Here is a 144179-nt window from a genome sequence, read left to right on the forward strand (position 1 = left end):
ATCCAGTATTTACTAATAAACTCCACTGCAGTTAACATGTATCGCCCCCTCCCATATTGCTGACCCCCCTCCCCGCCCCAGGTTGTGAGATCATCCATTCAGATCTGAAATCCTGCTCCCCTTTGTTTGGTTGACTAGCCTTCGTGTGAGCCCCTCCAAACTCCATACTCTAAAAGGGTCTGAGGGTCAGCAGAGAGCCTAGGCTGACTGAGTGTAATGCAGGCTGCTCAGTGGACAGGAGGCATTGGTAATCGGGTCATTTATAACCCCACCAGGACATCTTCTGGAAGGCATAAAGAGTTGCCCTGTTAAAGATATGGCTAGGAGAATGTTAATACAGAGCTGAAGACCAATTGTGAATTTTATTACATTACCATTAGTACTCTTGCCATATGAGGGTGTAAGAATACATGGTACTCTGCAGTGGAAAATGTACTCAATGACAAAGTCCCTCCCCTGAAGGACCAGCAAATTCAAGCCGTAAGTACCAGGAAAAGCAGGGTTACTTGTGTCTGTGTTCTGGCATGAATAAGTAGACAGAGAAATACAGATTTTTGCCTTCTTAATTTTCAATTCATGACAATTAAATCGGTGTGCTTACAATGGGATGTATTATATATTATGGTTTTTAAAGCTCTTTTTACAGAACTGGCTGACTTTTTATATCACCCAAAAGGAATGCCCATTGGAATTAAAATATCATAACAGTTAGTGTTTCTTTTGGCATTTGAAATGGTTAAATATGCAAAGCAAAAAAGAAACAAATAAATCTCAGCTAAATATTCACTTTAAAAGCTGAAAGGAGCAAAAGTCAGAGAATTCAAGGCAAGATTGATAACATAACCAGACTTCATTATTAGAACTAGATCTAGTTTATCGAAATTTATAAATATATATGTTAATTATAGCCAATATGAATGAATCAACTAAGGAATACTATTACATTTTGTGTTTTCTCATCATTTTTAATGAGAATGTTAATGATATTTAAAGTTCAATTTTTCTTTTTTCTAGTTTAACTCACTAAGGTTATAAAATAAAAAGACAGCAAAACCTATAAGCAATTATCTCTGTCCAAATGGTTATAGCAGCCCCAAACCACAGCTACATGACTATCAAACAATGATTATGAAAACCACAATTGAGAAAAGCATCAGGGAATGATATTGCAAAACCACAACAACAAATGTGTCTGTGATACTGAAAACCACAATTCACAACTAATACCCTGTGTATCGCAAATTACTATTTAACTATAAATGTGAAAATGTATAAGTAACAGCACAAAATAATTTCTCATTTACTTAAAAATGAATTATTCATTTTCTAGACTCACTGATTTCATCTCCACATAATGGTTCATTTTGAAAAGTTTCTGCTTTCAAAGACAGAATCATTTTAAATCATATATGTAAGTTATTTTAGAAGCAGAAAATATACAACTTTTAATAATATTTCCTCAAATGTGAAAAGAATTGACCTGAAACCAGTCTGAAATAAAGAAATATCTACCTCAATTTGGCTTTCTTCATAAAGTTCTTTGGGAGTGAAAAGGGATGTGAGTGGAAACTGTTTATGGAAAATAAAAAGCTTGAAGTATTCTATTACAACCTCAATGAGATTATAATTGTATATTCTTAGCTAGATAACATATATCAGACAATAAAATGATATGCCAGTACCAAAAGTACTTTAATATGTAAATCAAATGTTTATTTACAAATGAATACAACAATATTGTTTGCAAGTTTATAGGGTTGCCGGGTTTAGAAAATTAAAACACAGGATGCCCAGTTAAACTTGAATTTCAAATAAACAATAATTTTTTTAGTATAAGTATGTTCCGTGCAATATTTGGTACATAGTTATCCTAAAAAAATAATTGTTGCTTATCTGAAATTCAAATTTAACTGGGCATCCTGTATTTTATTTGGCAAATCTACAAATTTAACATTTTAATATTTTCACAAATTTATGATTGTTTATAATATTGCTTATAGAAAAAGGCAGAGAAACCCTAAAGAGCTTCCTACAGACATAGATATATTTAATTCTTGAACATCATATTATTTAGGGAAGGCAAAATAGAAGGAATAAATTTCTATACAAAAATTCTTTATTTGGCACACAACCGAAATGTGCTCTCAGTGTAAATGGATTGCATTCATGTATGTCTTACTCTTGGATTTGTTTTTAAAATGTGTTTTTTCCCTCCAAGGGATCAACAAATTGATAAAGCGACCTCCCAGGCCTCATCTTATTAGACAGCAAGCTGCCTTCTTTATTATGGGAGTAAACAATATTCAAGAGCTTCGGAAAGACTTAATTTTTTGCCCTTGTATCCTCACCGAAATTGAATACAGTTTATCTGCCTTGATTTAAGATTGTGATATTGAATTGAACAAGAATGCAGTATGAAAATAATGTTTAGAATTTGTGTATCTTTATAATTTCAGCAGTTTAAAACTAAAAATCAACAAATTCATCTAAATGCATTCCTACATTATAACTATGAAAAGGACTATCTGTTTCCTTGCAAGGGAGCTAAGAGCTTTGAAAACATTCAGTCAATCTAGATTGGAGGTTTAACTTGAGCTTCATGTAGACTGTCAATTCCTCAAAAGAAGTATGTATGTACAAAAAATTTTCTAGGGAGGAGTTCTATTAAATTCATCAGATTTTTAAAATTATCTGTGGGAAAAATATCTGTAAACCAATATGGGTTAAGAATGACTATTTTCTGTATGTGTAAATTTTTATGATATACTGATAATCAGAGTGTGGATCGTTCAAGTTTTTACTCTTTGCAATCATCCTTTATGTCCAAATTACTATTTAGATAGAAGAGTCATAGGATGAACTCAATTACCCGCCCCCAAAGAAAGTTCTTCGTTGCTAAGTTTGTATAATGCATAACACAATTCCAAGTATAAAGTAAATATTAAAGGAGTAACACCCCAACTTTTAGTAGACATGTGTTGATTTTGCCTGCTAAGCATCCATTTTCTCTTCTTCTGGTAATAATGCTATAATAGCTCCTCACGCAGTTTGGTCATGTGATGGGAGTGTGGCCTTTCTCAATCCCCCAATTCCTGACCAATCAGAATATTCCAACTATTTGTCCACTGTGATTGGCTCAATGGCCCAAATTGTTTCTGTAAGAGTCAGCCTTGGAACTTTTTCCTCCAACCACTGAGGAAAAGGTGCTGTTTTTCTGCTGTGGTTGCTACACTTGGAGAATGCAAACCTAATATTGCTGTTGGCCACTTTGTTGGAAGAACCTGTTAAGAGTGATGCCAACACAGAGGACTAATTTTGTTTTATCTCATCTCAGGATCTGATTTTTGGGAAATCCAAACGAAGACACCCATCATCATTTCAATATTACTTTGTGTTGGATCAATATTATTCATGTGTCTATATAAACATTAAAATCTTGGTCATTTCTATAATATTGTGTCTTCATCTCTTTGACCAGGTTAATCCCTATGCATCTTTGTATATGTGCTGCCGAAGCGAGCACTCTATACATCTTTGTAGTTTTAATATTGATGTCGTTTTTCACTGGAAGAAATCACTGACCTCTGAAGTCTAAGTGAGATATCATTTCTCAGTTGCTTTCATAACACCTTTTCATCTGTATAATATCACTTATTGCATTACATTGGCAATTTCAGTACCTATAAATTCAATCCTCAACGGCTCCCTCCCTGCCCCCATACACCTAATAAGATAGTAAGGTTTCTGAAGGCAAGAAATGTGTCTGTCTTTTTCAGAATTACATCCGCAGCGCTGGACACAGAAAATCCTAACATAAATTGAAAGAAAAAGTAAGTTCGGTGTTATTTTGTGTTATCTGGGGACTGTCCTAGCATTCTTCCTCTCATCCACATAGTCACAGGACAAGGGATGACAGTCATGTTTGTACAACATGGCTGTATGTTCCTGGTGGTGGTTACTTGGACCAAGGTGAGTACGTGACTCAAAAATGACCAATCAAATTATTCCCATAGGACTGTAGAGTTAGTATGAAGTTTCATCCTTACATGAGTTGGTCTCTTGAATTAAGGAGAAGTAAAACCTCTTGTGTTATAGAATGGTTATCACTGTATGAACAGAGTAACAGTGATAGTTTGTCAGTAGAGAAAGAAATAAAACAAATATACTGAGATAAGTAGAGATGGGAATGTGAAATGGTATTCCACATCCTGTTCCAGCTCCTTCATGAGCTGTAGCAACGCTTCTGCCCTTGACCGCAGAGACACCTATGTCTCCTTAAAATAAATCCCTCCCCACCTTTCTTTTAAAAATTATGTTTGGCCTTAATCAGCATTAGTTGATGCCTGTTAAATTCAAGCAAAACGACTAAATTAAGACAAAATTTAGCAACCTGTGACTTCAGTTTGCTTGACTGAATATTTTAATATTTAGACATATCAGTTTAACTGAGCTTTCTACTTTCCTCCAGAAAAATTATATAAAAACAGTATGTTAGTCTGGATTTTTCTGAGAAACAGAAGCAATTATGTGTGTATGTGTGCGGGCGGTGGTGGTGGGTGGGTGGTGGCGGTGGTACTAATTATAGGGAATTGACTCACACAGTTACAGAGGCTGAGAAGTCCCAAGATCTTCAGTGGACAAACTGGAGACCCAGGAGAGCCAATGGTGTAATTCTAGTACGAATCTGAAGGCCTGAGAACCAGGAGAACTGATGGGGTAAATGTTCCAGTGTGAGTGGAAGTCTGAAGGCAGGAGAAGACCGATGTAAGGGAATTTTCACATACTCTGCCTTTTTTGTTCTCATCTGGCCTTCAGTGGATTGGATGAGGCCCGTCCACATCGGGGAGAGCAATCTGTTTTACTCAGTCTACCAATGTAGATGTTGGTTTCATCCAAAAACACCCTCACAGACACACCCAAAATGTTTGACCAAATACCTGGGCAATTCATGGCTCAGTCAAGCTGACACATAAAATTGACCATCATAACCACTTCTAATGATCCTTTTCTTTTTTTCCCCTTAGCAACCCTGAAATGGTCAAGATCTCTTATCAATGTTAAGTGGGTAAAACTCCAATTTTAGCAAAGATAAGTAAGGATGTTGTCAATTACTGATTTTGGACATTCACTTCATTCAGAGGTAACTCTTAGCAAAAAGAAAAATGTTAGCATTTTCAAAGTCAGAGTTCCTCAAGGGCATAGTGATTCATTTACACGCACCTCTAACCCTCCTGATTACATATAGTCTGGCCGCAGATGTTGAATTTTGCTTTCAACTTTACTTTGCCACATTTGAATAACCATCTAACAGATTACCTTGCACATAAATTTTATGAATGTTGTTATAATTTGCATGAATAATGTTTATACTACTTCAGTGGTAGATTTTATTTTCTAACCTATAACTTTTGGCATAAATTGCTAAATGCCAAAGAAGAAACTAAACAGTTTTTGGGGAACACTTCTATGTGTATAGACTTAATCAAATTACTTATCTTTGCTTTTATCTACTAGCCAAAGTGTATTAAAATAATGCATTAGTAGTGAATTTAGATGAACTGAAGATGTAGGATTATGAATAAACATGCTAGGGCATACTGATAATAGAATCATCTAAAAGAAGCTAAAAAGGATAATCATATCACTTTTATAATGTAACTTGCAATGAAAATTAAATTGTATGATTAATATACTCCTTTAAAAACAATTTTTATTTTTATTAAACAAATAGATGTACATAGATTTAAAGGTCAAATAGATTTTCAAGGCTTATAATGAAAATTAGCAATTTCTTCTGCTATTCAACATCCAATGACAATTCCTGCTCCCAGAAGTATAATTATTGTCAAATCATTTTAGCTGATTCTCTTGATATTCACCTCATGTTTCTAAATAACATGCTTTACTACTTTAAAAAAATTAGTTGTTATTCACTATATTGACTATCTATTTAAAATATGAAGATGTAACAGCTTTATACACCCCTAATACACACTTTATTCAAATTTTTGGTTAAACGAAAAGTTTATATTTATATTAACAATTAATCAATATAGGGTATGACAATTATGTTTTCTTTGCATCTGTTTGTATATCTTTAATTAATAATTACTTTCTTTGTCATTTTTCTCAGTTTTCTATGAACTATCACTATTGTATCCCCAAATCCTTTGCCAAAGTAATACAGTCAAGTACATCATTACATCAGTACATTCAAAGACATCAGATAATCTAGCCGGTTGTTGCTTTTTCCCCCCGTGTGGGTGTCTTTCTTGGAGCCTTCCATCCTTCTGCTCCACTCTAGACTAATTGCTTTCTTTTAGTCTAGAGTAAAAATTTCTTTTTCATCATCATCCTAAGAATTTCCTTAATTTTGTTCTGTATCAGATTCTAGTTTTCCTGAATACTGTATATTGTGTAAGACTGTGTATTCCTCTTTCATGATTTACTACCCCCTTTGTTTCTCTCTCTCTCTCTCTCTCTCTCTCTCTCTCTCTCTTTCTCTCTCTTTCTCTCTCTCATAGCTTCCTGAGAAAATATATACACAAGGAATGTTTTTTTTTTTTCTTTTTTTGAGCTTTGGAAAGACTGAAATTCTCTTTCTTCTGCTCTCATATGTGATATATAATTTGGGAGGGTGCAGAATTCTAGGGTGCAAATTATTTTCCCTGAATTTTTCTCTTTTTTTCCCCAGTTTTATTGTGATATAATTCATATATAAAATTATGTAAACTTAAGAAGGACAACATGAGGATTTGATACATTTATATATTGCCAAATGATTACCACCATAGGATTAGTTAACACTTCCATCACCTCACATAATTACCTTTTCTGTGTATGTGTTGTGAGAACAATTAAGACTTACTCTATTAGCAACTTTCAAGTATATAATACAGTAGTCTCCCCTTTTTTGCTGGGGATACGTTCCAAGATCCCAAGTGGATGTTGGAAGCTGCAGATAGTATTGAACCCTACATACGTATGAGGCATACATACCTATGATGAAGTTGAATTTCGAAATTAGTCACAGTAAGAGATTAACAAATCGACATAGAATAATAACAACAATAAAATAAGGGTTACCTGAACACAGGCACTGTGATACCAACATCAGTCGATTTGATAACAGAGACTGCTACAAAGTAATTTTGCTCTGCAGAAGATTTTTAGTTTCATGTAGTTCAACTTACATATTTTTGCTTTTGTTACCTGTGCTTTTGGTGTCAATCCAAAAAATCATTATGAAGACCATTGTCAAGGAGTTTTTTCTCTATATTTTTCCCATCAATTTCAGTCTTTCAGGTATTATGTTTTAAGTCTATACATAATTCATTTCAAATTAATTTCTGTGAGTAATATAAGATACTTTTGCATGTGATTATACCAACACTATTTATGGAAGAGGCTATCCCTTCTGTATTGAGTATACTTGGCTCCTTTGTCAAATATTAGTTGACCCTATATGTGAGAATTAATTTCTGGGTTCTAGATTCTGTTCTGTTGTTCTATGTGTCTGTTTTTATGCAATACCACACAGTTTTAATTACTATAGCTTTGTAATATAGTTTGGAATCAAGAGGTGTGATGCTTTCAGCTTTGTTGTTCTTTCTCAGAATTGCTTTGGCTCTGCAGGGTCTGCTATGGTTCCATATGAACTTTATCCCATAAGTTCTGATCTGTTGAATTTCCATTTTTTATTTGTTTCAAGATATTTGATTTCCCCTTTGATTTCTTTCTTTATCCATTGGTTCGTGAAGTGTGTTATTTAATTTACACATCATTGCCAATTTTCCAGTGTTTCTATTGTTATTGATTTCTACTTCCATTCCATTGTGATCAGAAAAGATACTTGGTTTGCTTTCAGTCTTCCTAAATTTGCTAAGATTTGTTTTGTGACCTAACATATGATCTATTCTGGAGAATGTTTTGTGTGCACTTGAGAAGAACGTGTACTTTGCTGATGTTAGAAGGAATGTTCCATATATGTCTGTTAAGTCCATTTCATCTGAAATATATTTCAAGTTCAACTTTTCCTTATTGATATTCTGTCTGGATAATCTATCCATTGTTGAAAGTAGGTATTGATGTCCTCTACCATTCTACTATTATTGTTTGCTGTCTATTTCTAATTTCAGATCTGTTAGTATGGCTTAATATATTTAGGTCCTCCAATGTTGGGTAAATATATATTTATGATTGTTATATCCTCTTGATGAATTGACCCTTCTATGATTATACAATGATCTTCTTTGTCTCGTTACAATTTTTTACTTAAATTCTCTTTTGTCTTATGTAAGTATAACTACCCCTGTTCTCTTTAAGTTTCCACTTGCATAAAATACCTTTTTCCATTCCTTGAACTTATGTGTGTCTTTAAAAGCTGAAGTGAGTCTCTTATAGGCAGTTTATAGTTGTTGTTTTTTAATCCATTCAACCACTCTATGCCTTTTCATTGGAGAATTAATCCATTTACATTTAGAGTAATTATTGATAAGTAATGATTTACTAATATCATTTTATTAATTTCTTTCAGGCTTTTTTTGTAGGTTCCTTGTTCCTTTCTTCACCCTCTTGCTATCTTTTTTTGTTAATTGATGATTTTCTAGAATGGTGTGCATTGTCATCTCTTTATCTTTTGTGTATCTACCGTAGGTTTTTTCTTTGTGGTTACCATGAAGTTTACATAAAGCATCTTATAGATATAACAGTCTAGTTTAGCTAATAGCAACTTAACTTTGATCGTATACAAAAATCTACTTTTTACTCTTCTTTTTATATTTTGATGTCACAATTTGTCTCTTTTATATTGTGCATTCATTAACAAATTATTGTATGTATTATTACTTTTAATGCTTGTACCCTTTAACCTTATTATTAGAGTTAAATAGTTAAACAGTACTATGTACAGTATTAGATTATTCTGAATTTGACTACATACTTACCTTTACCAGTGTTTGTATATTTTATGTTTTCATGTTAATAATTCGTGTCCTTTTATTTCAAATTTTCTGAAATCATCTCACTGTCTTTTGGCCTGTATAGTTTCTGCTAAGAAATTTTATGATAGCCTTATGGGTTTTTTTCTGTAAGTGATAAAGTTCTTTTCTTGCTTTTAAGATTTTTCACATTATTTTATATTTTGGACAGTTTTATTGTAATGTATCCTGGAGAAGATCTTTTTGAGTTGAATTGTTTGGGGGATATATGAACTTCATGAACATGAGTAGCTAAATCTCTCTCCAGATTTGAGAAGTTTCTGGCCATTATATTTTAAAATAAGTTTTCTGTTTCTTTCTCCCTCTTTTCTCCTTTTTGAACTCCAGTAATTCATGAATTGATTATTTTCATGGTATCCCATGGATCACATAAGCTTTTTTTACTCTTTTTCATTAGTTTTTCTTTGTTCTCTGGATGGATAATTTGAAAGGTCCTGTCTTCTATTTCTTAGATTCTTTCTTCTGCTTAGTCCATTTTGTTGTTGAAGCTTTCTATTACATTTTTCATTTCATTCATTGTATTCTTTCTTCACCACCAAATTTTTATTTGGTTCTTTTTTATGATTTCTATCTTTTTATTAAATTTTTCATTGTGTTTGTGAATTGTTTTCCTGATTTCATTGAATTATGTTTCTGTGTTATCTTTTAGCTCATTGAGCTACCTTAAAACAGCTATTTTGAATTCTTTGTTGGGTAATTTACAGATCTCTATGTCACTGGGGTCAATTACTGGAAGATTGTTGTGATCATTTTGTGGTGTCATGTTTCTTTGATTTTTCATGTTTCTTGAAGTCTTGAATTGCTGTTTTACCTTTTAAGTAATAGTCACGTCCTCTAATCTTTACTGACTGACTTTGGAAAAGAATTAACCTTCATTCAGCTCTGCTAGGGCTCCAAGGCTGTCTGTCTTTGGATGCAGTTGCTCCACACTTCTTGCTCCCTCTTGTGGCAGAATTCTTGAGTTTAGATGCTTTCTCGCCATCCTGCAGCAGGCGAATTACTGACAGCCTCCCTTTCGCTTTCCCAAAGGTGATGTTAAATGCTCAAGGTTGTGGACTCTTCTGACCCACAGATTCAGCCCAGCATTCTGTACATGCTTACTGGCTGTCTGCCAAGCTTTGTTTGCTACCATCAGAAACATGTACAGGGAGCTGACCACAAGGTGGGGAAGTGCGTGTGTGTAGCACCCAGTGTGCTGTGGGCCGGCTGTGGGAATCCGTGGGTGAGGCATCCTAGCATCCATGTCGCAGTTAGTAGGATCTGTGTCCCTTTGGTACCTTTTGAGTCCTGGCTGCTGTTCTCCCAGCCACTTATGGCCCCCAGTCATGCAGCTTATGACTCAGTATTCTGGATTGTGTGTCAGAGAAATGGGCCTCTGGAAGCATTCCACACTGCTGGGGAAGCTGGACACTCACTCTCATTTTATAGGGAAAAGATCGCAGGTTGAGAAGGGCTTTCTCGGCACTGAGCTCTGCCACCTTGGGAGAGGGTTGATGTGGGGAAAGTCAAGTTGTTTCTCTCACTTTTTTCAATTTGCCCAATCTCGGATTTTTTTTTGCTCCAACCGTGTGCTGTTAACTTCTTCACTGGACTTCTAGACTTCCACAAAGGCTCCTTCATCCATACATGATAGATCGTCAGTTTTCTCCTGGGCTCCAGGACCATGGTCAAGAGGGCCTGAAGCCAGTCTATGGGCCACTTCAGAATGCACAACCAGGACCAACGTCCTTCTGGCTATTACCCAATGCCTGGGTAGACACGACTCCCCCCAGGTCCATTGGCACGTGGTGCTGAATCCCACAGTGTCCACAAAGGCACTTCTTCTGTGGGTGGATGCCAAATTCTCATCTATGGGGGGATGTGGCAAGGGATATCTTATTCAACCATCTTGCTGATTCACTCACTTCCCTCAATTTTTGATCACAGTGCTTCACTGACTTTTATTTCCACTGCTGTTCTGAGAAGACTGACACCGTTCTGTTTCGTTATCCACACTGAATGCTGCCTGCTTCCTACCCCAGTCCTGCCCTGGAAGGTTTCTGGATATTCTCTTTTTCTCTCAGTGTTCTGAAATTTCATAATGTGAAAATATATTGTCCCATCTCCCCATTTACTGAGCTGGGCACTTGTTGAGCCATTTCGGACTAGAAACTTGTGGCCTGCCATCTTTTGAGGATTTTCCTTGTATTCTTTCTTTCTGTGGAATTGTTTACTTGGACCTCCTTGAATGGCTACTACTGTTTTATTATCTGTTCTTTTCTTCTTTCTCTACCTCTTTGGCCACTTTTGTTATTTCCTGGAAAATTTCTTTGGCTTTGTCTCCAATCTTCACTGCAGTTTTTATTTATGTGATCATATTTTTATTTTAGACTTTCTTTTTTTGATGTCTAAAGAGTACTTTTTCAGCATCCTATTCTCATTTCTTCTTCTCTTATCTCTTTGAGGCCAATAATTATAGATTTTCTTTTTAAAGTTTTCTTTAGTCCCCAATTTTCTTTTTGCTCAGTGCGTCTTCATTTTTTTTCTGTACTACTTAGTACCCATCTTTCATGTTAGAATTTTCCCATACATACTTGGTTATCCTTGATTTTGTTTTCTAATTTGACTGTAACACTAAAGATCTTATTGGAAGTTTGTGTGTATGGACTGAGTGGTGTTTGGGAAGTGCTTCTCAAGTGGTGGGTTTTAGGTGATAGGGTAGGCACCTCGCTGCTGGAGGTTTCTGTGTATACCTCTATTTTTCTATCTCTTGAGTTCAACACATTCCCCAGAGAGAAGTCCTCCAGTACTCAGTCAGGAAAGTTTTATTATCTCACTGTTTAGTGTGCATACTTTCATATAATCTTTTCTTTCAGTACAGTGTTTCTACCTTCATTTAATATCACTGAACACAACATTCCTCTGGGTTTAACCTCTAAAGAATAAGTCTCAGTCTTCAGTCTGGTATGGTGAAGTTGACACATTAACACCTGACACTGTGACATAGGAGGAAATTTAGGGGTGTCACTGATTCCTACACAGATTTTGCACGAATCATTGTATTTCTAATCCCACCTGCATCCCACTTTAAAGCATACCTGTTATTTGTATCCCAAACATTTTCTGTTTTTCACTCACATTTTTCTGACATACATTCTTACATAACCTCCTCAAAATGTGCACATATGAAATGAAACTCCTGAATTCTTTCTTTCTTTTTTTTTTTTATGATAAAATTATCTGTATACTTTTTTTATTAGTTTCAGGTACACAAGACAAAGTAATACTTAGACGTTTATCATTTATATCCCTCACACTGTGTGAACCCCCCTCCCCCATCCACTATCCCTCTGACATCGCACAGAGCCATTACATTTCCACTGTCTCTATTCCTAATGCTGTACTCCGCTTCCTGTAACCATATACATACATTATATATATATATATATATATATATATATATATATATATATATATATATATATATATAAATTTATAGCTGGCATTCATTATTGTTCAGCTTCAGGTGTACAGTGCAGTGATCAGGCATCTACATCATCCCTGAGGTGGTCTCCCAAATGGGACACGTGTCCATCGGATACCCTACAAAATCTTTACAACATTATTGATTACATTCCCCAAATTAATTTTCAAAACCCCGAGGCCATCTTGTGGTTACCGACTGTTTTCTAATCCCCTCACCTTCCCCCTTATCCCCACCCCTCCCCCCCACCCATCTAGCAACCCTCAGTTTTTCCTCTATGTCTCCAAAACTGTTTCTGATTAGTTCATTCACTTATTCTTTTCTTTAGATTCCACATATAAGTGAGATCATATGGTATTTGTCTTTCTCTGTCTGACTTATTTCACTTAACATAATGTTCTCTAGGTCCATCCATGTTGTTGCAAATGGTAAGATTTCTTTCTTCTTTATGGCTGCATAATACTCCATTGTATAAATGTACCACAGTTTCTTAATCCAGTCATCTACCGATGGGTGTTTCAGTTGTTTCCATGTCTTGGCTATTGTGTATAGTGCTGCAATAAACATAGGGGTGCATAAAGATTTTTAAATTAGAGTTTTGGATTTCTCCAGGTAGATACCTGGGAGTGGAATTCCTGGAATTCCATTTTCAGACTTTTGAGATACCTCCATACTGTTTTCCATGGTGGCTGCACCAATCTGCAATCCCACCAACAGTGCACAAACGTTCCCTTTTCTCCACATCCACACCAGCACTTGTTGTTTGTTGATTTATTGATGATAGCTATTTTGACTGGGGTGAGGTGGTATCTCATTGTGGTTTTTATTTGCATTTCTCTGATGGTTAGTGAGGTTGAGCATTTCTTCATATGTCTGTTTGCCATCTGTATGTCCTTTTTAGAAAAATGTCTCTTCATGTCCTCTGCCCATTTTTTAATTGGGTTGTTTGTTTTTCTGGAGTTGAGTTTTTTATAAATTTGTGATATTAACCCCATATTAGATATATCATTGGCAAATATCTTTTCCCATTCAGTAGGATCCCTTTTTGTTTTATTGATGGTTTCCTTTGCTGTGAAAAAACTTTTTAGTTTGATGTAATTCCACATGTTTATTTTTTCTCTTACTTCCCTCGCACAAGGGGATATATCAGTAAAAATCTTACTCCAGGTAATGTCTGTGAAGTTTCTTCCTATATTTTCTTCTAGGAATTTTATGGTTTCAGATCTTACATTTAAGTATTTAAGCCATTTTGAATTTATTTTTTGAATATGGTGTAAGGAGGTGGTCCAGCTTTATTTTTTTGCCTGTGTCTGTCCAGGTTTCCCAGAGCCATTTATTGAATAGCCTGTATTTACCCCACCGTACATTCTTGCTTCCGTTGTCATAGATTAAATGGCCATATAGGCATGGATTTATTTCTGGACTCTATTCTGTTTCATTGATCTATGTGTCTGTTTTTATGCTAGTACCATGCTGTTTTGATTACTGTAGCCTTGTAGTATAATTTGATGTTGGGTATTGTTATATCTGCCACTTTGTTCTTATTTCTCAAGATTGCGGAGGCTATCTGGGGTCTTTTATGGTCCCATATAAATTTTAGGATTATGTGTTCTATTTCTGTGAAAAACGTCGTTGGTAGTTTGATAGGAATTGCGTTGAATATGTATATTGCCTTAGGCAGTATGGACATTTTAATTATATTAATTCTTCCTATCCATGAACATGGTATGTGTTTCCATCTATTTGTATCTTCTTTCATTTCTTTCTTCAGTGTCTTAAAATTTTCTGAGTATAGATCTTTTACTTCTTTGGTTAAACTTATTCCCAGGTATTTTATAGTCTTTGGAGCAATTGTAAATGGGATTTTTTTATTTTTTTTTTCTCCTTCTGATGTTTTATTATTGGTATATACAAATGCAACTGATTCTTGAATATTAATTTTGTATCCTGCTACTTTATTAAATTCATGTATCAGCTCTAATAGTTTCTTGGTGGAGTCTTTAGTGTTCCCTCTATATAGTATCATGTCATCTGCATATAATGACAATTTTACTTCCTCCTTACCGATTTGGATGCCTTTTATTTCTTTCTCTTGTCTGATTGCTGTGGCTAGAACTTCCAGCACTATGTTGAATAGAAGTGGAGAAAGTGGGCAACTTGCCTTGTTCCTGATCTTAAGGGGAATGGTTTTAGCTTTTCCCCATTGAGTATGGTGTTAGCTGTGGGTTTATCATATATGTCCTTTATTATGTTGAGATATGTTCCCTCTATTCCCACTTTCTTAAGGGTTTTTATCATAAAGGGCTGCTGGATTTTATCAAATGCTTTTTCTGCATCTATTGATATGATCATGTGATTTTTATTTTTCATTTTGTTAATGTGGTGTATCACATTAATTGATTTGCGGATGTTGAACCACCCTTGCATACCAGGGATGAATCCCACTTGATCATGGTGTATGATCTTTTTAATGTATTGGTGAATTCTGTTTGCTAATATTTTGTTGAGGATTTTTGCATCTATATTCATTAGAGATATCCGCCTGTAGTTTTCTTTTTTTGTGGTGTCTTTGTCTGATTTTGGGATCAGGGTGATAGTGGCTTCGTAAAAAGTGTTTGGGAGTCTTCCCTCATTCTGGATTTTTTGGAAGAGCTTGAGGGGAATAGGTGATAATTCTTTTTTGAACGTTTTGTAAAATTCACCTGTAAAGCCATCTGGTCCAGGGCTTTTGTTTGTTGGGAGATTGTTGATTACTGATTCAATTTCCCTGGTGGTAATCAGTCTATTCAGGTTTTCTGTTTCTTCTCGAGTTAGCTTTGGAAGGTTGTATGCCTCTAGAATATTGTCCATTTCTTCCAGACTGTCAAATTTGTTGGCATATAGTTGCTCATAGTAATTTCTTAAATTTTTTTGTATTTCTGTGGTGTCTGTTGTCACTTCTCCTCTTTCATTTCTGATTTTATTAATTTGGGTCCTCTCTCTCTTTTTTTTAATGAGTCTGGCTAAAGGTTTGTCGATTTTGTTTATCTTCTCTAAGAAACAACTCTTGGATTCATTGATCTTTTGTATTGTTTTTCTGGTTTCTATTTCATTTATTTCCACTCTGATTTTTATTATCTCCTTCCTTGTACTCCCTTTGGGCTTATTTTGCTGTTCTTTTTCCAGATCCCTTAAGTGTGAAGATAAACTGTTGATTAGTGATGTTTCTTGTTTCTTTAGGTAGGCCTGCAATGCTATAAATTTCCCTCTTAGGACTGCTTTTGCAGCATCCCATAGATTTTGGGTCATCATGTTTTCATTTTCATTTGTCTCGAGATATCTTGATTTTTTTCCTTGATCTCCTGGTTGACCCATTCATTATTTAGTAACATGTTATTCAGCCTCCATGAATTGGTGTGTCTTCCAGTTTTTTTTCCTGTAGTTCATTTCTAATTTCATAGCACAGTGATCAGAGAAGACAACTGGTATGATTTCAATTTTCTTAAATTTATCAAGACTTCAAGACTTGTTTTGTGGCCTAACATATGGTCTATTTTGGAAAATGTTCCATGTGCGCTTGAGAAGAATGTGTATTCTGCAGCTTTGGGGTGAAATGCTCTGAAAATATCAATTAAATCCAATTGGTCCAATGTGTCATTTAAGGCTGTTGTTTCCATATTGATTTTCTGTCTGGAAGACCTGTCCCTTGTTGTCAGACATTTGTTGAAGTCCCCTACTATGATAGTGTTACTGTTGATCTCTTTCTTTATGTCAGTCAATATCTGCTTTATATATTTAGGTGCTCTTATGTTGGGTGCATAGATGTTTACTAGGGTTATGTTCTCTTGTTGGATCGATCCCGTTATTATTAATATAATGCCCATCTTTGTCTTTAAGTGTGTTCTTCATTTTAAAGTCTGTTTTGTCAGATATAAGTATTGCAACTCCAGCTTTTTTCTCATTTCCATTTGCATGAAATATCTTACTCCAACCCTTTACTTTCAGCCTGTGTGTGTCTTTTGATCTGAGGTGAGTCTCTTGTATACAGCATATACAAGGGTCTTGCTTTCTTATCCACTTAGCCACCCTATCTCTTGATTGGAGCGTTTAATCCATTTACATTTAAAGTGATTATTGATAGGTACATAGTTATTGCCATTTTTAAATTTGTAGTTAGATTGTTTTCATCTTTCTTCTATTTACAGAAGTCCTTTTAGTATTTCTTGCAATGCTGGCTTGGTGGTAACAAATTCCTTTAGCTTACTCTTTTCTGAGAAGCTCTTTATCTCTCTATCAACTTTAAATAATAGCCTTGATGGATAAGGCAATCTAGGTTGTAGGCCTTTGTTTTCCATCACTTTGAGTATCTCCTGCCACTCCCTCCTGGCCTTCAATGTTTCTGTAGAAAAGTCATTTGATAGTCTCATGGGAGTTCCCTTGTATGTAACCCTCTGTCTTTCTCTTGCTGCTTTTTAGGATTCTCTCTTTGTCTTTAACCTTTGCCATTTTAACTATAATGTGTCTTGGTGAGGGCCTGTTTGGGTTTACCCTGGTTGGAACTCTCTGCACTTCCTGGGCTTGTATGTTGGTTTCCTTCTTCAGGTTAGGGAATTTTTCGGACATTATTACTTTAAATATGTTCTCAATCCCTTGCTTCCTCTCTTCACCTTCTGGTATTTCTATGATGCGCATGTTGTTGCACTTGATGTTATCCCAGAGGTCTCTTAAACCATCTTCATTGTTTTTTATTATTTTTTCTTTCTGTTGTTCTGTTTGGGTGATCTCTGCTAACTTGTCTTCTAAGTCGCTGATTCGATCCTCTGCTTCATCTAACCTGCTGGTAATTCCTTCAAGTGAGTTCTTTATTTCAGTAATTGTGTTCTTTAGTTCTAACTGATTGTTCATTATGATTTCTACATCCTTCTTTATGTTGTCTCTAAGCTCCTTAAACATTCTTATCATCAGTGTTCTGAACTCTGTCTCTGATAGGTTGGTTACCTCTGTTTCATTTGGTTCCATTTCTGGAGGTGTCTTCTATTCTTTTATTTGGGACATGTTTCTTTGTTTCCCCATTCTGGCTGACTCTCTGTGTTTGCTTTGATGTATTAGGTAGGTCCCCTAGAGTTCTTAGTTCTTGCTGGGTTATCTTATGTAGTATGTGTCCTTTATATTTGACTTGCACTATTTCATTCTTCTCCTCTGCGTGTGCTCCAAAGGTGACTCTTGTGTTGTGTACATTGTCCTGTTAAAGAAGATCTTTAATTGCTTTTTGCTTGTGAGTAGGTGGGGTTCACTCCTAGGCTGACTAGTTGTGAGACTTGGATCTGCCCACCACAGGGTGTTCTGTTGTGTGAGGATTGACCACTTGAATGTGGTTTGGCCTCTATGGTCTCTTGTGCCTGTAGAGAATTCCCTCTGTGTGTGTCACCTGTAGGTCAAACCCGGTAGTACTCTCGTTTGGTCTGGAGTTGGCCTCTGGGTATGTTGAATCTTGTGCCTCTTAAGCTGGGCCCTTCAAGTAATCCTTGCACGAGTCTCTTAGTTGTTCTGTGTGATGAGCAGAGTCCTTTGATGGGTTATAGATGTCCCGTTTGTGATAAGATCCAGAGGAGAACACTAAAAGTGCGCCCTGCTGCTGCCATTCCTATGATGTCACCTCCTGAATTCTTTCTGTTTGTGAAAATGTACTTATTTTGCTCTCATCCTTGGTTGATAGTCTAGCTGGGAATATAATTCTAGGTTTAAAAATTATATTTTCCCCCTGATACATTCGTGAAAGCGTCACTTTCTTTCTTCTAGCACTCAATATTGCTGATTGGAAATCTGATACAAGTCAGAAAATTTTGTGTCATCTACTCTTTACTTTGTTAATGGTGTTATTATTTTCTCATTAACTTTCTGTTCTGGAATTTTATACTATATACTATTGAATATTATTAATTTTAACCCAGCAGTCATCTCTCCTCTAAAACCCCCAACAGAAGCCTGGTTTCATTCAAGTAACTGCCCTTCCTCCACATAGCCTTGTGATTCAAGTAAATTTGCTTCATTTCTACTCTACGAGTGATCTCTAATTAATTCTAATCTTGTAATATGATCTCATCCCCTTTGTTAGTGATTGTCTTAGGAATAGACAAGGGACCCAATTCTGGGCAGGAGGAGTGTCACTGGAGGATTTCGGGGTGTCCTTTATTGTTGTTAAGAGAGAATTATGGAGAGCCTGTTTCTCTCCTTTTGGAAATAGACCAGGAAGAATATTGCATCACTTGCTTCTGTCATCCATTTTTGATAATGAGGAAAGCTATCTCTAAAACAAAGCTAACCCACAGAGGAGTGAATAGCAAAGGAATAGTGTTCAAATAAAGCTAAAGCTTGATCATACTAGGCTTGGCTTTTAGACTGATGATACTAGGCTTTGCTCTTTACTTTCAGATTTTCTGTTATGTGGGCCAATAATATTTCTTATTGTCTAAGACAGTTTTGTTGTTGTTACTCAAAGCTCAAAGTGTCTTAACTGATACTCAATTGTATCAGATAAAAAACAGTCCTTTATCTTTCATTCTTGAGTCACATGATCTGAGGAGGCATTGGAAATATGGATAGGAAATAGAATTATCCCCATGTTACCACACCCTAGTAGTCACACTTTCAGTTTAGCTAACAGCATCACTTCCATTCTCATTGTACCTGCTAATTCTAAATCTTGTGCCTCTTTTAGGTGTGTCATATATGCAATGTAGTATTATTATGGTATCTGGAGAAAGAATACTTGGGTTCAAAATCTTGACTCTCCCAATTCATAGTTAGGTAATCTTTCGCATGTTTTTAAAGGTCTGTGTGCTTCGGTTTACTTATATTCAAAATGGAAATACAATGGTGTCTACTACAAAGAGTAGTTGTATTATATACATTATTATATGTAAAGTGCTTGGCATGTAGAAAGTATGGTTTAATTGTTAGCTATTAACAAATTACTCCAAATCTTTTCTCCTCTTCCTTTTTAAGTAACAGAACCCTAATCTTTTTCAAGAAGTTCTGTGAAAAGTACTAATTTCCTGAGATTACCTTCCAGCTAAATTTGGATGTGTAATACAATTCAGACCAATAAAATGCAAGCATAAATCTATTGGATGAGGCTTCAAAAGAAGCTAAAATGCTTTTGCTCAAAAGCCAAAATGTATCTTTTCTTTTTGGTCCACCCCTTTGTTCATGTCTAGATTGGGACATGATGCTTGGACATAAAAGAGCCATCTTGCAATCACAAGAATAAAATCTACACATTTGGGAACGTAGTTGGAAAGGAGAAGGAGCCGATTTTGATGACTTTCTCTGGCAGTGTGTCAGTCCTGAACTGACTCTGGAATTCTTAACTCCGTGAGGAGGAAAAACACCTGTTTAGTTAAACATTGTATTGGGTTTCTGTTACATATAGCCAAAGGCAATCTTAACTACCCCAAGGGACCTTCTGGGCAAGGCTGTCCTCAATCCTTACTTTTCGAAATCTTGGTTTTAGGAAGGTTATTTTCTTATTCTGCTTTATATTTCAACATATTTCCATCCTCTTTTCACATTTTAGAAATTGTTTAGTTATCTACAAATAATTTCAGTGACTTCTTCCCATCCTCCTTACCTTCAAGGATTACTCCTTTTCTTTCCTTATATTTTCTTCTCTGGAGGAAAAGGAAATAACAGTAATACCCATCCAAGAGACTGTGAACTTTAATGCTTTCAGGTGGCATGGACAATGTAAAAACAAGTGAAATACCCAGATGTAAGTTATAGAGATTGGTGAGAACTGTGGAGACGTGGAGAGTATATGTCCCTGTTAAACATGCTTTAATACAATTAAAGTAAATATCGTACCACTCAAAGAATATGGAGATGTAGGGACAATATGAGTATAGGCTGCAATTCTGAAAATTCTGATTCTGATTTAAAGACAATTATAGACATGAAATAACTCTCATACTTACTGAACTGCAGCGCACATTCTCACCAAAACACCATCAGCAGCAACAAAGCAATATACAGTTAAGACCTTTTAAAATTAAAAGTGCATTTAGCTAAAATACTTCCACTTGTTTTCTTGTATAGTTTTTCCCTTTTTCGTTTTTGACTGATACAGAAGATGATGCAGTAACTCTAATATTACATTCAATTGGCAAAACAAACAAAAATCCTCTGTGTGGGGGTTGCTATGGCTTAGAAGAAAACCAACTATTGGCAATAATGTAAGACAGCAAAATCCATATTTCCCATCCCCATCGCTACTTAGTTTCTTTAATCTTCTTGGCTTCCTGTAGGAATGTATCTGAATAGACCAACCAGAGACCAGGCCTATGCCATTCCCATTTCGTACAGAGGTAGTGGATTGTAGTGACAGTAAAGGCCAGCTGTGGTGGTTCTGTTGATTGGGCAGTTATTTGGTCCTACACACTTACATCTGCAAAGATAGAAGTTTTGTCAGCAATGAAACAGATTCAGAATGGAAAAGTGTACTTCTTAAGCTCCCACAGTAACAGGAGAAGCTGGAATTCTATCCATGCAACTGATGGAGTTTTCCTTATGCCATTCACGCATACTCACCAGTGAACAGTTAAGAAATCTGGACTTTAAACAAATGGACAATGGACTGGAGTGGTAATCAGGAAATCAGGATTCTAGTTTAGACTCACCATGTTTAAAAATTTTATTGATCACTTAGCCTCAATGTTGACATTGGTAATCATTAAATTTTTTTCAGATTCTAAATTCAATGCCTCTGCAATTCTAATGTTAGGTTTTTTGTTTGTTTGTTTGTTTGTTAAGATTTTATTGGGGGAGGGGAACAGGACTTTATTGGGGAACAGTGTGTACTTACAGGACTTTTTATTCCAAGTCAAGTTGCTGTCCTTTCAGTCTTAGTTGTGGAGAGCGCAGCTCAGCTCCAGGTCCAGTTGCGGTTGCTAGTTGCAGGGGGTGCAGCCCACCATCCCTTGTGGGAGTCGAGGAATCGAACTAGCAACCTTGTGGTTGAGAGGATGTGCTCCAACCAACTGAGCCATTCGGGAGCTCAGCGGCAGCTCAGCTCAAGGTGCTGTGTTCAATCTTAGTTGCAGGGGGCGCTGCCCACCATCCCTTGCGGGACTTGAGGAATTGAACTGGCAACCTTGTGGTTGAGAGCCCACTGGCCCATGTGGGAATCGAACAAGCAGCCTTTGGAGTTAGGAGCATGGAGCTCTAACCGCCTGAGCCACCGGGCCGGCCCCTAATGTTAGTTTTAAGCACTATATCTTAGACAGTGAATTTTTAAATAGTAGGAACTTTTTCTAAGTATTTGATTGGTGTAGTACTTACACACCAAAGCAGATCTTGAAAATATTCCTGATAATGTTGACAATTTGGCAATTTTTAAATATATTTCCTTATTATCTTTTCATCTCTAATATGTCTCCTCATTTCTAATATGAGGAACTCTATACAAGAAAGGCTCAAACAATCATGTCTTTGGAACAAGTTTCATTGAGAAATACCAACCCAGATGTCTGGATAAAGAGAACATGAAGTTTTGTCATGTTTTTGGCACTCGTGGGAAGCTCTAGTTTAATTTACTACAGAGTATTACCTTAGGATTTTTATAAGATAGATAGATGCTTATTAGAACATTTGGCAGAAGGATATTTTGAAATATTTAGGACCAGTAGGAAATTTAGTTCATGACTTCAGACTAGGACGTTTTGTACATATTACTACAAAATTTCATTTAAACATTCCTTTGGTAATATGAAATTGAATTTCCAACAATAAAAACAGATATTACCAATAATAGTTTGTGTTTCAACTATATTCTAAAACCAGTTTTTGACTTAAATTTTAAGCCCCCTTTTCTTGTAAAAAAAAAATTCTGCTGTGTCACATTGCCGCACAACATCCTGCTACCCTACTTTCCCAGGCTGGCAGGAAATTGTCCACCACTGATGTCTGAAATGGAGAAATACTTTTCACTAATCACCTTCTTTGATCAAAGCTTAACCTTATCAACACAAAGTACTTAGATGAGACTATCAGGAAATATTAAGTGATTTCCCTTTTTTTTTTTTTTTAATAATTAGGTAAAAGTCTTTGTTCCAATGAAATATAACAAAACTCAGACTTTCATATTTAAGGTACCATCCCAATGTTCGAATTCTCATCTGTCGTCAATCAGTAAATTCATTTATATCGAGTGCCTGCTATGTAACTAGCCGTTATTCTCAGGTTTAGCTATGCTACTTGGAAAACTAACCCCAAAATAGAACTGGTCACAGTCTCATTTTTTCTTTCCATGATGGTTGAAATGCTACAAAATAGAGATTCATTGAAATTAAAAGAAAATAATTTTATGAGGGCCAATTATTTATGCTCTAATGTTAATTAGTACAATTATAATTTTACATTTTTATAACTAGATGAACTGGAAACACGAAAAGGAGTAAAATATAAGGAAAGGGAAACTAATTTTGGATTTTTAACATTAAGAAAACAGTGCTAGTAGGGCTACAAAGTAGGATTTAGGCTTATACTTCACTCATTGATTGACTGATTCATTCATGCATTCAATCAAACATACGTACTCTCAGTAGTTATAGTATGCCACTCTCTCTTCTAAAATCTGGAGATAGAAAGACTTGCAGCCAGAAAAAGATGACAATATTTAATAACGGTGTTCCTGGGAAAGGAAATGGTTATAAGATGAGGAGAACAGTAAGCTTGAGGGAAAGGGAACCTGTGTTAAATTTTGACCACTCAGATATTTGGCCTCAGACCAATCTTGTTTTCTTTCATGATGACACTTCAGTCAGAGTAAGCAAAACCAAGTATATATTTTAGAGCAAAAGCAAGCAAACTAACTCATATCTTTCAATCTTTTGCTGATAACGATTACTTCTGTATGTGAGTATTTCTATAATTTCAATAAAACAATCTGATTGCAGTAATAGTTTATTCGGCAGTATCTGTGACCTATAACATGCATTAATTTTTCTTTAGTATAACTACAGTTCACCACATTATAAATGATATGGAAGGTTTACCTTACTCAAGGAAATAGCAATGCAAAATATCAATAAACACAGAAAATTATGAAAATATTGATTTTAATTAAATGAGTGCCTTAATGATTTTTCCTCAGTCTCATTCTTTTCCTATTTATTTAAGCCTACTAAGATTTCTTTCTAAACAATGTGAAACAATTTTTCAATAGGAAACTTTAGATGGCACCATATTTTTTATATAGCCATAACAAGGAAAGAAAGCTTCTTTAAGACAACCTTTTTTAAAGGTGTATTCTGCTTACCTGGTTTTTCTTGTCTGTCATAGCTATTGTTTACTACAATATGCAGAAGACAGAGGTATCTTGAACTCAGGGAAATAGGAAGCAACAGAAAGATTTCTTGAGATCACTGCAACACAACAGTTTGCATATTATGCCCAATAAAGAGTAGAGAATGCACATTTGATTTCTAACATAAATATCCAGATCTTGTTCATGAAAAAAACTGATGATAACCATTAGCCACTATGCAAATGTGTGACTTAAGTAAGAAATACTTCAATGGAAATAGTACTTATTAATGGGTTATTATATGTTACCGGTTAAATTGTGTCTCCCTCAAGTTCATAGATTGAAATCCTAACCTTCAGTACTTCAGAAGGGGACCTTATATAAAGAATAAGATCTTTAGAGAGCTAATCAAGTTAAAATGAGGTCATTAGGATTGGCACTAATCCAATATGACAGGTGTCTTTTTTAAAAAGAGGAAACTTGGAAATAGACACGCACACAAAGAGAACGTCATGTGGAGATGAAGGCAGAGATTGAGGTGATGCTTTTACAAGTCAGAGGATGCCAGAGAGTTCCAGCAAAATACCAGAAGCTAGCAGAGAAGCATTACACAGATTCTTCCTTAAAGCCCTTAGGAGAAATCAACCCTGCTGACACCTTGATCTTGGATGTCTAACCTCCAAATCTGTGAGACAATAAATATCTATTATTAGGCCATTCAGTTTGTGGTAATTTGGTACAGCAGCCCCAGCAAACTAATAAAGTGGATCTCTGATCTAATACTATCTTCAAAATATTGCCTACTGCTTTGTTTATTGCTCACCAAATGGCTTCTGTCTGTCTCTTTGGTTTTGTAACTCTGTGACTATTAATATTAGTAACAACAATAATAATAATAATGGTAACAGCTAGTTTTTTGAGCACTTACCATATCCCAAGTTCTGTTTTTACTGTTTCTGACCTCATGAGATGAGTGCAGAAGGAAGGAAAGATTTTTCACATGGAAAGAGTCATTTTATTATGTTATTAAGCACTAATGATCAATATTAAGTATGCTTTATTAAGCCACTGAGGATTTGGGGATGAGTTTGAAGGAGCTTAGGTTACTTACCCTAACATAGAAATTATTACTTTGATGTAGGGTGCTGCTCCAACAAAATCAGAATATATAAAGCCTTAATGGAAATGGCATGTGATGAGGAAACTGCTCCTTACGGCTAAGAATATAGCAAATTCTTTGCTAAAAACCATTGCTTACTCTTAGAGGGAAGAATGTATGCCTACTAATCATTTCTTGTTAGAGGTTGAAATGCTTCACAGCCCTGTGTGTATTGTCTACTATTAGCTGCATTTCACAAAGTATTGCAAAGAAATGAGTTCAGGGAAGAACTAGTCAGCTTGCAATCGGAAGTGAAAGAGAGTTCAGAAATTCAAGGTCTTTCAGGGTTGGAAAACCCAACTGTTTTAGAGATTGAACTAAAAAGACTGTGAATTACAACTCACAGTAAGCTTTTCAGTTGAAAAAAATGAGTCAGGGCAAAGATCAGAGTAGGGGATAGAGCTTGATCCCAACTGTTCAAAGAACCCAGTGGTAGCCGACATTAAGTTGAGTGGGAAAGAGGCATGAGGGTGAGGAAGTAGCCATGAAAAATAAATTAGAATATTATGTTTAGGAAATAACTTAGGGTACCATTATTGGCTACATGAAACTGGCTAAAGCAAATGAATCAGAAATCTACAGAGTTTCTGAGGGAATTGTATTGTTCAGGAAACCACAAGTGCATGTGAAAAAAGTCTTTATTTTTAAATTCAAATTCTAACATCAATTCTTGTATTCCCACATACAGAAAGCAGCCTTGGCATACCTCCACCAAGGAGGGTACGCTTTCCACACTCTTTCCAGATGTGGCTAAGGAGAATAATGATTAGGAAGAGGCTCCAAGAGGTCATAGCCAGGGGCCACAGAGAAGAAATAAAAAAGTAAGTCTTCCCAGAGAGTAAAACCAAAGCCAAATCCAGCGTCCTCTTCCTGAATACTCTAGCCCCACTTTTGGTGTGAGACTTTCATGATATCTGTTCAGTGGTATTTCAGAATCACTAAATAGCTAACTGCTGTGTATCTCTTATTCTTTCTCTTCCCAAGTCATCATAAGCATTGTGGCTATCTTGTATTTGAAAGTGAGATAGAGATAAAGATAACTTGTTTTTTGGGTTCATAGATTACCTATCTGACTATGAGGAGCTATATGAGGTCGGACAATTAAGTTCACAAACTCATCCTAGAAAAAGTGCTACACACCTCATTGCTGAATATCATTATGGTCACCATTGAAGTACTCCCCTTGGGAAGCTAAGCACTGATGCCCGCACCTAGTCCACCCTTTAAAGCAATTTTGGAACTCTTTTTCTGGAATGGCCCTCAGGGCTCTCATTGTACTACCCTTGATGTCCTGAATGTCATCCAAATGTCTTCCTTTCAATATTTTCTTTATCTCCAGGTAAAAAAAGAAGTCATTGGGGGCCAGGTCAGGTGAGTAGGGAAGGTGTTCCTATACAGTTATTTGTTTACTGGCTAAAAACTCCCTCATAGACAGTGCTGTGTGAGCTGGTGCACTGTCGTGATGCAAAAACCAAGAATTGTTGGCAAAAACTTCACTAACTATTTCACGCAGCCTTTTCAGCACTTTCAAATAGTAAACTTGGTAACTGTTTGTCCAGTTGGTACAAATTCATAATGAGTAATCCCTCTGATATCAAAAAAGGTTAGCAACATCATTGCAACAAGTTCGTGAACTTAATTGTGAGACCTCATATATAGACCTGATGTAGATGACAGAGAACCTGGATCCTGAGATGGATGCAATGAATGAAGGTGCTTTGGATTATTTTATTTGGGGAGAGGCATATGTGAGGTTTTTGGATATATGATAGGAAGAATGAGACAGATATTTTGTTGACCAAAATTTGGACTGTGGCTGAGATTGTGTTATGTTGTTCAACATACCAGTTTCTCTTCCTGGGAACATAAGACAATTGCATATGTTATTCTTCCTTAAAATTAGATTGGGGATCATATGACTTGTTCAGGTCAATGAGATGTAAGCAGAAATTACGTAAAACACTTTTAGACCCAGCCCTTAAAACAATACTATACAATTTTCTATTCTTGTATTCCCTTTCAGTGTTGACCTCGTACATTTTTTTTTTTTTTCAGATGTACTAAAAGATCAAAGTATCCTTGGTCCCTGAGTCACTACTAGGAGGGGAACTGCTCAGGAGAGCTGACTGACCTCCACTGGACTGTCACTTGAATGAACAATAAACAAAGATTCCAAGGTCTGTTTGTTACTCTAGCATAGCCAAGTCTATCTTGCCTGAAACAGATATACTGAGGACATTGCAGCCCATGCAAGATCAATTTCTATTCGACAGTTTGCAATCGTGGTGAAGTCTATGGCAATTTAATCCCAAATACCACTAGGCTTTGCACCCTAATTTAACAATCCAACAAGCACCATCTCCCAACTTACCCTGGGTAATAGTGCTAGTGAGCACTTTCTCTGCTCATCAGAATTAACTTTTCCTCAAGGGTTCAACAGAAAGAATGCTACAATTTCTGTACGAATAACTAATAGATTTTAAAATATATTTTATAGTGTATCAGGAAGAGTTTTATATTGCACACTTAGATCTATTTGATGTATCTCTGAGCATCAGTCTTTCTAGTTTCTATGAGTTCTTCTGTACATTCTCATAAATAGGGACTAGCCTCATTGGCTGCACTTTCTTCCTAGATTCTGGAATGGAGATTCAGATACATATATCAGAGGCAACATAGCGAAAGAAAAGCATGAAGTCTTACTCCCCCTGGTTTGGTGTCTGTTTTGCTTACTCTCCCGTGGAATTTTCTGTGACACATAAAAGGTAAGAAGAGGGAACTAAAAACTATGCCAAAGTTAAAACTAGTGACAAGTCTAGCATCTAGCAAATAGTTCACTCTCACTACTATCCTTGTTCCCCATTGGTTCTAGACTGGAGACATGATTTGCTCATTTTTCTTTTGGAATATTTGCCTTTATTTTTTTTGAAATGACTTATGAGACTCTTATGTATATGATGAGAGGGAAGCCCTTCTCATATGTATTACATTTTTTCTCATTTGCTTTTTCCTTTTGACTTTGTTCTAATGGTTTTGGTTTTTCTTTGTGTTTTTATATGAAAAATCTTATATACTCCAAGATTATGAAAACATCCACCTATTTTCCATTTAACTAACTTTATTTCTTGAATTTTTATAAATTTAAATATGAATGATACAAGAAACAGAATTAATTATACACTGACTGAGGAATGACCTGGAGGTCAGCCATCTCATTACCATCACCACCAGTAGCAGTGTTAGCACGCTTAACTAGGTTACGAGACTGAGCTTGATTGCTTATTACTTCTTGACCATGTAAAGCTTCCTCTGGTGTTAATTAAATGTCACCTTTTCAATGAGGTCTACCTTGACCAATGCATTTGAAATTATAACCTCTGCAAGCTCCTGATGCCCCTACTTTGCTTTAGTTTTGTTTAAATTTACATAGTACTTACTGTCTTTTAGCATACTATATCATTTATTTATTTGTTAATAATTTATCCACCCCAGACTTATGTTTACCATTTTCATGGCACAACATTTTCCATCCATTTATTTTCAACCTGTATCTTTACATTTAAAGTATATCTCTTGTAGACAACATATAGTTGGATCATACTTTTTATCCATTCTGACAATTTTTGCTTTTTTATTGGTAAGCTTATGCCATTATAGGTTAATGCAATTACTCATGTGGTTGGATTTGTGTTTACCATTTTGTTATTTGTTTTCTCTTTTTCTCTTCATTCTTTTCTACTGTTACTGATTTTTGACTCCCTTTGGATTATTAAAATATCTTTAAAAAATCTATTTTAATTTATGTATTGGTTATGCATATTTTTAAGTGTTTAGGGATTAAAATATACATTCTTATCTATTCACAGTGTACTTGGAATGCATATTTTATAACTTCACATAAAATATACATAAGAATACATACTAGAATCATAACCACTCAAATCCTTTATAATTATCACAAACATTGCATCTACATACACTGTAACCCCCACAAGACAATGCTACAATTTTCACTATAATCACTTTTATGTACTTTAAAGAAACGACATGGAAAATAAAAATATTTTATGTTTATCCAGATAGTTACAATTTTTGATGCTCTTTATTCTTTCCTGAAAATGTAAGTTTTTATCTGGTATCATTTCTTTTTATACTGAAAACTTTATTTAGTATTTCTTATAGTGCAGATGTGCTAGTGACAGATTTTTGTATTTTTCTTTTATTTGAAAACAGTTTTAGACTTTTTCATACTGGAAAAAATTATGTCCACTCGATACAGAACTATATACTGACCATGCTTTTTTTTTTTTTTTTTTTTGGGGGGGGGGAGTTAAAGTTGTAAAGATGTTGTTCCACTGCCTTCTGATGTTCATATTTTCTAATGAGAAGTCAGAGATCATTCAAATTGTTGTTCTCCTCTATGTAATGCGTCATTTTTCTTTTTCTGTTTTCAAGATTTTCTCTTTATTGTTGGTTTTCAAAATGGTTTTGTTCATTTTTGATACTGCTGTGGGTTCACTGAGCTATAAATGTATGGCTTTCACAATTGGGAAGATTTGGTTCATTATTTATTCAAATATTTCATCCACTCTGTTCTCTTTCTCTCTGCATTTTTGGACTCCAATTACACATATATTCAAATTTTTGGCATTTTCCCACAGGTGTTCTGTTCATTTATTTGTCAATCTTTTTCTTTCTCTGTTTATAAGGTTAGATGACTTCTATTAACATCTTCAAGTTCAAAGACCCATTCTTCTGTTATCTTCATTGCGTAGTTACAACCATCCAGTTCATTTTTTTTTCCAGCTACTGGATACTTCATCTATGCCTATTTGATTTTTAAAAACAAAATTTAAAAACTTCGCTATTGAGATTTTTTATGTTTGCATTACAAGGATATTTTCTTTTCCCTTATTAAACATAGTTACAAAACTTGCTTTAAAGTTACTGTCTGCTAATTTAAACATATAGATCATTTCAAGTCTGTGTCCCATTGACGGTATTTTCTTTTGAGAAAATGGGCTCTTCATATATTGAGTGACTTGAAACTACTGTGTGGACATGGTGAATAAATGGTACTTTGTAGAGGCTGTACAGTCTGTTATATTCCTTTGAACAATGTTTATATTTCTGTTTTAGTAGGTAATTTACTTAGAATGACTATAACAAAAGATATAACAGATATTTATCAGAAAATGTAAAACTTCATTGAAAGACACAAAGTAGTAATATCATGAATGGAAAAACTCAATATGAAAAATATGTTAATTACTCCTAAATTAATTAAAAATGCAGGAAACTGGGTATTTTTCATGGACATTGATAAGCTGAGCCTACAAATTTATAAGGAAAAACAAAAGGCCAAGAAAAACTCAGACACATTTGAAAAGTGAAAAGTCTAAGCATACTTCCTTGACGGATTAAATGATTTAATAATAAGTCATATAATTAATTTAGTGTGTTGCTTGCACAAAGATAGAAAAAAATATCAATAACACACAAGAAGCAGAACCATATGTATATGGATATTTCATATATTACAAGTAGTGTATAAATTCAGTGAATTATTTAATAAATAGTGCTAGGAAAATTAGTTATCTTCATGTGAAAACAATATTTGCTCACTTTACTCACACAAACACATAAAGTCCAGATAGATAAAAGGCTAATTACAAAAAAAAAATTAAATCACTAAAACTAAACAGTAGTTAATATTTATAGAATTTATTGTGCTCAAAAAATTCTTAATGTAGAAAGCAAAGCACAAATCTCAAATAAATGATAAATTTGACCTTTTAAAGATTCAGAACAGCTAAATATAAAAAAAGAAAATCCCAAAATATTTGCAGCACATAAAATCAAACAAGAATTTTTGTCCTGACAATATAGCAAGCTACTAGAAATAAATAATGAAAAGACAAAGAACCTAGTACAACATGGGAAAAGTGTATGAAAGGCAATTAATAGATGTAAAAATAGATGAAAATGCATAATGAACATTGGAAAAATGTACATCACTGGAATTCAGAAAGATACAAATTTAAAAGTGTGAAACCATTCACACTCATCATATTGGCAAAAGTAAAATTCCAAGGATACCAAACATTGGCAAACATGTAAAAAATGGAAATTCTCACACACTGTTATTGGGAGAGCAAATTAGTCACTATTGGGCAGTAATTTTCAATACGTAGTAAAGTTGAAGATGTGTATATTTTAAATCCCAGTGATTCTACTAGGACTGTATCATAGAAAAACCCCTGCACTTGTGCACACAGAAACAAATATGAAAATGTACAAAAATATCTGCAATAGATTTATAGTAACCTATAAGCTCATAAACATGAGACTATAAAAATACAATATGTTTTTATAAAGGAATATTGTAAAGCAGCTCAAATGAACAAACTAGAGATACATGTTTTACCATGGAAAAATGAGAAAATAAAGAGACAGATGGATATATATAGCATGGTACCACTTATATATGCACTTAAAGATTAGAAAGTAATATTATATATCTTTATGAACGTATACCTGTGTCATAAATACCCATTACCTTGCATTGGGAATGATATATACAGTAAGACTCCATTAATGTCATCAATAGATTCTTGGAAACCTTGACTTTAAGCAAAACATACATGAAAACTAATTTTACCATGCGTAAATTGTAACTTAACAGGAGTTCAGTTCCTGCAGAATATTTCTGGTCACAAAAACATCACTAAACTTTTAAATGAAGACCTAAAACACTTCTTATATTGAACACTGAAATAAATGTGAGCTATACAGACATTTGAGAAAGATGAATAGGAAAAGATAGCAGGACAGGTACATGCTGTGCCTGCCACCTCCCATGACTGCATTAAAATTACAACTAAATATAAAACAATCAACCTCTGGAACCATCTGAAGACTAGCTGAATGGAACCCCTATAACTAACGACATAAAGAGGCCACATTGAGACTGGTAGGAGGGGTGGAGATGCAAAACAGGCTGACCCCCCAGCCACAGGTAGCAGTTGAGTATCGGGAGGGATACCTAAGCAGCAAATGACTCCCTGAAGAGTGAGGGTCCCAGACCCACTGTGGGTTCCCCAGCTCAGAGGTCCAGAGCCAGGAAAAGGAATCACCACAACATCTGGCTGTGAAAATCAGTGAGAATTCCACACATCCCAGTGTGAAAGAAGGCTGCTGGAAACCCAGATGTCTTCTTAAAAGGACTATGTACAGCCTCAGTGGCTTGTAGACTTTCAACCTGAGGTCCCATGATGGGGTGGCAACTCGAGAGGTGCCAAAGAAATACAGGGTAAAGCTGAGTTGCATGGTTCAGGGCGAGAGCTAGAGGGACAGCCTCCATTGTCCCTGTGTGGAGCCCATCTCTCATGTAGCCTACAGGCAGGATCCATCTATTCTGTGTTGAGCCATCCCCCACATGGCCAAATCTGAGACTGCATTTGCCTGGTGAACTTCACATGACCCACTCTGGTGACTACCTGGTACCTCAACCCACCCAGCTAACACAGCATCATGGGAGGCACTCTCAGCTCCTGGACAGCCAGTCCCACCCTGAACACTACAGGAGGCTTTTCCAGCAGCAGACTACCGACAGTGGCTTTTGAGGCCACTTGGGACACTTTTGATGATGGACAGTCATCCCAAGCTCATGCAGCATTTCTTCTTGGACAGCTTTCAGGTATCTGCAGGCCAAGGTGAGAGGTGGCTGCCCTCTGTGGTCTCTGGGTATTTTGTGGAGTGGCCACAGGTTGGCACTGGCTCAAGAACTGAATCTGCATTAACCTTGTAAACAACCCCTGCCCTACCCCATGACTCCCTGGGACCATTCCCTGACCAGCTCACAAAGGCACTGTCAGTACTGAGACAACCAATCTAGGCCCATGCACCTAAGGAGGCTCTTTCAGGAGCTGAGTCTTACGGGCAGCTGGCAGGTAGCAACAGGCCTACGGGTTTTCTGTACCTTTTGATAAGCTGTCCCAGGCCTGATACTGTTGGCAACCAGCCTTGTTCACAGTGTGGGCATCCCCACATGGCTCTAGGTCCAGCACATGAAGCAACCAACCACATGTAGCTTTGTAACTCCCACCAGGTAGCTCCAGGCCAGTCACAGGGCAAGGCTGAAACTGGACTGTACATGATCCCTTCCCAAAAAGCATAAGAAACAGCACACTCTGAGTCAGGCTTCAGACCAAAACTGAGCACAACTCAATTAGCCCCACAAGTGGAAAACACAAAGGGTTGTCTCAACAGGAATAAGATCCTGCTGGGGCAAATCCCCCTCTGAAGGGTTAGCACCCACACAGGAGCTCATGTGCTGTGAGCAGAGGCAATCCTCACAGTCAGTCAACCTGACAGTCAATCCAACTCACTGATGTGCCAAAAGCAATCAAGTCTCAACAACAACAGGAGGGCACACACAACCCACACAAAGGACACCTTTGGAGCACATGACACAGGTGATCAGGCAGACCGTGCACTGGGCCACACAGGACACCTACTACCTAAGTCCATCTGGTGAAGACTCAGAAACATAGGAGATCTACCTAATATAGAAAAACAAACAGAGAGGGAGACAAAATGAGGGGAAAAAATCATGTCCCAAATAAAAGAACAGTGGAAAATTCCAGAAAAAAACCCAAGTGAAATGGAGGCAGGCAACCAATCTACCAGAGACAGAGTTCAAAATACTGGTTATGAGAATGCTTAAAGAACTTAGTGAGAACTTCAACAAAAAGACAATAAGCATAAAGAAGGACATAGAAATCATAAAAAATAAAATCAGAAATAAAAAATACAATTACCATAATAATCAATACACTGAAGGAGCCAACAAGAGATTAGATGAAGCAGAGGATTGAATCAGCAATTTAGAAGACAAGGAAGCAGAAAACACCCAATCAGAACAACAACAACAAAAACAACAAGATAATTTAAGGGACTTCTGGGACAACTTCAAGGGTAACAACATTCACATCATAGGAGTATCAGAAGGAGAAGAGAGGGACCAAGGGATCCAGAACCTATTCAAAGAAATAACGACTGAAAACTTCCCTAACCTGGTGAAGGAAATGGACATATAAGCCCAGGAAGTGCAGAGAGTCCCTGGAGATGAAGCCAAACAGGCCCATACACATCATTATTCAAATGACAAAAGTTAAAGACTAAGACAGAATCCTGAAAGCAACAAGAGAAACACAACTAGTTACCTACAAGGGAGTTCCCATAACATTGCTAGCTCATTTCTCAACAGAAACTTTGCAGGCCAGAAGGGAGTGGCAAGAAATATTCAAAGTGATAAAAGGTACCTATGACCAAGGGTACTCTACCCAGCAAGGCTATCATTTAAAGTTGAATGAGATATTAAGAGCTTCCCAGGCAAGAAAAAGCCAAAGGAATTCTTTACCACCAAGCCCATATTACAAGAAACGTTAAGGGACTTCTTTAAGAAGAAGGGGAAGAACAAAAAAATACCTATCAAAAATGTGAATAATAAAATGGCAATAACTGTGTACCTATCAATAATCACTTTAAATGTAAATGGCTTAAAAGCTCCAATCAAAAGACATAGGGTAACTGAATGGATAAGAAAACAAGACCCATATATATACTGTCTGCAAGAGACCCATCTCAGATTGAAAGGCCCACATAGACTGAAAGTAAAGTATTTCATGCAAGTAGAAATTTCAAAAAAGCTGGGATAGCAACTATTATTTTTTAAATTAAAGTGTATTGGGGGTGAGAATTGTTAGTAAATTTACATAGATTTCAGGTGCACAATTCTGTAATACATCATCTATATATCACACTGTGTGCTCACCGCCCAGTCAGTTCTCTTTCCATCACCATATATTTGATCCCCTTTACCCTCATCTACCACCCCCTTCCTCCCTAACCTTTTGGTAACTACTAAACTATTGTCTGTGTCTCTTAGTTTTTGTTTCTTCATTTGTTTGTCTTGTTCTTTTGTTGTTTCCAGTTTTATATACCACATATCAGTGAAATCACGTGGTTCTTGGCTTTTTCTGTCTGACTTATTTCACTTAGCATTATAATCTCAAGATCCATTCATATTGTCGCAAATGGTACTATTTCATCGTGTACCAAAATTAACTAAAAATTGATCAAATTTGATCAAAATGGATCAAAGACCTAAACACAAAATCTGAAACAATAAACTACATAGAAGAAAACATAGGTACTAAACTTATAGACCTTGGGTTCAAAGAGCATTTTTTGAATTTGACTTCAAAGGCAAGGGAAGTAAAATCTAAAATAAATGAATGGGACTATATCAAACTAAAAAGCTTCTGCACAGCAAGATAAACCATCAACAAAATAAAGAGGCACCAATCAACTGAATGGGAGAAGATTTATGCAAATAACGCCTCTGATAAGGGGCTAATATCCAAAATACATAAAGAACTCATACAGCTCAACAACAAAAAAACAAACAATCCAATTAAAAAATGAACAGAGGAGGTGACCGGATGGCTCAGTTGGTTAGAGCGCAAGCTCTGAATAACAGGGTTGCCAGTTCAATTCCCCCATGGGATGGTGGGCTGCGCCCCCGCAACTAAGGATTGAAAATGGCGACTGGAGTTGGAGCTGAGCTGCACCCTCCACAGCTAGACTGAGGGATGGTGACTTGGAGCTGGTGGGCCCTGGAGAAGCACACTGTTGCCCAATATTACCCAATAAAAATAATTAAAAAAAATGGACAGAGGACCTGAATAGACATTTCTCCACAGAAGACATATAAATGTCCAGTAGACATATGAAAAAATGTTCAACATCACTAATCAGAGAAATGCAAATAAAAACCACAATGAGCTATTACCTCATACCAGTTAGAATGGCTATCATCAACAAGACAAATAATAACAAGTGTTGGAGAGGCTGTGGAGAAAAAGGATAGCAACGTATATCAGACAAGATAGACATTAAAACGAAGGCTATAAAAGAGACAAAAAAGGACATTACATAATGATAAAGGGATCCATCTAACAAGAGGATATAACCCTTGTAAACATTTGTGAATCCAAAATAGGAGCACCTAAACATATAAAACAAATATTGACAGATATAAAGGGAGAGATCGACAGTAACACAGTCATGGTAGGGGAATTTAACACCTCACTGACATCAACGGATAGATCTTCCAGACAGAATATCAATAAAACAGTGACCTTACATGACACATTAGACCACATAAATTTAATTAATATTTTTAGAGCCTTCCAATCCAAAGTAGCATAATATACATTCTTTTCAAGTGCACATGGAACATTTTCCAAGATAGACCATATGTTAGGCCACAAATCAAGTCTCAATAAAGTCAAGAACACTGAAATCATATCAAGAGTCCTCCCCAACCATAATGGTATGAAATTAGAAATCAATTAAAGAAAAAAAACTGAAAAACACATAACCATATGGAGACTAAATAACATGCTACTAAACAATGAATAGGTTAACAACGAGATCAGGGAGGAAATCAAACATATCTTGAGACAAATGAAAATGAAAACACAATGACCCTAATTTATGGGATTCAGTGAATGCAATCCTAAGAGGGAAATTCATAGCAATACAGGCCTACCTCAAGAAACAAGAAAAATTGCAAATAAACTTTACACTTAAGGAAATAGAAAAAGAAGAGCAAGTGATCCACAAAGTAATAGAATAAAGGAAATAATAAAGATCAGAGCAGAAATAAATGAAATAAAGTCTAAGAAAACAATACAAAAGATCGGTGCAACCAAGAGCTGGCTTTTTTAAAGGAAACAAAGTGGATAAACCTTTAATGAGACAAATCAAGAAAGTAAAAGAGAGAACCCAAATAAATAAAATCAGAAATGAAAGAGGAAAAGTGACAACAGACACCACAGAAATACCAAAAAAAATTATAAAATTCTATGAGCAATTATATACCAACAAATTGAACAATCTGGAAGAAATGGATAAATTCCTAGAAACATACAATCTTCCAAGGTTGAACCAGACAAAGACATTACAAAAAAAAAAAAAAATCCTATAGGCTAATATCCCTGATGAGCATAGATCCAAAAACCCTTAACAAAATGTTAGTAAATCAAATTCAGCAATACATTAAAAATATCATACACCATAATCAAGTGGGGTTTATTCCTGGGATGTAAGTTAGGTCAATATCCTCAAATCAATTAATGTGATACACCACATAAAGAAAATGAAAGAAAAAATTATACAATCATATCAATAGATACAGAAAAAAACATTTGACAAAATCCAGCATCCATTTATAATAAAAACTCTCAGCAAAGTAGGAATAGAGGAAACATATCTCAAAATAATAAAGGCCATATATGACAAACCCACAGCTAACTCACATTCAATGGGGAAAAACTAAAAGCATTCTCCTTAAGATCAGGAATAAGACAAGGACGTCCACTTTCACCACTTTTATTCAACATAGCATTAGAAGTTCTAGCCACAGCAATCAGACAAAAAGAAATAAAAGGCATTCAAATTGAAGAGAAAGAAGTAAAACTGTCATTATACTATACATAAGAAACCCAAGGATTCCACCAAAAATTACTAGAACTGATACATGAATTTAGTAAAGTAGCAGAATACAAAATTAATATTAAAAATCTGTTGCATTTTAATACACCAATAATGAACTATCAGAAACAAAAATTAAGAAAACAATCCCTTTTACAATTACATTAAAAAGAAAACAAACAAACAAGCAAAAACCTAGGAATAAATTTAACCAAGGAAATAAAAGACCCATACTCGGGAAATTATAAGACACTGAAGAAAGAAATTGAAGAAGATACAAATAAATGGAAGCATATGCCATGCTCATGGGTAGGAAGACTTAATAGAGTTAAAATGAACATACTACCCAAAGAAATCTATAGATTCAACGGAATTCTTATCAAAATACCAATGGAATTTTTCACAGAACTAAAACAAAGAATCCTAAAATTTATCTGGAACCAAAAAGACCCTGATAGTCACAGCAATCTTGAGAAAGAAGAACAAAGTTGGAGAGATCACACTACATAATATCGAACTATACTACACGGCCACAGTGATTAAAACCACATGGTACTGGCATAAAGACAGACACAGATCAATGGAACAGAATAGAGCTCAGAAATAAACCAACGCCTATATAATCATTTAATCTGTGACAAAGGAAGCAAGAATATACAATAGGGTAAAGACAGTTTATTCAATGAATGGTGTTGGGAAAACTGGACAGATACATGCGAAACAATGAAACTAGACCACCTTCTCACACCATGTACAAGAACAAATTCAAAATGGATAAAAGACTTTAATGTAAGACCGAAAACCATAATACTCCTAGAAAGAAACAGAGGCAATAAACTCTCTCACACTGCCCTTAGTAATATTTGTTCTGATATATCTCCTTGGGCAAGGGAAACAAAAGAAAAAAATAAACAAATGGGACTACATCAAACTAAAAAGTGTTTGCACAGCAAAGGAAACCATCAACAAAACGAAAAGACATCCTATTGAATGGGAGAAGATATTTGCCAGTGATACATCTGATAAGGGGTTAATATCCAAAATTTATAAAGAACTCATACAACTCAACAACAACAAAAAAACAAACAATTCAATTTAAAAATGGGCAGAGAACCTGAATAGACATTTCTCCAATGAGGACATACAGATGGGCAATAGACATATGAAAAGATGCTCAACATCAGTAATCATCAGAGAAATGCAAATGAAAACCTCAATGAGATATCACTTCATACCTGTCAGAATGGCTATCATCAATAAATCAACAAAAAACAAGTGTTGGGGAGAATGTGGAGTAAAAGGAACCCTCATGCACAGTTGGTGGCAATGCAAATTGGTGCAGCCACTCTGGAAACCAGTTTAGAGGTTCCGCAAAAAATTAAAAATAGAACTACCTTATGACCCAGCAATTCCATCTCTGGGTATTTATCCAAAGCAATCCAAAATACTAATTTGAAAAGATTTATGCACCCCTATGTTCACTGCAGTGCTATTTACAATAGCCAAGATATGGAAGCAACCCAAATGCCCACTGGAAAAAGAAATTGTGGTACGTATATACAATGGAATATTACTCAGCTACACACACAAAAAGAAGTCTTACCATTTGCAATAACATGGATGGGCCTGTAGGATATTATGCTAAGTGAAATAAGTCAGACAGAGAGAGAGACAAATACCATATGATCTCACTAGTATGTGGAATCTAAAGAACAAAATAAACAAACAAAAACAGAAACTGACTCACAAATACAGAGAACAAACTGATGTTTACTGGTTTGGATGTGGGGGGCGGGGGGGGGGTTAAAGCCTGGGTGAGAAAGATGAAGGGATTAAGAAGTACAGATTGATAGTTACAGGAGAGTCACCCGGATGTAAACTATAGTATGGGGAATATAGTCAATAGTATTGTAAAAACTATATACAGTGTCGTAGACTTATTGGGGGGATCACTTCATAAATTATATAAATGTCTAACCACTATGCTGTGTACCTGAAACTAATATAAAATAATATTGAACGTCAACTATAGTTGAAAACAAAAAGAAAGATTAATAAAAACAAGTAAGATAATGATTTCTCAACCCACTTATTCCAGTTCAGGGTTATGAGTGGCCAGCCCCTCTCCCCGAGGCTCAGGGTGCAAGGCAGGACCCACCCTGGGCACTTCCATCGCAGGCGCACTTACAGCCTCACCCATACCCACTCAGACTGCGACAATTTAGATATGCCAGTTTACCTCAAGTGCACATGTATGGGATGTGGGAGGAAACCAGAACACCCGGAAAAAACACAGGTACACATAAGAATGTGCAAATTCTACACAGACATTAGCGCCACCCTGGAATTGACTTTGTTTATCCTTATCAACATTGTAACCAAATGATGTTGAACAAAATGATTGTTATTCGAGGACCTGCTGCACTAAACTTAAATAAGTAGTTAACTGTGGACAGTGAGGGAAATGATATCAAGTAGATTCATGATTTAATACTCCCATTTCTTAAGTGGATGGTCTGTAGATGGGTGTTCACTATATTATAATCCATACACTTTAAACCCATACATGGCTGAAATAGTTCATATAATAATAATAATAATACTTACATAATAGTATTGTTTTGAGAATTAAGTGAGATAATATATATATAAATAACTGGAAAAATGATAAAATGCGGGTGAGGTGAGGATAGGTTTTCTTTAAAATAATAATCATTTGAAGTTGTAATGGAAAAACATGTCACAAAAATATATAGAAATTCAACAAAGGAAAACATTTATTACATTAAAAGGTATAATAAATTAAATCTGTATTAAAATTTGTTCTACTACCAGGCTAGATAAACACCAATTCAAATAAATGGAAGATAAACTGATAAAAAGATTGAAATGTGTAGAGATATTACTCCTTTAAAAATAAATTTATGTTAGTAAAGTTACATAGGTTTCAGGTATACAATTCTGTATTACATCATTTGTGTATCACATTGTGTGTTCACCACCCAGAGTCAGTTCTCCTTCCATCACCATATATTTGATCCCTTTTATCCTCATCTACCATCCTTTACCCCCTTACCCTCTGGTAACCACTAAACTATTGTCTGTGTCTATGAGTTTTTGTTTATTTGTTTGTCTTGTTCCTTTGTTGCTTTCAGTTTTGTACCCAACATATAGACTATATTTGGAAAAAAAAAGAAAACACAAGTAAAAGGAGTATGTCAAAAATGCCTTCTGGAGTTAATCTGAAACACATTATTCTAAGAGATGTTGAAAACTTATTTATACTATTTTATATGTTTAATAATTAAAATAAGGTTTTTAATAAATAAATAAATTTATGTTAATCATGCCATAAACAAAATTTAAAACTAAATTATTAACAGGGAAGTATTGGCAGTGTAATAATTCTTTAATAATAAGAACTATTCTAAATAAATAAGAAAAATATAAGAGATTCCAGAATTTTAAAATAGGCAACGGAAATGAGCAGGCAATTTACAAATGTTGAAATACAAATAGTCAATAAACATAAAGAAAATGCTCAATCACACTAGTAATCTTAATTATAATATTAAAGAAAACAGTAAATGAAACATCATATTAGCAAAGATTTTTAATAATATAATAATACTCACTTGGGAAAGATTTTCATAATGGTGGCAGGAAAACTTCAGGAGATTCCTCCACAGATAAACAGTTACAAAACATGTGCAAAAATACTAAAAACAGCCATGTGAAGGCATCAGAAAACATCTAATGACATGCAGAAACTTGAGAAATATTGGTTCTAGAAAGACAACCACCTCATTGGGCAAGAACAACTTTGTGGCTTTCTGGTCTAAAGGAGCTCCACAATGCCGCCAGGTCAGATGGCAAGCAACCAGAACCTTTATTGCCTCAACTGGCAGATAATAGAGATCAGAGCTGTAGAAGACCTGGAAATTTTATACTCCAAAATATGAATATAAACTCTTCCCAAATCACTGGCATATTGCTAAATTATCATTTCAAGATTGATAAATAATAGTATACAATGATGATAAAATAATATAAAATCATTAAAATATCTTTGAAGAATATTTAACCTAAAATAATGTCATGTGAAAATTCTAAGATCTAAAACTGTATGTACTATGTATTCTCACTTTTGTAGGGATAAAAAGGGGTGAAAGAAAGAAAAGAAAGGATTGATACTTATGTACCTGGTGTTAGCTGTCTATTAATACTTTGCCTCTTGCTTCAAGAGGACACAGATATACTTAAGTGAATTCACCTCCAACCCACACTTCTCCTGAGTGTTTACTCTACCATAATGCAGGTCATTCTGAAAATGTGCTGAGATATAGTCTGGATTCTTTTCCTGCCACCCCCTTCACTGTTGAAGAATATCTTCATGATTTTTTTTAAGTGGATGATGGTAAGTATCAAACTGTTATTACATTTAGATTCTATTAGATACAAATCATGAAAGAGGTAGTAGTTCTATTTTAAAATGTCAATACTTGCTGTTTGTCAGAAATTATACATTTTGAAACTATTTACACATGATGAAAAAGTCTGATGTGAACCTAAAAATGTTCAAGGTCTTTCAAAATTTATTTTAGAGTATATGAACAAAACATTTGAGACCATTGCTTAAAGAATCCAGCTAAACAAAAACCTTAGTGAGTAATGTGGATTGTACTGAAGATCTTATAGGGGAGATAGCTCAGCAAACAATTTTAAAATGTTTTACTAGACATTTTTGTTCTCCCAGCACTTGTAGAGCACACGGCCATGGGAGTGTTAAATTCTGTTTCCCCTATTGTCTCATACTTACAGATTTATAGGCTCCCATCTCTGTTCTTATGTACTGCCCCAGCTTCTATCTGTGGACTTTTGTACCTAAATTTACATCTGTCCTTCTGGCTACAGAGCACTTTCCCATCTTAGAAGCCAGGTCAGCAACCATCCTTGCTTATTTGAGCCTACGTTTTGAGCTATTCCTTTGCAAAAATCACATAAATTTTAAGATTTATAGGGAGTTTTTATTTTCTGCTCTGCGTTTTCTGCATTTTTTTTCAAAATTTCCACAAACACAGTATCACTTTATACTAAAAAAATAAAAAATTGAGACATAAAAAACTAGAAGAAATGGAATAAAGATTTGTGGAAACTTAAAAATGATAAAGGCAACTTCACAAATCAATAGAAAAGGGATTGCTTACTTTTAAAGTGGTATTGGGAAATTTTGGAAAACAAAAGTTTTTGATTCTCATTTAGTACTATATTTGGAAATTAATTCAGGTAAAGAATTCAATAGAAAAAATACAGTTAAAAAAACCCAAAACTTTAGAGATAACATAGGTTAATATCTACTGCTCTCAAATATGGGATGACATCCAGAGTATAAAAATGGTTGAGGAAATCACAAGGAAATATACTACACAATACTGAAAGTTTCAGCAGATCAACTGATTCTACAAACATTGTGAAATGTTGTTGGAACTTAAATCTCCAGGTCCTTTAGTTAGATGTCATTTATATGGTAGTCACAAAGTTGTCATACATAAGATAAATGTATTATTAAATAATTGGATGCATTGTTTTAAGTGTCTGGAAATTGAAGAAAACATATCAAACATATTATTTGGAAACCTAACATACAGTTTAAAAACATATTTGTTTCATTTCCCAGCATTGTGGGATGTCCTTTTCAGTTCAGAGATAAGAAAACTAATTCTTGGAGTTGCCCATTTTTATACAGTGGTGCAACCCTCCAGGCGGGATCCTTGAAGTCTAGAAGATCAGTACTTTTAATCAAGTGTTCTCTATAATAAAACCTTTGCTTAGCAGAGCACATAATTGTCTGCCTACTACTGTTTAAATACCAATAGGATTAGAGTGGGGGAACATGAGCAAAAGGGGAGCCTGAGAACTGAGGGACAGTGTGTTCTACACTCCAATTTTAATCGGAGCCACATTTCTTTTATCTATTAAGTAAGTAGAGGTACCAGATCAGATTCTGTTTGACAAAAGTTTTCTCTTGCAACTACAAAAAGGGTTTGAGAAATGTGTAATAGTATAAACATTCACATGTCAGTTATGACCATTTCTTCAAAAATGATGTCTAATGCTACTCATTAAACCAGAAGAAAACTTCCTATCTTTGGAATTTGATGTGAGTCAGGAAGTATGAAACAATAATTGTATTCTCGATTAGGTAACAAATAAACAACAAAATTTTCTTATGCTTGCAGGGTTCTAGAAGTGTTCCCAGTGAAATACCATTTAACTTTTGTAGAATATTGCCAATAAAAATGTGAATTACCTAGAGATTATTTTTTGACAGTAATAGTTTTCACTGCAACCTAACATTGGCTTCTCACATAAAGGAAATCAAAGTACACTGAGTATTTAGACAAAAAAGTAAAAACTTTTAAAAAATTGTCTGTAGAGGGTGTCAGTATTTCTCTTTTAAGTGATAAGCCTACCATCACATTTAAGGGTACAGTTTATCCTGTAGCAAAGTTATTGATGGGAATTGACTGTTTCTATATAATCTGTTTACATAAAATTTTTTTATACTATAAAATAAAGCACAAACAGAAATTAATTTCCTTAAGACAGAATTCCTTCAGCGGAGCTTTTTTTTTTTTACTGGGTTTGTCATCTTTGGGTACAGAATCTTAACTTTAATAATCAGTTTGGTCACTGTTCAGAAGTGCATATTTGATTAATGCTGGGATTCTTTACCTTGGACAAAAGGTATGTGGATATATGAAAGGGTAAAAGTAAGTATGAAGGTGGATGAAGATAAGACTCACATAGTCATGCCAATGTGCCAAGCATTGTTCTATGCCACTGATGTGTATTAACATTAACTCATTTAATCTTTACAACACCCTTAGGAGGAAAGAACCATTATTATCTCCTTTTGGAAGATAAAGACAATAAGTCACAGAGGAGGTCTGTAACTTTCCAAAGTCAAATAGTTATTAAGTGCTGAAGTTAAAATTTGAAACTACACAGTCTAGCTTCAGTTCAGTCCCTTCTGTATTTTAATTTACTGCCTCTAATGACCATGGACATTTTGAACAAAATGGATAGTTTGACTTTATTTAGAAATTTATAAACATATCCTGATATCAATGTTCAGATCTTAGCCAAAGCAACCTTGAGCGAGAAGAAAAAAGCTGGAGGGATCATACTCCCTGACTTCAAAACATACTACAAAGCTTCAGTACCAAAAGCATATGGTACGGGCACAAAAACAGACACATGGACCAATGAAAGAGAATCAAGAGCCCAGAAATAAGCCCATGCGTATTTTGTTAATTACTTTTGACAAGGGCTCCAAGAATACAAAATGGGGAAACAGTGCTGGGTAAACTGGATAATGACATGCACAAGAAGGAAATTGGACCCTTATTTCATACTACACACAAAATTAAACTCAAAATGTGTTAAAAACCTAAATGGAAGATCTGAAATTATACAACTCCTAGAAGAAAACATAGAGGAAAATGTCCCTGACGGTGATATTTTTTGGATCTGAAACTAAAAACACAGGCAGTAAAAGTAAATTTAAATAGTAGACCTTGAGGGTATTATGCTAAGTGAAATAAGTCAGATAGAGAAAGACAAATACTGTACAAGTTCACTCAAATGTATACCTAAAAGAAGCAAAACAAATGAACAAACAAAACAAAGCGAAAATAAACTCATAGAGCCAGAGAACAGGTTAGTGGTTACCAGAGGGGAAGGTGTTTGGGGGGAATGAGTGAAGGGAGTCAACTGTATGTGATGGACAGTAACTAGATTTATGGTGGTAAACACTTTGTAGTGTATACAGACATTTAGCAGTAGTGCTGTACACTATATAATACAAGAATTTTTAAAATTTTAGCAGAAAATAAATATATAAAATAAAATAAACAAGTGGGACTACATCAACCAAAAAGATTCTGCACAGCAAAAGAAAACAGTCAACATAATAAAGTGGTAACGTATGGAATGGCCAAAAATATTTGTACAACATAAAACTGATAAGTAGTTAATATCCAAAATATATAATGAACTCCTACAACTCAATAGCAAAAGAACAAGGAACCCAATTTTTAAAATGAGCCAAGGACCTAAATAGACATTTTTTCCAAAGAAGACACACGAATGACCAACAGACATGTGAAAAGCTGCTCAACACCACTAATCATCAGAAATATGCAAATTAAAACCACAATGACACATTATCTCACACCTGTTAGGATGACTATTATTAAAAAGAAAAGAAAAAAAAAAAACACATGATTTCCAGTTAAGGTGGTGGACTAGGTAAACACTATGCTCACCTCCTCTCAGGACAACACCCATCAAAACTAAACCACAGAAAAACCATTATTGAGAATCACCTGAAGTCTAGCTGAACCAAAGCCCTACCACTACGGACATACAGAAGAAACCATCTGCAGAATGGGAGGAGGGGCAGAAACACTGAATGGACTGGTGTCACACCCACGTCTGACCGTTAAAAATTGGGAGGAATATTTCAGCTGCAGAGGCCCCACCTGAGGAGTAAGAGGCCCCAGCCCCTCCCTAGCCCAGGATTTCAGTGCTGCGGAAAGAAGTCCCCATAACTACTGGCTGTGAAAACCAGAAGAGATTGTGACTGAGTGAGACGAGGGTGGCTAAGGGCCCAGGTGCTCCTGTTAAAGGGCCCATGCATAGACTTACTTGCTCACAGACTCGCTCTGAGCTCCAGCACTGGGGCAGCAGCTCAAAAGGTGTCAGGGACATACAGGATGGAATTGAATTATCAGGCCTCAGGGTGAGGGCTGGAGGGGCAGCTTTGTCCCAGATTGAGGAGCTGGTGGAAGCCATTATTTTTTGTACAGCCCTCCCCCTCCCTGCGTGCAGATGCAGGCAGACACCATATCTGAGTCTCCATCTGAGTCTGCCTCAACCTCATGATTACCAGAGAACACACCCCACCCAGATTTTGGGCACACCCAAGCCACTTTCAGTGGCTTTTCCCTATAAGTGGCCTGCCTTGGCTCATGCTGCAGACTTTCCTAAAATCTCTCAAACATTCACAAAACCCAAACAAGCAGCATCTGACTTTGGCATGTCTCTTACCTATGGCTGAGCAGCCATAAGCCCAGAACTAGAGTCAGCTGGCCTTGGTTTTCAGCTTAGCCTCTCAAGGCACCTTCAAGTATAGCGTGGGTGATGGCCTTCTCTGGATTGATTTGTGGCTCATGCCAGGTGGCCACAGGCAGGGCATAGACTGTGGCTGAACTTGGCCTGTAGGAGGTCTTCTCCCAGGAGGCCCCAGGGCTGGCAGACCCCATGGCCAGCTTCAGACTGGGCTGGAGCATCACCCAGCAACCTCCAAGGACAACACACCTAAAGGGCAGACTGGGCAGGCAAAGGAGCCCTGCTTTGTAGGGTCAGCTCCTCCACAGTAATCACAACCAGTCCTCACAACCAGTCAGCCTGAGGGTAAATCCGTCCTACTGATGTGCAAATAGCAATTAAGTTTCAACTACAACAGGAGGGCACACAAAACTCACACAAAGGACACACCTGGAGCACCCAGCTCTGGTGACCAAGGAGCGTGCACCACTGAGTCTCGCAGGACAGATACCTACTATATAAGGTCCCTCTACTAAGACCAGGAGACATAACAGCCCTACATAAAAACAAATACCAGGAGGCAGCCAAAATGGGGGGAAAAACATTTTCCAAGTAAAAGAAAAGAAGTGAGCTCCAGAAAAAGAACTAAACAAAATGGAGATAAGCAGTCTACCAGTCACAGTGTTCAAAACACTGCTTATAAGGATGCTCAATGATTTCAGTGAGAACTTCGACAAAAGTTAGGAAGAAAAAAATGGAGATAGAAAACCTAAAAATGAACCAGTCAGAAATAAAGACTATAATAACTGAAATGAAGAATACGTTAGAGGGAATCAACAGTTGATTAGATAAAGCAGAGGATTGAATCAGTGATTTAGAAGACAAGGTAGTAGAAAACACCCAATCAGAACAATAAAATGAAAAAAGAATCCAAATAAATGAGACTGGTTAAAGGGGCCTAAGAGACAATATCAAGCATACCAACATTTGCCTCATAGGGGCACCAGAGGTGAAGAGAGAGAGTAAGGAATTGAAAACCTATTTGAAGAAACAATGACTGAAAACTTCCCTAACCTTGTGAAAGAAATAGACATACAAGCCCACGAAGCACAGAGAGTCCCAAACAAGATGAACCCAAAGAGGCCAACACCAAGACACATCATCATTCAAAAGCCAAAGGTTAAAGACAAAGAAAGAATCCTAAAAGCAGCAAGAGAAAAGCAGTTAATTACCTACAAGGGAGCCCTCATAAAACTATCAGCTGATTTCTCAACAGAAATTTTGCAGGCCAGAAAGGATTGGCAGGAAATATTCAAAGTGATGAAAAGCAAAGACCTACAACCAAGATTACTCTACCCAGCAAAGCTATCATTTATAATTGAAGGACAGATAAAGAGCTTCCCAGACAAGAAAAAGCTAAAGGAGTTCCTCATCACCAAACCAGTATTACAAGAAATATTAGATTAACATGAAAGAAATAAAATAAAAAATATGAATAATAAAATGGCAATACCTATATATCTATCAGTATACTTATCAATAATTACTTTAAGTGTAAATGGATTAAGTGCTCCAAACAAAAAATAGGGTGGCTGCATGGATAAGAAACAAGACCTTTACATATGCTGCTTACAAGAGACTCATTTCAGATTGAAAGACACACACAGACTGAAAGTAAAGGGATAGGAAAAAGATATTTCATGAAAATGGAAACAAACAAACAAAAAACTGCAGTGGCAATACTTATACCAGACAAAACAGGCTTTACAACAAAGACTATAACAAGAGAAAAGAAGGACCTAGTAATCTCACTTCTAGATAATTATTCGAAGAAACCCCAAAACTCTACTTAGAAGGGACATGTGCATCTATGGGTTCATTACAGCGCTGTTTACAATGGCCAAGATGAGAGGAAGCCTGGGTGTCCTTCAATGGATGAATGAACAAAGAGTGGGTGGTACATGTATACAATGGAATATTGCTCAACCATGGAAGGGAATGGGTTCTTGCCATCTGCAGTGGCATGGATGCACCTGGAGGGTATTGTGCTGAGTAAAGTATGTCAGATAGCCAGAGATAGACACAATGTGATTTCACTCATATGTGGAATCTAAAGAACAAAATAAACAAACAAATAGAACAGAAATAAACTAATAGATACTGAGAACATTTTAATGGTTGCCAAATGGGAGCAGGGTTGGGAATGGGTGAAAAAGGGGAAGGGATTAAGAAGTACAAATTGACTGTTACAAAGTAGTCATGGGGATGTAGGGTATGGCATAAGGAATATAGCCAATAATATTATAAAAATTATGGGTACTAGATTTATTGGGTGACAGATGGGAGGGAGGTTGGGGGAAAGGGTGCAAAAGGTGAAGGCATTAAAAAGTACAAATTGGTAGTTACAAAATTGCCATGGGGAAGTAAAGTAAAGCATAGTGAATATGGTCAATAATACAGTAATAACTATGTATAGTGCCAGGTGGGTACTAGACGAATCAGAGAGATCACTTCTTAAATTATATAAATGTCTAACCACTATGCTGTACACCTGAAATTAATATAATATAATGTTGACTGTCAACTGTAATTGAAAAATTAAAAAAGGGAAGAAAAGATGAAGGGGAATAAGAGGTTCAATTTTCCAGGTATAACACAAATAAGTCATTTGTTTCGGGAACTATGCATTCCTTACCATAAACAGACGTGGAGATGATGGTCTCAAGTGTCCTTAGATGTGCCCCAAACTGGCTCAATGGGGGTCTCTCTTGAGAATTTGAACTTTAAATAGAGTTATACAAGGACAGAAATAGCACATATTCTTTTGTATGGCATGGTTTTACTACCACTGATTCATTCCTGCTTTCTAGCTCACTGTTGCTACCATGTTAACTATTATTTCTGTCACATTTCCTCTCTTTTTTCTTTGATGTGACCTAATCCATGTCCTTTAGATAATTTCCTTTTTTTTGTATAAGTTAGCCTGAGTGTGCTTGTTACTTACATACAAGTTGATAGTTGACAGACAGAAAAAAAAACTATCACAAAAACTAGATCCTTCTCACATAGAACTTTCAGTATAGTAGGAGAAGCCACCATATCAACTAAAACGGTTAATTCATTGTAGAAAATACCTCTATCACAGGTAGAGCTGACTATATAACATGGAAAGTATGGGAAATGGGGAGAAAGAGGCACATAAGGAGGAGTCCACGTTGGACTTCCTGGGTCAGGAAGGTTTCCTCAAAACATTAATGCTTAACGTGACATGAAAGATCAGTGAAAGTTTCTAGACAAAGAAAAACTCTCTCAGGCAGTGGGAATAGCATTATACAAAAGTCTGAGGGTAATGACGTGATGTAGCGATAAGGTTGGGGAAATGAAGGAAGGAAGCTTATTGTGATTGTACCATATACATTGGGAGAGCAGAGAGAGACTAGGTTGGAAAGATGAAACCATGCATGACTTTGTGACCAGTGTTAAGGAATATGGATTTTTGTCTTAAAAGTAATGATGGCCACTTAAGGATTTTAAATAAGAAAGAGACAAAACTAATTTTGGATGTCAGAAAAATTGTTCCAACAATGTTTGGGACTGATGCGAAGTGAGTATGTTAAGCCCAGTGGCAGGAAGCTCAGTTTAGAGGTTATTTTAGTAACCCCATCCAAATCTGATTGTGGGCTGATCTAAAGTGGAGGGGCAGGGGTGGAAGATAGCTTTTTTATAGAACTGGAATTCTGGGAAAATAGCTGTCTGAATGCTGCTCTCTTCCTCTCTACAACTAAACCTATTCTTTATAACTCTCCTACCTGAAATGGTGGTCGGGTGTATGAGACACAGAGGCCAAAGATGTCGTGGGATCTGAGGTAGTCCAAACAGAAGAAAATGAGTGGCTTTTCTCCTTCTCAGGATATAGGTCTCTGGTAAACATACTCTAGGGTGGCTACTGTGATCCCCAGGGATGGTGTTCATGCCCTTGTGTGATTCTCTCCCTGAGACTTCTTTGTAGCCATGTAGAGTATAACAAAGGTAGCAAGATGTGCCTGATGATGTGAATGTGATCACCACACATAAGATTGTAATGCCTGTCTTGGGAGGACATTCCCTTACTCACTAGTTCTGATGACCAGCCTGCCATGTTGTGAGCTGCCATATAGAGAAGACCAAATGGCAAGAAGGGGATGGAGACTTTAGGCAAAAAGCCAGCAAGAAACTGAGGCCCTTGGGCTGGCAGCCTGAAAGGAACTGAATACTGCCAACAAACAAATGAGCTTAGAAACAGACCCCTTCCACGTTGAGCCCAGAAGAGAACCCAGCCCAGAAACCCTGATTATAGTCTTGCAAAAGACCCCCTTAGGTTGTGCCTGAATTTTTGCCTAACAGAAACTATGAGATAAGAAATGCGTATTGTTTTAAGCTGTTAAGTTTGTGGTAATATTGTAATGCAGCAATAGATAATTAATACAGTGGGCGAGTATTAGAAAGCAGCATATTTTGGAAAGAACATACCTTGAAATAATTTGTGGCCCCCGAGGAAAATTAGACACTGGCTGAATGCCTGGTCTCCTTGGCCTCCAAAGTCCAAGAAAGAGACAAACAAGGGAGCTGAGGCCCAGTGAAAGTAAGCACTGGGGATGCTTGCTGCACATGCTTAGGCTGAGAGCTAGAGGTCAACCCGGCTCTGAATCCCCTGGAAACAAGGTAGAGAATGTGACAGCTTTTACCACGTGTGGGGTGGCTGTCACGGAGGGTATCCCAACAACCACACAAGAACCCAGTGAGCCCAACAAAGAAAAATAACCACCCCAGGAGGCCCAGAAGCCTGAGAAAAAATATCAGTCAGAATACACAAAGCCTCTATAGAATGAAGTAGTTTTTTTAAAAAAAAACTGATGCCCATCAGAAAAATAACAATAGATAGAGTCTATTGTTATTAACTTAGGTAGAGTCAAGTATAACTAAAACATATAATTTAATTATTGATTTCACAATGTAACTTTTTTCAGATAAATTGGAGGAAAGGATGAGCACGATTGATGCCAAATTAATGACCTGGAACATCGAAAATAAAACCAATATAAAATAGCAAAGGCAAAAAAGGGCTTACTTTACTGTATTTTAAGTATATTATATGAAAAAAGACATGTATATCCTGGAAGTAATTTTGAAATCCAAGAAAAGGAGAAAAATCTTGTAGAGATCTAGTTATTCATAAATGAAAAGCATCAGACTTCTCATCTGCAAAATTTGAATCCAGAAGATAGTGTATCTCTTAGTACTGAGAGAGATGACCGAATCTATCTAAGATATCACTTATCTGTGAGAGGGAAAGTATTTGTAAAAATTCAGAGTTCCAAATATATTGTTAGGTACACTTTCTGGGGAAATTAGTGATGAAAGGATAGTAACCAAAACAAACAAGCGAAACACCAGAACCCAAACTCTATAATAGAAGAACCTGAGAATAAATCGTGGTGATCAAGAAACACAGAGTTAGTCTAAATATCTGGGAGTGACTAACATGGGTTAGTAGCTCTGTACTGACAGAAAAATGTTGATGATAACCTAGAGATGAAAACATTACAGTCTCTGAAATAAAATCTTGATGTGAGGGTGAAGGCAGAGAGCGGGAAGAAGTCAAAATATTTCAAAGTTCTCATTTTGGGCCAGGATTGGGGTGGGAGAGGAAAAGGAAATAAATTTTTACTCTCTTCCATAGTTTCACCGAGAGTTTTGTTGAATTCCATGGTACTTCCTGTACCATACTATTAAATGAATGGCTTGTCAGTTGTTTTTCAGGAGGTTACTGTAGAATCACATCATGCACAGTATTGCATGTATCACAATGCTGTAAGTTTTTATTACACCATTTACTTCATCTTACTCATTTCCAGTTCAAATAGACTTTTTAAGTTTCAAATAGTCTCCACTCAGCAACAACTCAGTGACTTCATCAGTCTAGTTCCTTTTCAGACATGAGTCTCTACTGCCCCTTGTTTTCAAGATGCAGTTGCATGTTCAAACCAAGCTCTGATCCTTGTGACTTAGCAAGGAGAGTGGCTAATCATCTGCTTTGTCCTGCCATCATCTGTGAGTGGCTCTGTCCCATCATCCTCCTTTTTGGGGAGGCACTGCCCAGTTCCCTTCCCTGGGTCTTAATGCCAGATAAGTGTAAACAGAAACAGTCTATCAGTTGGGGAATATCCAAAAATTTGTTTCTGTCTTATATTTTTATAAATTCACATCTGGCAGAGCACTGAAACAAGTTCTTTCTGGATGTAGTTTCAACCCCATACTCCATACCAGGCAAGACTTACTAAAGACTAGTTGCAATTATTTACAATTACAATTATTAGGTTTGGTTTTCAAATTTGTATGATGTAATGAGTAAAAAGAGAAACGGATTCTATGTAGAACATATTTCAAACGGACCAGATTCACATCTTCTGAGCCTAACACCTCTCTCTTATAGGTGTCCTGTCTAGTAGAGCCTTTTGGTACATAGAAAAGGGTCTTGCCTTCATGAATCTATGGTACTTCATTTGTCCATACCACTGCTCAGAAGTACTTAGGCATCCTCCATAGTCAGCAAGTAATTTTTAAAAAAGTTTACAACATGAATGGCCTCAAAGGGTTGGGTTATAAAAAAGTGCTTCTCAAACTTATAGCTTTCATGAACTTCATAATCATTTGCCATATATGCATAGCACCAATTTTAGGTAAATTAAAAATAAAATCAATCACATGTTTTCATAATAAAATTGAAGACAATTTAAAGATAAATCAATAACAATTGCTTCACATAATTAAGAAGATACTTACTGTTTTCCATCTCTCACTGACATATACTTTGCATCTGACAGGGTCTGCTAACTGTCTAACTTACATCCATTCTTCCTCTTCCTTTCTAACATAAACCGGATTTTGTAGAAGTGGCAATGTGTTCAGCTATAAAAACTACATTTCCCAGTCTCCCTGTAGCCAGGTATGACAAGTCTGGTAGAGCCTCTGGGAAAGCTCTCAATTAGTATGAACTCTTTTAACTCTCCAATTCCTCCTTCATGATTGAAAGTGGGCATCATGGCTGCAGCCATCTTCTGAATGCCCATGAATGAAAGGCCAAGAGAATATCAAAGAACTTGGCGATGACATCCTTAGTCAAGGCTACACCAGTTCTGGGCAGCTTACCTTTATATTCCTGTTCTGTGAGAGAAAAATAAATCTTCATCTTGTTTAAGTCACTGCCATTTAGGTTTCTCATTATACAGAGTCAAACACAATCCCTAACTAATATAGAATCCGTGGAAAATGGGTTAAGACGTTTTAGGCCCCTATAACATAGATTCATGGAAAACTGCCTTTTTAAATTTGATTCCTGTAGCATGTTGTCTCAGCTCAGGCTGCAATGACTAACATACCCTATGGGTGACTTATAGTCAACAGAAGTTTCTCACAGTTCTAGAGGCTGATGTCCAAGACTAGGAAGGTCAGCTTCCAGTGAGAGCCCTCTTCTGAGTCACAGACTGCTGACTTCTCACTGTGTCCTCATATGGCAGAGAGCGGAGAGAGAAAGTAGGCACTCTTGTGACTCTTATAGATGCATTATTCCCATTCCTCAGGGCTCTACACTCATGACCTCATGTACTCCCAGTCACGTCCCAAAGTCACCACTTCCCAATGCTATGATATGAGGGGGTAGGGTTTCAACATACGAATTTTGTGATACAAACGACCAGTCCAGAACAAAGGTGAGGAGACAGAGGAAGAAAGAGTATGGAGCTCAATGGTCTCAAACCAACACTGCTAAAATTCTTCGTTAACATGTATGTGACCCATCATGGTTGCCTGGATTAAGGTGGCTGGCCCTGTGAAGCTTGAATATTGAATTCTAACTTTACTTTTGTTTAATGCTTATGAAATTGGAATTTCTTAAAAAAGGGCAGTAGCAGTACCTAGGTGAAGCACATACTGATATTGCTGTGTGGTCATATTTAGGAGGCAAGCAGACAGTATAATTGATGAGAATAAATTCTAACCTATTTAATATATAGGCTTACCTATTTTAGAAGCATAGAGCACAGACAACTTAGATGTTCTCCTCATTTATTTTCTGTGAGCTAATGCTAATAGGCTAGAGAAACCAAACAGTCAACAGCCCCTGCCTTTTGCCTACTATCCTGAAGCTGTATCATCTGGACCCTCCAGACTGAGCTGAGACCTTTAAGTTTAATCATGGTTTAAATTTTAAAAAAAGAGGACAAGAAGGTAATTGCAAGCCAGAGGTATCATTTTCTTTCCCCATGGATTAGATGAGGTGGTGCTTATAATGAGCAGCATAAAATAAATCAAAATATTCATTGAACTTTAAGGAAATGGAGGTCAAGGAAAGCTCTATTGTCTCAGTTCAAACACATTAAAGAATTTTAAATAAATGGTACAATTTCCAAGTTCTAGAACCTAGAGAATTCCCCAGAAATCAGGCAAAAATAACAATCTGAATTTAGGCAGACACACAAAAATAAGTGTTTTTTTTTTATAAACCAAATTTATATTCCTGGGATTAATTCTAAGGGCACAGGAAGTTTTGCGGTCAGACTTCCAACAAGTGAAAATTATCACATACCTATGGTAATGAGAACACATTAAAGAAATGCCTTCAGGTGCCTAAAGATAAGAACTGATTTTATAAGACTGCAATGTCAGGTCAAAATACCCATTACAAATAAAGATAAATACTGAAAGGATTTCTGCTTTCATCATTTGGCTCCACAATGATAGAACACTGAACATTTTTTAGAGATGCATTGGTTGCTTTAAGAGCCTGGCAAAGAAATATTCCTAGCTTGCGAAGACACTCCAAGACCAACTCCAGGTTAGGAGTTGGGCACTGCAAACAAAGAGGATGAGGCTCACAGGATAATAGGAATTCAATGCTCCTCCACTCTCATCCCCTTTATCTTCTTGAGATGTTCAGGAAGATGTGAAGGAAGGCCTATAACCTGGTGGTGCTTTGGTGAATTCCATACCCCTTGCCTCTAATTGGTTGATTCTTTATCTTCAAGAGCCTTGGCTTTTCATTATTTATAAGACTGCCACCTTTGACTGCCTTAGGGCAATAATCTGTCAAAACAAGGAGAGAGAACACAGGGTGATATCTGTTGCCAGCTAGAGTCTCTCTAGAGGTGACACCTAGTAGTCTATTCACAAAATAGATCTCCTGGCCCTAAAATGGGTAAGCACTGATAAGTCTGGTTACTATGTATATGGAGTGTTTTTTAGAAGTGTGGATTGACAAAAATCAAATTACATGTGTTCAAAACAGATAACATAGGAAAAGCTTGGGTGGCCATAATAGCTCACTAGGATTTTGGCATTAATACTGATAAAGTAGCAGCAACAGAGATGCAGATGTACTTTTCTTCTGGCCACTTCCCAAGGTCACTGATATTATCTTCAGGGAGCCAGCCACAGTCATTTGTGGATTCTTAAGAGAATGTAGTCTACTCCAAAGGAGGGATGGATGACAGCTTAGAAATGTCTCCTAAGCTGAGCCTCTTATAACTGTCAATTGTGTTACCATGGGCAATTTGTCACTCCTTGGTTGGGAGTAGAAGTTTAAAGAAAGGCACAATATCATGACCATGGGCTGAAGTAAGTCTTAAAAGTAAAGAACCAAGGGCTCTGGTGTGAAATTCTCAGGGTTGCTCCAACGGCGTCTACATGTTGCTACAAAAACAGAGTAATACATATAATGAATTGAGGTTGCTAAAGTGTAGGTTCTAAAGCCCAGAATAAGGTCAGTAGAAACAATTAGTCTTGCCCCCATGAGAGTATTGCAGGATGACATTGGCTATACTGGCAGGGGAAGGAGTTTAGAAGGAATCCAGGATATGTTTTTTTTTTTTCCCCTTCCAGGTCGCATAGGACACAAATTCCACATTGTAAGACTCTTCAATGTGTTATGGACACATTATGATGTAAGCATTCTGTATATCACTATAACTGCCATAAATAAGCTAAGAGAATCCACTCAGTTAAAATAGGCAGCACTCTAAAAGTTGTATTGAAAGGATCCTGGAAGGCAGATCAGTGACTAGCCCCGTAGTTCTCAAACTTTAACTGGTATCAGAATCACTTTAAGGACTTGTTAAAACACTATATTCTGGACACCAACCCCAGAATTTCTGTATCAATAGTTCAGGGAGAGAGTTCGAGAAATTAGACATTTAACAAGTTCCCAGATGATGCAGCTGCTGACTCTTCATGAACCACAACTTGATAACCACTAGTCTAGAATTTTGTGTCACTAGTTAGCTAATTGGTCTCATATATATTATAAACAACCTGTACTTCAGATTCCTTGTGTTTTTCTTTTTTAAAAAAGGGAAAGAAATAAATCAATGAAACATGTTCAACCTTAGAAGCTCTACATTCATTATGGAGATCTTACCAACAAAAGTAGGGGAAATTACACTTGATGAGCTCTTAGCATGTTTCTGGCACAGACTTCATCCTCACAATCACTGTTAAGTTGAGTACTGTTTTACAATGAGTGTATAGAAAGAGTAATGCATACAATATTCAAACACAGGCTATTTGATCTTAGAGCACATATTTTGTTCCAGTACGCTACTCTATTTTCTGAATTTAGAATCGTACACTTTGAATGTGGACTTTAGAAGTAATTTCCACCTGATTCTTTCTTTTATTAGAAAGAAATGTTTATACATACAAGAAAGTAACTTGGGGACTTCTAGCTTCACAAAATTGAGTAGCCCCATTCCGCTCATGTTCTCCGTCTTTCACCTAAAAAGACCTGAGCATAACACAACAAAAAAGCACAGGGAGTCTCTAAAAGATGGAAAGAAAAAGTCAGGCTAGATAGGGAATTTCAGAGTTCAGGAATTACATAGTAATGAGTTTCCTGGATTTCCATATTGCTTATTATTAGGTTGGTGCAAAAATAATTGTTTTTTGCAATTATTTTTAACCTTTTAAACCTCAATTACATTTGCACGAGCCTAATAAAATCCCAGACAAGGTGCTGCAGAATCCCCCAATCTGAACCTCCCATAATTACAGACAAGTAAGTCTCCAAGAATAGAGTTCGACACCAAGCTTATTCTGATGTTAGAGTTATCTGTTATGTAGTTTAAAGAAGCTATTTAAAAATGTTTCAACAAGCAATTATGAATTCTCTTGAACCAAGGAAAATAACAGAAAATCTGAGTAACAAAATTGAAATTATTTTTAAAAAATGGAAATTATAGAACTTAAAGTTATAATTACAGGGAAATATGGCTTACTGGTTGGACTCAACAGTAGAATAGAGATAGCACAGGACAGAATCATTGAACTTGAAGACAGAACAATAAATTCACCCAATCTGAAAAACAGAAAATACACTGAAAATAAGTAAATAGAGTTTCAGAGACCCATGGGAAAAATAACCAAAGAGCTAACATGTATATCATTGGAATGTCAGAGGGAAATAAACAGTAGAGTGGGATTTTAAAAGCAGTCAAAAAAATAATAGCTGAAAATTCCCCAAATTTGGTGAAAGAGGTAAACGCACAGATACAAGTAGCTGAGCAAACACCAACTATGATAAACAGAAAAATCCACACAAAGACACATTATAATTAAACTTCTGAAAACTAAGGGGGAAAAAGTTACAAAATTAATCAATGAGAAACTGCATTACTTATAAAAGAACACAAATTCAAATGATAGCAAATTTTCATCTGAAACCATGGAGTCCACAAAGAGGTGTGGCACAACATTTTTCAAATACAGAAGAAAAGAGCTGTAACTCTAATTTAGATTTCTGGCAAAAATATTCTTCAGAAATGAAGGGGAAATAAAGATTAAGGAAAACTAAGATAATTTGTTCTTAGAAAACTTAGCCTTAAGAAATAGCAAATGCATTTCTCTAAACAGAAATGAAACAACAAAAGATCTAGAACTTCAGAAAATAAAGAAGAACATCAGAATAAGTAAAAATAGGGTAAAGGTAAAAAGACTATCAAAATTTTTGTGAGTTTCTTAAATCATATTTAATGGTTGAAGCAAAAATTTTAACAATATCTGATGTAGAATTCAATATATGTAGAAGAAATACTTAAGATAATTAAATTTAAGCAGTGAGGAGGGTAAAGAACCTAAATGAAAATAAGGTACCACCCTTCACTTTAGTTGGTAAGACAACATCGATGCAGGTAGACTGTGATATATGTATGCTGGAAACCTAGAGCAACCACTAAGAAAAATCACACAAAGTGAAATACTCAAAATTGTTATGAAAAGTCAAGATGGAATATTAAAAATATGCTCAAATTACCCACAAGAAAGTAAGAAAAAAGAAACAGAGAACATGAAATTTAGGAGATAAACAGAAAATAAATAACAAAATGGCAGACCTAAACCCTAACATATCAACAATTACATGTATATGGTCTAAACACATCAACTAAAAACACATTTGCAGAAGGGATTAAAAAAATGACCCATAATAAAACAATATGTTGTCTACAAGAAACTCCTTTCAAATATAATGATATAAGCAGGTTGAGAGCAAAGGATTGAAATAGATATACCATGCAAACATTAATTTAAGAAAAAAAGCAGGAGTGGTAGTATTAAAATCATTTAAAGTAGTCTTCAAGGCAAAGAAAATCACAAGAGACAAAGAGGAATACCACATAATGGTAGAAAGGTCAAGGCACCAGGAAGACAATGATCCTAACAATGTGCATGATGCAAACAATAGAGCCTCAAGATAACATGAAGCAAAATCTAATAGAGCTAAAAGAAGAAATAGACAAATCAAAATTATAACTGGAGACTACAACATCCTAATTAGCAATTGATCGAACTACTAGTGAAAATATCAGCCATGATATAAAAGACTAAACACAATCAACAAGAGCAATATATATATTATATATAATATATTATATATAAATATATATTACATATATGATTGTGTTGTTCAGTTCTTTTATATCATTGCTGATACATATAGATACTATATATAGTATATATAGTATATATATATGTGTACAGATATATATAATATATTATATATATTTTATATATATATATATATATATATATATATATATCACTCTGCCTCCAACAGCAAAATATACATTTTTTCCCCCCAAGCACACAGGGAACATTCACCAAGATAAACCACATCGTGAGTCATGAGACAAACCTTAACAAACTTAGAAGAATTGTATCATACAGAATATGGTCTTTGACCATATGGAATCAAACTAGAAATCAAAAACATAGAGACAACAACAACAAGAACTCTAAGCATTAGGAGACTAAACAACAGACTACTCAATAATCATAAAGTAAGTGAAAAAATACATAAGACTGAATAAAAATGAAAATACATTATGTAAAAATATGTGGGAGCATAGTTAAAACAATGATGGGAGGGAAATTTATAAACACTAAATGCTTTCATTAGAAAAGTGGAAAAAATCAAATCAACAATCTTTATCGCTATCAAGAAATAAATAAAGAAGAACAAAATAATCACAAAGAAAGAAGAAAGGAAATGAAGAGCAAACAGCAATGGAATTGAAAACAGGATAACAATGAGAAAATCAATACTACAAAAAGCTGTTTATTTTAAATCAATAAATTTGATAAACTTGTAGGATGACTAGCAATGATAAAAAGAGGGCAGACACTATTTACCAACATCAGGAATATAACAGGAGATATTACCACAGATCCTAAAACCTTTAAAGAGTAGTGAAGTACTACAAAAAAACTTTGCTAATTTGACAAGTTAGAAGAAATGAACCAATTCATAAAAACTGACTACCAAAGTTCGACTAAGATGAAATAAACAACTGGTACCAAACTATGACTACTTTTAAAAATTGCATTTATAAGTTAAAAGCACCCGAAAAGGAAATCTCCAGGTCCATATGCTTTCACTGGAGAACTTCAATGACTATTTAAAGGAAATTAAAACCAATTTTACACAATCTCTTCCAGAAAATGGAAGAGGAGCAAATACTTCCTTATTCATTTTATGAGGCTAGTAATATCGTGATACCAAAACTAGACAAAGACAGTATGAAAAAAGAAAAGTACAGACCAATAACTCTCATGAATTTACACATAAAAATCCTCAATGAGATATTAGCAAATCTTATCTGACAATGTATAAAAAGGATTATTCATCATGACAAAGTGGGATTAATTCCAGATATATAAGCCTAGTTCAACATTTGAAAATCAATCATATGATCATATCAATTGGTTCATAAAAAATATTTGGCAAAAATTCAACACCTATTTCTGATAAAAACTCTTGGTAATCGAATACAGGGGTACTTGCACAACTTGATAAAGAGCATCTACATAAAACACAACTAACATACCTAGTAGTGAAAAACTGAATGCTTTATCTCTAAGAACAGGAAGAAGACAAGGATGTCCACTGTTACCACTCATATTTAATATAGTACTGGAAGCTATAGTGACTACAAAAAAACAAGAAAAAGAAAACAAAAGGTATGTAAATTAGAAAGGAAGGAATAAAACTATTTCTATTTGCAGATGACATGATTATTTACATAGTAAATCTCAAAGAAACAAACAAAAAATATATAGAATAAGTGAGTTCAGCAAGGTTGCAAGGAGCAAAATCAACATGCAATAATCAGTCACATTTCTATATACTAAAAATGTACATGTGGAAATTAAAATTAAAAGCACAATGCCATTGGGGTTCCTGTCAAGATGGCGTAGTAGGTGAAAACGGTGCTTGCATCCTATCACAACCACATCAAATTACAATTAAACTATAGGATAGCTGTCATTGAGAATCACCTGAAGTCTAGCTGAATGAAGTCCTATAACTAAGGATATACAGAAGGAGCCATGTGGAGACAGGTAGGAGGAGCACAGATGTAGAACGGGTTTGTCCCACAACCAAGTGTGGCAGTTAAAAATCAGGAGGATATCTCAGCTGTGGAGGTCTCAGTGGAGGACAAATTCTCCACAGCCCCACAGCAGGCTCCCCAGCCCAGGGTTCCAATGCTGGGAAGAGGAGTCCCCATAATCTCTAGCTGTGAAAACCAGAAGAGATTGTGGCTGAGTGAGATGGAGGGCTGCTGGAGTCCCAGGTGCTCCTCTTAAAGGGCTCATGCACAGACTTACTCACTGATGAACTTATTCTGAGCTCCAGCACTGGGGCAGCAGGTTGAAAGGCACCAGGGCCATACAGGGAGGAATTGAACTGTCTGACATCAGGGTGAGAGCTGGTGAGACAGCTTTCTCCTAGACAGAAGTGCCAGCAGAAAGCATTGCTTCTTTGGTGAGCCCTCCCTTCACCCAGTGTGCAGACGCAGGTGGGCACCATATCTGACTCCATCAACTTGACTAATACCATTTGTCTCACCCTGGTGAATCTCTGAGACTCTGCCCTACCCAACTTAAGGGGCAACACCAGCTACTTACAGCGATGTTTACATAAAAAGTGACGTGTCTTGGTTCATACTTTGTACTTTCCTAAAATCTCTCAAAGATTCACAACCCCCAAACAAGCAGCATCTGCCCTCGGCATGCCTTGTACCTCTTGCTAAGCAGCCCAAGCCTGACACTAGTGGCAACCAGTATTTGTTCACAGCTTAATATCTCCCAGGCACCTCCAAGCCCAGCACACGTGTCAACCATTTGCAGATCACTTTGTAGCTCATACCAAGTGGCCCTGGGCAGGGCACAGGCAGTGGTTGATCTTGGCCTGCAACAGAACCCCTTCCAGAGGCCTCAGAACCAAAACACCAGGTGGCCAGCTTCAGACCTCAGAAGAGCACCACCCATACACAGAAGAGCACCACAAAGGGTAGACTGAGCAGGCACTAGAGCCACGCTAAAGTGAATCCTGCTTCATAGGGTCAGCCCCTGCACAACTTCTCCACTGTAGTCACAACTAATCAGCCTGAGAATTAATCCCTCCCACTGACATGCAAACAGCAACCAAGACTCAACTACACAGGAGGGCACACACAACCCATACAAGGAACACACTTGCCTCATCTAGTTCAGGTAACTAGGAAGATGTACCACTCAACCCCACAGGACACTTACTATATAAGGCCACTCCACCAAGATTGGGAGATAGAGCAGCTCTACATAATACATAGAAACAAACACAGGAAGGCCAAAATGGGGAGACCAGGAAAAATGTCCCAAAGAAAGAATAGAGTCACACTTCAGAAAAATAAGTAAACAAATGGAGACAAGAATCTACCAGATGCAGAGTTTAAAACACTGGTTATAAGGATGCCCAATGATCACAGAGAGAACTTCAACAAAAAGATAGGAAACAAAAATGAAAATAGAATACATAAAAAAGAACCAGTCAGAAATGAAGACTACAATGACTGAAAAAAGAATACATTAGAAGCGAACAACAGTAGGTTAGATGACTCAGAGGATCGATTCAGTGATTTGGAAGACAAGGCATCAGAAAACATCTAATCAGAACAGCAAAAAGAAAAAAAATTCAAAACAGTGAAGATAGTTTTAGGGACCTTTGGGACAATATCAAGCATACCAAGATTTGCATTATTGGGGTACCAGAAGGACAAGAGAAACAGGAAGGAATTTAAAACCTGTTTGAAGGAATAATGATGAAAATCTTCCCTACCCAGATGAAGGAAATAGACATACAAGTCCAAGAAGTGCAGAGTCCCAAACAAGATGAACCCAAAGAGGCCCACTCCAAGACACATCATAATTAAAATGCCAAAGAGTAAAGACAAAGAGAGAATCTTAAAAGCAGCAAGAGAAAAGCAGTTAATTACCTGCAAGGGAACTCCCATAAGACTGACAGCTAATTTCTTAACAGAAACTTTGCGGGCCAGAGGGATTGTCAGGAAATATTCAAAATGATGAAAAGCAAGGATCTACAACCAAGATTACTCTACCCAGCAAAGCTATCATTTAGACTCGAAGGAGAGATAAAGAGCTTCCCAGCTTCCCAGATAAGAAAAAGCTAGAGTAGTTCATCACCACCAAACCAGTATTACAAGAAATGTTAAAGAGACAGAAGAAGAAGGAAGAGGAAGAGGAGGAGGAGGAAGAAGAAGAAGAAGAGAAGGAGGAAGAGGAGGAGGAGATGAAGAAGAAGGAGGAGGAGATGAAGAAGAAGAGGAAGAAATATAAATAATAAAATGGCAATAACTACTTATCTATCAACAATTACTTTAAATGAAAATGTATTAAATGTTCCAATCAAAAGATATAGGTTGACTGAATGGATAAGAAAAACAAGACCCTTATATATGATGCCTACAAGAGACTCACTTTAGATCGAAAGGCACACAGACTGAAAGTAAAGGGATGGAGAAGATATTTCATGAAAATGGAAATGAAAAAGAAAAACTGGGATAGCAATACTTATACTAGACAAAATAGACTTTAAATGAAAGGGTATAACAAGAGACAAATAACCTAGTAATCCCACTTCTGGGATTCATCTGAAGAAACCCAAACCACTACTTCGAAGGGACATGTGTATCCATATGTTACTGCAGCATTGTTTGCAATAGCCAAGATATGGAGGCAACCTGGGTGTCTATCCGTGGATAAATGGAAAAAGAAGAGGTGGTACATATATACAATGGAACATTATTCAGACATTAAATAGAATGAAATGTTGCCATCTGCAACAATATGGATGGACCTACAGTGTATTGTTTTGAGTGGAGTAAATTAGACAGAGAAAAACAAATGCCATGTGATTTCACTTATATGTGGAATCCAAAGAACAAAATAAATGCACAAACAAAACAGAAACAAACTCATAGATACAGAGAACATTTTGATGGCTGCCAGATAAGAGGGGAGTTGGGGAGAAGGGTGAAAAGGGGAAGGAATTAAGAAGAATAAATTGATAGTTACAAAATAGTCATGGAAATGTAATGTATAGCATAAGGAACATAGTCAATAATATTGTAATAACTATGTGTGGTGTCAGATGTGTAATAGATTTATCTAGGTGATAACTTTGTAAGTTACATGAATGTCTAATCACTGTGCTGTACACCTCAAACTAATATTGTATGTCAACTGTAATTGAACAATAAAATAATATTTAATAAAGCACAATGTCATTTACGGTAGTTCCCAAAATGAAGTACTTAGGTATAAATTTAACAAAATATGTACACAATCTGCATTCTGAAAATTACAAAAATGCTAAAAAAATTAAAAACCAACAACAACAACAAAAAGAAGACCTAAGTAACTGAGACATATACTGTGTTCATGGATTGGAAGACTCAAATAGTAAAAATGTTAATTCATCCCAAATTACAGATTCAGTGTGATTACTGTCAAAAATCCAGTAAGTATTTGTAGACACAGATTATAGCTTATTCTAAAATTTATGTGGAATGGCACAATCACTAGATTAACTAAAACAATCTTGGAAGAAAGGGAAGTGAGAAGATTACTTTTATCTAATATTAAGGCCTACTACTAAACAAAAGAATCAAAATAATGTGGTATTATTGGCAGAGGGATAGACACATAGATCAATGAAATAAAACAGAATAGCAAGCCCAAAATAGACATATCCAAACATACCCAAATGTTTTTTGACAAAGGGGAAAAAATAAAAAATTTCAGTAAAGCAGGGACAGTCTTTTTAACAAATGGAGATGGAATAATTGAGCATTCATGGGCAAAAAAAAAAAAAAAAAAAAAAGAAAAAAAAGAAAAGAAAAGTTATCCTCAATCTAAACTTTGTAACATAAAATTTAACTCAAACTGGGTCATGGACATAACGTAAAAACTTAACACTTATAAAACAAACAGGAGAAAATCTTTGGGATCTAGGGCTAGGCAAAGGAATCTTAGACTTAATATTAAAAGCAGAGTCTAAAAAGAAGACTTAATAAATTGAATCTTTTCAAAATTTAAAATTTTGTTTTGTGAAGACTGTTAAGATGAAAAGACATTATATACTTGGAAGAAATATTTGCAAATCATGTATCTGACAAAGATCTATTTCAAATAAATAAAAGAATTCTAAAAACTCAATATTAAAAAAACAAATCAGCTAATTAGAAAATTGGCAAATGATTGATCAGACATTTCATTCATGCACATAAGTATAGGAAATGATATTCAATATTATTAGCCATTAGGTAAATGCAAGTTAAAACTATAATGAGATATTTCCTCACAGTTACAGTAATGACTAAAATAAAATATAATAGCACCACTAAATGCTGTCAGTGATGTGGAGAAAGTAGATCAGGAATCTATTGGTGGTGGGAATGCCAAATGGTGTCTGGGGAACTACTGCAAAAGGAACAGTTTAAATACCCAAGATCCATATCAGTGTACAGTATTTGCCATTCAACATTTCAGTTTTTAGATGAGCAGAAACTCTTCCCTCTCCATTAAATAACCTAACTAATGCATTTTTCCAATAAAGTAATATTTCTCCACTTCTCTAATATGACAACCAGCTTAACTTGTTTCCTCAACTAACAAATAGAAGAGGTACAACTTCCCCCCCTTCCCATAGTGAATCTCTCTAGCAATGCTAAAACTTACCTCTTCCCATCTTCTTAGGAGCTTCACTCTATCAATTATCCCTTATCTCTAATATTTTAAATTCCTCTCTATCTAATAGCTTTCACCCTACAATCTGTACATTTGCTGAAATTTGTCCTTAAATTTTATATTCTCCTCCAGTTTTTCCCTCCTGTCTTTTTTTTTTTGTCAAGACCTGTAATAGAATGATCTAATTTTACTATCATACTTTTCCCATTTTAGATTAACTCAACTCACCAGAGTCTGTTTTCTGCCTCCCAACACTCCACTGAAACTGTTGCCACCAAGGTCACCTATAATCTCTGAGTTGCTAAATCCTACTCTCTATTCTTATCTTACTTAACATTTAACACTTACTTAACAGCAGAATTTGACCTACTGAACATCATCTTTTTCTTTAAACTCTCTTCTCTTGGCTGCTGTGATCTTTCCCCTCCTAGTTGTTTTTCTTTTTCTTTTTTTTTTTTTTCCTGCCCTCTTTGTCCCATTCTTCCTTTTTCTTTCAAAAGCATCTGTGTCTTCCTTTTCCCCGCCTTGGACATATATGTTTCCCAAAATTATTTATGGTATACTTTTCTTGCTCTTCACACTCCACTTGCTTATCTCACCCACCCCATAGACTTCAGCTGTTACTTCTGCTGATTTGGTTCCCAAATCTCTCTTCAAACCAGATGTTTCTTGAACCATAAGCCCATATGCCATTTTGATGTTACATAAACATCTCAAAGTCAAAATCTCCGAAGTGAATTTGTCAGCCTCCACCCTGCACTTCCTCCTGTATTTCTCATTCTGTAACTCATGCCGCTGCTCCTTCTAAATGTCTTAGAAATGATATGACTCCTTTCTCTTCTACCATCAAATCCTATTGATACAAGTCCCTTAATATGTCTTGGATCTCATCTCTTCGTGACCAATATTACTCTCTGAATTTAAGGCATCATTTCTTCCCCACAGTTTAGTTCTTTCTTGCTTAGTTTGGTTCTACCATTTTCTAGTGTTCATACTTCACAATGTTTCCAGTGTTACTTTTCTAAAATGGAAATCTGAACAACTCACTTTCTTACTTTAAATCCTTAAATCACCATATTCTTCTTTAATGTAAAATCTAAGCTACTTAGTAAGTAATGCATAACAGAACCTCTGTGATCCTCTTCTGCTTCTCTTTTGTACAAGTTGGTAACTTTTAACTATAAGTAATAGAAAGCCTGAATTAATAACACTATAATATATATATTTTTTCATATAAGTCTGGAGGAAGGCAGTGGTCATGCCACTCAAAAATGTCATCTAATATCCACAATCTTTTGTCTATCATTCTTCACCATTTATGATAAGTTGGTTTATTGTCTCATGGTGAGAAGAAGCCTACTTTAGTTTCAGGTGTCACAACTGTATTTAAGGCTGGATGAAAATGAAGAGTAGTGCTAGCTACACCTGACCATCTTATCAGGAAAAACAAATGCCTTCCTTGGAGCCATTAGAATACTTCTACTCATCTTTTTTCAGCCATAACTGGATCACATGGCCCTTGTTACCAGGGTTTCATCACTTGGGTACCCAACTCAAGAACCCATTTTTCACTTCCTATACAATTAAGGATGAAATACCCATCATTCTAGACCCTGCCTGCTTACTCTTATGTCAATGATTCAATTTTATTATTTAAGTTTAAGAAAAGTTCACTATGGTTATCATTCTCTGCAGTCTTCCAGTATGGCCTTTCAACTGAAGCCACCCTTTCTGTAGTCTCAGAATCTCATAACCCTCAAGATGGCATCATAATCTTGGCCTTTAGATTTTTCAGGTTATGAATCTTGTCTTACTGATGAGACTATAGCTCTTAAACCGCAAGAACCATAGCTCAAACATTGTTTTTGTCTTTTCAGCAACTGGTAGGTATACATAATGTATTAAAGTAAATTAAAATTGTAGAACTTTAGATCCTTAGTAGGTAATACTTGTTTTTACCTGGTATTCTTATTATGAATGAAGGTCTTCTTATTAGGTATTTTATTACCTTCTTTACTCAAATATTTATTGATCACTTTAAATGTAAACCAAAAGCAACAAAAGAACAAGACAAACAAATGAGAAACAGAAACTCATAGACGCAGACAATGGTTTGGTGGTTGCCAGAGGGTAAGGGGGGTGGGGGGTGGGGGGTGGGAGATGAGGGTAAGGGGGATCGAATATATGGTGATGGAAGGAGAACTGACTCTGGGTGATGAACACACAATGGGATTTATAGATGATGTAATACAGAATTGTACACCTGAAATCTATGTAATTTTACTAACAATTGTCACCCCAATAAATTAAAAAAAAAAAAAAAATATGACAGACCTATGTTACGTCTTGGGCTAACAGCAATAGAAATTTTTCTTTGCAACATCCATCCATCATTTAAATGTAGTGTAATGAAAAATAAATGGTTTATCTAACATAGAAGAGTTGGAAATCAAATAAAAGATTAATAATATTAATTATAAAATATAAATTTATTTGTTTGTATATTTGAACATGTATCCTACTCCTACATCTCCACATATACCACAATTTGAATTGTGTGCAGAGGAAATGTGGCTCCTTTAATTTTTTTTCTTTTAACTAATCTGGTCTTTTACTTAAGGCCCCACCTCTCTACTTGTTAATGGGGAAAACAATTATCTAAAAATTTAATCAGTAATTTAAACAGCCCTTTCAAGTAATACTCATCATTTCTCTTGGATAAGAATACCCAGGCTCCCAGAGAAACGCCTCTATGCTGTTTCTGTCTCTAAGACGATGTCTTGGTTGATGGGGCAAATTGCATTGCTGCTGGAACTTATGACTTAGCCCCTTGGTACTTCTTTGGGCTCAGTAGCCCTCCTGGTTGCCTTGGACTCTACCAGTTCTTATTGACACTATAGAATTCTCTAGAATTTGGTTGAGATCACATCGGTTCCAATGCTTCAATTTTGGTGTAAAGATGCCATATCCTCACTCCCATGAACCTCTCTAGCAAGCTCCACAGACAGATACATATGTAATTCTGGAAACCAGGGTGGCTCAGGAAACAATAATTCACGGTCTTCCTTTGACTAACAATGCTTGATCAGCCAAATGGGCCTTTAATTGGTCTAAGATAGTCTTCAAAGAGACCTTCACTTAGACTCTCAAATAAGAAGTAGAGGTGGGTGTCTGTGTTGGGGCGTGGGGGTAGGGTATGAAGGGTTCCTTTCTATCTTAAATACAACTCTTACTTTGATCCAACCCAGAGAAGAAAAACATCAGTGCATCTTAATTATGCTCCTTTGCATTCCTATTCCTCTCTTTTTTCCACTTCCTACTAATCTCCAAAACTGGAAAGAGTGGGCTTTTCTTTTCTTATCCTTCTTTTCCCATACTTCAACTAAGCCTTAATGGTGGCCAGAGATATCTCCTCTACTTTGGGAGAATTCTATGAGCAGGGGTCATGTAAGCTTGGTTGTTAGATAAAGTGAGAAATAAACAAATCTGGAAAATTATCTTTCAAGATTATAGCCTATTTTACTGCTAATTCTATTTTGACTTTTAAAAGCTAAATAAACTCCTCTATCCCTGTTTTCCTCCCACACAAATCCAGAGAAATGGATGCCTTGGGCCAGCAGAGTGAAGGTCACATAAGGAATTTAAAAAAAAAAAAAAAGGAAATCACATTAAAAATTTTAAACTTATTATCCTTGTAGAAAGGATTTAAACATATTGTATATAATTTTATATTCCTATTTTTTAAGACTGAAATTTTCCATACTATGCTTAACTCTAAAAACACTCTCTTATTTTATGCCCATTATTCAAAATCACCTCCTTTCTCAAATCCCTCCTTAAAACTTCTCTTGAAAGCTTTATAAAAAAGAGAGCCTGAAGGTCTTTTTTTTAAGACAAGAAAGCAGGTCATATTTAAATAAAAGACAGAATAAGATAGACCAAGCACATGGGAAGAAAAAAAACTAATAAGTTCACCTCTTTCAAGTAGCTTTTCCCATGGAGTTCTATATTTTAACTCCTTGTTTTATTTTTTATCTCTAATGTAGAAATAGTCTTCATGGATTATAATGTTTTTCATTTTGAAATACATCAAATTCATTTCAACCTCTACTAATAATAGTAGTATATTCAAAATAAAATACCAGTAAATGTCACATTGAATTTCCTTCTTACTCAAATGGAGATAATAATGCCTTTTCCCAGACTTCTTAAGGAATCTATGAGGATAAAATGGATAAAGTTGTAGGATAATTGCTGTTTATTAGGGAAAAAATATAAAGTATGATAATTCCCATCTTTTCAGAGTTCACACTGCCTTGAAGTAGTTCCTAATTCATCATATTATAGTTGTAAGCATTTTGGTTTTCTCCTGTGTTCATAGATATTTTATATCTGTATGCAAAATGAAGTAAGATAAACTGCCTGGGTTATAAGTAGGTTTATTAAATAGTTAATAGCATACAAGCCAAAAGTGAAGCAAATGAGTAAAAAATTAAAGATTGTATGGTCTTTGAAAGATTAATTTTTATTGCAGACAAAATTGTATTTGTGTAAAAATGTAATTTACGCAGTATTCCAATTTTTCTTCCTTTTAGTTTTTTATAAAATTTTCTATCCAGAAGTAAATTTTCTACATCACTGATGTAGCTTATGGCATAATTTTTAAGTAGGCCCCAAGCTTCACAGCATTTTTTTTTGCTGGCTCTGAAGGCTATAAATATGAGGCTATAAAAAGGTAAAGATAGTTTTCAATTCAAGTTTGCTAAATCAGTTGGACTGAACATGAACTACATCCTACTTTTTCATGGAAGAGAAATATGGCCAGTTTGCATACTACATTTTAGGATACGCTTATTATGCTTAAGTATCCCAAGGAACTTAAATAACTTAACAAAAATAGATAATGCTCCTTTAACATTTTGACACATTAAAGAACACATGACCATTAGTAAAGAACGATGCACCTGAAACCTATGTAACTTTACTTACAATGGTCACCCCAATAAACTTTAATTTAAAATAATAACAATAATAATAATGACAAAAAGCAAACAAAAAACCGATGCAAGATACTACACCCAAAAAGATATCCTACTGTTTATAATCCAGATTTATAAACCAGAGCAAATTATACATATTTTATAAAGTACCCAAACCTACATAGTATAGAATTTTTTTTTCTTTTTGTCCTCTTGGGAGCTATTTAACACTTAGTTTAAATGAAAGTCTGTGAAATGAATGTAGATCTGTCATTCCCCTCCACGCCACCCCACACACCTTTATTAAAGAAACATGTTAAAAATCTGCCTTCCTTTCTGGCCTCCCTTTCAGATAAAAGAACTGAATCGAATGTTTAAATATTGGCAGCTCCTAGTGTGGTGCTTCACCCTGAACCCACTAGGTGTGGAAGGGAGGAGGCAAGACTTTCCAAGTGAGCCTGGAGAGACTTGTTTGTTAGGGCTCGAATTTCTGGCAAATGACTGGTTACAGCTCCGATGAAAATTAAATATAAATCCTCACTTATTTAGAAATATGTGTCTGACTTTTCTAACACCAGGGTCTTGGTTTCTCCAACTGTGTATGGAAACGTCCTCACTTCAAAAATGTCAGATGACACAGCAGGGCATTCATTTTTCCCTCCTTGTGCAACAAAACTTTACAGTCTGGTGCATGGAAACGGTGTGAGCAATGCTACATGTCATAAGCTAGTTGGGGTATGATTGTGTGAGCATGATGACAACGAAATAGTAATTATTTATATGCTAATTGCCCCCCTCACACAAATTCCGCAAAAGCAGGGCTTTTTTCTTTGTTTGCTTGTGCTTTTTACTATTTAGTGAATAATGAACTTGTATGAAAAATTTAAAGAGCTCTGTTTAGACATAATAATATCTACACAATTCCCCCACATACTCTCCATTCTTCTCTCTTCCTACTCTCCCTCCTATTTGCTTTGTTAGAGACACTTTGGTGTACTTCTCATCTCAGTACTCTTCTCCTTGCTATTCCTTCTGACTAGAATATTCTCCCCCCATATTATAGCCCTGAGATCTCTACTCAAATGGCAGCAATTTAGAGAGCTCTTCTTTCCGGACCAGGCTTTCTCCATTCCTGACACTGTTTTATATTTCTTCATATCACTTGTTGCTGAGAGTGCTTTTAGTATACTTAAATTTTTTCTCCCACTGCCACTACAACGTAAGTTCCATGAAGGCAGGGACTTTGTGTACTTAAGGGACTTTGTCATTATTGTATTCCCTGTGCATCCTGTAGGTGTTTCATAACTTATTTTCTGATGGATGAATGCTTATGTTTAAAGTACAGATGAACTGGATTTGGATCATACAAAGAGCTGGGAGTACTATGTGAATGCATAAACAATAAACAAGAAATTGTATATGTTTTGAAAATGTCTATTAAATATTGCAAAAAAGGAAAAAGCCCAGATTTTTTTCCCCACAATGCTAGTTTTATATGTATTCTAGTGTGTTCTTTTTTTGTTTTGTTTTGTTTTCTTTAATGAGAAATTTTTGGATGAAGTACAAGATGGATCTACTTGGTATTGAATTCAACTGATTAGGAAAAAATGTTAAAACAAATATCTAAGGCAGCCAGCAAAGACCTTTTAGTTTTTAAATAACATAATTTAAAAATATTTCTGCAAATTAAAGTTCCGAATTCTTTCCAAAGCCTTGAAATGCTTCCCCACCTAAGATGGTGTAAAGATAATTAGTGACACATTTTGGAGTGAATCATACCTCCACTGGTGTGTGGATGCTGTGGGATCATCTGTGACACAAATGGAGGGGGATGTGATCATTCCTGACATGGAGTTGGCCTGGCAAACACGGCAGTGGTACCATGCAGCTAGAAGACTTGGAAGCCTTTTACTACAACGCTCTCTCCTCCCTAGTCTCACTTGTTTGAGGACAGAAACTTAAATCATTTACAGGGTAACATTTCAGTGACACAGACTAGAGTCTATCCTCACCGAGGAGAACACCAACACTCACAAGACTTCCCTCAATTCTCAATGCTTACTCGTAGAATGTTTTCTCCATTTCTGTGGCAATTCACATAAGCCACCACATTACTGTCTTTCTGGAACATTTATTGTGTAGCCCTGTTTCTCACAGGCGCTTAGAAAATGCCTTTTTGATGATCATTAATCTGTGATTGCTTGACATGCTAAGATTTAAGGGATATGTTCAAGTAGGTTATCATCAGGAATTCTCTATTTTTTAAGTGTTCTTCTATTTGTCAGTTGAAGGTTATTCAGGAAATGCAAATACCTCAACAAGACATATTTCTCATATTTGCAAGAAAATATTCTATGTAGAGTGCTACCCACACGGTGCATCCATATAGTATATATAGATTTAGATAATTGATTACAGATATCAGCAATACTTTTATATTTACATATTTTAAATATGAAGGTCATGTAACCCTAGTGAAAAAATTATTGAAAAATGTAAAAGAGGTACAGAATCCCACCATCTGCATATGTTATTGTTAGCATGTTGGTGCATTTCCTTCCAGTAATTTGTCTGGTACATTTTATACTGTTTATCAACATCTTTTGTTCACCTTTCAACTTTATCTTCCAAATTTCCAAGTTTTCTATTGATTTTTAAATTTTTCTGCTATTTCATTGTTAATTTTCAGTATTTCCTTTTCCTATTGGTATTTTTTTCCTTCTGTTTAAAACATAGAATCCTGTTCTAATGAAATAAATGCAATATCTTGTCTTATGTGTCTAAGGACTTTAAAATGCATTTTTGTTTCCTGCATCATCCTTGCTAACTCCTTTCATTTATTTATCCATTAAAAATATTATGTATATTACATTATTTAGTAAACAAACATTTTTTGTCTCTTTTCTTCTACTAGAATTGAAGCTCTTCAATGACTCAGATTTTTAACTGTTTTATCCCCTTCTTCATCCACAGTACCTGTAACACTGCCTAGCACATAGTAGGAACTCACTAAGATGTTAGAGTCCTTCCTCACTGTCTAATTTACCCAGTGATGCTTGAATACCTATTTATATTTAAGAATGAAACTCCAAAACTTGATTAGAACCTCCATGTGGAAGGTGGGGCTTGTCAAAGGATTAGATTTACTGTAGATGATGGGGTAAACACCCAGCTAAATGAGTTTGGGAATGCCCAATATCAGTATCTATAGGTCTTCCTTTTGAACTTGTCATTTCCTCAGAGAAAAAATATCCAGACTCCTTCTTTGGTGATTTAAGTGGCTACCAGAATACTGAAAGTAAGCAGATGAAGGGGTTTGGAACACGACTAATCATTATGTAGATTTCTCCTTTGCTATTGTTGCTACAACACTGCTACCCTCAGCTATGCCCAGTGTCTTCAAGACCAGTGATTCTGCATCAGTCTCACCGCAAGGTACACCAGTGGTCTTTTGCCCAGGTGAGTGAGGGACCACTGTCATGCTGTGTGAGGTGGGAAAGGTGATAAGAGAGGTGTAACTATATATTTTCAACCTATTTCTTTAATTTTAGATCAACCTCACATTATCTATCTTAAGAGAATCTCTTGCCTCCAATTTCCTCTGCTTTTTCAGAGTTCTGCCCTGAGAATTAGCTTGCTTCTTGGCAAGGCACTTAGTTTTCAGCTTTCTCTGACTTGCTGAGTCAGTTATCACTCATCCATCTGCTGTATATCATTTAGAATTTTGTTATCACTTTCTATGTGCTTTCATCACCTCTTCTTTTCCCTTGGTCCTTGCAGTTTAAAGCCTCATTGTAGTGGGTTTGTGGAGGAATCAGAGATAAACAAACATTTTTAATATTCCATAAATTTACTGGAATCCTTCCCTGGACTTTAAATCCAAATTTATGAAGAATATCCACATACTACCACAAAACTGTTCTTGGCCAAATCTCAAAGAGAGAAAAGATGGTAGGATAAACATAATATATGATTAATGAAGGAACCGAATAAACAGATTGCATCAAATTCAAGGAGTAATATGAGATGTGCGTAGCTCAGGATCTTATATCACTTACTTGATCAACCATAAAAATTATGTTTCATGTCTCAAAATCAAGTATAGAAACTAAGAAAATCAGTTGCAGAGATGTTGATAATAACAATTGCAATAATAATTATTATTAAACAAAATCTACAAATATATTTAAAATATATATATATACACAAGTCCTCAAATATATATTAGATATATAATTAAATAAATATATATTATACTATATACTATATTCTTTAAAATATATAAAAAGGAAATAAAGCTTTCCCCATGAAATAAAGAATTTAAAACACATAAAATTAGATCTTACCACTAGGCAATATAACCCAAATGTTGTTCAATATCACATGTTATGTTAGAAAGGGAACCATGACTTAAATCACGGTCTCTTAATTCAACATCTTTCAAGTTATTTTGCTTCAAAATTATCCTTATCATCAAAACCAAAATTCTGTATATTCTGCTTACAACATTTTACTAGATTGTGCCTCAAAGCAAATGCTATCTTGGTAATAGGTTTCATTTTACCTAGAATATAACATATAAGACAGAAAGACTGCCGGCTCATCAGATGGTAACAGTATCCTAAAGACATAGTGAAGCAATTGAATCAATGAAAAAATATTAAGTATGGGAATTAAAGGAGGAGAAATCTCAGACATTAAGAAAAATGTTCTGTCATAAAAATGACTATTGAATTTCATGTTTGGGTACTGTGTCAGAGAGAGACAATTACATTCACAAGGAGATTTATCCAAGCCAAGAGTACCCAGGAACAGAAGCGAAACTAAGCCGGGAGTGAACTCCCACCTGAACAGAGCTGGCCAAGTTTGGGAAAAGAAAACAGATCTCGAGATTCTGACAAGTCCAAAGGGAGGGCTGCATGAAAAGTACTTATGGAAAACATTAGAGAAACCACAGATTGATGACAGACTCAAAGAAAGAAAGAAAGAAAGCATAAAGAAAAAAAAAAGTTGGAGAACTATTCATTCTTTCGATATAGAACCACATAAGGAAGCTACTTTGATGCCTGCTTTGTAGAACTAACCATAGAAATTAATGATGAAGTGGTATTCTTGAAATTTAGTTCCTTACTTTAATTCTACAAGCAAGTGTAACCTGCATATATAGCCACAAACCCAGTACTTTCAAGAATTTCTTTCATTTATTGTGTTGAAGAAAACATTATTTTTTCTTTTCATGCATTGATTATCTTCAGTTCTTTGGCTTCTATATCTCTCTTCTTCTGCTTGTCATTTCCTGGAACCATGCAAACTACAGAGGGAAGTGCTATTGTATTGGTAGTTACTATTGTATTATTGGTATAGTAGTATAGTATTGGTAGTTACTATTCCATTCACTGCCCCAGACTCAGATTGAGCATATACTTCTTCTTTGTTTTCCATTAGGTATCACCAACAACAGATTGTCCTATGTACCAGCCTCATGACAGACACAGGGAACGAATATAACGAAAAAGGAAAAAAAAAAAAATCAATCATCGGTGTTCCTAAAGTTCAATTTATCAAGGAGAGTTTCTTACTGGTGTTCTTTTCCCTTGATCCTATCATGGTACCATTGTATTTGGACCAAATCTCTCAGATTTTATTTCTTTTCTTTCCATCAAATCTTCTCTCTGCACACCATCTGCTCACAGAGGGAAAAAAAAATTGCTCCTAATGAGCATAACTTCTCTGGTGTTTCAAGGCAACTTTCTTCTTACTTTTCATGTCTCTATACTCTATTCTTATCTCGGCTTTGCTACCTTTCACAAAAGCAAAACGCTTCATCTGTTTTTTCCAAAAAGGAGCAATGTTCTCCCTAAGATGCATTTGATTGTATCTCTCTGGAACAATTTATTCAAACTGCCAGTAGTTTTATACATTGCCCAAAATGTTAAAATTCTTTCAAGGAATACATGCTCAGAAAAAAACCCAAATAATAGAAGTTTACAATGAATAGCAACATTTACCTAATTCACTTCTTCCCTTCTGTCTCACGTCCCTGGAACAAAATCTTATAAATACATCATTTCCTTTAAAAAAATCTTCTAATGATCACCTCCTTAATTTTGAATATTAATTGATTAATAATTTAATATATTATTAATTGATGGCCAAACATTAAAGATGAGGATTTTTGCCCCCTTTTCAACATTCATCTCACTTTTTTGTCTTTACTATTTTACTTTCTCTATTATTTAGCTTTAAAAAATAAATTTAGTGAAGTAACATTTGCAAATATTATCCACTGTGCTTTTCTCCCAAAATCTTTTCTTGCCTGCCTCCCCTGCCATCCATCCTCCCTCTGGCTTAGTGTTATTCATTGCCTACAGGATTTTCAAGTTGTAAGAAAAAATACAAAACAAACATGGAGAGACAACAAACCCCAAACTCTTGGATTCAAGTTTCATCACAACCAAGACAACAGAGTTTATGTAGAAATAGAACAGAAAGTGCCAAACACACCTTCCCACTTTGGGTAATAGATGAGGTTCAACACTGACAAGAAAGCTTCAACCCTTATACTTAAACCAGAGGCCATGAACTCCAAGTCCAATTTACCTAAGAAGGAAGAGGAGAAGGAGAAAGAGAATAAGGAGGAAGAGATAAGGAGGAAGAGGAGAAAAAGTTAAAGAGGAGGAGGGGGAGGAGGAGGAGGAGGAGGAGGAGGAAGAGGAGGAGGAAAGAATTTGCATGTCACAGATTATACCAGGTAATATAATGTGATTCACATTAACATTGCAGGGCTAGCACCTGTAACCTTTTGCATTTGACACCACCAACTTCAATCTTTCATGTTTCAATAGCTTTAGACAGCATCTTTTCACTATACACCATATCAGAGATACTAAGCTCCTACACTTCTCTCCACCTCATTTTTCCCCTTCAACATCTCAACATATTGTTGCCTAGAAATTAACTTTTACATTGTCAAAGTTGAAAATTTTATACTCTGCTTCCTGATATTGTCTTCCATGTTTCGCATAGAAGTTAAATCTGTAAGTTGAAAATCAACAAATAATTATATTATTGACTATAAGTAGATATTAGTGTACAATAAGTGTGCAAAACTTATTTCCTTTACTATAAAGGTCAAATACCAGGGGCCTCAAATACATCAAAGGAGAATTATTCTAATATATAGGTGAAATTTTCCCTACACGTCACAGTTTTTCAAAATTTGTACTACTTCAGTTTGACTTGGTTAACATTTGGACCCTGAATTTCCTATATATTTTTATTGTTTTTCCCAGAGTATCTGATTTATTGTTATTAATTTTATGGTTTTTTTGGTTGTTGTTTAGAAAATAATTTACTGTTGTCATCATGCCAGTCATATCAAGCAGTTCTTAAAAATTTATCAATTGCTTAGAATCCATTTTATTCTTTTTTTTTTATTGTGGTACAGAATACATAACGTGAAATCTATCCTCTTAACGAAATTTTAAGTGCACTGTATGGTATTATTAAGTATATACACACTGTTGATCAGTGGATCATTGGAACTTTTTCCTCTTGAATGATTGAAACCCTGTATTCATTGAACAACTTCCCATTTTCTCTTCTCTCCAGCCACTGGCAACCACCATTCTACATTCAGCTTCTATGAATTGGACGACTTTAGATATACTTCATATAAGAATCGTGCAGTATTTGTCCTTCTGTGACTGGCATAGTTCAATTAGCATAATGTCCTTGAGATTCATCCACGTTGTTGCCTTCCTTTTTAAGGCTGAATTGTGGCATTGTATGTGTATATATATACCACGTTTTCTTTATAACTCACTCATCAATAAACATTTATTTGGGTTATTGTGAATCATGCTGCAATGAACATAAAAGCAAAAATACCTCTTTGAGAGCCCGATTTCAGTTGTTTTAGAGAAATAAACAAAAGTGGGTTTGCTAGATTATACAGTAGTTCTATTTTTAAATTTAGAGAACCTCCATACTGTTTTGGTTAGTGGCTGGCTGCACCATTTTACATTCCCACCAACAGTGTGTGGGATCCAATTTCTCTGTATCCTCATCAACACTTGCTATTTTCTTTCCTTTCTTTTTTATTGATTGATTGGTTGGTTGATTGATTGATTGATTGATTGATACTGGCCATCGAACAGGTGTGAGGCGATCTCTCATTGTCTCATTGTGGTTTTGATTTGCATTTCCCTTGAGCACTTTTTCATGTACCTATTGACCATTTGTATGCCTTCTTTAGAGAAAAATTTATTCAACCCTTTGCTCATTTTTCAATCAGGTTCTTTTTATTTATTTATTTTTTTGCTATTGAGTTGTAGGAATTCCTTATATGTTTTGAACATTAACCCTTTATGAGATATATGTTTTGCAAACATTGTCCCATTTCTTAGGTTGTCATTTCATTCTGCTGATTGTTTTCTTTACTGCAAAAAAGTTTTTTAGTTTGATGTAGTCCCACTTGTCTATTTTTGCTTTCATTGTCTGTGCTTTTAATGTCATATTTAGAAAATCATTGCTGAGATTAATGTTATGAAAATTTTCCTTGGTTTTCTTCTAGGAGATTTATGGTTTCTGACCTTATGCTTAAGTCTTTAATCCATTTTGAATTGACTTTTGAATATGATGTGAGATAAAAATCATATTTTATTCTTTTCCATGTGAATATCCAGTTTTCCCAACACCATTTGTTGAAGAAACTACTATCTTTTCCCCATTGTGTAGTGTTGGTACTTTTTTTGAGGAACATTTGACCACATATCTGTGGATTTATTGAGTTCTCTATTTTATTCCATTGGTTTATGTGTTTATCTTTATGCAAATACCACACTCTTTTGATTACTGAAGTTTTGTAGTGTGTTGTGAACTCAGGAAGTATGAGACCTCTGGTTTTGTTCTTCTTTCTCAAGATTGTTTTGGCTATTCAGAGTCCTTTTTGGTTCCATATGAATTTAGGATTTTTTTCTATTTCTGAAAGAAAATGTCATTGGGATTTTGATAGCAATTATATTGAATCACTAGATTGCTTTGGGAAATTGGATATTTTTAACAATATGAAGTTTTCCAATACATAAAACAGATGTATTTTTACTTATTTGTGTTTTCCTTAATTTCAACAATGTTTTGTAGTTTTCAGTGTACAAGTCTTTTACCTCATTGGTTAAGTTTATTCCTAAGTATTTTATTCTGTTTGATGTTATTGTAAATGGGATTGTTTTCTTAATTTCATTTTCAGATTGTTTGTTGTTAGTGTATAGAAACATAACAGACTTTTAAACGTTGATTAGTATCCTATAAATTTGTAGAATTTGTTTATTAGTTCTAACTTTTTTGTGGAATCTTTGGTACATGTCATCTACAGAGATGATTTCACTTCTCTTTTTTCTGATTTGGATTCCTTTCATTTTTGTCGTTGTTGTTTGTTTGATTGCTTTTACTGAATTGCTCTAGCTATGGCTTCTAATACTATGCTGAGTAGATAAGGCAAGAGTGGACATCCTTGCCTTTCTTGATATTAGAGAAAATATTTCAGTTTTTCACCATAGACTATGATGTTAGCTGTGGGTTTTTCAAATATGGCCTTGACTATGATGATGTGATTTTCTTTTATTCCTTGTTTTTTTAGTGTTTTTATCATGAAAGGGTGTTGAATTTTGTTAAATGCTTTTTATCTATTGAGATGATCTTATGATTTTAATCCTTTGCTCTGTTAATGTGGTGTTATCTCATTGATTGATTTTGAACAATTCTTGCATCCCAGGGATAAATTGTATTTGATCATAGTTTATGATCCTTTTAATGTGCTGTTGAATTCTGTTTGCTAATATTTTGAGAGGATTTTTGTATCTACATTTATCAGAGTTATTGGCCTGTATTTTTCTTTACTTGGTGTTTTTTTGTTTGTTTGTTTGTTTTTTGCCTGGCTTTAGTATCAGGGTAATGCTCTCCCTCTTTCATTTGGAAATTATCTTGTGTTTTTTTTTAAATTAGTTTCAGGTGTACAAAACAATGTAATAGTTAGACATTTCACCCCTCACAAAGTGATAACCTTCCTCTCCCAATTTATTGCCATGCTCTGATATCGTATATATCTATTACAATTCCATTGATTCTATTCCCTATGCTGTATGCATATCTTGTGACTATATATATATATATATATATATATATATATATATCCTCATATATATATATATATATATATATATATATATATATATATATATGCCTGACCATATATAGATGCCTGACCACTGTACTGTACACCTGAAGCTGAAGCTGAATAATATTGTACACCAACTATAATTTTATATATATATATATATACACACACAGTGTGGTGGTCAGGCATCTACACAGTCCATGAAGTGGTCTCCCTAATAAGATATGTGCCCATCAGACACCCTACAAAATCTTTACAACATTATTGATTATGTTCCCCAAACTATCTTTGATATCCCTGTGGTAATATTATAGTTACCAATTTGTGCTTTCTAATCCCCTCCGCTTCTCCCTCATCTCCATACCCCTCCCAACTAGCAACCATCAGTCTTTCCTCTGTATCTCCGAGACTATTTCTGTTTACTTTGCTCATTTATTGAGCTCTTTAGATTCCACATATAAGTGAGATGATTTGCAACAATATGGATGGACCTAGAGAACATTATGCTAAGTGAAATAAGTCAGTCGGAGAAAGACAAATATCATATAGACATTATCTGTCCCACTCTGCAGCTCTTGGTTGCTCCTCCTCACTCTTGTACTCAGCTGTGCTGTTGAGAATACTTTCTCAGGCCTTATTACAGTTCAGGAAAGATTTAAAGCACAAATCATCCAAGGTCACAGGCTGGATGTAGTGCATTAATTCTATTCAATATAATATAGTAAAAATATGTCACTACTGAAAGTAGGTTACAAAAAGACTCTAGCTTCTGTCTACTTTCTCTCTTTCTCAGCCCTTGCTCCAATGTAAGCAAGCTGCTATGTTGTGAGCCTCTCTGTGGAGAGACCCTATTGCAAAGAATTAAGGAAGGTCTCTGGCAAATAGTGAGGAATTGAAACCCTCAATACAACAGCCTACGAGGGACTAAACCCTGGGCTGCTGGGACTCAATCTAAAGCCAGCTTAGAATCAGATCCTCTTTCAGTCAAACCTTGAAATGAGTCTGCAACCCCTGCCGATACCTTGATTGCAGCCTATGAGAGACTCTGAATCAGAGACAACTGGTTAAGCTGTATCTGAATTTTTGACCCATAGAAACTGTAAGATATAGACATTTGTTATTTTAAGCATCTTAGTTTGGGGCCAATTTGTCATACAGCAATAGATACCTAATACCACTGGTAAGAATGTAACTGTAAAGCAATTTTGAGAATATACAGTAATATATTGAAACAAAGTACAGCGGAGATAATCTTAAGAGCATCTTCCTTCTTACTCTGAAATTAATCCCAAAACAAATTATAGACAAAATATAAAAACGTAAGAATTAAAATGTTAAACACAATATATAATATACATATCATGTACTAATTTACACATTTCTTCCTTTGTTTTTCATTATTGGTAATGCAATAGGTTTGGTTTTGTATAATTTCTAGCAGGTATAAATATGCATAAACTAAATATAGGAAATACTTTTGGGAATAAAGTAACATAAGGGTCCTTTGATAGTTCAAGATTAAACCATTGTAGCCTATAATTTAAGAATATTAAACTTAACACTCACAAAAGTGACAAAAATTGCTTAGAAATAAATTGAGTTATTTGTCATCCTTTGGGAAGAAGAGATTTGTAGTGCGTTAGTACTTATGAGAAATGTTTTAGATAAGTATTTAAGTTCCTATTCAGAAGTCATTTGATAATCTATTTTTAGTTTGGAACTGAGAAAACATTAAAAGAAATTATCTTATATAACAAATATTAAAATGTAACCTGATTTTTTCACTTGCGAGATTTGGAAACAAACAATCAAACCCAACAACATAAAGAAAAATTTGGCCTCCAGCAAAAATATATAAGTTCAATTACATGGTATCTTTAGCTTATCAAATTTTGCTTCCAAGTTTTTATGACTGAAGAAAAGAATAATTGCTCATGTTACTGAATGTGACATCCAAGCAGATGATTTGATTTATAAACGGTATTTATCCCTAGGTCAACATAAAGGGATAGAGTGTATTGATCTTTACCACAACCCAGTAGAATAAACAAAGTCTCTCTCTCTCTCTCTCTCTCTCTCTCTCTCTCTCTATATATATATATATATATATATATATATATGTATGTATCCTGTATAAGATCCAAAATTGTGGAGTAGGATCTAAGATCCCTTATAGTATATATGATACAAAGCATAACATAATTAGACAGCAAACTGGAGAACTACAGTATTTCTCTCAGGCAAAACCTTTTTTTTAAATAAGGTATTTTACCTGTCACTGCTAGAAGGTTATGTTGACCTTGATTCTAATGACCAAATATTCGGGGTCAGAATTGGACATTTGACCTAAATTAGCTTTTCTCTATGAAGAATTTTAAGTTGTGACACTATACTTGTGACCATCAAATAGTGCTGGGCACTGGGACTTGATAAAATATGGAGTATGGGCCTGGGTCAGGCACATGGCAACCCAGATCGACAAAGAGACTTACAGAAGAAACTGATGAGCAGAAAGTAGGATGGGTCGGCGAAGGAGCTCCATCTGCCAATCCCCGACCCATTGGTGGGAGTGTATATGTTTGTATCCTTCCTTTGGTTTCCTAAGGGAAGAGTACACTGTCACATAACAGAAAACATACGGCCATACAAGTACATCCTTCCATTGTCACCCTTAGACATTCTCCTCACCTTGACAAAAAGCTTCTACTCACTAACACTCTGATCATCTTCTCACTCTTCTCCCTTAGAATCTGGATTTCCAGATGACTCCCTAGTATTTAGAGTATTGAGTAGTGGGGACTTTTGTCTTCTTATCGATTGAGTTATTTTTGTTTTTTCCACAGTGCTATTCCTAGCTCTAACTGGTGAGGCTGGGGATAACTAGCTAGTTCTTCATTAGTTCTCTTTCGGGTCATAGTCAGTTGTGATGCATAACCTTGGTAGGGCTCAACTCACTGCCCACAGACGAGAAATGATTCCCAGTTGTGAGGGTAAGTAAGACATTGAAAAGGAAGACATTGATGAAATAACTGTTATGAGCAACAGTTTTCTAAATTTATCCATGTGTTTAAAAAATTCTATAACTGAACAAAAGTATCATTACAGAAATTGAAGACAGAAAGAATGAAAATATCTAGATAAAAAGTGATAATTTATTATGCACTTTCATAATATAATGTGACATAAAACTACCCATCCTTTGCTTGAGAATAATGCTTTTGGTTCTTTTTTCACAGAGTTAATAAATAGTAGGAATGATGTGTCTGAGTTAGGTCTTCATTTTAAGCACAGCACCAAATATATTCCAAAATTTTGTTTAAATTCCAGGATATTATAAAAGTCTCATTTTCAAAAGCAAGTTTTAGCAAAGAGAATAACAAAAATGTGATGTTCTAACTCTTCTATATGGCAGTTCCCCAAATATTTAATAATTTATCTTGGACAGTTTACCTCACAATTGTATTTGGAAATTTACGAATTGTCATTAATCATGTTCACTGGGAATTATTCTGATTTTTTGTTGTTGTTTCATTTGAGAACTATTAGAGTGTTTCAAAACTTCTTTTTTTTCCAGCCACATAGCAATGTGTAGTATGAACCTCTAATAGCAACACACTTGGAATAACATCCCCAAAGCAAGTTAGAAGCACAAACTTAAATTCTCCAATAAAAACTATAGATCATTGTGTAGTCTGAAAATAGATTCTATGGTTTGAACATGCTACCTATACATCAATGCATAATTTTTAACCATCCTTAATTCATTCTGTGGGTGATCTCTCATCAGACCTTTCAGCCATTTCTAAAAAAAAAAAAAAAAAAAAAAAAAAAACATAAAATAAGATCAACACATAAATATTTAATAATTTTTACGTATTAAGAGCTTTTTACATATTAAGAATTTTTTTTTCCTATAAAACTTATTGCTATCTCACTGAACACTAGTGTTCCCTGGAACACAGTATAGGAAATGCTGGCCTAGAGTAAACCTCAAACTGACAGTACAGTGTAATGGAAAATGAATAGGTTTGGAGTTAGGCAGAACCTTGTGCTAAGACACATTCTCTCATTTAGTTTCCTGGAATACTGTGAGTTACACTTAAAAACAAAACAAAGTCAGCAGTACCTAGATTTATTTACGTGCTGGGGACAAAATAGTTGTTTAATAAACGCTAGCTTGTTCCCTTTCATTCCCTACCCCACAGCTTCCTCTTTGGGGGCTGCATAAATTAGTACTATTGGTTGCAAATGAAAGAAAGTATCACCAACTTCACTTAGGCAAAAAAGGAATTTGCTGGCTCAGATAAAATGACAAGACTGGCCCAGAAAATATAATTAGTTGTTTTCTCTCCATCTCTTTACTCTGTCTTCTGTCATATTGGCTTCAGCATCAAGCATACACGTGGTAGCAAGAGGTTGCCTGGAGCTCCAGCCCCAAAATTCTCACAGGTTTCAGGCCTAACAGAAAAGAATAAACATCTCTTTTCTGGAAATTGCCAGATAAGTTTTACTTTAGTTCTGATTGAGTCACATGCTCAAATCTTGACTGGTTACTGTGGCCAAAGGAATGGGTACTAGTGGTGAGTCCAAGGTCCTGTGTTCTACCTTAGAAACATATATACACACACACACACACACACACACACACACATATATATATATATATATATATATATATATATATATAGAGAGAGAGAGAGAGAGAGAGAGACAGAGACAGAGAGAGACAGAGAGAGAAAGAGAGAGAGAATGTGTGTGTGTGTGTGTGTGTGTGTGTGTGTGTGTGTGTGTGTGTGTGTGATGGATGTCAGAGGAAGAGCTAATTCTCTAAATGGGATTCAGGTCATAGTTCCCAGAAAAAAAAAAAAAATGTGAATAGGCACTAGAGAGTAAAAACAGCAGATATCCACTATAAATCCCCTCTTATCAATCCACAGCCATGTGCACTTCAAGTAGAACTCTTTCCTACCCACTAAAAACAGCAATGTCCCTAGAATATTCTGTCTTCTTGCCCCAGAATCCTGAAGATATTTCACTCTATTAATTAATTAGTTATTTAAAACCTTTTATTTTTTTCTGCTATAGTTTCCACATTTTAGATTCAGTTTACATTTGCTTTCATTACACACTCCAACACTCTCCTCCTCCAAATCTTCAGTCCAGTCTAGAATTTGTGTCTTCTTTCTGAGCTCAAAAATCACCCCGGGCATCCTAGCACGGATCACACTGTATTATATTAATTGTCTGGTTGGTTATGTCTCTCCTCCATACTGTGTGGATTCACCCTGGGTCCTCACTGTCTAGCACAAAAAATGCCACAGAAGAATCACTTCATAATATTTGTCAAAGAAATAAAGGATTCAATCAAATAATGGGTGAATGAATAAATAGGTATCACAGAGGAGATCTCAAAAATGTGAACCTCTTGGATTATGTTGTAGACAACTGATGTCAGTTACAGTGTTAATTGAGTATTATTAATAAAGTACAAATATCAGTTGGTTTTATGCTCCAGGTCATTTCTCTTACTGTATAAATATCTATAGTGGCCTTACAGAGTTGGAGTGAGTCTTTCTCTGTATATTTGTTTGCCTATGTCTGTCTGTCTCTATCACCAACACACACACACACACACACACGTGCATGCACACATCCATCAACACTCCTACATATATGTAAAATTTCCCAAGCAGCATGGTTAATTCAAAAATTACATAATGCACCTCTTATTTTTGATGTTTTTTTTTTTTTTTTATTATTATTATAGCTCCAAATGGTGAGCTACTCTGAGAAAGCAGTGGCCACATTTTTACTACAGCAAAATCTCTAGATGCAGCAATTTTCTGACAATTTATTTGACTACAAAGTATCTGGCTGGCTTCAGAGAGAGGAAAAAATCATCCAGAGTTTTCAACAGAAGGAACTTCTAAAGGTAGATGAAGCCAAACCATTTCAAGGAGGAAAAAAAAAAAAGTAGATTAGCCAACGGTGAAATCTCAGCAGTCCCAGGGAGATTTCTCCTCCCTTGAATTTTGCTGAAGCGGGCTTTTCATCAATTATTCCCATGAAAGTTTCAAAGTGCTGTGGGTATATAATTCTCACTCTTATAGGTGAAAGTTCTTTTTAAAGTATAATTTTAAAACCTATTTTTAGAAAGTACACAAGCCGTGCATGAATGCAATTTCAACGTTAAAAAGTTGCAAAACCGTATATAAATACACAGAATTTTCAAAACACTAGTTAGTTTATCCCTTTCCTTCAACATCAGTAATTGCTTCTAATTGTTTGTGTCTTTCCAGATATTTAAAAAATTCTCATATGTTACTCTTCATACAGCCTCCCCCAGTTTCCTTTCTGTGAATTTCCTCTCCTCCACTGTTGATCATTTTGACCAGAGACCACTTCCTACTGCCTGCCTTCACCACAGAATCCATGCCTTCCCACGAGCCTCTTCTAAGAGCCAGGGACATAATGAGACATAAGCTCAGTCAGCTAGATGCGTGCTCCTGGGCCTCTGAACAGGAAGTGAGTGAAATAAGGAATCAAAGAATTTTGAGGGTCAGAATCCTCACAGTAGCAGCAACAGAGGTGATGACAGCAGTGGCAGCTGTGGCAACACACTGGCCAGGCTATGCCTACACAAGTATATTGCAGTGTTTCCTGCTTCCTGATTTCCTCCCGAGCTTCCTTGTTTCCTGGTGTTTCCTATGTCTTATTCCTGTTCCCATTGATTCTGTGAGCTGCTTTCTTTTCAATAGCATGTAGAGTAGGATTCTGTAAATTCTATTGGGGCCGTCATTAAAAATATAGGCCAACTTTCTTTTGGTTATTTTCCTAGTACCTATTGCTCCATCATTTTAACACATTTATTTCAGTACTTCCAGATGTGTCCTGTACAATAAAACTATTCAGAGTTATATGATACTGAATTTTTAGAAATCAAATCTGAGAATTTCTAGTATTTATAGAAATTCTTTTAAACCTCTTCTTTAATTCTCTTGTCTTTAAAATACCCAACTAGCTTCTTATTTTTAAAGGTCAATATATCAACATGACAAAGGGAATTTGTGAAAAACCTGCAGCTAAAATCATACTCAATGGTGAAAGACTGAGTTTTCCCCCTAAGATCAAGAATGAGACAAAGATTCCTACTTTCTCCACTGCTATTCAACATTGTACTGAAATTTCTAACTACAGCAATTAAACAAGAAAAAGAAGCAAAGGGCATTCAAACTATTCAAATTGAAAACAAAACAAAACAAAAAGAAGTAAAACTACCTCTGTCTACAGATGACATGATCTTACATGTAGAAAATCTCAAAGAACCAAAGAATCCACAAGATGCTACAGTTAACAAATAAATTCAACAAAATTACAGGGTATGAGATCAACACTCACAACTCAGTAGTGTTTCTACAAAACAGCAATGAATTGAAAAGAAAAGAAAAGTAAGAATGAAATTTCATTTACAATAGCATCTAAAGAACAAATATCTAGGAATAAATTTAGCTGAGGAGGTGAAATTTAAAACTTACTACAAAGCTACAGTAACTGAAATAGTTTGGTATTGACATAAGGCTATAGAGACCAATGGAAAAGAATTGAGAGTCTCAAAAAATCAATCCATACATTTACAGCCAATTGATTTTTGGCAAGGGTGCCAAACCCATTCAATGGGGAAAAAGTATTCTCCAACAAATGGTGCTGGGACAACAATCTAAATATAAGAGGTAAAAACATATGTCTCCTAGAAGAAAATGCAGGTAAATCTTCATGACCATGGATTTGGCAGTGAGGTCTTACAAAGTCGATTTGAACTCTGCTATTTATGTTTTTTTGGGTTTTTTTTAAGTAGGTAATTTCTCTTTTTTTCATGACTTTGATGTTCTGTAGTTTGCTCATGGATATAGAGTTGATATAGAGATTAACAAATATGAGCCATTAGTTCTTTGATGAAATGAAAAACATTGTTAAAGCTGAGAATCATTTTTTTAAAAATGATCAATGCTCATCTTAATCAATTTACTTAAACTCAAAGATCTAAATTTATATTATTGGGTAAGTTTTTGATGTAGCACAAGGCCTTTCCTTTGAGATGAGTCTCCTGGTTAGATTTTCCTGTTATCTTTCTCTCATGAACAACACGCATAATGAATTATCCACAATGCCCAATTTCAGAGTCTTTATCATGAAGGTAAAAATTTCAAGAGATTGTTGGAAGTCTTTATGTTTACTGCATCCCAGAAATTTACGACTTTTAACCTCAATTTTACGGCTCCTGCGGCCAAACCTACCTTAACATCTAATTTTTTAATGTGGCATGTCTTTATGGAGTTCTCCCCAAAGCATTCAATTTAGTTTTATGTTGATAATGTACCACTTTGTGTAACTAACATAACACATACAACACTCTTACAGTTAGGCACAAAACAAAACTGATTTTTTAAAAACAGAATTCAACTGGTGGGAGCAATCAACAGTGCGCTGATGTGCCACACAGTCCCTTTCCAGTTCTGGGTATTTATCACCCTGTGAGAATCATTAAGAAAGCATGGAGGAAACACCTTGATTGGCTCAGTCAGTCAAGAGAACTGATTCACTTAAGAGAACTATTCTGTTTCTCTTATTCAGAACTCACTGTACTATTTGCTATAATCTGAACTATCATGTCTTTTCCAATTCTGATTTTTTTTTGCTATATGTTTCCCAAAGATACCTCTTCCCTCTCTATCCTCATAATCAAGGAATCTTAGATGTACCATGTTTCCCCGAAAATAAGACCTAGCCAGACAATCAGCTCCAATGCGTCTTTTGGAGCAAAAATTAATATAAGATCCGGGATTATATTATATTATATTATATTATATTATATTATATTATATTATATTGTATTGTATTATATTATACTCTATTATATCAAACCTGGTCTTATATTATAGTAAAATAAGACCAGGTCTTATATTAATTTTTGCTCCAAATATGCATTAGTGCTGATTGTCCATCTAGGTCTAATTTTCAGGGAAACACGGTATGTTGTATATTTCCATTTTATGCTCCATTTCACTTAAGTGCTTTTTCGTGTGCTCAGCCCCTTTATATCTCTGGGTTGCCTTTTTGGGCTTTTTCCCTGCACTCTGTCTCCCCATTTTCTTATTCTCACTTCAGCTATGTCTAGCTATCATTTAAGTGGTCCCCTGAGTTTTTTATTTTGATAGTATATTCTTTACTTCCAGGTGTTCTACTTCATTTTTTTCCAAGTCTATTATTTTTTGTAGTGTCCTCTTCTTTTACTGACTTTTCTATTCCTTCTTTTACCTCTCTATTGAAAATATTTTTAAAATAATAATTTATTTGAAATTGTTTAGTTTTCTGCTGAACTTGAGGTGCTAATATAACTTTCTGTTACATCTGCTTACTCTCCACAGTTTGGTTGTTTCCGTAAGTGATTAGGTATAGGCTCTCTGGAATTAGATGCCCTGATTCCTAACTTCGTCATAGATTTCTATGTAATTGTTATAGCTCAGTGGAAAAATTTTCTCTCAACTTCACTTTCATTAACCCCAAAATAAGAGATATACTTGGCTACATCTACCAATTTCACAAGGAAAAGGCAAATTTATCACTTAAGTAGAACTTAAACATGATAATATTTTTAGGTTTTCAAATCTTGCCTCCATAACTTAAAATACAGATGATTAATAGATTTTACCTCCAAGCCCTTACAGTACACATTTCTTTGTTTGTGTGTTTATTATTGCCCACACTGAACAGAGAGTTTCTTTGATACTTTGAAAGGACAATGAATAGAGTTTTTCTGGTCCCTTTTTCACAGAGCTCCCTTTTTCAGCTATAAGTTTTATATCAGAATCTCAGTTTCAGCTCTTCATCTTAGCCACAGGTTGTGCCTGTGCATCAAAGTGCATGAAACATCAGTGCTCTTAGGTTAAAATCCACATAGGCTATGATTACCCACTTTTTATGCTGGATTTTTAATTCTCTATTTCTGCAAACTGAAGATCTATTATTTTATTTTGATTTTGTCTTTAGTTTTTAACTTGATTATTATGTATTTGTTATTTTGTATTAGCATGATTTTTTTTTTTTTTTGAGGAGGGTGGAGGGAGCGCCAAGGGGGACAGCTACATCTTTCACCATTTAGCTAAAAATCACCCTAGGATAGATTTCTATAATTTCTGGGTCAAAAAACATGTGCCTTTAAATTTTTGAGCTGCTTCTAAATTTTCTACCCAAAAAAGGTGTTCCATTAAACCCTCCCTCCTACTGTGCCTGAGAGTGCCAATTGCCCCACACTTCTGATTGTACTATATATTACAGTTTTGGAGGGAAAAAAGTCTGCTGTGTTATGTTATCTACTTTTACTTACTATGAATGATTTTGAGAACGTCTTCATTTTTATGTTTATTCTGTGATTGCCTCTCCACATTCTTTCTGAAAAACTAACATCCTTTTTAACACTTGTACTTTCTTTGCCTCAGTGGATGAGGAATAAATAATAATTACTGATGACCATGATATTACCTCATTCTATACTGGCACATAATTAAGAAGAGTTAAACAACACCATTTCTATTTTATAAGGAAGACTTTATACCTGAGAAATAGAAGTGATATAACTCTCATGTCCAGGGTCACACAACTGTGAAATTCAGAAATCAAACTCAGGAGTGTGGTTCTAGTGTTCATGCTCTAAAAATATTACCCTGTATAATAAAGCCAGCCCTAAAGCTTACCCCAAACTATGTTTAAAGAAACAAACAAGATACAACTTTAAAAAGTACATGGAAATTCTGAATTAGGGCTAAATGTTCATAATGTAATGTCAAGATCCTCTCTCTCCAACAGAGAATTTTATTGTCTTAGAAGCTGGAACCTATGGACCAGGGACTTCTTTCTAGCTGCAGCAGAACGTGGTCAAGTAAGGACTTTTTATAATCACTGCTCAGTGTTATTTAATAAAGGTTTAAATTAATTGGCTATTACAAAAGACCCAACAAAACCATATTGCTAGTCTGTATGTTTCCTAGCAATCCTTATTATCAATCTCACTTTATGTACTCTGAGGCTGTACGTCTATGCCTTGGTTAGTAAGAGAACTTTGGCAGTATGAGCTACTAAGCCTTCTAAATAAGCCAACCAAAGGGATAATTTATACTGGCAGCAAAAAAAAAGCCTCTTTGCTCACCATCCCCTTCTCCAAAATGTAATTCATTAATTTTTTCCAATAAACATTTATTGAAGCCAGAGCTTAAAGTGAAGATACAAGAACATACCAGGTGGCAGGTTACAATAGTTTAAAAGGACAGGTAAAAGGGGGTCCTTTGGTGCTTAAAATAGCATCCGTTGTCACAATTAGCAAAATGTTAGCTTGAGAGCTCAGAATTTAAATAGAATATGATCTTTAGTATGATGACCCCTGCTCTCATCTTTTGAAGGCACTCATCGAGTCTGACCACCACCAGGCACTAGTTCGACCAATTGTCTCAACCTTTTCAATTGAATAATCTTTTCACTACAAGGCATCCACAATATGCCTTTTATGTGTGGAAAGAAAATTCATGCTCAACCTGTAAAAACCTAGCAGATGGTGCAGTAATTTGTATATACATACGTGCATACAGTGTATATTCCTGGAGAATGAATCAGATTCATGTTATACCTATTTCAATGTTTCATTATATTTAATTTTAATTCATTTATTCATAGTTTTAGCCTCGGTAAGAACATTCATTATTTAAATTAACAGACAGGTAAACGGCATCAACAAAACTGCAGCATTTAATGTTGAAGATAACTGACATGCATGAAGTCATTGTATTAAAGTATTGGTTTTCCTATTGTTTTTGCACAGATGGTGCTAGTAATTAATATGATGCTATTTTTTTTTTTAATCAGGGGATTCCCTGTTGACAAAATTCACATAGTATCCAATAAGTTTCAACATTATACCATTTGAATAGGTGATGTGTAGGTTGTAGTTTTATTAATGGTAATGTATTATCTCAGATGCCAGTTTTATAATGTTCCTAATGGTCAATGTATTATCGAATTTAATAAAGTAAAAAAAAATTGGGCAATATGATCTACTCCAGAAAAATAATCTTATCTGTATGTTTGATCACAGATGTGTAGCAATGTGTTTCATGCCACCTGGTCTGAAAACAATAGGAATTTTAAGATATAGAGGTACTTAAACGATTAAAGATAATAAGGAACAGCATTACTTACCACTAAAAAAAAAAAAAGAAAAGAAAAGAAAAAAAGAAAGAAAAAAGCCTTTCTGAAAGGAGGTATCTTTCCTGAGTGGACGTATTCTTTGACATAGCAGAAATGTTAGGGAACCTCAGTAGTATGATTATATATGAACACTTAACCTTAAAAACAAGTTTTAAAACCCCTTCTTTATAAGCAGGGACTCTAGTTAGCAAAAATCCTCCATAAGCTGATTTATCTATTACATGATGAGGAAGAACAGGTCTATGGCTTCCATCTGGATGAGTCAGCAGGACCCTCAAGGTGGGGCCTTGGAAACATACCTGAATTTTGCTAGCACCTCCTATACAGGGCATCAAAAATAGAAAATGAATGTGAATAAATCTCTTCTGCTTCTTTTAGAGGGATCACAATATAACAAGCTAATTCCATTTCTTAAGGATTTTTAAATTATCATTCCTTATTTTTAAAGTGGCATGAAAATGCTGTTTAAATGACACTCAACTCTCAAAACAGTAAATTACTGGCCAGAGAATTATCCATTATTAGAATTATCCAATAAGATTTCTAAAGTGAGGAAATACAAAAGTAAATAAAAAGCACCATTTGCTTCTGGACTTTACCTTCTAAAGGGCTTGGGTTAGAGTCCCTATGAGACCCTTCCAAGTCTTTATTGAGTTCTCCCTGATGCCTCTCTGTCCTGGTTCTTAAAACAGAAACAATCACTTGGCAGACTAGAATGGAAGGATAGCCTCAAAATCATCTCTTTCAAGGGAACTTGAAGGATAATCTTTCATATTACAGTATCACCTTTCTGGGTTCATTATCACTCAGTTTGTTTATGGGGAAGCAGTCTCTTTTAGTCTAACATGGGGAACTTAGCACATGAGCATTTCTTGTCTGAGGAGCAACCCTGGCAAATTACATAGACTAGACCATGTCTGGATGCAGAGCTACAGCACAGAGCTCAGTGCCTGCAAAGATACAGGTTTGGGACTGTAAAAGGAATTGAACAAAGTGGAATATTATCCTTTTATAAAAAGCACGGAGTCACCAGTATTTGCACACTTGCTCTTGAGTTCTGAAGGCTGGTGTGGAATTTAATAACGTGTTGGGGGGGAAAAAAAAGGAAAAATTACCCCTGGCAGAAAAGTGACTCATCTCTAAATAGACCCAGAGCCTGGCTGGCTTGCAACCCTAAAGGAGCTCCCTTTTCCTCTTTAAAAGTTCTTTCTACTCATCATGAAGAGAATCTAAATTCACTTTCATTTTCAGACTAAATACATGCCACACCATGTAACACAATTTCAAAGAAAGCCAGTATTTTGAAACTTATGATTACAAATATCCAAGTCTTGGGTTTTAGTCTCTTTCATTATCAATAAACTGGGCCCTTGGCATTTTTTGCCTTGGCAAAAGAGCAAATGCAATTGATCCCTTAAAATCCCCTGATTTGAGAAGCAGCTAACATATGAAATTTCAGATGTGGGCATTAAAATTCAAATTGTCTATAAACCCTAGAACACTTGTAGAGAAATAAGCTATTTTAAAATGAATAAAACCTCATGCCTTATGAATATTTTCTTAAATAGCAAAAAATGTCTTTTAAAAGATTGTTTATCATGAAATAATTAAAACAGCCTCTTAACTTTTTATGCTATTTATATGTAGAATACCAGTCCTACTTATAAATGAAAACATAAATGACCACTGCCTCTGATGAAAAAATTTTGCATTTGTCAATCAAATTTGGTAGTTCAAAAAAATATGCTTTATTTTAGTTAATATACTTTATGGAAATAAAGTAGCAATACATTCTACAATTAATGTTAACCTTAAAGTGTTTCTATAAATTATTGTTATTCAGAAAAGTATTTTTAGTAATAGTTATTAAATAAGGTAATTCAAGGGTATTTGAAAAATGGCTGTGGAGCTATATTTTAATGCACAATCTATGAATGTCTGTCACTTTTCATGTCAATAATATGGTAAATGATCAAACTAAGAAGAGGGCTGACTTGTATGTGAACTCAGTCCTGTGAAAAATCAAGATGGGGTCTCTAATAATCCAATAATAAGGCTCAAACACATATATTTCAGGCCAATCATCAAAACCCTTCAATTTCCAAAAGAAAAAAAAAAGTATTTTGTCCAAGCTTTACACAAGTAAATTGCAGCTAGGAAACCTCTGAAGCCCAAACACCTAAGCTTTTCTAATTGTTCGCCTGTATATTTCTTAAGGGCCTGGGACATGGCTCTTGTGCCTTGGCTGTATATGTGTTTTTAAAGTACGAGCTAATAAAATTTCGAAGATGGAAGGAAAAATGACAGGGAGAAAGGGAGAGAAGGCAAAGTGAAGGAAGGAAAAAAAGTAGGGAGGGAAGGAGGGAAGAAGGAAGGAAGGAGAGAAGGAAAGAGGGAAAGGAGGAAGGGGAACATATAGCTTGTAACTGATACCAAAGGACATCTGATAAGTTACAGGGAGTGGGACAGGATGGGTACCACTGTGTACCTTATATCCAGTTATTCTCATATTTACCTTCTAAATTCTTGTTTATATCAAATGTATTATTGGTTTTCTCTGAATTTTTAAATTTGTATCATCTATAAAATAGAATATATATTGTGGCAAAAATAAACATCAAAACATATGGATGTTAAAAAATTCAAATATTTTTCGAATGGAACATTCAAAATTATGTTACTTTAACATGAATTCAAATTAAAGTAGTGGACTTGCTGAGATGCCTTAAATAAACATGGGTACTTATCTTAAGGTTGATGAGATTAACTCTTTTCTTAGACTGGTGAGAATGCCCAGCAATAACCTCAAAGTCGTATGCACATAATGTATTTTAAAGCTAAGCATAATAAATTAGTATTCATACTTGCCACATCATTTATCCCTATTAGACCAAAATTGCCTTTTTATTAAAAAACTGCACTGAATCTCATGAGAACTTGCTTTCCCTTTGTACTCCTCTTTGCCTAAGTTAGAAGAGAAAAGCATAAAATTATGTGTTTTCCTTTAACAAATATATTCATTATAATCGAGTTGACTTGTGTTTCAAAAATCCCATCTAGGAAATAACAGATTATAATGGTCAGTTTGTTTACACTGAAAATAATAGGTACAGCTAGAGTAAATGTCGTATACAAATAGAGGTTAATACAACACTATGTCTATTTCTTTTGACCTTTTAGAATTTTATTCTAAAACATTTACCTTATGTTGAATTGTATCCTATATCTCCATTAACACGGTCAGAGGCAGCTTAGTGTTATTGTAGATGGCCTTATTGGTGTTGCCACCCCATCCATTTTGCTGATTCAGAGGGCCATGCCTCCAGTTCCTGTAGATGTCACTGCAGTTGGAACTTGTTGCAACTGAGCAGTGGGCAGTGGGAGTACCCTCACCCTGAGGTGCCTGGGAATTTACTCATCCCCAAACCCCTCCCTGCAAGCAACCCATAGTCAATGACCGAATGGTGAGAGACACAAAAACCCAGATTCTTGCATTAAAGAAGGGCAAACTCGATGGTACTTTCTTTGGAATCAGGCTGAGGCTAGACTTCGCCTGAAACCATTTCCTTGTTTAATTTCTTCCCCTTGTCTATTTTGCTTCCATCACTCCAGTAAAAATTTCTCTCAAGAGCAAAATGTAATAAATCTCTTGCAATGAATCTCATTCTCAGGCTCTGCTTCAAGTAAACTCTCCAAAGACAGGTAATAGAAACGAAGCAACACACTGAGAGTCAAAAACCTAGCAATGCCCCTTAAGAGTGGGACTTCAAAAAAATTCTTTACAACTGTAAGCCTCTGTTCTTCTTTGTGAAGTGGTAATAATGACACTTAATCTCCATCACAGAATTGTCGTGATTCACAAATGTACTTAAAGATACTTAAAAGGGCTGTGTGAATGTAAGCACTGTTAGCACTCCTCCTCAATTATTTATTTTGCTTATTTTCTTTAAAATATGAAATATTTATTGAGGAAAGCAATTGTACCTACTTCACATAGCAAACACTTTAAATTACTACTTCTATGTGTTAGTACAATGATGAATGTGATTTTGTTTTTCTGTTCTGATGAAATAGCGGTTAAAGCCCTCTAAGCTAAATAGAAGAGAATTAAGTCACACATATTGAGAAAGCTGTTATTGCACTACTGAGAACTGGAACCAGAACCTTCTTATACAGTTCTCAGAAGATGCAGAACAACCAGCCCATTAACACAATCATAATTCTCTTCTCCACATTCCTCTTCCACTGCCTAGGCATGGAGTCTCAGGGTAGAGAGGCAAGGGAGTACAAAGCTTACTTGAGACTTCCCCTTCTTACCTTCCCCGCCCCTCCCCTACACAATGGTCCACTACCTCCCTTGGAAGCCAACTGAGGTAGATAATTCTAGAAGGTGATACTATTCCTTGATCCTTGTCTGGATGCTTGCATTTCTGAGCGTTCACTCCAGCATGGAGTGAACTGAGCATGGAGACAGATTCTTGGGAGAGTGACATATGCCCTAAATCTGGATAGTTCCAAAAATGGGAGATCTGCTGATGCAGTCTTGCCACAAGGGGAGAAGGGCTTCAGTGTACTGTAGAAAGGTAGAAGGTCTTCGCTCCCGGTGGAGACGCATGTCACAGCAGTACAACTGGAACTATTGATTTACCCTGACATGGATAGGCCAGATGCAAGTGCTGGCAGAGGACAACAGAAGATTGCCTTCCATTTTCTGAAGGAGCTCTCAGTGAGAAAAGGTGCTGAATGGAAGCTGAACATAATGTCAAAAGAGTATACACATCATGTCAGACCTAAGCAGAATCTGAAGGAGCCAGAGCAAGGCAAAGAAAACTTCCACACAAGTGACTTAGGGTCAGTGGTACAAGAACCCTACATCAGCTTCCTTTCCATCCTTCTAGCCTCTAACTGTGTAGAAGCTAGACCCAAAAGAGAAGTGATAAATTGGGGGTGAGAGGAGTAAAACACAATCATCCCACCTTGAGAATCCTATACTCTAATGACAAACCTCATCAGCATAGGGGAGGAGGACACTCTGCATTGGATAAAAAATTTATAAAATAGACTGCACTAAATTTTAATAATCAAGAATGACTAGAAAGTTATGAAATTTGCCTAAGATTCCATTAAAGACACATGATAGAACAATTCAACAGAACACAGCTGAAAGCCGTAATTAAAAGTAATCAAATCATTTATACTCTATTGAAATGAAACTCTTCAAAAAATAGCTGCACATCAGTAGATAATGTGACCTGTAAATTATCCAAACTGAGCAAGACTGAAAAATATTATAACTAAGGTATATGGATTGGTACTAAGGAATCACAGTGGAGTGGAGGAGTCCATTTAAGGTTAAGAGCACGAGTTTTAATGTCAGACCAAATTGAGTTGTAATCCCAGTCTTTCACTTATTAGCTGAATGAAATTCTCCACTTATTAGCTGAGTGACCCTGGATGAGTTTCTTATGCTCACTAAGGCTTGGTTGGCTGATCTGAAATTATGCTCCAAAGAGGTAGATTAACCAATCAGAATTCATCAAGGTCTGACACTCAGAGAATGCACTCTGGTTCCATCCTCTGTATTGCTGTTAGTTTTTTTTTGTTTTTGTTTTTTTTTTGTTGTTGTTGTTTACCTATGATAAACTATTAGATTAAAAAAAATAATAAGATTACACTTCAGCTGATCTGATAGTTTTGAAGATTGTGCAGGACTTTTAAAAAATGATGCAAATGATTTCCCCAAACACATTCCTCATAACAGTGGCTATAGCCATCATTGCCTACAGGCGGGATCTGGCACATTTCACAGCTTCTAAGAGCTCGCGTGATTCCACAAATGCAGGACCAGCCAGAACAGGCAGTGTCACTGCCTGTGGACGGGAAGAAAGGGGTTGTGAGAGCTGAGAGGTAGTCTGCACGTACCTCTCCAAGCCTTTACCTCTGCAAGGCTATGTTTATCAGAGGGGGTCGCTTGAAAGTGCCGAGTAGCCTAGTCATAACCCTGATTATTGTCCTAAATATATGTAAAATTATAGACTGCTGAGGATGAAGCTGTGTTTAGCAACCCTCCTGTGACTTTCGTTGTGGTCTTCTAAGAAAGAAAAGGAAGTAGATAAGTAAGCAGGATTTTGAAAATGCAAGTGTAACATGTGGGAGAAAATTCTGGAAAAGAGGCCACAAAGAAAAAGCTGAATGTGGTTCTAGAAAACTCCTCACTCTGTGCCATCAAATGAACCAAATCTTTTTTTTTTTAATAATTTGCCACAATATCTATTAAAAATCCGATGTTTCTGCTATGACTAGCATATTATATTCTCTTTGGATAGATTATGGCACTTGCAGCATATGGATAGTCAGTATTTTTGAGTCAAACTAATTGGTCCCCCAGTCCTCTGTAGTTCTCAATATGGAGTGAACAGAGAAACCTGATTTGTTCATTGTTAATATTTTCTGGTTAACTAGAATATGAACACGATAATGTGGAGAAATGCAGATATACCACTTATGAGGCAAAATATGTTCTCTCAGATGATGACATAATTATCTGAAATGTTCCTTGTTCCGAAGCTCTTCCTCTAATCCAAGATGCCAGGCATACATAAACCCTAAAGTGAGATATTCAATCTTTCACATCTTTGCATCTCTCCTTGAATCTTACAATAGTAAATAACTTTCATATTTATCAGAGAAAATTAGATCCATGATGTAGAAGGTAATAGCAGAGAGTGATAAACAGCCTTTGGAAGAAGATAAATTGACATAGAAGTACAACATGTTGGATCATCATTCCTAAGTGTATCATTATAGTAGATCAAATTTTCTGAAGATGACCATAGAAATATATCCACTTTCACAAGATCTTCTTCACATGCTCTTCCAGAACACGCTCTTCTGTTTCAATGAATAGATACAGCAAAAATGATATTATATGACTTTTAAGGCTAAGTCATAAAAGGTAACACAGCCTTCATCTGGCACTTTCTCTCAGAATGTTCATCACTGGAGCCCAGACACCATGTCATGAGGAAGCCCAGACCACATGAAGAGACCAAATGTAAATGTCTTAGGCAATAGCCCCAGCACCAGTCAAGCCAATAGCCCGCTGAAACCACAAGACACGTGAATGAGGAGTAAGCCTTCAGATGACTTTAGGCTCAGCCTTCAAGCTGATGCAAAGTAGAGCAGAAATGAGGTGCCATCACAGACCCTTATACAAATTGCAGATTTGTAAACAAAATTAGAATCATTCTGTTAAGCCACTGTATTTCAAGATGGTTTGCTACACAGCAATAAATAACTAAAACAATTGTTAGAACCATTTAGTTAGACGAGAGTGTAATATTTTTTGATATAGATCAAAACACTAGAATGATTTAAAAACAGTGTGTAGAGGACTTATATTTTGAATAAACTGTTGTTTTAATGCAGTGCCTACCACAAAATAGGTACATGATACAAATTAATTGATTTACTTGGAAATCACATTCTAATAAAGCAAGGCACATGGATTTGCCATGCTGTATTCTCAACCAGAAGATTAAAGAGTCAATAAGAAAGAGTAAAGATATCTGTTATCTTAGCACGCACAGCATTCTTTTTCCTTTCTTTTGGTGTTACTATTCTACTCTTCTTGTGCAATTAACAAAATTCCATACAGTGTGCTTTAGATTGGGCTTAATAATGGTGCTTCAACTCCCTGTCACATGGGTGAGGTGTGATCTAGTCTGGTTAATGAGATTGCTGCATCCTCCTATGATATAATGAGTGACTCAAGGATGGGCAAGTCAACAAAGCAGAGCCAATTAGTGTCTTCCTTGACTGGGAGAAAGATGGTGTCTCTCTTTCTCTCTCTCTCTCTCTCTCTCTCTCTCTCTCTCTCTCTCTCTCTCTCTCTCTCACACACACACACACACACACACACACACACACACACACACACACACACCCCTTAAGCTGTAAGGATGCCAGCAGCCATCTCCCTGCTCCTGGAGAAATCCTGATTAAGAGTGAAACTCATGGGGAGATCCAAGATGGCAGGCACCATGCCTGCTTCCTTCCGTGAACAAATGAAAATTACAATTAAATTACAGAACAGTCAACCTGGAATCATCGAATTCTGGCTGAAGAGAAGTTTTTATAACTAAGGATATAAAGAAGCCACATAGAGACTGGTAGGATGGGGCTGAGATGAGGAACTGGCTAACCCCAAACCTCCGTGTGGTGCTTGAGAAATGGAAGGGATGTCTTGGCCATGGAAGTTCCCCCCAGAGGAGCAAGGGACCCCAGCCACACACCAACCTCCCCAGCCCAGAGTACTGATTCTGGGAAGAGGCGATCCCACAGCATCTGGCTATGAAAAACAGTGGGGATTCTGACCATCCTGGTGGGACAGAAGGCAGAAGGAAACCCAGGTGTCCTCTTAAAGGGCCCGCGCACAGACTTTCTCACTCCCAGACATTCATCTTGGGCTCCAGGGGAGGGACGGTAACTCAGGAGTATTGGAGACATATGACTGAGTTGTGTGGCTTCGGGACTAGGGCTGGCATTTTCCTTGTGAGGGTTCCTCCCATGCAGCCAGCAGGAGGGCACCATCTATCCTGTTTTGAGCAACCTCGCCCATGCTTACGACCAAATCTAAATCTGATTGGTCTGGTGAGCTCTGAAGTTCCACCCTGCTGACTCATTGGGACCCCACCCCACCCATCTCCCCCAATGCCAGAGGCACTTTCTCCAAAAGCAGCCAGCCCAGCCTGCTCACATTGCACTCTTTCTTAGAAAGCTATCTGAGTCTTGTGATGTCACATAAGACTGCAGAGCCAAACATGTTTGATGCTAATCTCACCTTTCTTCTTTTAAGTTATGGAATCAAAATTTCTCTTTCTTTGCTAAGGTTTTGGTTACTTGTTACTATAAATTGGTATTAAACTGGTGTCCTAACTTGTGTTGATGGAAACTTGTCAACCAATATGAATCATTTGGAGAAGTAGAAGGGATAGAAACATTAGGAGATTACCATGTTGTTTTCTTAAAAGTCACACTGGGGAAAGTTAGACAATCTAGATGAAATTACAGCAATAGTTCCAAATCCAGCATCTAAAAAGGAAGATAATTCAATAATGGAGGAATATCCTAAATTAAAGACATTTTAGCTATACAGTTACAATCTCAATATTAGAGAAATGTAGAAGTACCAAAAAATAAAAGCTGACTTTGTTCCATGATACTAAATTAACTACCATCTGTTTTGCTATAACTGAATGGTTTAATTTCCCTCAAAATTTTAGATATCAAAAACTGTGTTACAAAAAAATCATTGTTTTAGAGGAAATAAGGAGGTTAGAGTCCAGATAATGACAGACTCACCATAGCAAATTTTTTTCTTAATGATATTTTAGTTATAAGTGGATTCTCTTGTTAGAACTACATTCTGTACTGAAAGCTAAAATAATAAATTATATGATTAAAAACGACAAAACAAACCCAAACACCACTGAGCAGATCTTGAAGAGCATTGACCAATATGAAAATATTTCGAGATCATTAAAATACATTTCAAAATAGGTCTCAACTGTAAATAATATAATGAAAGCATCATCTGAGAAGCCAACCATTCAAAGGAACAAGCAATAGACTACCTCCTGTGTGAATATTATATCATCTATAGAGGCTGGTGTAATGCAAAAAATTTTTTCCTAATTAGCCAGTTGAGTTATGGGCATGGAAGTTGTATAACAGAGGAGTACTTAAAAATGGACATTTGTTTGCAGTTTCAGCCTGATTTGTTAAGGTGTTAGGGTTGTCTGACGAACTTTAAATGGGAACTATAAAATATAGGATAAGAGGCATACACAAAAAAACTCACTCTAAAAAAGTTGCATGAACTGCTAAGGATTGCCTCAGGAAATTACAACCCAGAGGTAGTTAGACTTTCAAAAATGCTGCTGCTACTACTACTACTACTACTACTACTACTACTAACAACAACAACAACAATAATTATACAATGGTAATAATAATAATAATAATAATAATAATAATAAGTGGTCTCTTTAAATACATATGGAATAAAAATGAGGAGGGGATTCATCCACCTCACACAACAGATAATATACAGTTAACAAATGATAAAATGTGAGTGTGCCTCTATTTCATGCCTATCTTCTGTCAAAGAGCACTAAACTGAGAAAGGTGAAACACACATGGTTGAGGGAATTAAAACCTGAGATAAATGAGGAGAAAGCTAAGCACCAAGATGCTGTAGCATGAGTTCAAGTTTCTCAGCCCAGAAAAATTGCATCCCACAGGACTAAATGAATGCTGAATACCCAGTATGTATCAGGCACTGCATTAGGGGCACAGATGGAAAGATAAAGTCATTGAAGAAGGACTCCAGTGTCACGACAAAGACTCTTCTCTGTTCAGTGTTTTCAGCATTAATTTCTATATAATGTAGGCATGTTTTGAGAAATCCAAATGACAAAGCTAGAATAGAATGGGTGGCAAAATAAGAATAGAAATTTTAAAAAATAGAAAGATATTTTGAAAAAATGGAAAACAAAGTCTAAACAACAAAAATTTAATAGAAAGAAAGGTAAATATCTATATTTATATATTTATATAATATAAATATTATATATATTTTTATATTAAATAATATATGTGATATATATTTATATAAATATAAACAATTATATTTATAATTGTATATTTATAAACATAATTATTTTAATTGAAAATAATGTGTACTAATGCAGACATATTATAGATTGGAAAAGGAAAAAGAGAGAAGGAAACATCTTTAATTCTACCATCCATATTATCGCCATGTTACTTTATATCCCTATAATCTTTTTTACTATATGTATAAGTATGAATATTTTTACAATACATTTACATACATATAAATATTTCATACATATAAGTGTATATACATATGAACCCATTTAAAAACAAATTGTATTGTTTATTCCACTTTGTAATATACTTATTTCATCTAAAAATGAATATATCTTCATGTCATTAAAAAGCCTTCCTTGTAGTGTTTAGTAGTACAAGGCATTCCGTCCATTCCAGTTATACTCTCACAAAAAGCCTACATATTGTAGAAACTGACTACAGAATACCACACCCATTTCCTTTCCTTCCTGTGCATACAGCTAGACTACATTTTTTTCAGCCTCCTTTACAGTTAGGTGGAATTCTGTGACTAAATGACAGCCAATGGAAAATGAATAAATGGATGAAACTTCCCATGTGTGATTCTCCTGCTCTTTCTTGTCTCATCCTGAAGTAACTTTGGAAATCACAAGATGAAAATGGTAAAGCTACAGATGGAAAGATCCTGAGACCTAAATCATCACTTAACAGAAAGACTTTACATGAATGATAAGATAAATAAACTTATTTAGTCTTTGAGCCATTATACAATTGTTGGTTATCTGTTATAGCAACTAGCATTACCTTAACTAATACACAATGATTGTCCCACCATGTCTCTTTCCCTACTTAAAAAAATAATAATTATTATAAGTTTTAAAACTTAGCCAACTTTAGATTGATAAAATGCTGCCTAGTTGTTACTTCAGTTTGAATTCCTTTGACGATTAGAGAAGATAACATAGTGGGGTGAGTGGCATGTCATAAATCGTGAATAATTTCAACCCAAGGGATATAGTTGATTAATTTGTATATAAGTGTACACCTGGCATGAGAAATTGATGCGTATAACACAAGAGGAAATAGTTTCGTGAAGTTGTCCAGCAGTCAGACCAGACCTGGATTTTAGATATGGACCCCACTCTTCCGAGGGGACACCAGTGAACTACACATGGAGGAGGACCAGGATATTTCTCCTGGAATATAGATACCTTAAAGAAGTGTGGGTGCCATGACTTAAAAACAGTAATGAGAGCGACACACATAGACACTTTCTTGGCATGGTAGGTACACTAATCATCAATTCATCATGAAGAACATCCAAGTTTACTTTTACATTGGACATTATGATTTAAAACAAAAGAAAAGTAGAAACCACAGATTGTTGGACAGAATATATCGCACTCTAAATGTATTCAGTTTGCATCAATCCTTTTCCCCAAAATACTACAAAACACACACACACACACACACACACACACACACACACAATCACATCTTCTATTAGCATTTTTTGGAAGAAATTGATTTTTAAAGCACAAAACTAATAACAGAAGCTCATCGTTATTAAGTTCTTAGTTTGTGCCAGACCTCATTCTAAGTGCTTTATATGTATGAACAGATTTACAACAATGAACAACAATTCTTTAAGGTAGATTCTGTTATTATCTCTGTTGCATAGATCAGGAAACTGAAGCACAGAGAGGGAAGTGATTTGCCTGGTATCATACAGCAAATGAACAGTGCAACTGGGATTAGAACCATGCAGTCTGGCATCAGAACCCATGTAGTTAAACCACAACTTTAATGTAAGGCTGAAAATTGAAGTTACAAAAGTAAACTAACAATAGAAGTAATACATTTTTGGGGAAAAGCAATTGGGAAAAAAATTGTAAAGGAGATCCCCCAATTTTTTGAAGTGGATTTTCGTAATAAAGTATTTCAATACGTTCATTGACTTATCCATAGGAATAAAACTCTTTAAAGAAAACCTCATCATGAAAATGTGCACATACCGTGTTTCCCCGAAAATAAGACCTAACCAGAAAATAAGCCCTAACATGATTTTTCAGGATGACATCACCTGAACATAAGCCCTGATGCATCTTTTAAAGCAAAAATTAATGTAAGACCCGGTCTTATTTTCAAGGAAACATGGCACATCTCTCTTTAATTAAAGCAATATCCTATTAATTCTAGAATGTAAGACTATTTTCCAAATACATGATGTAACTTTTTCAGCTTTGCAACAAACAAATAAATAACAAGGTTATTTTTGTCATCTGTAAAATAGGGTTATTTGTGCTCACTTTCTTCCTTTAATGTTATAAAGTTACACACTTAAAATTATATTTTTAGTTTCCCAATTAAATCTATTAAATTAGTCTGTCAGTTAAGTAAAAAAAAAAAAAAAAAAAAAAAGTGGGTGTCCACATAGTCCTGATTTGCCATGGTATCTTTTCTCAAATTGTTTATCTCAGAAACATTTCCTTGTGGTTGCAGTAGAGAATTACCTTTGAATTTCAATGCTTATACAACATCTGACCATGTTGTATAACTCCTGCCTTCAGCCTTTTATCTCTAATCCATCAATAGCCATATGTGAAAATAATTTCTTCCAACCTCCTGTTCCTTTTCTTTTTTGCCCTAAACACTGATTTAAATATATATATATATTCTATTTCTCTTTTACTCTAATTTCTAACATGGGTTTCAGATTCTAAGGAAACTTCAGAACAGCACTCCTGCAGTCTAGTCTTTCTCTCTCTGTGCACCTTTTATTACTTTCCTATAAATTTATGCTATGGCTCTTTCTTCTTTGTAAAAATCCAGATCAAAGTTTATCTTTCTGTAAAGGCTTCCTTGTATAATCCCTTAGCCATGATCTTGTCTTTACTCGGTAGTACCTCAGCATAGATTAGATATTTCTATTTGTCTGTGTTGCTCAAGTTTTATTGTTGTAATGTCATTGTACTGATGATCTTGGATGGACCAAGACTTCCAAATATTGGTAAGTGTTCTACTTGTTTCAAGTAGGATTTGATAAAACCTAGAGACATACATAGAATGACGTGGTAGAGGAATGCAAATTCCACATTTCAGATCTACAAACATTATTCAAGTTGAAATTAATCTGTGTTTTCATGGGACTTGGAAATTATCACATTCTCCTCTGTGTTATAATTAGGTTATAAATAACTATCTACACAGAGACACAGAGTAGGTGCTCACTAAATAAGTGTTAATTATATTATAACAGTTTTATTGTAATTAACGTTTAAAATTAAAAATCTATCATGTGTGGTTACATGTTTTTAAGGAAACCATGCTTTAGATATAGGTCATAATTCCAGTACATGAAAGTAATTGATGTTTATAATGATCTGGACCAATAAGAACTTATAATAACATGAGGTAGAATCTGTTATAAAAATAATAATACAATCCAAGAACTAAGAGGCATCTCAAGTGATCATTTCTTTGGTAAGCCCCTCATTGCATATGAATTTACATTTACCAATAAAAACATAGAGTCAATTTTGCTTTTGTTTTTAATTCAATAGGAATAATAGTTATTTAAATATATACTTTTCTGAAGTAAATATAAATCAATATTTTACGAAATAAAAATGATTCATATTTTAATTCCCTAAAGTGAGACATCTATTAGAAAAACTCACTGCATTATTTTTTCTTAACTCCTTCTCTTATCCCTCAAAATTATATTCATAAAATAAATATGGTTCAAATTAACCATTTGTATATAATCCAAATTCACAATTTTCATCCCTAACTCCAGCCAGTTGCTATGGAGGTTACAAATTGAAACCCCAAAGAGAAGACAGCCAGAAAGCTCAGAATATTGAGGTCTTCTTATATTAAATCAGCAATATCAATAAATTCTTATTTCTTCTCTAATCTTTTTCTATTTTTATAAGATTTGCATTATATGTGGAGAGATTAATTATTTTACAAGATTACATTGGCTATTTTTTATGTTCTTAAAAACATACAAAGAAAATTTCTATTTCTACCCAATGTTTGAATAGAAATAAGTACCTGATATATGCTGATATGTGCAAGAAATAGAATACAAACATTTACATACAATTAATCCTTTCTTTACCCTACTTTCTTCTTGCAATCTTTGTCTCATATAAAATAATGACCAAATAGCAGGAAAGAAGAAGACTAACTGCATGACACTGCCTGTGTTTCAGGAAATATGCTAAGTATGTTCATATTTTTGTTGTCATAACAAATCCTTGATATAGGTATTATTTTTCTAATTATTACAAATGAGGAAATTAAGTTCTAATTATTGATGTCATAAAGATGATAAGTGATCAGTCAGAATTAGAATCAACAGCTGTCTTTTCTTTAGTCCTGTTTCCTTAATAGTTTTAAAGAAAACAGCTATACTGTTTTTGGTTAATAAAGACTGTAGTTAATATCTAGAAGGCTATGGAAAATATTCTAGAGAGATTTCTTTTTTTAATTAAAGTTTATTGGGGGTGACAATGGTTAATAAAATTACACAGGTTTCAGGTATACAATTCTGTATTACATCTTGTATATATCACATTGTGTGTTCACCACCCAGAGTCAGTTCTCCTTCCATCACCATATATTTGATCCCATTTACCCTCATCAGGGGAAGGGGAAGGGGGATAGTAGATGAGAGTGATTTCTAAGGTAGGGAACCATATTTAGTTCAAGTATCATCCCCAAGTCAGGGCTGGGAGAGGCCTTACTGTTCCACTTGCCTCTTTAAAATACGACTTCATGTTCCCCGGGAGACTGATTTAACTATTTTAAAATATAGATTTCAATACTATTCTGTAAAATTTTGAGTACCTCCTATCAATAAAATATGTACATAAGCTACCTATACTTGAGAATCAACATTTTGGTAAACATTTTCAGATATCTTTAAACAAACTCTAGGTTAATCTGAAAGAATAATTAGAATGTGTTTTATTAGAATTAAACAAAACCATGGAGATTTTACCACAAACTGTTGCTGAGAAAAGACCACTTGACAGATTTAGGCAAGTCACAAAATTTCAATCTTTCTTCAGTGCATAGAAAGATGCAAGGATAAATAGGAGATTCTCAATGGCTGCCTCTTAATTGATGAATGCCAATATTCAGAGACCCAGTGATATCTTAAGAGAAGCTGGGGAAAGGAACAATCATATTCGAGAATTTGGGTACAAAATATGAGAGATTAAAGACTCTTTGAACTTTGTTTCTTATCACAAGAACTACCTGACCTGACAGGATTGAACAGGAAAGAGAAAAGTGTTCAAGTATATTAAGTTGTTTTATTAGGGCTAAGTTGTTAACCCTCCAGGAATTAGAATAAGAAAAGGCAAAAAATCAAGAAAAGAATCACTAAATATTTCACTTTTGAAGATGTACGTGATGCTTTTACATCTGTGAGAAAGATGTGATTGATATGTTGGGGTCTTTGGGATAAGCATAGGAGAGTTTAAGTTTTAGAAGATGGTGGTATCTGATGAGCAAAAAGCCAACTCAGAGGTGGTAAACAGTTCAACTCCATGCAATTACAAAGAAAAGAGGAAGGAGAAGGGAGAGGATGAAGGGATCCATCCATCATGCACAATACAAATAAAGGGCTGTCACTCATTTTCCTAATGCCAAAAAAAAAAGAACGATTTAGTAATTTTTGACACCAAGAAAACCATTTGTAATAGCCTTCTTCACTTTTCAATTCATCCTCAAATTTAAAAGAAAAAAAACCTCCATTCAATTGTTTCTATTATAAGTCAGTTCATCATTTGTGAATCCATGTCAGTGTCTTAGTTTTTTCAGTGAAATAGCTAATTCATATCATATTTGCTGTCCCCACTTTATAGTGAATCACTGCTGCTTGATTTAGCCTGTCATCTGACACTGAACATTTCGAAACCATTTGCATCACTCTTCTTGTTTGGATCTGCACATATGGTAATAATTAGGAATGTGATACCTTAAATTCATTTAAAATACCCAGTGAGTTTCGAATATAATAATAAAAGCAGAATAACTCATATTTCACAAAAACATTGTAAACTATATGAACTAAGTCATAACTTAATTATATATAGAAAAAAATCATGATTTCAGAGTAGAAATACAAAATATAATTTCTACAAAAACATAAATTGCCATTACTATATTTATAGCTACTGTACGTAGAGTGTTCAAAATATGAACTAAATGCATACTATAGAAAATATTTGAGTTTTAAATCACAATTTTTATTTCAAAACAGAATGTCAGGAGAAGTTTCCCCAAATACACCTGCAATTTTTAAGTCCTTTTAATTCATGCCTTTAAATGAAAGGGTTGAGTATACAAGGTCAGTGAAATAGTTATTTATGGTTGAAATGTTTTGCTACATCTATTTTAAGAAGGGTAATTTTTCATTTCATTTTTAAAATTGCTTTAAAGTGTTTAGCTGACTATACAAAATTACTCAATGTGCAACTAGCAGTTTCCTCTATTTCCAAGGTCTAGCCAGGAAGAGAATTGTATAGGCTTTTACAATTAAGATGATTAAGCTAAATCGTATCAGTTAACTGTTCTTATGTTTATTGTAATCACTATATTAATTGTTTTACTATGACTATAAAACCATTTTTCTCTTAAATGTATTTCCTACCTCTTTATTCATTTTGGTTTACTTCTGAGGGAAAAAAATACAATGTCAATATTTAAATCACTCATTAATAATACAGACTTTTGTATCCTAATGCCAGTATTTATGTTAGGATGGTTTATGGTTAGAAGATCCTAGTTTCATAACTGAAACAAGTATGTCCAAAGAATATCACTGCTCACTTTCTCATTTCCCCTAGGAAATGTACTGCTCAATTCAGTTTTGTGTTTTTTTTAAATGATGATTTTTATTATTTTGCCTGTTGAGGTTCTACTAAATTAAAAATGCATAGGACCGACTTACTGTGGAATATTTTTAGATAGTTCAGTTCCCATTTTCCATTTTCTTTGCTGGTCAATATTAGCAACTTTTCTCTCTAAGCTAAAAGCACACATCAGCCTTGTCATGCAGACCAGCAGAAACTGTAGGTATGTGAGCATCTAAACGCAGCAAAGAAAGCATTGCTGAAGTTAACCTAGAGTATTATGGAGATCTTCAGTCGTAGCCACGTGCTCGATTGCAGGAGTTGGGGGACGAACACACAACAGATTTAAAGATCAAAAAACTAAAATATCTATAACTAAGCAAGGTTTTATAATTTTATTTGGAAATTGCAAGAATCCTGGAACTGGTAGTTTATGTATGGGATACTTGAACTGTATGTACACTTTGTAAAATGACTTCAACTACTCAACCTTGTCGAAGCCAAAAGATATTTCAAAGTGTAACTATTGACAAGTTATAATGAGAAGAATTCAAGTTTCTCAAAAACAAGAGTTTATCATAAGACTGAGGAAAATAGTCAAAACAACGACTATTGAGAAAGTATTATGATTATTTTTGTATTATTATTTCTGTCCAAGGTCTCTAGGTATTTGAAGAAGAAAAATTAAACAAAAACAAACATTTCATATGTAGGTGGACAAAAAATAAATGACTAACCTTGACTTTCACTAGCCCACAAAATCCTACACAACCAATGACAGAATTCATTGTTTAAAGACCACTTGGGGATGATTAAGAAAAAGATGATGTAATCTCATATGTGATAAAGAGAGATATAATATTCTCTACTGGAAGGCATTCCTATCATGTCATATCAAAGTCTAGCAAAACGTTGAAAGTTAGAAATGTTATCAAGCATTAGCAGGCATTTAAAGAACGTCTCTTGAATATTTCTAGCACAAAAAAGTATTTTATGTGATGTAAATGAATGGTAATTTTCTGACTTTAAAAGAGAGCTGTGCCAGTACATTTCAGCGTTCTGGACCCAATTCTGCAAACATGGAGACGCTTTCAATTTGCTCTGCCTGCCTTCCCGCCTTAGATGGCTGTGATTGCAGCGAAATTAATCCATTTAAAAATCTGCGGCTTAAACTTAAGGATTTTCAGTTTTTCCCCCTTCTCTCTCTTTTTTTTTTCTTAGAATATCAATAAGTTCCAATTGAAGAGCGGATTCTTTTGCAATTCAGGCATGTGCCGGCGATAACGGGCGAGTTGGCATGAAGAGAGGCAGAGATGGATTAATTATGCAGAGAACATGGAAATTCTGCTTATCATCGGCTAGCAAAGGAGCCCGGCTCACATAATCAGCAAACGAAGGGAGAGGAAAAAATAACAATGCAATGGCACCTTCCAGCCCATCATCAGGATTTTTTCTACCCCCCTTGTAATTAAAAAATAACATACACTTATAGCCCTATCTCCTGTGCAGGCAAGGAGTGGATGTCCACAAAATAATTGCACTGGGATATTAGAGCTGGCAACATGGGCTGTCCATTCCTGCTTGCTCTCCTTCTCACCCTCTCTTTCTCTTTTGGCCTCGCAAGGCACTTTGCTTCTGAACCCAGTCCAAATCAGACGATGTCTCAGGTGACATTCTAGCTCAGTTTCCAAATATCCCAAATTGGTACCTTATCATGACCCAAGCAAACATACATACATATATGATAAATATTTGAAGGACTGACTCTGGGGTAAGGCTTTGGAACTGATCACCTGTGGACTATCTGGTCAATTTTGGTTTTTTTGTGTGTGAAACCTGCCCAAATAGCCTTCATTTGGAAAAGTGACTGAATTCAAATGGTGGGCTATGGAATGGCTGTGTTAATCTTCTCAAACGATTTAACTTATTTACAACTTTTTTTCCTATTCCCTTTTCCAATTTATTTTGTAAATTCAAGTACGTATAGTTAATGATTACAATGTTTGTGGTTCCAAATCAGAATTCATAATTATGTATTGTTACTCTAAAATCTGACAGCTTAATGCTTTGTATTTCTCTGAATGCCAAAAGAGAGCATAAGCAACCTAGTTTATTGCTTTAAAGAAAATAAAATTTAATCTCACACTTGTATCCCTGTATTTTTCAATCCTGAAAATTAGCATGCAAACACGAATGTTAAACGATACTCCTGACTGAATACCATTGGAGTAAGTTTTGCTGCTTTAATCATCACCCAAATTATTTGACCTAATTACAGGCATACGTCCCAAGAAGCTCTGGCTGTCAGAGAGGCCATTTCTTCTTGAAAAATTATTGGTGAGCTAGAGAAACAGGAAGATGAAAATAAACCCGTAAGGACAAAAATTATGCAACATATAAAGGAAAAATGTTGTTCCAAAGTGCAGTAAGCTGGAATTGGAAAGCTGCAGACTCTGTAAATGTAATTTATTCATAGAGTTCCACCAAAGCAGGAAACCAGTGTGGGGCGCAGTTTACACGCTTGTGGGAATGCTTTAAGTGACAGTGATGGTAATAGACTGATTTTTTTTAAACTAATTATTTCCATGTCTATGCATATGAGCGCACACACATTCTAGTACATATGAGTATTATGGAAAACAAAGACTGAGTAAAGGGATCAAGTGAATGTGTAGAGATATTTATGATTATTGACTTTGCTAGTTCCTGAGAGAGTGGTGGGAAAATAAAATAAGAAAATACTACTCAAGTGGGGGGATCAAGGTTAAAGGTAAAGAAAGGTAGAGAAGAGAAAACAATCCTAATGATGAAAAAAACAAGAGAATATAAAAACATGGGTTAAGGAAAATTATAATGGTGACAGTAAAAATTATGATTTTTTATGTCTGATTATTTTGTAAATGTATACATACAAGATATATCTTATATGAATTAAGTATATAATTAGAAACATTTAGAAAGTCATTCAATGTGTATCCCCACCCCAAGTAATGTCCAAATACATAAAGTAGAGACCACAGATTCTGTGGAGCAGAATACAGTTTACCAGCGGTTTTGGAACACAGCCATACTGAGCAGGGAATTACAGTTATCTGGCCATCCGTTACCATTGAATTTGTACCTTCCTACCATTCTGCCCCTTCAAACACATTTAGTATCTTTTCTACTCAGCTTCATAAAGCAAACCTAGTGTAATAAGACCTACCTCTTAGAATAAATGGGCAGCAATGCATAAATCTTATTTGGAACGATTGTCAGACCATACCTGATAATTTTGATACTAGAAAGGGAGATGAAGTCACAGATAACAAAGGTGATCATAAAGTGTTATATATAATCGGCAAAAAAAATTACTGGACTTTTGGGCTCCTGAGAAACTGATATTCTTATAGGATCAAAATATAAAGAGGTAATTTAATTCAGTCAGACACTAGAAAATGATTTCCTAGGGGTTTACCAGGTGAGCAGAGAATCATCTCAGTTAATGTCAAAAGGGATACATCTTTAGATGCTGTCCTTGGGATTTTTCTAAGCTTGCCTGCATGTTAGAATCCTCTGGGGGAATTTCTTAAAAATGCATATGCCTGAGCCCCATCCCAGACAATATTCTAGAGATAAAGGTCTGGAGATACATACATACATACATACATACAGATAGATAGATAGATAGATAGATAGATAGATAGATAGATAGATAGATAAACAGATATGTATATATACATATATATCTATATACATGTGTATAGATATGTATACACACACACACACACACGTGCACTGGGGGTGCCAAAAAAATGTATACAAGTGGACACCTTGGTCAATGTTGCTCAGGCAGTAGTTCACTGTAATCAGAAGTGTCTGGATGCTGATAGTAACCACTTTGAGCACCACTTGCAATTGCAGCAGTCAAACATGATTTGCATTGATCTTTTGTTATCGGTATATATTACAATTTTAATAGTTTTTTCCTTTCTTAAAATGTGTATAATTTTTTGGCACTATATATATGTATATAAAAATTTATAGATAGATATATAGATGCATAGATACATAAATAGATCTGTGTATATATTTTAATTTCCCAGGTAATTTTAATGTGAGGCCAGAGCTGAGGACCAATCTTTGTCTAGCCACATTCACTGCCCTCCATTGGAATCCATTTAAAATCCAAATCATCTTTAAGGCCAGGACAGTCATCAAAGCAAACTAGACTGTGATACCATGAGGGCAGGGTATCTGTTCTCTGCTTCATCCCAGACCCTAACCCAGTGCCTCTTACATAGTAGCTTCTTAAAAATAATTTTGACTAAAAGAAAAAAGTGAACAGGAGCCAAAAAGACAGAGGGCTTTATGGCTACCTGATATCACAGCCACCTCCTCTGCTCTCCGTTGTATCCCACAAGTCTTGACAGTTTGCAAGCTTTCTCCAGGTTTTCTGAAAGCCTGTGCTTAGAACTTTATAGAAGCAGCATACTTCTATAATCTTTTATACTTCCTGAAAACATGTCTTAACATCTTTTACAAGAGAAGGTAGATAATAGAATTCTCAGTAACCATAACTGTAAATGGATTTGTAATCTACCCATGATTAAAATTATTTTCATCATAAAGTAGAATTCTCATTATTGTTGCAATTTTAATATTATCAACTCCAAAGTGTCTTGGTGATTGATAATATAGACAGTGAAACCCTGTATTATAATAATTAAATTTAAAATGAATCAGCCATCCTTATATGTCTCTGTACAGTACCTGATTATTTTTAAACAATTATCTCTGCATGTCACCTAATGCCACACAGCACTTGGAGCTGCTACAAGGAATTGCTCATGGTCACAAAGTTACTGCAGAGTCGAAATACCTACACAGACACTGTCCGACATGCCAAGATGAGTATTTTCTCAATTAAAATCCATGACCACCACAAAAGTGAGCTATAACCCAGGAGGAATGCAGGCCTGAATGAGGAAACCTTTGAACAAAACCTTCAGGCTGAAATGTGCATTCATCACGGGTAAGTCCCACTGACTTTAAAGGAAACCCTTTCTCTAGGAAGCCCCAGAAACTGTGGGCCCAAAAGCAGCTGTCTGACTTTGAGGGTGAGGTTTTTCTTTTCTGATCAGAGCCAGGATATAATGCATAATGCTTTCTTCATTGGATAGATTCCTTCAAAGGAAATGTCTCTTTATAAATTAAATTAAATATCACTACTTTTCCCAATGTTTTCTCTTATTTTCCTAGTTAAGATTGTACAGGAACATGTATTTCTCAGCTGCAGGTAGGGGCTCACTTCTCTGTTTCTCTCAATTGGACACTTTTTGCAATCCTTTTCAATGGCAAGCCCCCCTCGCTGGATGCACGGTTCCACCAGCCACCACATACACATTTTTTGGGGAAAAATTAGTACAAAAAATTCTTCCATACTTGGTTCATTTGCAGATTTCAGCAGGCTTGCAAAAAGCACACCTGTTGTGCTGTCTGGATTTCCTTTTCTGATCATAGGCTTCTGACAAAGGGGGAGGGGGGAGAGAAAGATTTTTATCAAACGCTCTTCACCGGACAATGAATTTTCTTCACCATTTGAATGTATCTGTGGAATGCCTGAGTGATTCATTACAGCAGATTCTGAAGTATGACAATGGGCCGCAGAAATGACTGATGGTATCTTTTTCCTGATTTCATTTCCCTGATCCTCTTCATCCCTTGGCCTGTGTACCTCGATTAATTAGAAACCAGGGATTTTCACTCATCAGCTGATGGGTTTCATGCTCCACTCTGTCACAAATCTGCTGCCTGCACTATCTCTCTTACAGCCGGTGGCTGCTTTAAAAACTTTCCCTTCTTTTTTTTTTTTTTTTCCCTTTTTTGAAGCAGTGCTTTGTGACTACAGGTTTAGGTCTTTTAAAGATTCAGACATATTTTTAAAAAAGAGATTAAAAATTAAACTAAAGAAGATTCAAAATCTCTGATTAAGTTAATCCCTATCCAAATCATACTTGTCCAAAAATGAACTTTTTGAAGAGATAATAATATAAATGTTTCATAGCTCTCAGCTTTCTAAGTTCTTTTTTCAAGATATAATAATTGAAGTATTATGTAAAGACTGAAAATATATATAAATATAATTTTGTGTGTGAGCACAAAAGCACATATGTTCATTTTTCATCCATTTTGGGGTATCTATACTATATTTTTAAACTCCGTTGCATTCAAATTCCAGTTGAATAAGCTATTTTATAATGGCATTCTGAAATAAATCATTGAACCATTATTGTTTCTAGAGGAAATATTTTATTATTGAAATATGCCCCCCTTAGGGTACATACCAAATTAAATCACGTGATGATATACTCCCCAAGGAAGCAAATTATAATTAAATAGTATTTTAAAAGCAGGATATTTTACATACTATTATTAAAAACTCTCCCTCCAAAACCTAAAATAATGCTTGATTCAAAGGTGAAAAACAGATATACTATTTTCACCAAAGAAAAGCAATAGCTACCTACCACTAAAAGATTATTTACTAGAGTATTTTTCTTTATGTTAATTTATTTAAGATAAACTTTGAACCAGGTCCCAGAATTAAAAGCAAAGTCCTTCATTTTAAAATGCCAGACCTATCAGACTTGGGAAGACAACGTAATGAGGAGAAAAAGTATACATTTTCATAGTTTTGCCTACAGGAGAAGATGTCAGGAGAGTCAGACATTTATTTCATTTTGCAAGTCAGCTTTTTATGAATTTTGGAAGTAATAATAAGAGAAAAGAAATAGGAGTTTGTAGAGGAGCACCTGCACCCTGCCATCTGAGTATCCTTTTCTGTTTTTCCCACACTTGCCAATAAAGTACTGTACACCTGATAACTATTCAGAATGACCCACAAAACCCCAGTCAGTAGTGAAGCCAAGCCTTCTCTTTTATGACTGCTCTAAAGAAACCCACTACTCAACTTAGCAGTTCTTTTCTTTTTTGGTTGAGTGTAAAGCAAATAGGGCAGCAGGAAGAGCTACCAAGCTTATGCGCCAGAAATATGAAAAGGAATACACTCAACTATGCTAGTAAATCTTGGTGGAACATCTATTTCCATGTATTGGAATTCAAACGGGCAAAGACATCGATTACAAAACTCTGGTCAATAATGTGCCACAGTATTGAATTTTGTTCTAGATGCAAGGCTAAATTCGTCTTGTTGAACTGGTCTACCATAAATACTTACAGATTTGAAGTAAAGTGGATTTTGTAGGATTCAAGTCAATTTCTCTTCCTGTTGTATTTTTTTAAAGCCGTAGTGATACTGAAGATGGACACAAGAGAGAGGTCAGGAAAACATACCTTGAGCTTACATAGACGTGAAGAGAAAGCTATTACTTTTCGAAGTTATTAAAATATTTTGTTAAATAACACTTGGCTTTGAGTATGCTTTGAGGAAAACAAAAAGAAATCATACCAAATTTCAAGTAACTTCCCCCCTCCCCATGCAAGAAATTAGGAAACAGGTAAGAAAAAAGACTGTTTAATTTCAAAGAATCTCTGCTTTTGCAAACGAATAGTTTCAGTATAGAGTGTCACCTGTTAGTTTTACCTCACCTTTAAAATAGAAAAAATCCCTATCCTTATGCTAGTTTTGTTGAAAATGCTGCCTACATAACACACTTGTCTTTAACAGCAATGCAAAAGAGCGAGCTATGGAACAGTTGGAAAATATTTTATTTTAACAGCAACACAAGTGTGCTGATAATCTGGAGTATCAGGCCCATCTGTAAATTTCCCTAATTTGCTGAGTCTTTCCCTTAACACTACCAATATTGTGATAATGCCACATGTTCTTGAGTACCTGTGAGTGCCAGGCACAAGGACAGACAAGCACGAACAGACGCAGTAACCAACTAGGCCTGTAAGTCTATAGACGGTGTCACTGCCTGCAGCTGACCTTGGACTTCAGCCATCTCACAGTGTTTATCTGCGACAGTCCAGAAGAGTCATCGATTCAGATGGTGTGTGTCTAATCTATAAGAGTAATTCTAACCTATTCATTCCTTTCCCTGGAATGTTGCTTCTACATATAGTTTTTCAGAATAATTTCATAAACTAAAAGTCGGTATTGTTTTGGCTAACTCTGAGATCCTGAACCTGTAAGGTATTCTTTTTCTTTTAATATAAGCAATTTAGAGATAAAGTAATGGATGCATTCTCAAAGTAATTACAGTGAGTGATTTCACCTAATTTTGTTGACTACCAAGCATGTATAAATTTAAACCAGACCTTCACCAAATGATAATTTCTTGTCAAAATAAGAAGGCTTGGCATACACAGAGCACCAATGTGCCATCAACCCAACGCATTTTAATAACCATTTGCCTTATTCATTAAATATCTCTTCAGGTGATTGAGTGGCAACATTATGGGCTTTAGTATTGTGTGAAAAATACTTAGATATTAGTAAACACCAAGCAGTGTGTCCACGGAAGAGAGTCGACATCTGTTGCTTGTAATCTCTGTTACCTTCCTGATCATTCAGTTAATACAGGAAGTATCTACTGAATATGGAAATGAATAAATACGGGCAGTTCCCTTGATATTGCAGTTTTGTGATAGGAAACATCAATTTTTTTGCTAAAAAATAGATAGACTTTATAAGAAATCTTAATGTTATATCTAGAGTAGGGATGGTAGTAGTTCTTTACCTATATATCTTTCTAATATTTTGGAAATTATTTTCATAATCTTTCATTATGTCTTTGCGATACTGACAAAAACTGTCCAGTATTAAAAAGATCAGATTATATGAAATCTAAACTTTTGGTCCAGACTTTGAAGTTTCTCTTATTTGGATTTTACCATGTTTTCTCATCCTTAGTTTCAAAGGTCCTCATTAAGTATCCACTGGACCAGGGATATCTGAAAACTTAAGCTAGGTTTTTTTAGTTTTTTTTTTTTTTTTTTTTTTTTTTTTTGTAATTTCCATTTTATCAGCACCTAGAACAACCTCTGACCCATTATATTATATTTTGTTAAATTAATATAAATACAATTTCATTAGAATAAGGCTGGTCTTCACTCTATGAATCCATGTCTATTAATTTTGGATCAGTTACTGAGAATGTATTTCTGTCTTCATCCTGTTAACTTATTCATTCCTTTTTTTAAAATTTAACTTCCAGTAACAGTTCCTTTCCCAATTCTCATTATTTTTCTTTTTTTTTTTTCCTTTCTCTCATTTAAAAGAAAAATTTACTTGACTAGTTTCAGGTGTACAAAGCAAAGTAATAGTTAGATATTTACACCATCATTCATTCATTCAAACAAATATGTCAAAAACTTTGTGCCAGTCCAAGTTCTGAGTTAGATGAGACAGGAGTCCAACACGTGAGGAGATTGTTTATTCGGCGCAATTTGACGTTTTAATCACAGTTTATTGTCTTGACCACTATTATTCAACATACATTGATTTTCATTTCCTGAATATATTACAAGCACCCTGAAGTTAAGGGACAGGACCCTGTTCTTACCTAGTATCTCTACCTGGCTAGCTCACTGTTGAATAGAGGAAATGTTTAATAAACTTGTCTATTTACCAAATTCTATTTTAAAGGCTAAGGACATATTTAGAAGTTTATCACATTTCAAAAATAGATTCAAAATTGGACACTGAATATGACCCTTCTATTAATTACCATATTTACTCCCATATTTCTCTGCTGTTGTCACTATGACTTGGAGATTAGGAATCCTGCCAGCATCTGGAATTTCCACCTTTGGTAACCCTCATTAATCTTTGTGATTATGGTTCCCATTTACTAGAAGCACCAAAATTACACTACAATTACTAGGAATATTAATTGGAAACTGGATTTTCTACTTTGTTTCCCTTTATTTGCAAGTCCTTAATGGCTTAAACACAGGATTACTTTTAGGGTAGCAGCAGAAAAGGACCAAAAACTAGAAGAAAGGCATGTGCAGGTTTTATCAAAGAAGAACATTTGCATTTATGGGTTTCTTTAATTTCTAAACTCAGGTTTAGACCTTCAGCAGAGCTTTGTCCCAGAGGACAATGATGAGAAAGAAGCTACCATCCCCTGGAGACCACGTTGTCCTGACTCAGGTGACTTGAGCATATAATGGAGATGCATATAAGAAACAGGGTTGCATAAAACAGATGCAGACTTGCCTTCACTGCCTTGTCTTCACTCCAGCGGAGGGCAGCCACTGCTGCAGCTTTTATTTACCTTTTGTTAGGCCTGATGAGGACGTCATGTTCTTCTGAGGAGATCTTTCCGGCTGTTTCAAGGGAAGAAAAGAGTAGTTAGTGAGTGAGAGATAAGCATTATAGTGGGGGAAAAAAATCTTCCTTTATCTTTAAAAATGTTTCTGTATATTTTTGAGAGCTATGACGGGGAGGTAAACACACACAAATTTTCCCTGGAATGAGGTTTTGGATCATTGTTGCACTCGATTACATATTTCTACAACCTCTGCACTCTTTTTTTTTTTAATTTTATTTTATTAAATTTATTGGGGTTAAAGAAAAACATATTCTTTCATATTTTTATTTTTAGAAAATGAAAGTATCTACCAAAATTTCATCCAAGTTTCATAGCAGGAATGAGACGATAAGTCAATTCTAAAACTGTTAGCACTCCCTATACTTGAGAAGTATCTCTAAATCAGAGGCATTAAAAGTTTTTCTTTCTTGAGGTTATGTTGAATCCTTCTTAATTTTCCATGCTGGTCTACATGCCACATATTAGGATGCAGCCAAGAATAGTTGGGTATGTGTAGCAAAGACTTGAGGTTGGTGCAGGTGAAGGGAGACAGTTAAATCAAGAGCTGCCGACTGTGGTGAGCCAGGAGCCCAGAAGAGTTGTTGTAGGAATAGAAACTGAGTCTGGAGGAAGCACCTAACATCCAGGAAGCATTAGTTCAGGGAGTCCCTAGATGCTGCAGGGCATATTTTGAAAGTAAGGAGGAACAGGGTAGACTCATATCCTGACTCTACCCTTTACTTTTAAATGGCATTTCAGTAAGGTTTCATTTGGAAAAAAAAAAATAGAGTTCTGTTGCAAGAAGAATAAAGAAGAGCAGGAGAGCAGGAGTAGGAGAAGGAGGAGTAGTTGAGAGACGAAGGGGAATGAGAAGGGGAAGTAAGTAGTTGTTTGATAATCACTGGACAAGTGAAGTCATTTTCTTGAGAACTGGACAGAGTATGGTTCACAGTATATCCCCTATGTTTGGAATAGTGCCTGGCACATGGTGGGCATTCGGTATGTATTTACTAACTAAATGGATGATGAAATGAATGAGTGTCACAGATCAGTTGACTATGCGTTAAATACCTCAATAGATAAGCAGAGTTCAGTAGTTAGTTAATGGATGCCAGGAAGGGAGGCAGACAGGTGGCTCCTGGAAAGCTGTTCACAAGAAACAAGGTCCTCGTCATTGGAGCTGAAATCTGGTGCCTGGGAGCAAGACTGAGCAGAGGAAAGCAGGTATGAACCCTAACAGAAGCCAGGATAATTGGGGGTGCATAAGAAAGCAACCTAGATAACAGCAACCAAAGCAGAAATCTGGCCTGGGATTTGGCAGCAAGATGGGAAAACTGTTTACAAAGGTGACAGTGGGTTAGGAACAAACTTCCAGAAGGAAGACTCAAGTGTTCAGGTCTGGTTCTCCTAACTCTGGCGGAGGTTAGTTCTGGGAATGGGGGAGTAATTAACAAGTAATCTCAATCACGATTAGAGTTTGGGGGCAGAAGCTAAAATCCAGCCTAGGTTTGCACTGAACATTTTTTCTCCCAAGTTAGGAGGTTTGGGTTTTTGTTTTTTTTCTTAAGTTTGTTCAGGAATTTATTTTATCTTTAAAAAGGTTTGGTTGGGAAAAACCACAGCTGAGTGAGGAAGAAGATAACTTTTAGAGGTAAAGGAAAGTGTTGGGGGAGCTCTAAGAGGCATCCCAGACTGAAGAGTTTGAATGTCATTGATATAATGCCTACTAGGTAAACTCGCCATATTCACATTTATTATAAATGAATGAAATGAATTAGCTTACTTGACAAAATATATGATCATCCAAAACAAATGTTCTCCAGTGTGCCATGAAATATGGAAATTTCTCTTCCAAAGTAAAAACAGTACAGTATTTATGTTTATTATGTTTTCATTTGATTAACGTTATTATATGATTAGACCAATTTATGATAAAATATTTGAACAGTAGGAATAAAAGTAAATATAGTCTTCCCCATTTGGCCAGTATCATTCACAAAAATGTTAAAATGCATCTTATGTATGGTTTTAGAAACATCCTATGCATATGCAAGTGTGTATATGTTCCTACTTTTCTTACACAAATGGAATCATGACATACTCAATGTTTTCCAAGTGGCGTTCTGCAAATAATACTTCTTAAACTTTCTATGTAGGCACATATAGATCTATAGGCTTACCGTATATTACCCATTAGGCTGCATAATATTCCATTTTTATGGATCTTATATCACAATGAACATTCATGAACATATTATCTATGTCCACTTATGTTTGTATGCCTATAGGATAAATTTCTAAAAGTAAAATTTCTGGGTTAAAAGCACATAGGCTCTTATTCATGGGTGCCAACAACAATAAATAGATTTTTTTTGTTCCTATTTTATTTTATATAATAAAATAACAAAATACATTATTTTGTAATATGTATAAATGTGTTAATACTTTAAAGAGTGTTCACTCTATTTATAATATTAAACCACACAGCACCGTAGCTAATTAACAATATAACATTCCGTCTAAGGTAGCATTCAAAATACACATTTTGAATTCATCACACAATTGTAGAGAAATTAGAGGGGGAAATAGAGACACTAGTAAAGCAGCATCTTCTGCTGTTGAGAACACAATTTATTTACAGCTAGAACTGGTGCTCAGCTAATACTCTTTGTCACTCAGTGGAAAACAATTGCCTTCATTGTTATTAAGTCTTTCTCTCTGTCTCTGTCTTAAGGTGTAGATGTGAGGTTAAAACCAAAATTCAACATGGGAGAAGCCTTGTCCTGGAACAACAAAGTTAGAAGCTAGTGCTGAATGGAGGAGGGGCAGAGGGGGCTGAAGGTAGCTTGGGTGACTTAACTTGATCCCTTGGCAAAAGTGGGGTGTGTACGCTCCTAGGCTTGGCTTTAGTCACCAGGGAGAAGTAGCCCCACCTCTATGGCAAGAAACACTCCGGTTCCCAAATGGTGACCCTTGGTCAAAGGAGGTTTACCTATTCTCTCCCAGCATGGAAAAGTTGATGGAAAACTGAAAACAACAAAAGAACAGGACAAACAAATGAAGAAACAAAAACTCATAGACACAGACAATAGTTTAGTGGTTACCAGAGGGTGATGGGGGAGGGAGATGGTAGATGAGGGTAAAGGGGATCCAACATATGGTGATGGAAGGAGAACTGACTCTGGGTGGTGAACACACAATGTGACATATAGATGATGTAATACAGAATTGTACACCTGAAATCTATGTAATTTTACTAAACATTACCACCCCCAATAAACTTTAATTAAAAAAGAAAGAAAGAAAAGTTAATGGCCATCATCCTGGGAGTTCAGGAAGAGAGAAAATACAAACTTTCCCCAATGTTTGTAGGGATCTTTTTCCTGGTGACAGTAACCTGAAGTAGAAGCAGCAGAAAACAGGTAGAAGAAAAGAGTCACCTATGGACCTGCTACACTCTTGTGGTCCTACACTGGGGTAAATGCTACGCAGTGCCCAGTGGAACAGCAGGAAGGGGCGGACGTCCGGGACTTGCCAGGAGCAGAAATGTCCTGTGATGCTGGGAGCAGGCCAAGGATACAGAGGGAACCAAGTGTCCGCCTTACAGGAAGGCTCTCTTGGAAGGCACATCACTATGAGTGCCTCAATCTAACACTTGGATTGCTAGCGAGATAACAAAACTATTGGTTTTGTTATCATCAGTGACAAATTGCCTATAGCTTTCTCTATTTAGGCTGGGCGGTTGGGAAATACATTTTATATGCACTCTGTATAAATGGCATACATTTCTTACACATTTGTATGCTCTAGAATATTTGACAACCATGTTTTCGATAATTCACATAGGAAAAATCCAAGTATTTTATATGTGATGGTTCAGGTGTATATTCTGTAATAAGAGAACACAAAAATATTGTCCCTCTCTTCTATCCCCAGTACACTGCATGGTAAAAGATCATTTTTTTTTAGGTAAAAGAGAATCTGTTTCAATAGTCAGAAGCCTAGGTCCAGGAAAATGTGCCCTTAATCACTACATTCAGGTATAAAGGACACAGTGAGGCTTGTAAAAGTTAAAAAAGGGCAATTGGGTTGTGCAAAACATTGATTATTATCCAAAATCAAATGCATCATTAAGGGACAAAAATGCTACCAGTGAAAATGGTCAATCTGGTTCAGGTTGACTGATTACTAATAATTAAAAATATATCTCCATGGATTTTCACAATTATTTTCACAATTATTTTCCTTTCTCTACAGCATTACTTTTTTCATTCTGGATATTTTATTATAATATTATGTATCATGTGTTCCCTGATTCTCCTTTTTTGGTTGTGGTTTTTAGAAACTAGGACCTTACTGAGACTGGGGTCTCTTTGACCTTACGTGGTCCTCACCTTGCCTTTTCTCTCTGTCTTGGATTTCCCCTTCTAAGTGGGTGCAGACAACCTTCAATCACCCAACAACAAGTTCAAATATAATTATGACAAATGAAGGGTCTGGAAACCCTGCCTGGTATACCTGAAACCGATATAAAATAATATTGTCAACTATAACTGAAAAAATAATAATTATTTTTTTTTAAAGAGAAAGAAACTTAAATCTTCTTACAGAATCAAGCCTATTGTCATGGGGCATGTACTGTAATAACAACTCCATGATTGTCCACTTCAATTCAGAATTGTGAGATGCCCAGCACATTTTGAATGTTTTTAATGAAAATATACTAAATCTTACTTGATAATAAGTCCCCCAGCTTACCCAGTATTATGAAGAATTCCCAGACATTATTGAGTTTTCATCACATCCAGATAAATCATAACTTCCTGCATTTCAGCATATTACTCTCCACAAAAGCAAAGCCTACTGTATATCCAGGGTGACTGCTATAGGGACATTCTCCTGCCCTGAAGTAGGGCTCATCACCATTCACTGTGAAGACACAAGATTCCCTCCCATCCCCACACTTTTAAATGCATGTAAACTCAGTCCCTATTTAATTTACATATGTTCTCACTTTAATGGCATGCCAAATCTAAAATGATAGAAGACAACATTCCAAATTATTTCAGTCATTCTTTTCGTTGTTACCTCCTTTGTGTTCAGAGGCTGCAAAGCACCTTTCTTGTACAGATTTTTATTTTTCTACATACTAATCCTTAGTTTACTCCTGATTTTTCCTTCCACATTAGCCATTAGTGGAACATTTCCAGAATCACCAAACTTTCATGAACTCTATCCCTTAGGCTTTTCCTTTTGTACATAGAGACAAGCTCATTAAAGGAGGCTCTGTGGGGACTAGAGAGATTCAAGATCAGTGAGGGGTCCTGTTTCTGCATCTTTCTACTTAGAGAGAAAGTGAATGGGAAACGAGAATTGTATTTATGTGATGAGAAGTTTTATCTTTAAAAAAAAAAAAAAAAATCTTGTTCTCTAGGTGCTTGTTCATAGAAAGTGAAACACCCAGAATCCTTATAAAACATATATCTTGGTTGAAGTTCGTCTTAGGAGGTATGCCACTACGAGTGCCTGGAAGACCTTGTTATAATACAATTGTATTTATAACACACCCCACGGCTCTCTGCTTCGTTGGCTGTCTTGGCGCCACACTGGGACCCGTCAAAAACATCCCTGTGGATCTGAACCGGCGATAGTTTTATATATTAAAACTGCCGAGAAATAGGGCCTTTTCTTTGCTGGCACTGTGTAGAAAATATCAGCTTGTTTTCTTTAACTGTTGTCCTATTTATTTCACAGCCAGTCTCAGAATGGGCTGCTCCTTGCTACTCCCACACAATATAAGAGCTTGTTTCCAGAGAGCAGAGAAAATTGACTAAGATCCATGGTTTGATGACAGATGGATTCTGTCGCTTTGCCAGAGACATGAAATTACAGGTGACACCTGATATACGATAATAAAGAGCACCCATCCAGTAATCAGCTCTTGGCCTTTATTTTTGTGATGTCATCAGCACACAGGTGGCTTACCTGAGATCCTGAATAAAATGCTGAGCATTGTCAAGGGGTTCACATGGACACATTTTATCTCCCCATCTGTGTGATCTCCTGCGTGATGAGTTTGGAGTACAGCCATTTCCATCTCTGTCTTGGTTTACAAAAATTTATCAGAAGGTTGTCTGTGGTCCTATTTATCTGCTCTGTCCTTTGTCTTAAAAACAAAAACAAAAACCTGAAACATATAAGATAGGTCAATTATCATTAACTGTGATATCAGTAACTTTAGGGCTAAATTTAAGTGCTTTATAAGAATATAATCAATAATAAATATGAGATATAAAGAATATTCTGGGTTTTTAATTTGTCATGGTGCTCAGAAGACAAACTCCTGGCTATTTATTTTACAGGGCTGTTTCCTACAAGTTGGTGGCATATTAAAAATACGTCTGAGGAAGTGGTGCTTTCCTGCGGCCATTTAGGAAGTGGGGCTGTTCTCCTATTATATATTTACACTCAGTTCAGCTACCACTTTTAAAAAAATACGCAAAGTTAATTTAACTTAAATTATAATAAGACAAAAAAAACCCACACAAATTTAAAAAGTAAAAGATTTGTTAAGAAATAAACTCATCCTCCTGTAACAGAGTTATACCATGTATTATAAACAGTTTGCTAAACTGCTAGCTCTCTTGAGGTGAAACAACCAGCACTTTTGGGAGCACCAGAAGCACCAAGTACAGGTCCTGTGTACCTTAGGTACCATTAGCTCATGTAAAGCTCATGAATTCTAGTGAACTGATTAATTTTATAACTGCCAGGTCATCAATAAGGAAAGGGAGGTGCAGAGGTCATGTTAGGTACTCAAGTGCACACAACTATGAAAAGCAAGATCAAAATTAAAATCCAGCTTCAATGACATCAAAGCAACATTCCTAACCAGTACAACATATTGCTCATAAATAACATGTAGGTAGAACAAGAGTGGATTTTAGATATTATGTTATACTCCCTCTTTACTAAGATATGAGTGAATTTCTGGTCAGGGCATTAAAGAAAATATGTTGTAATCGTCCCTTTCTTCCATCATCATCCTACAGTTTCATTATTACCTGCTTGTCTTCTGTGCCCCATGTCAGTCCATATCCTACACTGATTTGGTCAATTTCCTTCATCAATACTGATTTATAGGTAGCCAAGAACTCTTAGCTCTCCACTGGTGATTGCTCAAAACCCATTTGTATTATAGAGAATTATCATTTATGGAGTGGTAATTACATCATTTGTTGCTTTAGTTTTTTTATTTATTATCAGAGGGTGTTACTTGAATAGATTGATATACATTTGGAACTTAAGGCATTCAACTATTCCCAAGTATGACACCTACAAAACTATTTACTTCCTCTAAGTGTGTGTGTGTGTGTGTGTGTGCACTTGTGTAGGGAATTTTAAAAGGTGCAGTGTGTAGCATAAGCAACTTTGCTTTTAACAAGAATCAAACAATTTTTGGACTTAGTACAGCATCAGAAAATGTCCACTGATTTAGAAATAATTATTGCTTTGGTTACTTTTTGTTTTATATGATTAAACATCTTACTTTGTTAGCGCAACTTATTTTTAAAAATTAACAATTTTATGCACACACACACACCCACACACCCATATAAACACACATAAAACAAAAAGAAAATAAAATGTCTAGAATAAATAATCATATATTAAGTAACTTTCTAGCTTTCCTGTACATTACATGCTAATAGTTAACACATAGGATAATTTGAACAATTTTTATTTTAATGTTATAAAATGGTACCATATTTGAGATATTTAATACTTGAAATGGTTTTTATCAACTTGTTGCATCAGTGCCCTTGTACAATCATCACATGGGGTCAAGCACTCTAATATATTTGCTTGTTTGTTTGTTTATGTGATTGTATAAATAAAAATAAATTTGGATAATTTAGTAATGATAAAAACTCAACTGATGGTTTTTTCAGTTTTCCAGAAGAATGTAAACAGAAATGTTTAGTATAATGACAATGAGAATAATTCACCAATACTATAAACTTGTGTTTTAATTATAGCATTTTTCCTTCACTAGGAGCAATATGCTACTGCATTTTATTTGTATTCTCTATGAGACCATTCATGTGTAATAAATCTGGCATGGAGATATTGAATGTAATGCGAGAATTGTAGGGTACCATAATTCCCCTTTGCTGGATTTGGGGATATATACCAATACCAAATTCCCAAATGAATTTTTAATACATACACATACCAAATAGCCTCATTATTTTCCATCTTCAAAATCAAGCTTTTTCATATTATAATGTTCTTTTGTTTCACAGTCTAACTTGAACCTATAAAAATAACACTTATAGTGGGAAATGAGGCATGAAATGTGTGCATCAAATGATACATCAGTAAATAAATCACAAGCAAACCATGCCATCTATTGTGAAGAAATCCAAATTTCTGAAAATCCAAGTAAATACTAGCATTAGGCTTAGAAATCATCAAGTATGTAGGGGAGGATTTATTTCATTTAGAGAAAGAATTATGGTGATGTATGGTTGGGCAAAGAGACAAAGTTTACAAGTAGATGGAAGGAGTTAAACATTGAAATCTTCTACATAAACTTATATGCATAAATAGATAATTTTCCCCCAGAGTGACATGATAAATATCTCTACAAATATGACCAGTGGATTTTCATCAGAGTCCCAAAAATTATTTTATAATGCCTATTGGAATGAGTCATGATGTAATGTTGGGTAAGCATGAGATCTGATTTCCTATCTATGTAACTTTCACAAGTGGACTCTTAGGAGCACATTATATCACTTCCTAATGATTTTTCTTATCAGTTTGGTAAGTCATGCAATAGCCCTTAAAATAAAAATCAATACACTTCACGCAGACTGCCTTGATTCCGATTCAGCGCATCCTAAATAAGAAAGAACTGAGCTCATGGATGAAACTGTTTCGTTTAAGTACAAACAGATCATTTAGTCCAATTTCTATCATATATATCTCTTAGGAAATTCCAGCACTATTCCCCAGTGTGACATTTGCAAAACTGCAAATTGATCAGAACTTCTACTAAGTGGCTATTGATTCATGCCTAAGTTATTTCAAACATCTTAATGACTAAAATTCAAGTCATTGAAATGAGTGAAAGGAATACAAATAGAAAAGAGTACATTTTACTTAATTTGGACATTTGTTGCTCTAAACAAACAGAGCCACAACTTTAAAAATGCAATGCATGAGCTATAAAGTAAAATACAAATAGAATAAACTATTTCAGAAAACTCCACAAAGCAAACAAATATTAAAATTGAAGTCTGATATAAGACGCTTTATTTTTAAATTCATATTTTGTAATACATTTCTGCTGGAATACTGAAACTATAAAATGAACAGCAAAATATTCCCAGAAAAAGATTGAAAGTGTGTTATATAGTCTTATTTTATCTTACTCATTTTACATTTGTGTGGAATTTAATTTGCACTTTTAAACTATGTGAATCCTTTTGTGTTTTATTAATACTACCATGTATCTCTCTGTTCTGAAGATGACTCCTAAAAATCCTCACCCACCATAAATCCACCTTAGATTGATCAGAAAGAGATTAATGATTTCTCCTGGACCCAATTTATCTCAAGCTTGAAGTTCAAGTCTACTCCCCTTGTTCTTGAACTCCCAACAAAAAATTTACACTTGATATTTCTCCAACTTGCAAATGACAGGACACAGTGTAAATAATTTTACTGTCTCTGTATGCATCTGGAGAACTTTCTTATTCCGTGTATAAACCTTGTTCCTTTGTTTCTGTATCACTGTAATTTGATTAGGATCCCAAATCTTTGGAAGAGAGGAATCCTGAGAAAGTACAGTCAGGTGGTGAAGCTTGATGTCAACAGAGCTAAAGAATATATTCCTTCTATACACAGGTAAGGCAAGTTACAGGGCAATGAGTAGGGATAAAAAATCCTCTTACAGGGTGGACAACAAAAACATGGAAGCAAAAATATAACTTATCGTGAATTAAATGCAAAGCAATATAACTAAGAAATGTGTCTGGATTACATAAATAGTATCATTTAAATACAGCACTTGGCAGCAATAAGAGTAGGAGAAGTTATGCTTGAGATGAGTCTTGCAGGCTGAGCAGGAGTTTGCAGGATGGTAAGATCAGGAAAGTAGTCTAGACAGAGGTAAAGATATGCATTGGCAAACACATAAAGGAAGGAATGAGCCTATCTTGTTCAGGAAACAGTGAACTTTTTAGCATAGCTGTAAGATTAGGTTTTTTCAATCGTGGTCTGATGTTAAATGCTATCTAAGAAGCTTTGACCTTATACCTTAAGAAATAGAGTGCCCATGGAGATTGATTTTTATCAGAGGAGTGTCCCCATTACACCAATTTGGGATAAGTCAATTAATTAATGACCCGGGCTCTCAGATTCTCAATAAGCAAAATGGGATTTGGAAGCCAAATTATGTCAGATTCTTTCCAGACCTTAAATTTCATAACTCTACCGTCTTTTAAATTATGACTCAATTAAGATGATTTTCAAACTTAATGAAAACATTTCAAGATTTCACTTTCAAGATTTGCATTTTCCAAATCCTAAATGTGAAGCAAATTTTTTTCATTTTCTCTCACATAAGGGACCCATAATAATTTTTCAAAAACTTCTGGCGTGTCTTGATGTATGACTACAAATCCATAAAAACAGAAAGCAGATTTTAGAAGAATTACGGTTTCCATTTTACTAAGTCAAACAATTTTACCAAGTTAAACAAAATATGCCAGAGAAAAAAAGTCTTTTGGGCATAAATTTTCTCACGTTACAGACCTATTGTTTTTCACTTTTTATTTTACAACATTAAATCTTTTATTCTTTTCTTCTAAATAGTGAGTGTACGTACCATGAGGTAGGTGAAACCTAAGTGAAAAAAATTGAATCACATGAATGAATTCAGTATTGACTAAATTATGTTGAGGTAACAAACTATCCTCAAATATAGTAGTTTACAATATTAAATATTTATTTTTAGCTCATGCAAAGACCACTTCAAGTCTAAGGAACTCTCAAGAACAGTCATATTTATGAGTTACGAGTAGTGCAGCATTCTGGGTAGCTTTAAACTTCTGAAAGCTCTTATCAACATATTTTTTGTTGTCACTATCACCCTTAGCAGGGTGAAATATCAACAGGAGAATGGAATATCAGCAATTATTCTTCCCAGAAGTGACATATGTCATTTCTGCCTACCATCATATCGACCCACATTTTATTGTACAAACGAAGTCATATGGCCTCGCCTAACTTCAAGGAGATGGGGACAGGCTATGTTCTTAGTATACCCAAAGATGGATGAATCAGATTGCTGATGGTGAATAGCAATAATACCTACCATCTAATATAAAGCAAGCCAGAAATTAACATTGTTTGCAATCTACAATGGGCCGGAACTGTGTTAGGACCTTCCTCATTTGTTAACTTAGTGGATGCTCATACACACACCAAAAAACTTACTGGTATATTATAGTATCTCCATTTTGCAAAAACCAACCAACAAACAAGCAAATAACAAAACCAAACCTATATCCCAAACCTGCCCCCAAAAGAGAGAGGGAACTTAACTCATGAATTCTTACGCCAAGACCTGTGTTCTTTGTGCACAATCTAGTTGCCTTTGAATGTCCCCACAAGCTTATAAATAATCAATTAATAAATATTATTCTTATGTTTATCACTTAAAAATCCAAGTAGAAAGTGTGTCTTGAAGTTACAATTTTCTTCTCTTTTTTTGAAAACAAGATTTAGAAAAACATTAAAGAAGCTGGATTTCACAATTATCTGATTCACATTGAATTGAGTAAATCACCATATTCTATCCTAACTTTTTGAGTGTTCTGAATATGCTCTTTCAGAAGTTATAAACATCTGACTCACTGGCTACAAATTTATCTTTTCTCTGTTTCATCCATCAATAGCCATAGGAATTAAAAATGGAGCCCAGTTTAGCATAAAATGTGAATCTAGTTACATGAGCCTTTTAAAAAACTCAATGATAAGTAAAGAGCATTCATACCCATTGAATATCTTATCTCAGTGTTTCAATGCAGGTAGGATGATGGTCTTGCAAGAAAGATTATTCAACATGGTCTATAGATTTTATTTTTAAGTTGAAAAAGTAACCTGCAATATGGCAAGGATAATGGCTTCTATATACTCTTGAAGGCAGTCAGTAACTTTATAAAAAGGCCATGGAATGCATTGTTCCTTTCTTCCCAAAATGACTATTATAATATTTTAAAAACCTGAATTGATAATGGATTTAGTTTGCATATATTAATATTCACACAAATTGTCTATTTTGGATATTAAATAAATAATATAGGATTTGTGCATATGAAACAAGCTCTTTCTGTGTTGCTGAAATTCTTGAATAAGTTTCACTGATTGTACCTCCCTTTCTCTGCATCAGAATATGTCCAGAGATGTGAAGAAGGAAAGAACACGCTAAGCTCGTCTCATACAGTGAAGTACTATTTCTTTATTTTAAAACTTTGAAAGATAACTTATCTGAATAAAATTTCATAAAATTAAGGACTTCTAACTGACTTTCTTAAGCATTGGTCTTCTAGATATGTTTCCAATAAATATGTGATGAAAGAAAAATACAGTCTTGTTAAGCATAATGATTAATACCCCAAATCACGAAAGAGATCAAAATAGATAATGTTGAAGATAGTGAATATTTGTAAGGCAGTTTCACAAATTTTTAAACTGATAAAATTTAGCTAAAGTTGGCAATTCACAACTGACATGGAATTCAAACTGGATATTTGATGCAATGCACAGAAAGTAGCGTGAGATTGGAGGAGAAGCTCATCGCAGACTGCTCAAGACTGAATTAATGAAACAAGATAACACAAAATAAAAACATTGAGCCAAGACATTTAAAAAGCATTATTCAAAATACTTAAATATATATTAAGAAATTCATTAACTGTACTCTTTGACTTGTTGGACTGTCCATATTGCTTATCACTTAGTGTGTGTTGAACAGTTAACAGGCATGATTTCTAATCTTCCCAACAACTCTGGATGTTAGCTGTTACTGTGTTCATTTGTGGATATTATTTAGATGAGGCTCAGAAACGTAAATTAACATTGATGAGTTGTTGGTGGAGCAGAGATTCAAACCTAATTTTGAGTTATTCTGATGTCCCGATGTTTTCTGAAACATCACAGTCTGTTACAGATATTTGCAATGTAATTATCCAAGTCTTGTTGGCCAGTCACTTCTTAGTTCTCTCTTCTCTACAAATTTATTGCACCCGTCCTCTTGTACTATTGCCATTGATTCTGATCTAATTTAGACTGTCGTTATACTTTGCTTTAACTTCTTTAATTTCTTCAGTCATCAACACATATTAAATGTTTGAAAATTTACTCTAAAAATATAATAAGGTATTTTTCAAAACTGGCCCATAATTCTTTGGCACTCCTCCCATTAAAAAGTGGGGTCTCTGTCCCCTCTCTGTGAGTTTAGGCTCTGGGACTGCTTGACAAATAGAGTATGATAAAAGTGACTCCGTGCCTGTCTGGGCCCAGGAGTTAAGAAACTAGGAACTTCTACTTCCTGTAGGATGTGAGAAAGCCCAGGTCACACAGAGAGACTATGGCAGTCCTAGCTTAGGTCTCAAGTCAACAGCCAGCATCAAGGAACAGACGTGAGATTAAGAAAGGCTTTGAAATTACTCCAGTACAGGTTCCAGTCAAGAACCATCCACCTGAGCATAGTCAACATCCAGGACTGTGAGGGAAAATAATAAAATGATTTTTGCAGTATTAAGTCACTAATATTTAGGGTGACTTGTTATGTACCAATAAATAATTCAAACTGATGACTAAAACCCAAAGCCTTACCAACAGTCTAGTGGAAAATGAAGAGATTCAATAAAAGAAGTAAGAGGGGAAATTTTTCATCATCATATTTCTGAGGTAGGCATATTTTGACCACATTGTGTGGGGTTTATTTCACTGATCCTAGAACATTTTAGTTGGGAGGAGCATTTCTTAGGTTCCACTCACCACTACTAATACTTCGTTTGTTTGTTTGTTTGTTTGTTTCAGGTGTCCAAAACAGTGTAATAGTTAGACATTTACACCCCTCACAAAGTCATAACCCTTCTCCCCAATCTACTACCCCTCTGACATCATATATATATATATATATATATATATATATATATATATATATATATATATATGTGTGTGTGTGTGTGTGTGTGTATATATATATATATATACATATATATATTACATATATACATATATATAATTCCATTGACTCTATTCCCTACGCTGTACTCCACATCCCATGACTACACACACACACACACACACACACACACACACATTATTAAATTATAGTTGACATTATTATTTAGCTTCAGCTTCAGGTGTACAGTGCAGTGGTCAGGCATCTACACCATCCATGAAGTGATCTCCCTAATAAGACATGTTCCCACCTGAAACCCTACAAAATCTTTACAGTATTATTGATTATATTCCCCAAACTGTCCTTCATATCCCTGTGGCAATATTGCGGTTACCGATTTGTGCTGTCTAATCCCTTCCCCTTCTCCCTCATCCCCACCCCCTCCCGCCTAGCAACCACTAATACTTTTTTAATACCAGTTTCACTCTCTTAAACTATTTTTGCTTATTCTTTTGGTTTTCAAAGAAATGCCTACCCAGAAGAGACTTTAAAGTATCTGTTGTCTCTAGGTATTTTAATTCTCTTAGGCTAAGGCTATGATGGACAGGAGAAGGAGGTGGGGAATTCTAGGAATGAAACCAGGTGCCACTGCAGGAGAGGCCGATGCCAGTGGAATTTCTTCAGGCGGAATTACATCTGTCAGTGGGAGATATGGCACATTCTCTCAGGAATTTTCAAAATATCCCAATCTTTATTTTAAATAAATTTGAAGAATAATTTGTTCTCCTAAATAAGACTGTCTTCTATGATATTGCTGTTTCCAGAAAAAAAAAAAGAGCTTTTTCCAATAAAATAAAACACACAAAACAATATTATGTGTTCATATGTAACTTCATAAAACTCTGAACCAGAAATTCAACACTTGATTTTGGTCTAATTTCTCTGTCCCATTCAGATTGCTTTACTGATTAAAAAATAATAATAAAAAAATCACAGCACATACCAGATTAGCAACTCATTTCCCTGGCAAGTTAAACAACAAAAGATTTGTTTTTCTCTTGAGCTCTAGGGTTTTTTTTAAAAGTGATTGGTTACCATTGTTGTGATGGATTAAATAATAAATGTTTATTTACATATTAAATTAAATGCAAATCTTGAAAATATAAACAAATTGGTCATTGTAGGTTGTTCCACATTTTAGCTGGAAACATTTAGATACATGCCATATTCACATATTCATAAGGAAGTCACATAGTCTGGAGAGATGAAACTATCTAAAAAATTCAAAGTAATAATTTATGTAATTATATTGAATCAGAGAGGTCCTGTTACTTTGTTCATGGCTGGGGAAGAGACTTTATGTAATACTGAAATGAAACATTATTACCGTCTCACTTACTCGTTCTTGGAATTGGTTTAGTGATTACTTCAACAGCGACATCAGTGAAAAACATTTGACATCTGGCCTAGAAAATCAGACAGTAGACCACAGAGACTCTGATTAAAAAACTTCATGTAATTTTCTCCAATCAGTAGCATGGCCTGTTCTTTTATCAGAGTGAAGGTTGCTCTCATCACCTGCAAATTTATACTAAAGCTTTAAACAAACAAGCATGAAACTTTTACATGGAAATCCCCTCTTGAAGGAATACTTAACAGAGGAACTTGATGATTAGCTGTACTGATGATTTGATTTATTCAGTGTGAAACAAGCCTGGGACATTTTGTGTATTTTTTTTTATTCCAGGCATGTGTATGCACATACAAGTATATGTGTGTGTTTAGCCTTCATCTCATAAAGCATTTTGGGGAAAACGCTACACAAGGTGCTATCACTTGCTGGGGAAAAAAAAAAAAAAATGACAGCTTCTTTCACATCATCTGTGTGCCAAGAACTATTCTGAAGTCAGAAATCATGCAAGCCACTAGGGTTCTGTATGTTTAACCTCCTATAGAGCAGAGCCATTCCCATTACTGAGAAGAATGAACCCTTAGTGACACAACAATAGAGATCCTGAAATGAACTGCATTGCAGTATCGCCATGAATTAAAGTCTCCATCAGAGGCTGTGGCTCTTAGCATCAGAGAGCAAGGGCTTCGATGAAGTCGAGCAAGGAACTCTGCAGTAATGAGCCATCCTGCTGCCTTTTCTCTTTGAAGATAATTTATATGATGAAACTTGATAATTAACTTATGTCCAACAAACTAAATGCAATATATCTGTTTCCAGGTCAGAGGCAGTGGCTGTAGTCTCCTGGAATATGCTACCCCATCTAACAGTTCCTTGACAAGGAGACAGTCCCTGCTAATACAGTGTCACAGTAAATTTGCTTATCTCTTAAGAACAACGAGGTGTGCTGTAAAATATGTATGTACTATCAAAACATTCATAATAAAATCCTAATAAAATTAGAAAGTTGGAATAAAAAGAAATCACAGTCTTCAATTGTATGTCTTGAAATTACCTTCCATAATGGCTGATACATTATATATGTGGTATTACATATATATTTATAGTGCTTTAGCCTCTGAGCTCAAAATTGGTTTCTCAGCTTCAGTTTCCAAGGAAGGAAGACAGTATGATGAAGTAAAAACCAACTTTTTCCAATTCTACAACTTTATCTTTCCTGGTTTACAAATTGTCATTGCACTGTTACACCCTGGAGAGAGACACAGTCAAAAAAAAAAAAAAAAAAAAGAAAGAAAAAGAAAAGCGTTTCCTCCTTGATACTACCTGAAATAGCAGAGGAAAAAAACATAGACGGTGAAAAAAGGAAACACTTGGATCATTTTTCAAAATGTCAATGTTTTATTTAAACCTGCCTGGGGCTGATCTTTGCACTCAATCCATGTACATGGCATGGTATTGGAATTACAACTCTCGGATGGCAAGAAATAAGAAGTACAAGGCAAATTTTGCATCACAAGTTCGGACTATTTCTTGATACATGCTTACAACAGTCATTTATTGGTCCATTGGCCTACATCCTCATGAAATCAGATTGTATTTTTGGAAATCAGGCAGAAAAATAAAATCTGCTCTCAGAGATGAATATCTATTGGGACACACTTTCATTATGTGACTGCTACAAGAGGTATTCTGCGGGAAAAAAGTGATTGGTTCCATTGAAAAATGCATCTAGAGGAAATTGATATTTAGTTACTCATATCAACCATGCTTATAAAAAAGAGAGTCTAGGTTTTTATCTTTTAAAAACATGACATGATTAATCTTTCTAAGTGTATTTATTTGTAAAATGACATACCACAGGAAGCTTAAAACTGCTTCTCACAATTTCTGCCTTTTAAATATAAAATTTATTGCCAATAAATCATTTAATCCTTCTTTTACAATGTCAAGTTAACCCACTACTGCCTTAACAGTAGACATATTTTCTAACTAAGAGAGAATAATTTTATGTAATGTTTTAAAAATATTTCCTTTCTAATTAAAGTTACAGATTTTTTTTTTTTTCAGAACAATAAAGTAAACAATGGTTGGTCTTGTGTGGCATATTAGAACAGGACTTAAATCATTTTCTCAAAAGTGAATTGATATTAGGACAACTTGGAAGTTGTACAAATGTCTTAATTCTGAATCCCCATTCATGGGATTTTTATAAATAATCAACTAAAATATACTTGTTTCAGGTGGTGAAGTCCAAAGTGAGAAGCGATCTTACTGTATTTGTCACTGTCTTTTCTACCTTTAATGTATGTGCCTTGTAAAATCATACATTTAATAGTTTAAGGTGAGTCCTTAGACCTAGACAAATCTTTACATTTTACATCATGCTTTGCCATCATCTATGTAACTAAACACATAATTTATGAAATCCCGTAGTATATAAAGACACTGAACCTCTTCCCTGTTATTTAAAATTGTTCAAATAAAATATGTTTTTATGAAAAGCTGAATTTAAAAAAAGCAATTTCTGTCTAGAATATAAAGCTCCAGAAGGGCAAAGATCTTTATGTTATTGTCAAGTGTATCCTAAACACCTGGAACAGTCCCTGGGATGTATTAGGTGCTCAATGAATATTTGTTCCATGAATGAATGAATCAATTGTGAGAAAGACAACCAATGTTACTTATAAAGCAGACCCTTGAAAAAATATTGGCATGCACTAAGGAGACTGTGGAACAGTGATTTGTGGAGGAACAGTCCTTAATTTTACCCTTGATCCCTTGGGGAAAGCTAGCTCATGACTGCTAGTTGTCAGTTTCTGAGAACTCTGGGGTATATAATTAAACAACTAAAGCTTTTGGAAAAGTTTACAGCACAGCAAATATTCAAGTGCTAAATTTTATGGCAGAGAAAATTGGAGAAAATGAGAGTTTGGAGAAGGGTAAGTTCATTGGAGGCTGGAGGAATCATTTATTTAACAGCAGTTTATGATTAGTTAGTACCTAGCGCCAGGGGTAAGACTCTGTGCATGCAATGAGTGCAGGGGTGGTGACATACACACAGACTGTAACTACACCCCTGTCCCTACTCTAGTGGTCATGTAATAAGTTTACATCTAACTATGCTTAGCGAATCAAAGAAAGCCTTACAGAGAAGCTGACATTTTAGGAGACACTGAACTATAGAGAGGAGATGTGCCAAAATGGGGAGGGTAAGTGGAATGACGATGTGCCTTGAGCCTGAGAAAACAATGAATGTTTCAGAGAGGCAGCAATGGGACCTTGAAAAATGGATGTCCTTGTGGAAGAAATGGTGCATTGGAGAATTAAATATCTGTTAAAAAGGAACCCGGAAACATAGCAACTTTAACAAGATATGAGTTTATTCCTCTCTCATTACCAATCTGAGCATAAGCAATTGAGGGCTGATATTGTCAGCTTATTGTGCAGAACCAGGCCCCTTCTATTTGGTTCCTCATCCATTCCCAGAATAAAGCTTTCATCCTCATGTTTTAAGATAGCTGCTTCAGCTCCTGCAATTACGTCACCATTCCAGTCAGTGAAAAGGAGAAAGAGGGAAATAGAAAGCATACTCCTTCATAGTATACACCTATTCTCTCTATTCATCCTGATTTCCGATTACTTCCAAGCAAAAACACTTCACCCTTCTCCCTCCAGTTTCTAACACATATCTTTCACATTTTTCCCTTTGGGACCAAGACAAAACCTTGAGAACTTAAAAGTCTATTATGGGCTCAGAAACCTGGGAACTCTTGAATCACTTTCAGATTTTTATAGGCTTCGTTCTTCTTTCATAAAACCGTCTCCAGAGGAATGGGGTGAGAACTGTGTATAAGGAAATCCTTGGATGAACGATGCTATTGAAATGAGGATTACTACTATTATTTATAAGTAGAGGTCTTGATTTGTGGCCCATTATTGCCAACCTACTCCTGCTTCATTCTGGCCCAGAAAGTGATTCCTGCTGAACTGCAGTCGTCTCTTCCCGGTGTAAGTATAATCACACTCAGGAGAGTGTGACTATACAAAAGGCAGATTGAAATCCTCCTGTGACCCATGCAATGCTAGTAGGTTGTAGCGGACTGACACTAGGTATCTTGACAGTGCTAGTATAGCTCCGCTGAGGGAGATCTTTCTCCTTGCCCGGCTCGCACCTCATCAAGAAAATCACCAGTGAAATTCGGATTCCAGGATCTTTATGATTGGAGATGATGTGTGAAACAGCAAGACACAATGTGACTTAGATACACTGGGTTGGAATTTCAATTGAGGAAATTCAAGCCAGAATTGATTTGTCTTCTACCTGGCGTGTACATTAAGTAGAAATCAAGGATTGAAAAGAAATAGGAAATGTCCTAATGACATTGACACCTTTATTCTTTCAGGTATCACTTTTGCATGTTCTGAAGAGGTGGGGCCCTCGAAAGGCAGTTCTGTTTTAGGGGGTAGAGCTTAAGGGAACAGTTCCCAAGACCAGGTACATTGTATACAACAATCTCTTGCTATAAGTCTTAGTTTCTTTCTTTCTTTTAAATGATAATGTCATCACAGAGAAGCAATGAAATGGAAATTTTCTCCAGCTTTCAAACTAAGTAGAAAATCACATTAACGTTTGTTCTGTAAAAGGAAAGTAGTTTTATCTTACCTTTGACTTCAGTTAAGAAATATTTACACTTCTACAAATTGGTAGTTACAAAATAGTCATGGGGATATAAAGTAAAGCATAGGAATACAGTCAATAATATGGTAATAACTATGTATAGTGCCAGATGGGTACTAAACTAGTCAGGGGTATGACTTCTTAAATTATATAGATGTCTGGCCACTGTGCTGTACACCTGAAATTAATATAAAATAATATTGAATGTCAACTATAATTGAAAAATTAAAAGGAGGGGAAGGTGAAGGGGAATAAGAGGTCCAAAGTTACAGGTATAAAACAAGTCATAGTGATGTATGTACAGCATAGGGAATATGGTCAATAATATTGTGATAGCGTGGTACCGTGTCAGATGGTTGCTGGACGTATCATGGTGACCACTTCTTTAGGTATGTAAATGTTGAATCACTATGGCATATACCTGAAACTAACATAATATTGTATCATAGCTATATTTTAATAAAAATCTTTAAAAAAAAGAAATATTTACACTTCTGAACTGTATAGAATCAACATCCCTTCTAGAAGTCAGTTTAAGTTCTAGTTAAGAATAGAAATATCAATTAAGATACAATTGTGTAAATGAGTGACAGGAAAACTACAAATTGAGTTCAAATATTAATTTAGTAATTATGATAGCCTTAGGGAGACTATTATTTACATTACTCTGTTTTCCTTTTTTTTTCAGGCTCCTACTCTTCTTTGTATTTATTTTTCTCTCTGTTTTTCTCAAGGCCTCTTCTGTTTCTTTCCACTCCATTTTTGGTTTTGTCTCGGTCTGTTTGCTTTTGTCATGTATCTATTGCATCCATTGTATGCTATCACTGAAGGTGCTCTTGCTTTCTTTCCTCCTCCCAATCTCTGTCTCCCTCTAAAATTTTATCTTCTAGGCCTTTCCTCTTCCCCATGGATCTCATGTCCCCCTCTTCCAAAACACACATGCTCGTTCACACACAGACAATCATACACATCCTTCCTTTTGTTACTATCAGGGCTCCCTTAGCACTGAAACAAGATGAGGGGGAGGAGATGGCTGAGACCGGGAGAATAATCCGTCCTAACACAGCTGGACGATAGAAAGCAATAGGAGGCCATCAGGACAGCGGGTGATGAAGACCATTTGAGGAGCCCAAAGGCAGACAGTACCAATCAGATAATTCTGTGTATTACAATTTCAGAGGAGCGTGAATTTAGGAGAATAAGCTAGGTTCTAGAAAGTGGCAGCCAATGGGGATTCAAAACTTGGAAATTATGGGTGGGACCCGACAACTGTTAGTATATCATTCTCTCTGTTATCAGCTGGGAAAAGTGTCAGTAAAGGACTCCAATTGTGGAGAAATCAGTTCGTTATGCAGAAACCAACTCAAATATAGAAATCAATAGAGAGAACTAGGTACATAATTTGGGTTATTTGGGCCAGGTGGGTGGATCCACCTGCCCCAAGGATGCTTGGTCTCCAAGCTCTTGGCTTTTTCTTACCTGTAGTCCTAAACATAGTAAGAATGTGGGTCATGGGTGGGAGTTAAGTGGTCACTGCACAGGGATCACAAGGGTACTTCATTAGAGTGGGTAATCACCAGTACACCTGTCACCTCTACTTGCATCTTAGCTGCTTTCTATTCTTAGGGCATATCAGTTTGTTGCATCTATAGTGGCCAACTACAAGTTGGAATTTGGAATTAATATCTGACAAGAAACAGGAGTTGCTTACAAAAGGAAATTCTTAAAAAGGGTAAGAGATATGTTCTGAAACCTTGAATTGTCAAATTCTTGAAAACCACTGTGACCTAAAATTCATATATGAACTATTTTTCATAAAGCATCAGGTCTTATCTTTATGAGATTTATAGATGAACAAAAACTATTGATTTATGTAGACATGGGGACTTTGGGTGGTTTGTGAACCTCACTTGTGAGCTAAATCAATACTATATGCAATACACCTTTGAGTGGAAAACACACTGTTAAGTCTTTAAATGTAAAAAAAAAAATCTGTCTATTCAAGTGTTCATCTGCCCTATTAGATTCACCTTGACCCACCATGCACATGTATGCAAAGAATGCACAGAAACTTAACTGAGGGTGTCAGCCTCTTCTACTTCCAAAATTCACACAGCCCATTCTAAACACCATTCTACATATCTAGTCAACATACCCTGGCCATCATTTCTCCCTGGCTCTTTGATGCTTGTTTGGCCTTAAAACTTGGTTCCTGATTTTCAATTTAAGCCTCTAGTTCTCATGACTCATTCATACTGGTCCAACCTTGGCCAGAACTCCTTGCTCTCTCATATCCATACTTTGTGACTTTGGGAAAAAGACAACCTCAGCCTTCTCAGCCTTTGTTTTTTTTGGCATGAACCTCCTTGGTCCACTCTCCTCTAGTCATCTTTGATGTGCCAAAAATGCAATAAATACTTCTAATTAATCACGGTAACAAGATATAACTTTACTAAAACTATCCACTCTGGGTATAACCATTAGAG

At 35.4% G+C, this 144179-nt stretch overlaps 1 long non-coding RNA gene across 1 annotated transcript; it reads left to right on the forward strand.

The window, feature by feature from the left end:
- The first annotated feature begins 16004 nt into the window (after nt 1-16004).
- Nucleotides 16005-113639, forward strand: LOC109457581 (uncharacterized). The gene is made up of 5 exons (XR_016021511.1): nt 16005-25723; nt 26958-27079; nt 27538-27667; nt 41785-41883; nt 112355-113639. It is a non-coding gene; the product is annotated as an uncharacterized LOC109457581 (long non-coding RNA).
- Nucleotides 113640-144179: the final 30540 nt, after the last annotated feature.

Source organism: Rhinolophus sinicus, chromosome 6 (assembly GCF_057876585.1).
Source record: "Rhinolophus sinicus isolate RSI-liver-muscle chromosome 6, RSI-T2T, whole genome shotgun sequence".
NCBI classification, from domain to species: domain Eukaryota; kingdom Metazoa; phylum Chordata; class Mammalia; order Chiroptera; family Rhinolophidae; genus Rhinolophus; species Rhinolophus sinicus.